Source organism: Lichenostomus cassidix, chromosome 7, assembly GCF_008360975.1.
Source record: "Lichenostomus cassidix isolate B80296 chromosome 7, HeHo_3.0, whole genome shotgun sequence".
Lineage (NCBI taxonomy): Eukaryota > Metazoa > Chordata > Aves > Passeriformes > Meliphagidae > Lichenostomus > Lichenostomus cassidix.
The window spans coordinates 17,231,928-17,337,669 of NC_139488.1; the positions used below are offsets into that span (position 1 = coordinate 17,231,928).

At 41.5% G+C, this 105,742-nt stretch overlaps 1 protein-coding gene across 6 annotated transcripts; it reads right to left on the reverse strand.

Moving 5' to 3' along the window:
* Positions 1-9,682: 9,682 nt before the first annotated feature.
* Positions 9,683-100,505, reverse strand: MAP3K20 (mitogen-activated protein kinase kinase kinase 20). 6 transcript variants are annotated; one of them, XM_085066442.1, is made up of 20 exons: positions 100,246-100,505; positions 93,466-93,655; positions 70,647-70,734; positions 66,372-66,473; positions 65,527-65,592; positions 64,559-64,587; positions 64,304-64,441; positions 58,317-58,403; positions 54,698-54,772; positions 49,519-49,625; positions 43,680-43,815; positions 32,491-32,535; positions 31,540-31,570; positions 31,281-31,420; positions 30,048-30,110; positions 28,696-28,788; positions 17,668-17,784; positions 16,122-16,196; positions 14,951-15,101; positions 9,683-10,643 (listed from the first exon to the last, which is right to left on the reverse strand). In XM_085066442.1, the coding sequence occupies exons 2-20, from the start codon at positions 93,622-93,624 to the stop codon at positions 9,964-9,966; spliced, it is 2,382 nt and encodes a 793-aa protein (XP_084922568.1). In that variant the 5' UTR covers positions 93,625-93,655; positions 100,246-100,505; the 3' UTR covers positions 9,683-9,963. The 6 variants fall into 6 exon arrangements, with proteins under 6 accessions (XP_084922568.1, XP_084922567.1, XP_084922563.1 ...); XM_085066441.1 differs by having other exon boundaries at positions 100,298-100,437; XM_085066437.1 differs by having other exon boundaries at positions 14,951-15,104; positions 100,298-100,437.
* Between the last annotated feature and the right edge of the window lie 5,237 nt (positions 100,506-105,742).

Genomic DNA, 105,742 nt, shown 5'->3' on the forward strand with positions numbered 1-105,742 from the left:
AATAATCATTTTGTTGGAAATCGTTTATGTCAGCTCACATATTTTACAGATGACTGGGGAGATGGGAGCAGGAAAGGGAAAAGAGCAACGGGATATTTGTGAAGGGCAGAGGCTTCCCTTGCTGGAAAACATACAGTTTCAGTGACACTCTTGCTAGAGCACAGAGCAAGGGTAACAGAAAATGAAGGTCTGTAACTCAGGAGATGGTTATTGTGACACTGTGATTTCCTGTTTTTATCTTTATGGCCTGCATGCCCCTGATCTGCCCTGCAGGGCCCAGGTGCCTTCAGTGGATGGGCAGAACAAACGTACAAAGTGGCTTTACCATGACGGAAAAAGTTTTCTTGTGCTTGTCAAGACACAGGTAGCATCACTGTCCTACATCTAGCTATTAGTAGTAGGTGAAGACGTGCAAAGCTGCACACGGGTGAGCATTGCATTTTCAGCCACGCTGAAATTAACTCAAATTAGGCTAATGTGAGTGGAGGAAAACTTCCCTGCCCATTCAGTCCCCCAGTCTGGGTCCCACATGGCCTGTCCAGTCCTACCAGCAAGCTCACCCCTCAGGGCTCACATATCAGCAAAGATCATCTGGAGTATTTTATCAGGTGTTTTCAAAAAAATTAGTCTGTTAAGGTCTCATCTGTCCTTGAAATGAGCTGTCAGTACATGGTAGCAGCCCTTGTAAGACCTCCTAAGGGAATCAGCTGAAATTAAGGAGGGACATGCAGTAGATTAGGTGTGCAATGCTTTCTGCATCTATCTTCGGGAATTAAAGTTGTTTATGTTAGGAGCTTCAAGCAGTAGCAAGAACATGGACCTCCAACAATAGCTCCATTGTCAGAAACAATAAATGTGACCTTTGGTCTGCTGGAATGAAGGACAAGTACTGTCCTCCACGTCACCCCACAAGTTTTGGCTGTTGGCATTGTAACACAGCTTTTCTCTCTGGAGGCAGGACTCCTGCTGCCCCGTCCCTGGCTCTCCTACACGCTTCCTATCTTAACTATGGACAACACACTTAATGCTCCTTTCGTTTTTTTTTTAATTAGAGCAATACATTTTTACCTGCTGTGGCAAATGAGTGTTTTAGGACACTCAAAGCATCACTGGCAAAGGTGATGGCAAAAGCATGGTTAATATAAAAGTGAAAGCATGATACAGTTCATTGGCAAGGCTCACTCTGCTACTTACCAGATGGTTAAAGCACACAGAGAAAAATTGTACCGAAGTCTAAAATCAATCTAAAACTAAAATCAACCAGAAATTATCTACATGAAAAAAGGGTAAGGCTAAAAAAGAGTGAGGATAACAAAGAATAAGGGAGACAATCCCATTGAGTCACAAGGTTCAGAATAGACCTCCTTGCCAAACTTAGTCCCACACTTGAGAAACGGTTGAGGCCTAAAAGTTTTAATGGCTCTCAAACTTAACAGTGCTTAATCAATAGCTTAATGTAAACAACTTAATGGAAGATTCTTACAGCATTTACTACAGCACAACAGTTACTCAGTAATAGGCCATACTTACTTACAGATCTCAAATACTTAAGAATCTAGGAGAGCAGCATTTGCCATAGCATATTCACACTCACACAGACCCAAAGAAGTACATACAAGGTATATACATTTGAAAAATTCCTTCTGAATTCAGCAAAGTACTCACATCAGATGCCTTTGCATCTTCTCAACAGGCAAAGGGTTGAGCCTCGAGGAGTGGAGTAGCCCAGGCTCCGTTGTTGGAGATCAGTGTGGTCCCCCAAGTACAGCAAATGTGAGAGTTCACAGGCTCTGAGAGGTCCCACTTGGGGAGGTGCTGGTCACAGCCTGCTGCTGTCCAGGAGGACTCAAAGGGTCTCACTTAGGACTGCTCTTTATGGGGTCACAAAAAAGTTGGCTTTAGTCTCAGTAATTTTCCATCCTGGATCAGTGATTTGGACAATTTGGATCAGTGATTTTCTTTGAAAGTCTGGTAACAAAAATGTTGTTCCATTTGGATTGTTATTCAGGCAAGAAAAATCAGTTTTCAAGGCTGTTTGTTAAAAACAGCCTCACTAGAAAGCATAAGCTACTGGGAGCAGACATTGTTTCTGATAATCTCAAGAGGAGCTTTGCCCAGGTGGTGCTAGTCAAGGCCAAGGCTTACTATTTCTGAGATCACAGTATGGCCTAAGGGTGGGATGCACCACCACACCTGCCTAAAATAGCATGTGGATACATTAGTTAATGTTTGTGTGATGCTAACATTTATTGTGATGAGACTTGCACAGTGACACATATTTATAGATGCAAGCATTTAAAAGGAAGGGGAGAGTGTGGATTGTCATGGCCACAGAGAACCCATAGCACAATGCAATAACACATATCTTAGCTCCATAGAAAAGAATAAGATTGCAGCCACTAATGACAGTAATTAAAAATTTCTGTAAGAGCTGTCCAATCACCTCTTCATCTGAGCAAATTATAGTGTGTTATTGAAACCATTAGTGCAATAAAATGAAGCTAAAAACATTTTGCATTAAAATAATCAGACATTGATTTATGATGTAAATTGTAAATCGGTAACCTATAACACACACTAATTGTTTTTCTCTCTCCTGTAAGGTGTGTTTCTTGAAAAGATCTGATCAAGCATATCTATTTGTTCAGATGTCACCCTCCAGTGGCTCACACTACTATACAAGATATAATAAGGTGTATAATCAGGTAACCTGCTATTGATTGCAATCCAGGAAGGACACACTTGTTCTTACACAGAAGCAGGAGGATAGCCACTTTTGGAGATTTAATTATAACAAGACCTCTACATGTTTGCTGGGCATGAATTTTTATGGAGTACCATTTTAACATAAATTCTTTAACACTGTGCTCTGATAGGTAGAATCAGGTTTTGTAAAATAAATATGTTTAAATATTTAACATGCACAATCAGTTAACAGTAAGACTAACTGTACCAGCTCAATAAAGTACCTCCACAATGCAATTAGTATATTTTTCCTTTTTTTTCCTCTCTCCAAGGAGAAATAGATTTTCTCCTTTTAATTTAACAGGTTTGTGTTTCCTTGTGCTTTGCTGTAATCTTCTTGTTAGTAAAGGCTGGGTGCAAATGCATCCTGCATGTTGAATTGACGGTGGTCATGTCGGATCCTATCTGATACTGTGTTTCTTTGACACCAGCTGGCGAGACCACAAAAATTGAAAGAATAAGAGAAGGAAAACCAAAGGAACAATACAGATCAGTGACAGAAAGAGTGCTGTTGATACTATGTTCATCAGTGCGCTAAGAGAATGGCTGAAATGTGGTTGGTTTTTATTAAAACTTTAATGATTATTCCAAATATAAGTCACAGCAGACCATTTGGAGCCCAGTGCATTATGATGCACATTATGGAGTTTAATTACAGTGCTCATTTGAGTATACTGTGGCTATACCACAAAATGCATAGCAAAAAATGTTGATGGAAAGTAGCTGGTTTTGATATGCAGCAGCCACTTTTAAAAGCTCAAGATTTCAGCCCTTTCATTGTTGGGCTTTGATTTGTATTGCAAATATTTGCAAATTACATTTAGTCACATCATAAAGAAATCACTTACAAAATATTCTGCTAATGTATAGCTGTGGGAAACAGAAGGCTATCAGGAGATAATCAAAAATACTTACTGTAGTCTGTTTCTTTTTCCCTTTTATATAAAGCTTTGCCACTGCCTTTTTGCAAATGTTGATTTGCATTGCCTCTACCAGCCTTCAGGATGAGGTTACTGGGGAGGATGGGAGTGGGAGGACAGGTGGTGGCATAACCTTCTCCCCAGGGATCTCTCTCCCCAGGCTGCTCTCTCAGGAGGGAGGAAGTGAGGGGGACAAGTAGGAGGCCTCCCTCAGGGCTACTGCCTGCCAGAGCTCCCCAGGGCACATTTCAAGTTTTCAGGCCCTTGGGTTTCTTCACAGTGTGAGGCAAAGGCCCTCTGTGCTGCAGAGAGCCCTCCCCTTGCTTGCTATGGCAGGAAAAGGAATGTATGTGTTGATCCCCGGGAATACTGAGCCCCTTTATGCTCCACAGCACGATGTCGGTGTGTGCAGCCTGCCAGCAGCTGCAGAACCACCCGGGAAGGCGCCAGGAGGAGATCCAGCCCTGGCAGGACAGGAGCCCCGGGCTGCTGCTGAGGGGACTGTGGGTGCTGCTGCAGTGGGAGCTGCAGGGACTGTGGGTGCTGCTGCAGTGGGAGCTGCAGGGACTGTGGGTGCTGCTGCAGTGGGTGCTGCTGCAGTGGGAGCTGCAGGGTCTGTGGGTGCTGCTGCAGTGGGAGCTGCAGGGTCTGTGGGTGCTGCTGCAGTGGGAGCTGCAGGGAAGGGCTGCAGCTTCAGCCCCAGCTCGCCTTTCTCCCAGGCCCCTGCCTGCCATTCCTCTGTCCTCTGAGTTGTTCATTTCAAGTGCCCTGTATTTACATGTACTCAAACGCGATCTTGGCAGACCCGTATTAGTGTTATTGCCGTAATAGACTTCTCCTCTCTAACCTATAACTTTTTGCAACAAACTGGCTTGAACTGCTAAGCACTGGCAATTCATTAGATAAGAATATTATGTAAAACCCCTTCTATGGTGGACACATATACAGAAAATAATTCTGTCAGATGTAATTTTCAGAGGTAGCACAGCTATTTGGTTCCATTTAGTGACATGAGATGCCAGGAGGTCTCTCAGTTTGGGGTTTTTCCACAGTTACATAAGTCACTGCCCGTCTTTCCCAGCCTCAAGTAATAATAATAATAATAATTATTATTATTATGTCAAAGTGCATTCTCTCGCACAATCAAAAAAATCAATTGCATATATTTGATGCACAGTCCAGTGTACTTGGCAGCAAGTCTTCAACATATAGAAAGTCTTAAAACACATGGGGTTTGATCCTAAGCAATATCAGCTGAGCTAGAGAGGACAGAGATGAGAGGTGCCCTGGCTGGGGGCTGCTGCTCTGAGTGAGGAAATCTCTGCTCCTTAAATCAGCTCAGCAAGTTGCCAGATTGCGGTCAGCATGCTGTCAGACATGGCCAACTGCTGGAAGATAATCAGTGGGAGCAGGTAAGAGAGAGCAAAACTGCCATAGCCAGTTTTTTCTTTGAAAAGTAAACCATGTCCAAAAGCACCCATCTCCATTTCACAGCAAGAAAGCAGGTTCTCATGGGGCGTTGGCTCAGTCATGGCAGTGCTGGGGGAGGCAAAAATGGGCACTCTCTCCTCCCAGCAGAACAGGGACTGTGTTTGCTTTCCCTAGCATTTCATGGAAATAAACCACGCCTGTGAATCACAGTCCTGAAAACCACTATTCCTGGGAGCATGGCACTGTTCTCTCCACTGGCATGGCATCACTGAGATCAGGGTGTGGATGGGGAGACAGAGGGGCTCTGGCATCCCCCTGCTGAAGGCAGTTCTCAGCAACATCAGCAGGGAATTAGCAGTTCCCACAGTCATCCCTTCCCAGGTAGGCAGTATGGCCAGATTTTCCCCCAGCACAGAGGTCCAGTGTGCCATGACAGGCTGAAACCCTGGGAACTGCATTTCCCAGGGAGAAGGGGATAGACAGCCACCTCATCTCCCCTCTCTGACCTTTACTTCTATTTCTCTTCCTGACAAGCACAGCACAGGCACTACATTTTGGTATGTCTGTGGAAATCAATAGGAGGCCAAAGCAACAAGTAGAAATGTAGGAAGAGAGAGAGATTACAGTGTTGCCCAAATAAAACCCTGAGCTGGGAGAAATTCCTGCCCAGGCCATAAAAAGTGACCTCTGCAGCTCCACTGGCCTGGGATGGATTATTGGTCTGCTCATGTCACAAGGGGTTAGGGTGAGGGACCTCCTTAGCCTGGAGTTGTTTATGATTTTGGTGCCCCTTGGACAGTTCAGTGGGCTGTCATCTCTGTGACAATTGCCCTGTGAATTCACAAAGGCTCTGTGGGAAAAGAGAAGGTGAGGGGTTGAGCTGGGTGACAGGTTACTCTGCCACTTCATGCCACTCAGGCAGATGAGCAGCTACAAAAGCCCTCTGAGCATCTCTCCTCCTTTGAGAAAGACCTTTAGCTCTCAAGCAAGCTGCCCGTGGGCAGCCCCCTCTTGCCCTGGCTGTATGTTAACAAAAGCAGCCTGTGTGTGCAGCAATGGGCAATGTTTTTGCTCCAGGGAGTCTCACATTCATGTGCTGCCCTGCTTAGGAGCAGGGTTTCACAGGCACTTGAATTGCCAGCCTGCTCACAGCACAGCAGCACATGTCTCTGACCTGCCAGACATGGGGAACAAGCACCTGGAGTGTGCAGTGCCACAGCAAGCTGCTGCTCTGGCTGTCACTCCCTCTATGGAGCATGTCCCCAGGACACTCATCTCTTACAGCCAGTCCTTCCAAAGGCAGTGGCAGGTACCCCAGTGCTGCTGGGGAAACTTGTGTGCTTAGGAAGTCAATATCCAACAGTCACACCCAGCTCTGAGACACTGAGCTAAAGAAGAATGATTGCTAACCTCAGTTGTAAGTGTCTGCTCTCCATCCTCCTGTTATTCTTTTCTTTTTTTTTTTAAGGCATCCTTAGGTATATGGAAAAAGACAAAAAAAAAAGCTGAAAAAATTGAACCACATGTCCTGTTGGCAGAAAAAGAAAGAAGTCTTTTTGTTCATGCCATGAAGACATCAGGTATGGAGGTAAAGCCTGTAAAGTTTCAGAAAACCAAGGACCATGATGCTGAGGCTAACCTGCTCTTCCTGTCTGAGCTGAGCACTGCTTCCTCCCTCACAACCCACTGGCAGGGTCAAAAACCAGTGGCTGGGGAGAGATGCTGCTGTTCACCCTGAAACTTTCCTGCTGATGTCTAGCATTCAGAGAGAGTTGGGCAACTCTTACAATTCCCACAAGATCCAGAGTAAAATGGATCTGCTGAATGAACAGACAGATTCTGTATAAGATCTGACAGCAAGTCTCACATAAAAAAAAAAAAAAAGGGAAAGAAAATTTGTATCTCATTTTGCAAACATTCTCTCAATTGGATGCAAATACTCACTCGCTTTGGACATCCAGTTCTGAATTTGCCTTCATGAGGTCTCTGCTATTTTTCATCATCCATTCATCTCAGAGCTCACTTCTTACAATTCAGAGCATTTTAAACCCTGGAAGAGGAATATGCAGGTACCTTTTGGGGATTAAGAAAACATCAACATCCATGCATGGAGATATGAAGCCCAAGAGAAAGGAAAGCCAGGAAACCAAGGGGCAGCTCTACTGCAGTGGTACTTTGTGTCACTAGCAGACTCAGCCATGGAGGAAGGGTGTAGCAGTTGCAGCACTGCCAAGGATATGCATGTGGATGGAGGGCATTGTGTCCAGCTCCTGGCGTGCCAATCTAGACACACGGGTACTTAAATATGGTTGGCTTTAACAGACTTGTGAGAAAACCCTAAGTGAACATAGCATGGCTCCTTTCCAATGAGCATTTCTTGAGGTGTAGATGCCTAAGACAGCCTGATTTTACACATTGCTGTGCATGATCTTCTAGCTGCATGTTATTAAAACGTGAAAAAAAAGGCTCAGCTTTGTAAAGTACTGGGGGTGTATGTGAAAATGTAAGCACATTTTTATTTATAATGAATTACCACCAAGATAGGGAGTAGCCACATTAAAAGTGATAAAAACAAGATGGAAAATTAGATCTTGCTGTGAAATTTTTTTTATAAGTTTACTCACTGTTGCTTGAACCAGCAATGCTGGTGCAGCAAAAGGATTTCTAATCAGTCACTAATGCACGATTGTTTAATTTTAATAGGCATGATCAATACCATCCGCTCCTTCTTTAAGTGCTAATGAACACTTTAATACAACAGATGTGGACAAACAGTACATTGCAGATTAAAATTAGGCATGGCATTAAATAGCTTACAAACAGCAGAGGAATCCTGCTGGACATCTTGACAAACAACCACAGGCAGCTGATAAATCCTGAATTGCCACCACCAGCCCACAGCGTCTCAGGCTTGTACAACTACCCTGTCACCCTGATCATCTTAGAAGAGAAAGGTGCCCTTCCAAATTCTTGCAATTTCTTTCCTAGTATTTCTGCAGGCCCGACTGTGATTCCTGAGATGCATATCCAAGTTTTAATAACACAAGCACATTTCTAGCACCTGCTCTCAGATGCAGTTACTATTAGTTGGGATCTTCCAGAGCCCATTTTGGTTATGGCAGGAAACATCAGGGAAGGATCCCCAACCTAGACAAAATCCCAGTCTGCTGCTAAGTTGTGACAGAGAAACATCCAGTGCTAGATTTGTCCATGTCCCCCAAATTAGCTGTCAGGCTCAGTAAACCAGGGACAGAAGCTGAGTTACTAAGTAGTTTTCAGCCAGTCTGAAGCCACAAGAAAATGGCAAATGTCCTTACCACAGGGCATCACTTGCACCTGAATTCACTTCAAGACAATGCTTCTATTTTTTCTGCTCTTAACTGTTTTCAGAGGAAAAGGCACTTGAATGACAGAGATCCAGTTCCTGACACCTGGTGTCATTTGTGTCTTGCTCCACTGGTTTTGGTGGACCCTGTCTTGAATTCATGAAATGTGACTCCCAGTTCACTCTGGGAGATACTGGAAACTCACCATAGTGCTCAGCCCTGACTGGGGCTGGTGGCAATCAGAGGAAGAAGAGCTGAACATACCCACAGGAGTGGCCCTGGTGTGGAGCAGGGAATTTACATGTCCTTTAGAACATCCAGTGACAGGGCTAAGGTCATGGCCCCTAACCCTGAGCAGGTGACGTGCCAGCAGCTCTGCTGGCATCGCTCACAATGGTGTGCCAGCCAGTACCACCTGGGATGGATGGTGTGCAGCACCCTGTTCAAAGGCATCTCTAATTTACAGCTCCTTGGCTTTCAGAGGGTACCATGCATTGCTTTGGGTTCAGCTTCCTTTATCTGTTTCTTCCTTTTTTTCTCTCTTGCATCTTGTGAAACCCAAACTTCTTTTTCTCCTTTTTAATTGTGTGAAATCAACTTGGAGTGAAAAGGCCACGAAGAAACTTTCTGACGCCAACTGAGTCTAAGCTGTGTCTTTGTTCTCAGCAGAGCTAAAGACGACATTAATCAGAAACTTCGCTGACCTTGTCTTTACTACCTGAAGACTGAAAGACAAAAGCGACACAGTCTGGCCACATTTAAAAATTCAATTAAAAAATACCAGCTGCACAGGGATAAACATTATCATAGACCTCAGTGGGGATAGTTGTAACTATGATTAAGGCAATGCCTTTTTTTCACTCTATTTTTATTTTTTTCCCCAAAAGAATAAAGCCTAGTTTTTGATTCTCCTTCTGATTAAGACAACTATGTATGTGACAGAGTGTGCTCAGTGGTGTTGGGTAGCTAGTGTTGGGGCTTTTAATAAGGAACAAAGTAAGAAATTCCTGAGAAGGGATGCCAAGCTGAAAGTGGAGAAGTGAAGCTACTGAAGTGGACCTGAAGAAAAATGTCCCTGTGTCCCTTTTTTTCATACTATGCTGGTCTGATAAAAATATCATCTCTTTCTATAGCCCTGGCAGATGCAGACTAGACAAGGGGTGAGGAGACCTTGCTCAGAGCTGGACTCAGCATGTAGAGGCAAAGTGAGGTGAGGAGAGAGGTAACAGCACAACTTCCCTAAGGATGAAACGGAGAGCCTTTCATTGTGGCACCTGGCTGTGCCTTACGGATTTTATTTTTGAAATATTAAGCAAATGAGTGGATATCCAGTCAGCTGGGAACGCGAGCAGCCAAACGGAGGGCAGAATACCAAATGAAATCCCTTGGCGCTGACAGTGACAGGAGGAGAGGTTGCAGCTCTCCCTGCCCACTGGCAGGCCCCAGCCCGGCGGGTACCAGCTTCGGTGCGGCAAAATAAATACGAGCAGGCATATCTTCTCTAGGTTGAACATTCAGTTAAATAAAGGGCCAAATTCCTCTCAGAACATCCTCCGGCCCCGCCAGCTCCCCCTGGCTCTCTCCTTGCCCGGCTTGCTGGCAGCCTGCCTGTGGGGTTTCCTTGCGTGCTGCACCTTTATCCACCCGCCCTCGCTGGCTCTGCTCTCCCCTTCGGCCCTCCTGGGCTCGCTCTCACCCTGAGGGGGCATGCCGGGGATGGCCGCGGGCTGCGCAGGGGTGCGGGGGTACCTGCGGTGCTGGGAGGCTGGGGGGGCCGCTGGCAAAGGAGTCCTGCTGGGTCTGCCCGAGTGCCGAGGCGGCCCCGGGGAGCTGGTGCCGCTGCGCCGCCCGTCCGAGGAGCTGCGGGAGGCAGCGCTGTGCGAGGCGTTTCTGCCCTTGCCGCCAGACCTGTCCCGCTCTGAAGACCTGTCCGAGGCTGTGCTGGAGGCGCTGCTGCCTTTTGAGTTCAAGTGCAGGTTCGAAATGTTTCTCATCAAACTGTGTGACAGGGGAGAGGAGTTCCTCGAGTGGCTGATGGGCGTGAGCTGCTGAGTGACGGGAGCGCGAGTCCTCCTGACGGCGGCGGCGTACGAGTCCTGGCTGTGAAGGTAGGGCAGGTAGTGGGTGACCGTGGTGGGGCTGTGCGGATGGCCGTGCTGCAGAGAAATGGCTTTGGCTACCTGGTGCATGCGCAGCGTCTGCATCCATTGGCTGTCAGTGCCTGCCAGGGAAATGGAAACAGTCAGCTTTCTGTGAATCGATGGAAAACCACTGCCAGGTTTACAAAAGGTGTGGGGCTAGGGACCAGGGTTTCTCTCGGAAGAACCTCAAAGCACCCTTTCCCTCCCAGCCTTGCAGCAAATAGCCCTCGGTTTGAGTATGTTCAGTGTTATGGTTGAACACTAGGTTGGGCTTTTAAAATAGCAAGCGATAGAAATATTTCTGTCACTGCAGATGCCACTGCAGATGATGGAGCTTAGACTAGAAGACCGATACTGAACCATCCACTTGGCTCTTCAGGTGGGTTCCCACTCCCAAGTCCTTTCTGGTCTCTTTAACCCAACCTGGTTTTAAACATGTCCTATGATGTTCTTGGCAACCTCATCAGATTTCTCACAGCTTTCATAACAAAAGAGCCTGGAGACTGCAGCAGCCACAGAGGTCACTCCAAGGTACCAGTACTGCTGTAACATTGCCTTCCAGCTGCACCTCTCCCACCTGGTACAGTTGTGGTGTTTGCAGCCCAGCACAGAGAGGAAGCGGTGCAGAGGCACAGCAAATCCCAGCTGTGGCAGCCACAATCACCACCCCTGGCTCCAGTTTCTTTTCAAACTGCTACGGAAGAAGCAGGAGCTACTTCAGTCGTTGTTGCTACTACAAATTCAGAATTCAATCTACTTTGCATCCAGCTTCGTGCAGAAAACTAACTCTGTGTGTGGAAGAGCCAGTGAGGCATCAGGCTTCAGCCAGGCTGGCTCAGACAGTGCTTAACTGTGAGCAACTCAGGGTATTACAGTTCCCTCTACACCTGCTGTCACAGCCCTGGGGTTGTAACAAAAGTTGTAGCTTTCAGAGATCAGATTGAAGTGGTTTTGAAAGTCAGTCCTGCGGTTTCCATGAAAGCCTCTAGCAAATACAATAGCAGTAAATTTTCCATTTGAACTGCAAGGGCTGCCTGGTTTGCTACTTTGTGGGTAGAGCAGAGACCAGGAATTCCTCTTATCCGAGGCCACAGCTCTGGCCAAAGACCCATGGGGAGCAGCTAAAATAATTTTGCTCTAGAGAGATTTGAATGATTTGTCCTTGAAGATTGCTAATATCATTCCAACAGGAAAGCATAATCCTCACTGCCTCTTGCTGGAGCACTGCCTTGACCGTGGGGAGTTTTGTGGGAGCTGGATAGTGGCTCTGTCCTCGTTAGGATTGCTCTTGTTAAAATGTAATGGATGATCTCTTCCACTGCTCTTTTCCCCAGACTTTGTCTGAATCCAAAGAGATTTAAATCACTTCAACTTATTGTCAAGTATGTCAAAAGGGAACTGTCTTTCCTGTCATGGTGTGAGTGTGACACCGACACAGCAGATAGCTCCACCTGCACTGAGATATGAACCTTCTTTCACAGAAAGATAGATGGGAATTGCCTTCTCTGCTTCTTAACCTCCTTGAAAGTCATGGTTTCAAAAGAAACATGCATGCTGAAAGGTACTTGCTAGACAGTCTCCTCTGCCATTCCCCCATGCCCTCCTTCCAAGGCTGTGGACGTAAATCACAGATCTCATAAACCTGGAAACAGCAGGCTCAAGACTCAAGTTTGGGTCTTCATTCGTTATCAACACTCAGGTGGCCATCACATGCCCCGTGGGACCAGTGCCAATGCCCCTGAGCAAGGGGCTCCCTTCAGTCCTTGCACCTTACAGCCATCAGCAGTGGCCAGATCAGGATCCAACTGTCTATCAAGGATCTCCCAGTGCGGCCTGTGGAGCTGCATCTCATGGGCTGGGGGGCTTCTGCCTCACATGGTCTCCGAGCCACCAACTCTGTACACTGAGTTAAGTGCTCTGTGTGGTAGCCCACAGAGGTAGTACCTTCACTGCTGGTTATTTTAGCCTATTAGACAGGTATTACCCTTACCTTTGTGCTTGGATTTGGTGGTTTTTTAAACCTGGGATAGGTGGTCTAGTAAAGAAGACAGGCCAGAAGGTTTCTAGAACTGAGGCACAGCTTTGATGCTGGCTGGTAACCCACCTCCTCTGAACTGTGCCTATTCAATGGGCTGCTGACAATACACTAGTGCCTCCATGTAACTCCTCCAGTGTGCCAAAGGGACAGACAGACAAGCTCTCCCACCACTCACTGATAAAAAAGCAAGCATTTCGGCTTCCAGGGGTAGAGCCAACCTGTGAAGATACAACACCACACTTTGGTATGGCTGCAGGGCTCATCACCCCAAAACCAGGGTAACTTCTAGCTGCAAAGCTAATCAGCAGTAAAGATGTGTCTTTTAGGATGTGCTCTAGGTTCCATTTGAATTACAAAACATAATTGTGTTGCAAATGGATTACAACTACTTAGGAATAAGCACACACATTTTAGATGTGTCTGTAGTCCAAACCCAGCCCCTCTCAAATCACAAGGTCATTCTTCTACAGTTGGCAGTAGTGTACAAAATTAAGAAGTTCCTCCTCTGCTCACTGGTATCTTGTTCCAGCTCCTGTGCTGCTCCTCAGCTGTCCCAACCCAAACATTTCTGCAGCCCTACTGTGAACTCAAAACAGAAAAACAGCTTGGCTAACAAACACATTCACAAAAACAACAGCAGATCTTAAAGGCAGAACTGTGCTAGAGTCAACTGAGCTGAGTGTGAGTCTGTCAGTAGCATACATTCATTAAGAAATGAAAACTGCACTGTAGAGCCCACTGCACTATTAAACATGTCTCAGTGAATGAGTCAAGCCCCAGAGGCCATAACAACACCATTCCAGAAGTCAGATAATGATGAACCAGGGCTGGCTTAAATGGGCAGGCTGAGCTGTGGAAGAAGAATGCAGTGGGAAGATATCCACTCTTCCTCGCAGCAGAGCAGGATGTCAGGAGCACTTGTGTCTGCCAGGCTGGCAGCATTGTTCCTGTCAAAAGAGCATATCATCCACAGGGGACTTTCTGCCACCCCACATGCAGCTTCTGAGGCTATAGCCCCAGTATGTGTGCCCCCCTGCAAGAGCACTGGCCAGAGCAAGAGCAGTCTGCACTCACACATCTTTATCCAAGCACAGCAAATGTGCAAAGCTGTGTGCTGGGTGGCTATGGGTGGGAGGGAAGAGCTGGCTGAAGCACTCCTGCTGAGTTTGAGTTTATGACCATGGACTGCTTCCAGCACGCTTCCTAAAGGAGCATATAGGTCATCCTCCTTACCCTTCAGAGACAGGTAACAGACAGCCCTACCAGAGGGAAATACAGATCTGACGGTCACCAATGTAAGCAAGTTAATCAGGGGCATCAAGACTGGAGACAGCCTGGGCTGCAATGATCATGCATTGGTAGAGTTTGCAGTCCTGAGGGATATGGGTCAGCTAAAGTTAAGCTCATGAATTTTAGGAAAACAGACTTCCAGCTCCTCAAGGACGTAGTCAATACCCTTGGGACAAGGGAGTGGAACAGAGCTGGCGGATCCTTTAAGGAAGTCTTCCATAGAGCACAAGAGTTCTCCAGGAGCAAGAAATTGGGCAAAGAAAGCAAGAGACTGGCGTGTCTGAGTAAGGAACTGCTGGTCAAACTAAAGGGAAAGAAGCAAACATACAGGAAGTGGAAACAAGGACCGGCAACCTGGGAAAAGTACAGACATGAAGTTTGGTTGTACAGGGATGCAGTGAGGAAAGCCAAAACAAAGCTGGAACTGAAACTGGCAAGGGATGCAAAGAATAACAAGAAGGGTTTCCACAGCTATGTTAACAAAAAAAGGGAAGTTCAAAAAAGGTGTGCCCCCCTGATAAACAGCACTGGAAACTAATAACAACAGATGGAGAGAAGGCTTTGCCTCAATCTTCAGTGTAAGCCTCTTCCCACACCTATCAAGTTGATGGGCAGCGGTATGAGGACTAGGAGAGCAAAACGCTTCCTGATCTTAATATCCATGGACAAGGGAAGAGCTACAGATGTTATTTATCTGGACTTCTGTAAAGCCTTTGACATGCCCCCCAATATTCTTCTCTCTAAACTGTCTCTAAACAGAGACAGATTTGATGGGTGAACTGTTCGGTGGATAAGGAATTGGCTGAATGGTTGCATCCAGAGGTCAGCAGCTCAGGGTCCTGATGTACATCAGTGACATGTGATGTCCCTCAGGGGTCCATATAAGGATGAGTGCTATTTATTATCTTCATCAATGATATGCAGAGGGATCAAGTGCACCCTCAGCACACCTGCAGGTAACACCAAGCTGAGTGGGGTGGTTGACATGCACTGACTTTTTGCTGTTCTCTCCATACACACCCTGCCCATGTCAGCAATAAAGTGCACGTGTTGGCTTACCTGAGTCAGATCTGCTCCGTGAATTGCCCTCTGAGTTGGGGAGCGAGGTCTGTATCATGAGCTGAACTGCCTCAACCTCGTCCTGTGCTTTCACCTTGCTCCAGCAGATAGCTTGGATGTGCCTCGTGCTTTTGGGAGCTCTAACATCACTCTGCTCCGGAAGGACACAAGTGTGAGGATGAGCAACACACAACACACTGAGCTCCCCTCTGAGGGAACTTCCACTACTGTTTGGGCAGCAGCATTGGTTTCAATATAGAGTGTTTTGTAAAACCATTTAGCTAGTTCTCAAATATTTTTAGACTCAAGATAATTTTGGCTGGTACTTTGTGATTATGCTAAACATGTGGTACTGAATAACTGCTTCAGTTCTTGTACCCTGTGGAGGAAAGATCTGAAGGCCTTCCTCTACAAACACAAAAATACATTTTATTAGTTCTGTTAATGTGAGCATCAAATGTGCACTGCTTTCTGCTAAAAGAGGTAGGACTAAGCAGGTATTTTTACAGGGGGACCCCCAACAAAATTTTTGTGGCATATGAAGCTCCAGTTTGCTGTTAAGTACCTAGGACTCCTGTGAGAAACTTCAGCCTGGAAGTAAACTTCTTCACTTCTGAGACAAGCAAGCAAGGTCCAGGATTTGCCTGTCTCCCCATCACTGCCTGAATCCTTGTTCAGGACAGAGCTGGAATCTCATTTATTAATGTTCTTCTGACAGACAGAGTTGGTCTTTATAAAATCACTATTGTAAGTAACTGCAAACTCTTTTTACAAAGCTAATTTCTATCACATCAAATCGTATTCTGGGTTTTATCTTATCTTATTCTTGATTTCTCATTTTCTTTTGTCTCCTGTTACTTCCCTGCTCTCCTAATTAGCACTTCATTGAAAAGATAAAAAGCAGCCTCTTTAAATAATGCAAACAACACTGACCATTACACTTCAAGCAAAAGGAGCTTTCATCCTTGATAAGAAGAGCCATCCCAGGCAGCAGTCTGAGGCCATTGTCTCTGTAAACTTCCTTCAGCTTTTGCTCTGAACTTTAGATTTTATAATTAATTACAGGCTGCTGAGACTTGATTATAGCATATAACAAAGCCAGAGGATGTTATTTCCACACCTCCTGTGTAGGTTTTATTTTGGATCAACTATTTTGTTTCTTAGAGCTTACCTCATATGTAACAACACATTCTACAGACTGGTGTTCTTCTATGCCCACAATCCACTTCTCCATTACAAATGGTGGCTGAAAAAAACATAGTGAGAGTTTTATAAGGTGGCCTTCATCTCCTGACTTGTTTCTAAAACACCCAAAAGATATTTACAATATTTGCCTCTTTTCATTCATTCCTATATTGCTAACATAAATAATTTTCTTGGAAGTTTACGGGACAAAGCAATGTATTTTTGAAATATTTACTTCCTTGTTTACAAAAGGAAATTGAGACGAGATTTCCATACATAACACACAGCAGATGAGACAACATGGAATGCTTTCATAGGGGCATAAACCTTTTCCATTTTATGCATGTACACTTTTTCTTCTGCTAGATTTACAGAGGAAAGCAAGAACAAATATCTAGAGATTCTCAGAGATATTCCTTGACAAATACAAAAATGTTGAAGTATGCGAAAAGTTAACGTTAATGTTAATGTATCTAGTTGTTAGTTTATTTAACTTTAAGCCTTTTTCTTTAAAGGAAAAATTGAAATATCCAAGATGAAAATTAAACAGAAAACTAATAATAGTAATAACAATCATAAAAATAATAACAAAAAACCCCACAAGTGTTGTTCCAGAAACCACTAATTATAAAAATAGTATATACCTCTATCACATTTTCCTTAAAATTTACTGTTGACAATCTGATTTTCATTTTTTCCTTTAGAAAAAATAATTAAAGATTTCACCCCTAATTTTGCCCCAGAAATTCACAGTTAAAAGCACTCAAGAGTTTGGGTGTTTAGTGCACATTAGAGCAGCATTCTAATTGGCAATCAAGCTGTATATTTTTTCCGTTAGAAATTTATTTTGTTAGCTATTATCAAGTGAAGCATATTAATAAAAACAAACAATTAAAATAATAGCTAACTAAATTCCCTCTGTATTAACAGAACTTCTGTTGCTTAGGGAAAAGTAGTCTAAATGCTTACTGGTAAATATTTACAGGCAGGCTCTGAAATAAGGTAAAATGCCCAGTGACAGTGAATTGCAGATGTTCAGTGCTGTACTGTCTGCAATGGGTTTCAGTCTTTGCAATCCACTGTTGCATGAAAGAGAGAGTTTTAGAACCATGTAAAAGTTCTAAAACCATGCCAAAAAAAAAAAAAAAAAAAGAGAGAGAGAGAGAGAGAGAGAAATCACATGAAGTTTCTGGAACATTTAAATCAGTTTCTTCTGTTGAAAAATAAAGCAATTTTTGGAAAATTCTTTTTTTTAAAAGGGGTTATAAATTCAGCGGGTATAACATGGAATTAAAACAAGAAAATATAAATTAGTTCCTTCTCTTATTTGTCTATTGTTAACATTATTGTCAGCTTAAAGGAGAACCAAAATACTGAACTCCTATTATGATACAATTCTATTTAAAATGTGCATTTTATTTAAAAGCTGTCAAGAGATTGAGCTTCTGCAAGCACAAAAGTCGACTGCTGTGGTATTTTAATGTCTTTGTTTGAGATCTGTGAATTCGTGAAAGCTTTAAGGCTGTAAATACCTTTGTCATCTTTAAAATCTCTACATCAGGTAGGTTAGTGTTGAATGTCACATCTTTTATGTAGGTTATTGCAATTTCATCCCCGTCCATCTCCATGTACATTTTCCATTTACAATCCTATGAATAATAAAAAAAAGAATGCTGGATTGTTAGAATACAAATAGGAAAAAAGCACTCAACAACAAAACCCAAAATGAAACACAACTGAAAGCCGAAACAACCCAAAATCTAATCCTCAATATACGAAGGGAAAAATAACCCAATGAGAAAGTTAAGGGACATAAACATATTTGCAGCACAAGTGTTGGTAATGGAAAACCCTCGGCTGCCTTGTTTGCTCCTCTCTTAGCTCGCCCTGCAAGGCAGCTGCCATGCTGACAGGCCTGGATGTCTTCCGAGGTGTGGTGTCCCTGAATGGCCTCACCTGGACACAAGCCTGCTGGAGCACATGGCTTGGGAGCTCTGCACACCCCGGGGCAGTGAGGGACAGGGCTGTGGTGGGAGGCATCACCTGGGGTCACAGTCTGTGCGGGCAGCCAGCCCCAAGGACATTGTCCCAGTGAACATGGGAACAAGTGACCAGAGAGTCTGTGCAACACCTTCAAGGCAATCGCTCAAATGATGGGCAAAAGGATGAGCTTGCTGCCACCGCTCAGTTATTTCTGATACTGAGAGCCCAGCAAGGCACTGACAATCCTCAACTTCCACTCACCTCCAACTGCACTATTAATTATAAACAAGCTCAGCTTAGAAAATAATCACAGCAAGTTCAATAAACCAAAGCAATAAAAGGCATCCTTAAATAATCCCCTGAGCTAAACAGGGGGCCAACATCCCACGCTTTGCACAGGTGTGAGCCTGCAGAAAGTGATGGCTGGCATCCTGCAGGACATCCCACATGGGCTGAGTGCTGGAGCTGGAGTTCATGTCTGTGGCCAGAGAGGCTCCCACCAGGGACCAGAGACCTCCTGCCCACGGTGCAAACCAGCCGACATTTGGTTTGCCCAGCAGGTGCTTTGGGATGAGATACTGTGCCGTGCACTGAGCTCCTCCAAAAATCAGTCCCCTGAGGGACCACAGGGCTACAATGAAGCAGAGTGTGTCCATCCTCACACAGGAAGGAGGGACCTTCCCTTCACAGAGACAGGAGCTCCTCCAGACATGCCAGGGGTTCAGTTCTGCCACATGCCATCTGTCAGGCAGGTGTGGGCTCAGCGCTTGCAGGAGGCAGTCTTCACTTTGTTTTTGCTCGCAAAATGCAAAAACTTTCAGTGGGGACACAGATGGACACTTAGGGCCATGGGCTTGTGTAAGCAGTTATTTGCACAGACAAACGTACAGCAGCTGAAAATGTATCCATTCACACATGTGATTATCTGGTGGTGTTTGCACCTGCATCTCTCCTAAATGTAACATAGGAGCTCAGCCCTCAGAAGTCTTAAAGCTTTCCATCACTCATTGAATTGGCAATTCCAAGATAAAAGAAAACTGAAATACAATCGTTTCTGAACTGCAGCAAGAAATTATGTTTATGCCAGCAACTAGCCTAGTGTGTCCATCTGTCCCCATTGAAAGCCTCCACATTTTACAAGCAGAGAGGGTGTGTGAGTTGGTTTTTGCACTGCCCTAGTGCGAGTTTGAGTGATGGGAACTGCAGTTCAGTGGTCAGGGCACCAAACAAGACCGAGAGGCACCAAGTTCAGTTTCCAGTTCTGCTATTGGCTTCCTGTGCAATCTGATCAGGTGCCAAAGTCACCCTGTGCCTCCATCTCCTAATCACAGACCATATCTCTTTGCTGTCTCTTTTCTGTCCTGCTTTTTGCTTTTGTGAGCTGACCCAGGGTGATGCCTATCCTGTCCCAGGCAGGTTCAGCACTATGCACTGGCCCTGACATGGCTGAGGAGTTGCTTTGCAACTGAACAGCAACAGCAAAGTGAGTTGGCTCTGACATCTCCTCATCTCTCAAGTTGAGCTCCTCTCCCTGCCCACAATGTTCTTGTTCCCAGACATTTTTGCAGGACATTCATGCTATTGCGAATCAAACCTGAGGTTACAGACAAGATGCTTGATGACATTTGTACATTTTACAAAAACACCAGAGCCAATAAAAGAGAAAATTATCAACATGAAGTACTATCCTTCAGTACATCTCCTGCCATCTCTGAGTAATACCAGTGCCAGGCACCTGAGAGCTACAACTGCACCTTGTGCCAGGGCTCTCATGCCCTCCTGACTCAGGATTTTGTTTGTTCACTCACATGTCCCTGTAGACTAGATCTGACATTTTAATAAACAAAATAAATCAACCAACCACCTCTAGCAAAAAGTCTGACAAGCTGTGTACATCCAGGGTCTGGCAGGCAGTAGGCATTGCCACTGCCCATCCCCTTGCCAGATGCGTTGTGCAGGCAGGATCCCTCTCCGAGCAGTCATGGGTCAGGCTGCCCCATGCAGGGGTGGATGCATGAGCCCTGCACAAACACTGCCTTTCCCTGCACAACACTGCCTTTCCCCGCTCTACACTGCATCTTCAGAGAAACACTCACTCTCCTGTCCCTCAAATCCAGCCCCCAAACCTTTGGTCCTTCTTGGAGCACTCTCCAGCCACACTGCACAGATACCAAAAGGGCAAGATACCATACTAGGATACCCACTCTGGTCCCTCAAAAATACATGTCTCATTTTATTTGGAAAGGTTTTCATTCTGTATTATTATAAAATCATTACTGGAAAGGGGAAAAAGAGAATGAGAGAGAGAAGGAAAGCAAGAGGCAAGAAAGGGAAGGAGATGGGAGACAAAAAGAAAAGATATTAAGGGAGGGAGGGAGGGAGGGAGGGAGGGAGGGAGGGAGGGAGGGAGGGAGGAAGGAAGGAAGGAAGGAAGGAAGGAAGGAAGGAAGGAAGGAAGGAAGGAAGGAAGGAAGGAAGGAAGGAAGGAAGGAAGGAAGGAAGGAAGGAAGGAAGGAAGGAAGGAAGGAAGGAAGGAAGGAAGGAAGGAAGGAAGGAAGGAGACTTTAGAATCAAGGCACTTAGCAAATATCTAAGATAAGTAGGTGGCTGCTTGTCTTACAAACCTGGTAACCGTTTTGTTCAACCCCACAATAAATAACGCAAGATTTGTGTGCTGGGGAAAGAAAGGGACATATTTCCCTGTTTTACAATGGAGTTTCATGCTCACATAATAGGAAAGGAATGCTCATCCATTTTAGCAAAAATTTGGCTAGAAAAACCAAGCATATGAATTTCAATTTTTGATGAATTGTAGCCATAAGAATTCTTGGATCAAAACCACGTTTAGTGCCAATGCATGTGGGAAAATAATTTGGAAAAGGCTTGTTCAAAGTATCTAGTTGATAGATGTGCTTACACAAGTCTTTCAAAGAGACTTCCCTGGACATCTTGTGACTCATGCATTAAAACACCTCCCAATAGCTACCTGCTTGCTTTTGATCTAAATAAAAAAAATCAGCTTTTTGTTTTAAAAAATTATCTAATTTCAGAACTGAGAGGCGCAACCAGCAAAACTTTTTGTGAAAACATTTCCAAATAACACTTTGACAAAGCCAGTAAACCAACAAATTCTGAAAATTATTGTAGAAAAGGAAAGCAAATCACACATGTATTTGATCTGCTTCTCCTCAGCTTCGAAACAGAAAGTAAGAACACTTTAAAAATTAAGTCTCCAGCTTACTGTGGTGACAATACTCCTTTAACCCCATATGCGTTTATGTCTGCAAAAAAAAACCTGAAAGGGAAATGAAAAAGATCAGGCACAGGCTCTAAACAGCAAACACATATCCTGCAACAACAGCTTAAAACCTTTGCTAGGGAGGCACTTCATTTTACAAGGGGGCCTAAATAAAGCATTCATTTTAAAACCAGTTGCTGCAATAAACTTTTCTGGTTTTTCGAAGATTGAAATAAAAATGGAAATGGCATTGTAGCAGGTATCTGGATATTAGAAGAAAGTAAGATGTAGCGCAAGATGAAACAAATATGAAAAAAAATGTTGGCCATGCTGATACTAAAAGTAGTAGCATGTTGATGATTTAGGTCCCCAGAAGCTCCTTTACATTCTTAGCTATTATCTATCTCAGCTGCTGAAACCTGCTGTTTTAAAGGCATTAGAGTTGAACATCTAGTGACAGCACTTGGGTTATTTATCATTATGTATCACCCTGCTACACTATATTTTATTATACTGGATTTAAAGGAAGATAACACAATTATGGTTAATTTGCTTCTCTTCTTTATATATATAGTGTCATGACCCACCACAGCTTTGTCCCATGAGATATTTTTAACCAAAAAGAAATCCACAAGAAACTCTCCCTAAAAATTCCATTAATAACCTCTTGTAGCATGTATAGGTTGCAGGGTCTGGAACTAAGAATGTTTTAATCTCTTCAGCAAAACAATGTCTCATAATGATGTACAGGACTATTGCTGCACTGATGAAGAATCATACATAATTCAGCACCTTTCACTTGGCACCACTGTGATATCCTCATTAGCAGTGGCTCACAGTGGCTGTCAGATGGTGTCCATGCGAATGCAGGCATTATATTGTCTTTGAGATGTGCAGCTGCTTCCATGACACTGCCAGTATATAAAAACATGACGCCAGTTTGTTTTATTTAGTGCTAAACCTTCCAGTTTGTAAAAACAAGGCTGACACAGAGCCTGACATGAGGCAGTGAAAATAATTAGCTCTCATTTTCTCAGCCTCCTATTTCCTTCTCCCCGCTGTGTTCTCTTTCCACTAAACCACCACATGTCAGTCGAAATGGGAGGCAATTAGTGGGCTCATTTCAGTCCCCACAACTGTGCTGAAAAGAAAGTATTTATGATGGCACAATGAACAGCTGAAAGATTAAATAACATTTGCCTTTTGAAAAGAAAATGACTTCTAGCTAAATGGGCAATTTTTGATTATTCTCAAACAAGCTTAGAGTAGTTGGTTTTTAAAATACAAGAAAGGAAAATGAGTCATTTTTAGGTGAAAGAATCAAATAAAACTTGACACAGTAATGCAAATAACTGATGTTTTATTGCAAAATATGTAAATGTGTTATACCCTTAACAATGGCTGGTGTCTCAGGTCAGGGCAGGCTGCTGCCAGCCAGGCTCCAGCAAGAGAAGGTGGCTCCACCGCCGGTTTTGTTTCAGCTGTGCAGGCAGAAAAAAAGAGGGGCGGAGGGGAGGCCTTGCGAGAGAGATGGTCTTAAAATGTACAGAAACAAAGCAAGAGGAAGATATATTTATGTTATCAGTTGCCTGGGTGCCTCCTCCGAGCCGGAGCCCTTACTCCTGTGCAAGGCAACAGGCACAGAGTGACTGCAGCTTTGCCTGGAGAAGCATGAGGCCCTTGAACACCTACACAGACCAACCAGCAGCACCAAAAATATCTGTGCCCTGGCAGCACCCTTCTTGAACATCCAGCACTGGGGAGCTCTGTGCACAACACAGTGGCACACAATGGTAAATACCCAGTGCTGCTACGTGCTGGGGGCTGGTGCCCTGAGAACAGGGGCTTGCAGCAGGCAAGACAGGAGCTCAGTGACACCCCAGCATTCACCAAAAGCTGCCCTTGCCATGTGAGCAGAAGCAGACGGCAGTGTTACAGCCGCAGGCATCATCCACATGAGCAGCCTGCTTGCAACAGCAGGATCATAAAGCACAAAAAGCACACATCCCTTTCCTGAGGGCTGCATGGGTGCCTCCTGTGCTGTCCTCAAGGGGCAGTTCCTGTGGACCACTTGTGGGAACAACGTGCAGGAGCCGTGCAGACACCACATCCCCACTGCAGCACATGGAGGTGACTGCTCACTCTCTGGGGCTTGCTGCTCTGCAGCACATTGGCTGCAGGGACAAGGGTGCACAGGAGCTCAGAAAAGGCATGGCAGGGCCACTGGACATGTCCTGCACATGCTGGGAACAAAGACTCCTCTTCCAGGTTTTTTTCTGGAGAGCACATGCCAAGCCTACAGACCACTGGGAACTTGTTTGTGCTTGTGCAGACATATCCATGACCAAAGCTGTACATAAGAGAGAATGTGTGCAAGGCAGCAAGTTAATTCTGTGGCCAAGGTATAAAACTAAATCGTTGGATTAAAACGTCTAGATAGTATAGTGAGCAAAATACATAGCTGGAAATCTGTATATCTCTTCAGGACTATGGAATAATTTCTGATGGGAATCCCTGGTATAGCACTGCCTACGCAAGGATTTTTAAAGGTCTTGTCTTGAGTTTGATCTCAGTTACACATGGATGCAGCAGCTAGAGCAACCCCAGTGAAGATGATGGAGTTATATACCAGCTCCACCTCATGCAAAAGCAATACATGGTCCTAAAAAGATTCTTTGAAAGAAAATACCAGGAGCTCGGATCACCTGCACTGATCCACCTTCTTGACAGACTACATGAATCCATTCTTAATGGTGGTGGCAGTATTTTAATGTGGCTGTGATTTTATTTTACAGATTAGGTAATCTTTTGTGACCCTTCACTGACTGCTTGTTAGAATAGGAGCAAATCAACGAAAATGGCACACAAACACAGCTACTCTGATTCTTGCATTAACTGTTAATCTTTAGTAGTGAAAGCATTGTACTTTGAGATGGAATTAAAGAGAGAGGATTTAGAAGATGCCATTTTGAGATAATGATAAATAATGCCATGTTAGAAAGTCAAGGTACCTGTGATTATTGTGCAAAGGAAGGGTCAGATAAAACCAATTCCTCTTCCAGTTTTACTTACTGAAGTGGGTTAAAATACCTGTGGAGCATGGAGAATATATATTATTGAAAAACTGTAAAACTGAAATTTTAGACGTTGGCTCTTGCTTTATTTTTAAGGAAGTAAAGAAAGGATTTATGAGCATTGATATAGTGGGAGGGTGGAGAGGAACAAGCAGCAGAAACAGTCTCAGGCACTTGTGAAACTGCATTCCAGTTACAGCTATTTCTGTACTGTTTTTTCTTGTACTGCCTGCATTTTGCCAGCCAAGGCTTCTCCACATGAAGAGTTGGTCACAGTGTCTCTTTGAAGTAACCTTAATATATATTTAATATATATAATATATTTTTGCACTACACATTTAAATAATAGCATTAAAATATATCTCAGTTTGGATATTCAAGGCTAGAAAAGAGTTCACACGGCAGATGGTTTTGAAGAGGCTCTGCTCCTTTCCTTGTCAGATGGAGAGAGAGGTAACTGGGGAAACATAAGGTGCAATGGTGAGCCAACTTCAAGGCCTTGTGTTTGGATATAGGTCAAATTGTGCCACTCTTGGTAAAAAATGAAAACATTCAATGGCATAGTGAAATCTGCCCTTTTGAGGACCAAAACTAAAGAATGCATCAATAGAAGGCAAAAAGACTGTAAGGCATCCTTCTCAAGGGGTTTGGTGATTCATCAGTGCAGAGCCAACATAGCTCAGACACCTTCCCCTGATTGGGAAATTTTAATGAGCCATCTAGGATGAGAAAGCCATTGAAAATTCCCCCTGCAGTCCTGCAAATCAGCTCAAGCCACAATGGCCAGGGTTTGTTGTTTTACTCTCCATCTTGTAGTTAATTGGTGGTTCCCTGCTTTTTTTTTAATTTGTGGGGGAAAAAAAGTCTAAATCTATCACCTTTCAGCTCATTGGGAATTATGTACAGAAAGGTCATGAAAAGGCAGTGAATGGAAGTAACCACATAACTTGAACTACAAGAGTTGGAAAAGAAACCTCTAAAAACCAGGTTAGCTTTGCAGTGCTCACTCCTGATGCATTCAGAGAGCACAAAGGTCAACTGAGCTTTTATCGCCTCCCAAGATGCAGCTAAAAAAGGAAGGAAACTGTAATGAAATGACTGCATCTGTCAGCTGGTGGAAACCAACATAATCCCACTACAAGATGCAGTTTAAATTAGATAAAAAATACGGGGCTGGTAAAGCTGTTTCTGGGAAGTCAATGTTTCATTCAGCATATATAAAAGGCTGAACATTCAAATGCTGTCCTGAAGCTTATCCAGCAGGATCCTTGCTAAGAGGCACTGCCTTTCCTAAGGACCTTCAGTTTCTGCCTGCTGATGAAGAAGGTGTGCTGGCTGTGCTGAAGGGGCATGGTGCAGTGCCTGGGAGAGGACACCTGTGCCCTGGGAAACCATCTTCACACCACAGATGGTCCTGTGCTCTTCCCAGCCAAACACATCAGAAGCAACCAGCACCCCTGAAATGGTTTCTGGGTCCTGGACCAGCTTATCCAGCACTTTTATATCCAGTGGTATTGCTGTATGTCATAATGCACTCCAAGGCTGTGCCCACTCCAGGGCTTTAGTTTGGACCAGGAGGCTTTTGTCCCATGTGTCCATCCTGTCCCATGCTTGGGCAGAGCCACCTCCAATGACATGGATGGGCTTGCTTCCAGGTGCAAGTACACCAGCAGATGCACTACAATAACTAATGGGAACTCGGCCCAGAAGACCAGCACAGAGCCAGCCTGGTGTAAAACCTCCCAGCATCACTTGTTCTCCTTACAGAGCCCTTCCTGCTGCACAGCACCACCTCCCAGCTGAGTCTAATAACCTCTCTTGCTGTACACAAGTCTGGCAGCCTACACATCACCCAGGGAACATGCACCCTCAATGTGTAACCCAGATTTGAGCTTATTGCCTCTTTTTCCTCATGACTAAAACAGGAGAAATGCTTCTTAGCTAGGCAGCTGGTTATAGGGACTGATTAGGGTAAAGTTCCTTTGAGAAATTTATTTTTAAACTGATGTAGGCCAGCTTTTTAGCTAAAAAGATGGTGGAAGGTATGATCCCAAGTGCTTCTGCTGACCCAGTTTTACAGGAACAGGCACCACTCTTTTATAAAAATGGGACAATAAAAGAAATTTAAACCCTTCAATCCTGGTTTACTCTCTATTTCCAATTCATTTTGAAACAAATCTAGATGGCAACAGTAGCTGACTCAAAGCAGCCTCTAGGGGAGCTAGAAGATTGTATCCAGGGGTTTTCAAAGACGCAAGCTAGCCACATTTCCTATTCTGTATGTACCACACCAGTCTTTGTTAGTGTTATGTTTAATGTAAATTACTTGCCCATGTTGGCCCTTGCATCCTGCCCAAAAGCTCAGGTGATCTACTCCTTCTGGTCCACTTTTTCAAACTGGCTCTGCTGCAACATCTTTAAAGGCAGGTACAATGTGTAGATCTCAGACAGATGTTTCCAGCCCAGACACATTCAGGTGACAGTGCATTCCCTGGAAGAGATTCACTAAGCACATGGCATGCTGCTGACAGGGAAGGCATGCCTGGCATGCAACCACAGCTTCAGAGGGAATGGCTTCCTTAGAAAAGAGCCCCACAGCACACAGAGCAGACAGGAACAATTAAAAGCTCACAGGGAAGGCAGAACCAAATAAAACAGGTTGTCAGAAACCTGCAGAGGTTATGTCAGCTTTACATAGGCCCATTGAACTAACTCTGCCCTCTCATAACAATTCAGCTTCTGTCCCATAGACTTTGCATACAGTCTCATTTGCACATTTTGCTGTCATGGCTAAAACATCTACTTGTCTTCAAACGTAAGGAGGCATTGGTACAACATGAACTTCTCTCCAGTGCTCAGAGGTCTATTTGCTCCTTCTCTTGCTCCTTCCTGGGGATGGTTGCCCACCTCCCTGCATTATGGCTCACAGACCATACTGGAAATGGAAGGGAGATATGAGCTATTTCATGGACTGTCAGTTCCTTGAAGAGTTAGTTGCACATGGGAGAGAAAAATGCACACCTACAAAAAAACAGCTGTACAGCTGCATAAGCAACATGCATTCAAGAACACTGAGACAGTATAAGTAATTCACATAGTGATAAAGAAGATTTTTATAGGAAAAAGAAGTACTTAGGATAAAAGAAACAAACTAAAAAAGGAAATCTCCAGACAAAAAGCTTTTTCAAATTGATGAAATTATTTCAGTACAAGTACAAGTTCCTACTAAGTTCAAACCTAAATGCTTTCTCTGCAAGCACCACCAAGTACAGAAATCAAGGGACTTCTGCAAATAATATGCCCTGAAAGCAAAGCAGCCAGATAACATAAGATGAAAGTCAGCCTCCCACAAGTTTAGGGTGGACACACAATGCAGATTTATCAAATACAAAAGGAAACAAATCCTGCTGTCACAACCCCTGACTCTAGCTCAGAAATGCTTTGCACACCATTTCCACATAGATTATTAATTCTACAACCCTTGAACTCAGAGTCCATGGCAAGCTGGACAAAGAAAACAAAAAGCATGGGACAAACCTCACTCTTGAGAAAAAACAATGTGGTAGAAATCCTTTGCTGGAACATCTGGACTCATCAACATTCCTGTTACACAGGGTGTAACGAGAGATCCTTGAACCAGCTCGGCTTGGAGCTGAGGTCTGATTAGGATGTGGCATGCTGGCAATTGCCTTTTACCAGCTGATGCACAGCAGTTTTGTGCGATGTGCTGCCACTACCCCTCCCTCCTTCCCCAGTACCATGAGGGCACACAGTCACCATCAGGACCAGTCCTGTCCTGCCCAGCCAGCAGCCATGCATACCATGCATTTTCCAAACTCCTCCTGGTTGCATAAAACAGTATCTCCTTTCTGCTGAGACAAAAGTAAGTCTGCCCACCAACATCAGGTGTGTGCCACTGCTCAACTGTCAGTGGGGATTTTTTAATAAATGGATTATTATTTCACACCCATTGGGATAAAAGGAACAAAATGAAATCCCAAATTACAAAATACAGTTTGAAAAATTGTTCACAAGGAAACAAAAGCTTTCAGCCAAAACTTTCTCTGCCACTCTTTTCTTCCTTGCCTGTTCTTGGGCACGGTTCCTCAGCACTGACGCAGCCCCATTTGCCACCTTGACATTCAGTCAGCACTTTCCGAACCAAGAGGGTTCTTGTGCCAATTTATCTTTTGTGTCCAGAATAAACTGGACCCTCTGAGTAGGGACTGTTAACCAAACCAACGGATCCAGCACTCCCAGCTTACCTTTGGACCATTTCCCGGCTTCAAGTGATAACCAAAAACAAGTTCAAGATTCACTACTTTCTCTATGCTTTCTTCAGCTCCACCTGCAGAATCCTGCCAAAAAGCCAGTCAAAGGTGAGAATTCACATCTACCACAATCACTGGGAGACAGGAGCAAGCTCTTTGGTGTAAGAAAGGATTTGCCTTTCAGATGCTACAAGTCTGGCAGGCAGCAGGAAGGAGACACCACACTCCAAGAGGGGCAAAGGCTTCTGCATGGGTTTAGGGCAGGCAGTGGATGGCAACTAGGAGATGCTGTATGATTTCTGTTCCTGGTTGAGCTGCTCTGGCACACTGCAGTGTTTCTGTGAGCATTGTGGCAGCCTCTGCCATTGGAATTGCAGCTGGCACAGCAAGGCAGCAACGCTCTGACTTTCCTTTTCCCCTCCAGGGAACAGAGTTTTGCTCTATGCAAATTCACTTCTAGTGGATTTCACTCTATAGCTGTGCAATAAATTATGACTAAAAAGCTAATTCAGGATTTGGGGTCTAGAATTGCTTGATTAGTTCACTGAACTAAGTTAGGCAAATATCTGTTCTAGCAACACCAAGGCTCCCAAACACCCTCTCTCTTTTGCATGGGTCTTATTACTGATATTAGAAAACCAATAGATTAACATAAGGGTGACTAGACACTCAATCATCCTCTCTGGTAACCTTAGCAAACTGAGGAATGATAGGCTCATTCTGTGCCAGGGGTCTGCTGTTCTTCAGTGGTGACTGTGGCTAGCACAGGTTTTTCCCATGAGAATTTTTCTTGTGTTTTATAAATAAAGATAAAGTTTGGATGTTATTGGAACAGTGTCCCAGAACTTGGGCAGTGCAGGCCTGGCCAATCAGGCCTGGGGGAAGGCTTCTGACTGACCAATCTGGGTGACTTTTGAGAACTCTATATATGTGATGAAATCAAAACAATAAAGGTCATTCCTTCTTGCCACTGAGAACTGGTGTTTTCATTACTCTGCTAGCTGCTCAACAGCGACAGGTGACCAGTTGGTGGCAGCAGTTTGGAGGATTGGCTCTTCAAAGTACTTTCTGATTAATGACAGAAAACTAATTGCAACCAGTTGTCTTCTAATTTTATTCCACTGGTTCCATTATAAAATCTTAGAACCTCCTTGAAAACAACTTTGATTATCCTATTACTTGTTCTGGTGTGACCCATCTCTGCTGTTGACCCTCTGCATTCGGTACAACCCTCTGCAGGAACAGCAGCTTCACCCTCCCCTGAATGGGAGAAAGTTGAGACATGAGAAGAGTGAAATATTCATACCAGCACGAGAAGCACGTCTTATATCAACAATGAGACTTGCCTTAATTAATGGTGGAAAATGAAATAGATTTAGGTAGTCATGGGTTAACTTCTCGATAGCAGTCTAGAAAAAAAAAAGCAACAAAACCAGATAGGAGTTATTTAGTATCTCGTCCTGCAAAAACCAGCATGAAAAACAGTGCAACTCCAAGTGCTGTGTTTTCCACTGTGGATACATTAGGGCATGTGAGAAGAGTTTAAAACACAGCCCTGTTCTGGAAACTACTGTGGTAGATTGGCCCCGTTTCATATTCAGAATCAGACGTGCTTAATCAGAGACAGTGATGTTTGGGGGGTTGTTTTTGTTGTTTTTATTTATGCTCAATCAACCCAGCAAGCTGAGATCTTTCATTTTGGGCATTATTGACTTTATTAAGTTTCAGTAATTTTCCCTGTAGGAAACATAAATGAAATATATCAGTAATGGTGTGTAGGCAGGGAAAAAAATGACTGATGAGCAAAAGGGGAACAAATTTGCGGGACTTACGAAGCTAAATTTACTGGACTAGCAATTAGGATACAAGTATCTCTTTACTAGCAAATTGTGATCTAAAATGATTGTGACCCAACAGAATTATAGATGCTGCTTTTAGAGAATCCCTTTCCCAAAGATGACTGCCAGAAAACTGAACTCTCCTGTGGCTACAGTACTAATACCAATACCATTACTGCTGTCATGATCACATATTCCAGACCGTGACTTTCTTAACTCATTCCAAACATTAGATATTTAAAACACTGTTTTAAAGCAAAGGTTTAAGAGCAAAGAAACATGGCTGTCAATCAGCTTTAAAGTTGTCCAACACAGTTTTGTCAGTCCAAATATGCTTCATACTATAAAGGAGACGTGGAAGTTGCAATTTCAGTTCAGATAACTGGTTTTGTGTCTATTTTTCCTTCAGCTAAAGAGAACTCTCTCTGAAGATTCCCAAGCTTTTCTGCTGGGCGAATAGCCCTCCTAGGTGAATCTGTAGCAGTATTGCCATCCAGCTCACAAGAAAACCAAGAACTACAGAGGAGTATAAAGACCACAGCACATTTTCAAGCCTCATTAAATGCTCAGGTTGCTTTGGATTCTAGATCCATATGAAGCTATAACTGTTTATTTTAGATACCAAATATGTTCTCTGTTTAGCTTTGTAACTTTTTCTGTTGCTAATACTACTGAAACCCCATAGACTCCATAATATTCACACTACAACCTATTGCAACATTCAATATAAGCTGAGAATACCTTTAAATGGATGATGTGTCCTCTGGAAACAATTCCCATGTCCTTTAAATCCTCTTCTTCTAGAAGAAGCAATTGTTTCCCAGTGATATGATGTTCCTTAAACAAGCTAGCATAGATACTCATTTCACCAGAAGTATCGCCTTAAGATAAAAGAGGTTATTCAGAAATCCACAGGGTACTTGATTGGAGGGGGGAAAAATGAACAAATGTATACAAATTCATAAATGTGAATATGAAAGTACATATTAATAGCTTTTACCTTTTCTAGTAAGTTGTTGCATCCAGAAATACTGCAAAAAAGAGGAATCAATCTTGAAGCTCAAATTATCAAAATTTTGTACTACAGTTATTAGGAGTTCACATTTAATCATCCTTTTTAAAACAAAATTCAAAAATATTTCTCACTTTGGGATAAATGGTTCAAGATTCACCATTGCAAGTGATTAATTCTATTTAGCTTTGCCAAATTGCTTTCCATTTTGCAGCCACCTTTGTCAGTTTATTGTCATGAAAACTGAAATGACCAAAGCAGTAGCTGAGAAATGTGACGTGCTAAAAGGGCTGAAGTGAAGGAGCCAGGGCTCTTAAGGCTTTTGCACTGGTTTTCCAGACAGTCCTTTGGTAAACATCAGCCAAACAACCCCACGATGCACAACACACAAAGAGAGTGCTTGACAGAACATTAAAATAATTTTGACACATCACTGTGCCAGAGGTAAATCACTGATGTGTCTTGTTAGCCTTTTAACTGAATAAAAAGGTAAAAAGTACTCAATGCCATTATTTTATATGAAAAAGAGAATCTACATCCCCTAAAAAGCCTTTCACTTTTTTTCAGCTAATTGCCATCCAGGTGGCACGCAGTGGGATAAAGCCTTTGAACCCAGTTTGTCCTGTCCAGGGTCAGGTCTTTGGGCACTTCTACATTCCTTAAACAAGGACTCAGGAATGCCCTCCTGGCTTCTGACAGTTCCCAGCTACCACTATTTTCTGGATATTGGAGAATGTGACTGTTTTATGAAGGTAACCTAAATCCTTAATTTACTCAAGGTAATTTTCAAGCCTTTCTGGGACACAAGTTTCACCAAACAAACAACAGTAAAATCTCACCTAGATGTTCTGACCTGACCTTCCCTCCCGCCACACCCACTGCAATTTGTTGGAGAGCTCCAGCAGCACAACCCTGGCCACATTAACACAAAATACTCACCACATCTTCTTCGGTCCATGCACAAATATCAAAGGAGGGCAGCAACTGTGTGAGAGACACGAATTGAAAAGAAAACCATCTCACCATTTTCCTCCCCTCCACCCAAATTTTACTCTGGTGGCTGATACTATTCTGTTCGTTTTTCCCTGCAAAGTGCAGGACTTAGGCTGGGAATCCAATTAAACCATTGGATTCACACTGATCATGGGCTGGCTCCAACAGCACACTGTCAGTGTTAAATCGATCCTATCACTCTCCGCAGATAAAATTACCAGCAGATCTCCAACAAAAACAACTTAGGAAGCAAAAGTAAACCATCTCATGGCAAGGGACTCTAGCTGCCTTTCCTCTTGGCTCTGACACTGTGAGAAGGCTTTTGCTATGGCTTTGGTGCCACTTGATTTCTGCAATGAAAATAATGCTGCGATTATGACTCCCTCCCAAATGATGGATATTTTCTTCAAAAGGAAGGAAAACTCTCACTGGACAGCAGCAAAACCAGAATTTGGAGTCTGGCCCCTGCAGATTGTCTTCCTGTCCATGCACAGACAAGTGTCTCTTTGTAATGCTTTGTAACTGGTCCCCTGAGTCTGGGGGGTGCTGTATTTCCCAGTCTCCTCCTACACTTTGTTGGATGCCAAATGGTGTCAGCTCTTGAAGCACTAGGAAACCACAGAGAAAGGAGAGCATTGAACAAAATTCTGGGATGATTTGAAAACTGACAAAGATGTCACTGTAATACTGCTTGCCATTTTGCTCATTCAAGGTATCCTAAGCTTCACCTTCTTGGCATTTTTATCCAGCTTAAAGGGTTGTAGATCAGTATTTGGCGTGTCAGTGTCTCCCGGAGGCTCAGGATCATGATGTAGTTGCAAACTCATTTGATGTAGATAACAGTGATTTATGAGAGACTCAGCTCAGTAACCCATGAGTAACTCCATGGCTTTGTCACCTCCTCCAGAGAGCCCTGCCATGCCCAGGTTCACCAGCCCCCACCCACAGGTCAATCACATCCCCTCAGCAGGCCCTCACCCTGCCACCTCCAGCTGCACACTGAGCCCCAGGGCAGAGCTGCTCTCCAGGCATGACACCAGGGTCTAGTGCCACCTGCCCACAACTTCCAGCCCTCACTGTGGAACACCCTTCACAGCACCCACAAGTTACATCCATCGAAGAACTTGAGTGCCCAACACCCCTTGACTTCTGCCTCCGTATCTACTGACTTCTTGCTGTCCACCCCACTCTGAGGACTTTTCAGATCTTCTTTCTCCTCCACCAGTGTCTCAGTCAAATCTTGCTGGGCACAAACAATTCACGAGACCAGCTGAAGCCACCTCTGTAAGGAGTATCTAGAGGATCTTCAAACTCACCCTCTGCCCACTGCTTCCCCAAAGGGTACAGAGCCAAAGGCATCAGGGTGAACTGGCAGAAGGCAAGATGTGTCTGCGAGAAAAAAAATGAGATCTTCCTAACTTTTTCTCTCTACTACACCTTATTTGCAACCAAGCTTCTCAACCTACCCGCTGTTAGGCCATCCCTATGCTAACAGCAACCCACAGCCTGGGCAGAATGCTGTGGGGCAAAAGTAGTGCTGAGGGTGACATTTAAGCACAAGGAAGGGCAACTGGCAATTGTGAACACGCTCAGGAGGCCATGAGTTGTGTCTTTTGTAGGCACTTTTAGTCAAACTGGCTGATGCTGCAGCAGGAGCCTGGTACAATAATTTGTATAACTAAAAAATGTACTGCAGAAGTCCAGTAGTGTATTTTTTGATGTGCAGTGAATTTTTTCAGCTTTATCCATGTTTAAATATAACCAGTAGCAGAATAGTTCTATATTATTTCTTCTTTTTTTAATACTGGAAGAATAAAGGAGAAATGTCTCACAGTGAGCAATACAAAAAAGTGACTTGAACCAGCAGACATTAAGGAACCTCTTGAAACACCAGCATTTTACACAGTGACACAAATGCATAAAATTTACTGTCAAAATGTTTATTGCAAAATAGAAGTTTGGAACAAAAGAGAAGCGAGGGAAAAGTTCACATCAAAAGAAAGTTTATGACACCAATCGAGGAAATTGAATACATTGCATGATTTCTTTTTGTTTGTTTGCTTTGGTTTTACACTGGAAAATCAAATCCACAGTGTGAATTAAACAAGACATGGTATGTCAAGTGCAATAAAGAAGATAACTGACACTGCAAGACTTTACCACAGAGAAGTGTAACATTGCACGTTCCACACAAATTATATATTCAGTTTACAGCATAAGAGTCTTGGCATAGGCACTGCGCTCAGCTTTGCTTTTTCAGAAGGGAAAATGAAGTTTTCTAACACTGTGAAAATATTTTCTATTCAAATTCCATCAGTTCAAACTTGAAGTGTAAGTAGCATCGACTCCTACTATTCAGTACAAAACTTCTTCAGTAGTGCAAAAGCAAGAAATGCAGTGGACTATATCTGACTTTAAAAAGCATATGAATATTTAGCACACAATATAAAATGTTTAAAGAAAGTTGTTGGTTCTACAGTTTTAAAATTAAATCTTAACACATCAGAAATCTCTGTGCAGATTTTACAGTGTGCACTAAGTCGAAACCTGGGAGAAAGAGAAAGGTCTCTCCTCCAGATTCCTACCAGTGCATTTTAAGGCCTGTGAAAATTACTAAATGAATTTACTTTTTCTACCTGAACGTTCTACCTAGGATTGTAGTTAAAACCTCTGTCAAGTTAGAGGTCTTATTAAAAACCTGTAAAAGCTGCCTGATTACAGAAAAAGAAAGTACAGCACTAAAGACACACAGTAACACTGCTGAATACTTAATGGCTATATGCACACTATGGATCTACTGCTACTGCTGAGAGCAACATCAATCATTACTGCACCAGATATTTAACTCAGAATAAACACTTTAAAACCCAGAAGGAAAGGGAAGCAACATCTAAGAAAACCTCTGGAACGATACACAAATGAGTAGTCAAGAACATGACTGTGTGACAAGATGCCATGCCAGACCTCACCTCCAGGAAGCCCCTCCCATCCAGAGGGGACAAGCTCCACGTCAGGGAGCACACAATGGCTGGTGATGCAGCATACCTACACACCATACCTTAAGACACTTGCCACTCCAAGGAATTTGTGGTGTCATTGTCACAAAAATAACTAGAGCAACAGTTTTCCACTATTAAGTCCCCTTTCCATTTTTTTTTCCTCCACTGCTGAAGGAAAAGAAAGGGAGTTGGGAGTCGGACGTCCTGTCTTGGTCCCAGCTGACCATTGCATCTTTAAGCAACCCAAAAGTGGATCCTCCCCATTCTCCTCTCAGGCCATTTACCCACCTAAGTCAACGTTTGCAGTACAGCAGTCTGGTAAAAAAGAGAAGTTCAGGCCTGGTTCTTACCTTTTCCCTCCATCAAATGCAGCAATATTATTTTACTGCAAATACCTTCAGGTTTATGGAAGACAGAGAAAACTGGGAACCCAAAAAGCCTGGCAGGGCCTAGGGAACTGAGAGGTGTACAAGGCACAGGAAGGCTTCTGGTGGTTTGTGCTGGTTTTGGCCCAGAGCAGCCAGAAAATTTTCTTCTGGGTTTGGTTAATGCTTTCATAAGCTGAAACACTATGTGGCTGTGGACAGTTGTGAAGATTCATATAACCTGGTGATGAGACAGGTAGAAGACAGACTGGGATACACTGCACAGCAAAATCAGGTGTGGAAGATGAAATACTCTGACCTCCTCCAATCACCATACCTGCCCAACAGAGCCATTTTCAAAGCCTTTATCTAGTGAGAAGCATTTCAGAGGCAAAACCAACACAGCTTGATTCTCACATATGATATTTGGCTTGTAAACTGGAGACATCTGGTATGAAACTCATCACAGGAAACTAAAAATGCAGTCAATACCACCTACTTTTTTAGTAAGCATAGCCAATATCCTAAGTATAACACTATGTCAACCACATCAGAAGAGTTTGTCATATGTTGTCACCTTATCTACAATTCAGAGATCACCTTTGCTATTTTGAATGCACAGGGAGGTTTACAAGAACTTAAATTTTCCCTTAATATAGTTTAATTTGCTTTGACAAGTAACATGAGGAAAGAAAGGCGAAGGGGAAAATCCATCTCTTAAAAATAATGAAATAAGCAGATAGTAGAAATTACTACAAGCATGTTATCACATTCTGATAATATCTGCTGATACAAGTTACACCCCTGGGAAAGCAGAAAACCTTGAAGACAGACTTAAACCTTGTGATTTTGCAACTATGAAAATTTGTGTCATACTACTTTAAAACTATTTTTATTTCTGTAAATATTAAGGAGTGAATTTACAAATTCAGTTAAAACCCATACAAACACAAATGTGCATGAAGTGCTCCGAGATTGTCAAACACCAAAAAAGTGCAAAACATCAACGCTAGGAACATTTTTTATTTTTAAATCCTAAATGTACTGAACCAAATTTCATTTTCAGTTGTACAACCCTACACTGCTTATGTGGTACAATAATGTATGCACAATGATAAATATCTTAAGATCTAAAGTGCACCTATTACATTACACAAATCCATCAAATTTTGCTGAGTGCAAAGTGGCAGTTACAAAAATAGTATCATTGCTGTGGGTGTTAGCAGACATAGACTTACAAAAATAGTACAAATCTGCACTGGAAAAGCCTATTTGTTCTTATTTCCTTTTCATTACTTGCCTTTCCATAACTCTTTTTCTCCCTAAAATCAGGTTGCTTTGATGGACCTAAGAAGCCATCCCCACCAGTGTGGAAGGAGTTAAGCTTCTCCTTGGGATACTTCGTACATTTACTGCATCATTTAAATTATAATTTCATCATGAGAAAAGCTTCCAGATACAAGTGGGTTGCCTTCAAGTCAGTAGATTTGCAAGTGTTTGGAAGAAGGTTCAATGACATCCTACAGAAACGAAGCATCTCAGCAGGTCTAATCCTGTGCAAACTGAATGGAGTAGGCCAGCTTGAAGCACAGCAATTGCTGCCTTGCAGGTTACCTGACCAGTGCTGATGCTTAAGGATAAAACAATTCTTTCTCAAGACCCAAACAGGTGCCCACTCTAGAAGAACTCCTTCAAAGAACTTTCTGTTTTGTTGAATGAAGATGTAATGATTTCAGGCCTGCTGTTATCTAATGTATCCATTTTTCTCTTAAGCTATCCACAAAACACTCACCATAATACGTAGGTTAGAGCTGTGTAACAGGCAAGCCTATAATTAAAGAAGCCACTGAAAAACAGAAGTTTTCATAAAAGAAACCCTTCCAGTAATTGAAAATGGAATTTTGATGGCTTATTTCCACTACTGCTGAACTACACAGTAACATTTTTCTTTTGAAATGCTGCCCTTCTTCCTTGGCAAATATTTTACAACATCTTCCTTTCTAACCTGCATCTCTGTTCACACTGGTTTCCCTCCCTCCTTCTGCATCACCACTAAAGGGGTCATCAGGAGAAACATCCTCACTCCTCTCAACACAAGTGCCTGGCAGGCAATTATTGCAGCAGATTGTTACACACTGAGTTTTGTGGTAAGCCACAACAGCAGTGACAATACTTTAAAAGTAATGTAGCTGCAAAAAACAGGTATGCAGAGACTAGTAAATATTCCTGACATTACAGCCATCAATCATAGAATTTCACATAAGCCACAGTAGTAGGGCCCAAGCTGAAATGTCATAGTGGCTTCCCTTTGTCCTTTCCTAAGGGTAGCAAACACCATTTCAGAAATAGAACAGAATAAAAATTTACAAACACCGCTTTTTGCTCTCAGGTACAAGAATAAGTCCATCAAAGTTAATGAGCCTTCATGGATTCACATCAACATAACTGAAAATTAGCTTCTAGATCACAATATCTGATAATAGATGCAGAGGTCTGATTGCAGTTTACTTTGCTAGAGTGAATTATATACACATGCACATACACGTGAGGTAAAAAACATTTATACAAATAATCTGCTAATAGGGATTATCTGGATTCTGCTGCTATTCAGTTTTTTAAACTATATATTTAACTAACCCCTCTCTTCCCCCCAAGCTTCTCTCATCCTAGAAACCTATTTGTGACTTCCCACAACGCTGCCTTGAAAAAGGCTTTAAATTAGAAACACAGCAAACCCCTTTACTGCAACAGTAAGAAAGAATAGATGTAGAGAATAGCAAATCTGGAAGTACAAGTATACGCAAATGATTGACAATTAAAGGGGTAAGGGAAATGACAGAAAACACAAAAGAAAAATTTGAAGTACATTAACAGCATTAAAGGCATTGAAGTTTCTCCCAGTATTTCCAGATCTTAAATTTATCAAGCCATAGTTTCTGTAATCAGGCATTAGGAATTATAAATATAATCATGGTTCTTAAAATAATAATAATTTCAATTAGTTTGAAAAGTTTAGTTCCAAATTTCATCAAAGCAGAAATAAGTCAGCACAACTGAAACAAAAACAACAAATCTTTCTACACACAAATATGCTCAGCCTGGAAAATATCTTTTTTTGTTTGTTTGCTGTTCTTTTACAGGATTTAAACAGACCAAACTGACAGGATTCTTGTTCTAAAACTTTATTGGTTTGCGTTACTAAAACGATTTCAGGGTTAATTCTGTAACTTTTTTTCATTCGCTGCTATCATCTGTGTCATCAAAATCATCATCATCATCATCATCTGACCAGTCGAATTCACTGAAACCCAAAGCCATGTTGATTTTCTTCCCTTTTCTCATAGAGGTGGTTTTAGAAGAATTCTTTTTGGCTTGCATGTTTATCTGCATTCCAGACTGCAGGACAGATCCTGCTTGGTTCAGAGAGAAGATATCACCAAAGCCCGTCATCATCAAGGCCTTCAGACTTTGGTTCATGCCAGCTACCTCCCCGTTACTTGTTGATGTGATCTGACATGACATCTCTGCACTCTTTGACTCCTCTGTTTTAGATTCAAAGTAAGACTCCTGAGACATTCTTGCAGCAAGAGGTAAGAAAAACTATTTAAAGGAGGAAAGGACAGAGCAAAAGTGAAAGTTAGAACCAATTTAAAAATCAAGGGAAAAGACACCACCAGATTAGTCAGCAATCAACAGAAAGCATACGATTAGTGAATCTAAACATGGAGGTCAAGTAAGAATTCATTGAAACAGACAGCATCCTTCTGGGGTCATTGTTCTTAAACCAAAGTGCAAAATCACTGAGTGGCATGGCAAGAACCACAGGCAACAGAGCTTTCATAACAAAAGAAGGTTCAAACTCTTCAATCCTTCATTTTGTACAGCACAAAACAGAATATGACATTTCCCAACCAGGTGGACTGGTTCCAAGGCAATTGAAGTTGCTTAATTGAACCTTTCAGGATTGAAGACTAAATCAGGTTAAGATCAGAGAACCCAAACAAGCTCCGCAATGTGGTGCAGAAATAGCCCCTAAATATCAGAAATAAAAGCAGCAGCAGACTGGTTTTGAGTGTATGCTCAAAAGGAGAGAAAGAGTCACCCTGCAACAGGCGCAATCACAAATGAGTCTCTCACCAATGCAAAGCACAGGAGAACTGCCCTCCAGCCTGCATCAGCCCCACGATTTCAGAAGCTGTCCCAGGGACAAACAGGCAGGGGAAGAGAGGCGGGTTTGGTCAGCTCATCAGCTTCTTCAGCTTGGTTCCCTCTTTTTTTAATTTAGTTTTATTTTTAGTGGTATCAAGACATCTGTCATTTGGTTGTACACCATACTAAATCTCTACTTATAAAACCTTCACCTACAGATAATGGCATTCTCCTTACCCAGTCTGTTTGTAATAGCAAATGAAATGTGCCCTCTTCAGCTAAACGATTACTGCCCCTTCTGTGTTGGTGGGCTAGTAACCTCTGTCCCTTGTTTGCCTGTGCTTCACAGGGAGTTTAATCCTAAATTGAACTACCTACTAAAACAACAGCAAAGGAGCTGTGTGTGAGCTCCTGCACTAACCTTTCTTACCAAAGCTATTTGCAAAACTACCTACGCAAAATTCATGGTTTTTCACATCTTTTTAACCTAATCAGGAAACTGACTGAAGAGTCAATGGCAGTTGGTCAGAACAAGTTACAGGGGTGATTATGGTGGTGCCCTGGTATGTAACTCATGGGGCTTCACAGCCAGGTTGCTCAAAGAGTGCCCATTTCTTGGTAAAACCACTTACGCTGACCAATCGTCTATCATTAAAAAAAGACAGTATCTGTCTTCTGTTACACTTGAGCTTTCTCTACTTACACAGACTTACTATTTGCATTGTGGTTAAGTAAAGTTAGTCATCAGAGTTTAAGAAACAAAAATAAAGCTAAGAAGTTGGGGTAATGGGGTGCCCTAAATACTCTTCAAGCATCTTGTGGCTAAGTGGTGAATAACCTGCAGCTAAGCTTGTAAAAAAAAAGCAGTTACATCTTCAACAGAACACTGGTTGGATCAAGGCTACCAAAAGCTCCTACTGATAAAAAGAAGGAATGTTTTAAAAACAAGATCTAGTCACAGCACACACATTTCATTGACAGGCAGTTATAATCACTTTAGATCCACAGAAGAGCATCCCCTAACATATGGGAAGAATTCCCTACAAAAATCAACATAGCTGCAAATCAGCTTTCCACTAAAACTTTTTTCTGGGTCATTGACTGTTCAATGCTTGAGAGTGGGTAAGCTGTGAATGGCTCATTTTGCAAGTTATAATCACTTTACTTCCTCCATATTTTGCCATCTCCTTATCTGGAGAATTAAAAGAGTTCTTTGGGACTGAACATGCCTGTAGTGACACATTGCGTGTGATCACTATCGGAAGAGACATTTAGAGATGGCTGGGATCCACCATTCTCTCTAAATTCCATGGTTCTTAAATCACCACCTGCAGGTACAGGGCATGACAGGTGAGTATATAGATTTCATGCCTTGCTCACTGTCTTGCTCCTACGTAAGAAGTTCATCTTAGCTACATACACTCCCTTCTTAAAGGCAGATCATTCAAGAGAAGTCTCCCACTTCACTGCAGCTATGGATATATTTTACTCCACCAAAACACTCCAGATTCCCTCATGCTAGAGGCTTTTGGAGATCCACACAAAGGAATTTGCAGAGATCACACTCAAAGGTGTCTGTTGTACAAGATCCAGTAAAAACAGAGTCAAAACAAGAGCAGGGAGAAATGCACAGAAGCATTTCTAAATATTGGCCTCATCCTTCCCTCATGCTGAAGTGTGGGAAGTTTTACTTAACTCTTGGGAGAAGGAGCAGACTGCCACTCATAGTTACCTATCACACAGGATGAAGATTCTATGAACCCTACAACATTGGAGAATCAAGTGGCAGAGACAGCTTCGCTGTTCTCCTCTCACTTGGTTTGAGTTTCTCCTCCTGCACAACACTGCTGGCCTCTGGTCTTTGCTGCAGAGCAAAATGAAGAGGTGACTGCAGAACACAGAGCAGGGACAAGAGTACCAGCTAAGACACACCAAGGCCTAGAGTTGGCTAAGAACCAGCTTTATGCCTAGTGGGCACCCTAAGATGTGGCATAGCTCTGGTTGCCATATCTTTACTACTGTTTTTACAGGCAAGGTAGTTTAAAGTCAAGCACTGCAGCTCCTTGTTTTAACCCTCCAGTTTGATGTTGCTGAGCAGACACTGCCTGAACTAATGGAGGGAGACAGATGCTTAACACCCAAGGATTACAGCTTGCAAACAGAATGCCCAAGGATATTTTGCAAATGATTTACAACTATGAATTTAAAATATAGCTGTATACACAACCAGTGCTACAACAAAAAACAATCCTGCTTGAACAAGCCCTCTTTTTGCCAGTATGTAATTTTTTTTTTTCAATAAAAGGGCTCCTTAAAAATTTGTTCTGTGTGACAGTTCACTTAAGATGTATGGGAAAAACAAACCTGCATTTCATTATTAGAAGAAATTGCATTTAAATGCAATAGGAGAGTTGGGTTAATGCTATGCAGAAAGACAGTTCACGCTTAGCACAATAGGCCTTAGCACAATGCTTTATTCTTGCAGCAATGCCAGCTCTAAGTGAAAAGTACAAGTCATAAGCAAGTACAGCATAAAAAAACCCTAGGGCCTTGCTGGTGAAAAGGTTTGCTCATTAAGGCTGTGTCTCATGCTGTGCTCAGGATAGAGGATGGCCCACAGCTCAGTTACTGGAATCTTGCAAGCGTTACAGCAGGCATACAGATATCTACTGAAAACATACAGAATCTGCACATAGGAAAACATTTATCCTCCATGATTTCATTACTGCATGTTCACAGCTGGAACATAAATGCAACTTCATTCAAACAACAGCTATAAGCTATGCCTTAAAAACAAGTCATATGTAAATGGGTCTGGCTGGAATCAAGGTTATAAGTAGGATAAAATTGTGCATAAGAAAATTCATATGCTACTGCAATCTCAATTTGGTTTTTATTTTAGCTAGTGATTTAAAAACAAGTAGGTATCACAGTATGTTTTTTTAACAACTCTGTTGTAACATGTCTCACCATGCACTAGCCCTGTGGTCCTCCCTCTGCCAATCAGCGGTTGAAGAGTACAGTATTTGAAATTCAAGATAATGCAAGGAAGGTTTTTTGTTCAATTTACTAATAGAAATGTGGCAATTCTACCAGCTGGTAACTGGCCAGTCAAAGTTGTGTTAACTATAATTATGTATAAAACCTTAAATTAACACTTCAGATTTTGACCCTTTTTTCACAAAATGGGAATTTGCTTATTCTCAAAGAAAAAGAACAGAATAAAAAAATCTACATAAGTTTCCTGACATGCCTTTTGCAAGATACAAATGATTCTTATATTTAAGACCAAATCCTGCATCCAATAAAGTCAACAACTTTCTAGTTGAAAAAAAGAATTTATTGAATGTAAAAAACTTTTAAAGCTGAGAATTCTAAATAAATCAATGGGACACTCCTTAAAATGCCCATGTCACAATATGAACTATCAGTAATATGTGGTATCTAACGTATTAGGTGAAATTTAAAAAAAAAATTGTTATCTGGAGTGATGAAATAAAATCGGTCCAAAGGAACAACTAAATACAGGAGCACTACTTCCTTGGGGTGTCTTGAGATATACATACACAAAGCTCCAAATACTTCTGACACAAGATGAAAGGCTGAATTATTGTCTACTTACAGGAGTATTTGATTGTTCAGTTAACTTCTGCTCCCACATCTTCAAACGTCTCTCCCGTTCCTTTAGTTCCTGCTCTTTAAAGCTCAGATCACGCTCCAGTTTCTTTAGTCTCTCTAAGGTTGCCTCAATTTCACATCTGCACGGAGACAATTTGTTACGTCTTGTCTTTTCCTGACAGATATAAATTGTTCATAATTCCCACTTGAATGTTAATTAAATGTGAAAGGCTGAAAAGTACAATACTAACTCAAGCAGTTCATTTAATTACCAAATGCAAAGCCTTTCACAGCTTTAGGAACAAACAGCAATGTTTATACTTAAGAACAACCATAATACCTTCTGTTGAAGAAAAATAACATTTAAAGGAGTAAAATACCATATAACAAATACATCTAAGAATGAAAATACCTTATTTCCCCCCAACATCATGAAACATGATCTTATCCATATAGAAACTGCATTAAGAACTGGTAGTGGAACAAGTACTAGCAACACAATATAGGCAATCCAAAAAGCCCATTTGTCTGGGTTTTTAACTTGACTATAAACACTATTTGGACTTACACTCAAAGTGCACAGAAACATTACTGGGGTGTTTTCCTCACTTACTTTCCTGTTTCTTTAGGTGAAAATGTAAGAGCAAAAATACAAACCATGATATGACTCAGTCCTGCAAATGGTTACAAATACAAGCTTCTCAAGTTTGGAACAGTTGCAAAAAGGATTTGGTTTGCTTTTCTCCCCTTCTCATTATACACGCAAAGTAACGAAAAATAGGAAAGGCAGGAAGTGAAGGCAGTAGTCTAAGAAGCTTCAGACACTATCTTTATTTGGTTTCACTGCACATACCTTCCTTAACAAAGTGGTTTCTCTGATATACTTTCTGGAGGACAGTATGTTTTAAATACATGAACTGAACTGCTCTTGGGAAAGAGTTGAACAAATTTTGCATTACAGAAATATACAGTTGTATACTAGAAGCTGAACAACAATTCTGTCACCAGATTCAGACATATTTTTTGCTTGTGGGATACCAAAAAAAAATCTCCAATTTGTATCAGAGGTGGTACTTGCATTTGACAAGCCATTTCTGTGCCTTTTTGGGAGACTGTGCACTGCCTGCCGCTTGTATCCTGACAGAAGTGGGAAGAGTCAATCACAGTGTTTTGTTTTCCTCCTTGCAAAAGTGAGCTCCCAAGGAGACAAGAGATCCTAAAGAGAGCTCCGAAGACAGCTACTGGGACTCTGCAAGGCCAAATATTCTGCTCAAACTTTCACACTATTTTTCTTGTGTAAATAAACTGTGACAAAATACGCTCCTTCAATGTTTTCAAAAAGAAAGTAATAGGACTAACAGAGCCTATTTGGGTGGGGAAACAGAATTACTTTTTTCCTGTAATTCTGTCCTGGCATAGAATGATTAAACTCTTCTTCACTATCAACCTAAAAGAGTTCAGCCTCTCAATGTGGGAAAATAGCATACCCAAAGAGTCTATTTAAGCAAATGAACCAATATAAATAGTCCAAATTTTATGGATTTCTCATTTTCATAAGACATCTCTGTCAGAGAGTAATGCTTACAAAGTACAGTGAAAGCATTCAGAGCTAGAATAACCAGCAAATCCTACTGCAAACTCTACCACCATGCTTAATTCTACTGCAGAAATCAGCCACCTGGGGGCAAAGGCATTTATCACACTTGAGTCCTGCTGAGTGAGCTGTTCTATGTGGTGGTCAGAACAAACGCCCCTCATAATTATCATGCTTCAGATTTCAAGAAAATTCTCAATCATATTTAGGCATGCAAAGGTCAAGACTGATCTCTGTGCAGGGTAGAAAGTGGCCACACATCCTAATAAAAAGACAACAAGGGAACAAACTAAAAGGCACTGAACAGAAGGTCAGAAAGTGACTCCTCCCCGAACATTCATATCCCCCTCATAAACCCCTTCTGTCAGGTGCAACACATACTATGCTATCTACTGTGGGAACTACAGAGCAATTCGAGGGCAGTTGCAAGCACTGCTTTTCTTAGTTTGTCTCTCATCATCATTGCTACTCACACACAACTCTATAATTTTAAAAATATGTAAATTACATTCTCTTTTAAAATAATACTATGCGCTAGGGGAGTCCTGGTAACAATAGTTTTCTCTATGTCAGAAGTCTATTTTGTACTGTAATTATCTCTCTTCATTAGACAGAAACTTCTCTTATAATAAAAGGTCAGTGTGCAAAAACAGTTGCATTCTGAAAAATAATTCCTATGTATTATGAAACTGTGTAATTAAAGAGAAAGCTACTGTACATTGCCCAGTTAATGAGTCTTACTCCATAAAGGAAGCAGCTTGAAACATTATACATGGTAGGATATGTGGATTTGTTTGCTTCTGTAGTTCTGCAGTCTGAGTTTACTGGTTTTTGTAAAATAATTCCATTCTGTGACACTGAAGAATACATACTGCATTACTAGAAACTATAATGATAAACGTTTACAGATTAAAAACAATGACTGGCATTTGTTTGTTTGTCTTGAATTGCTACTGATACACTAATGTAAGTATCACTAATAAACTATTTTAGTCATTAGAGCAGCCGCTCGTGGGGAGAAGATGGAAGGAGAGATGCAGTTAGTATGTATGACTAAATGCAGTCAAATGTGGTCTCTCACTGAACTGGAACATCATTACTTCCACAGTAATTTTTTCCTACTGTAATACAAGTGACTTGAGAAAGGGCTCCAAAAAGATCACAGAATATGAACTTAACAGGGCAGACCTATGCAACTCAGGCATAAGACAGTGCCCCTATTTTATTAAATAATAAAAATGTGCCAAACATGTAGAACAGTTAGGAAAGAAGACACTGAATTATCTTAAGGAAATTACAGAACAAGCCGATTAAAATGTATTATTAATATAAACATTAACCTCAGAAAACGTTGCAAATAAGACCGCATTATATAGATTCGTCAAAGCATTTATGTTATCAGCTTCACCAGTCATGTATAGACTCAGCCCACTTTCAGTTTTCATGTCAGCTAGTCAAAGATACTGAAGACTCCAGGTACTTGCTGTTATAGCTACATTTTTGGCACGTCTATACAAAAAGAACCTCTATTTGCCTTTTTTTAAGAGTGGTGAAAAAAGCAATCCAGCTTGTCTGAGTTTTGATTTGCTTTGGTAAGTGCAGTATTCCTGTGAAAGTGCAGTATCTGGACCATTAATTCAGAGGTCCCTCAAAGGAACAAGCATAACTTTTGCTTTTCCTAAGCCCACCCTTCTCCAGGGGTCTGATATCCAGTCTTCATTAAAATTCCCTATTTTGTGGTAATACATCCCATTCTTTCCATACTGCTGGTTCCACTACCTCTTTGCAAATCACTATGGGATAAAAAACCTTGAAAAAAAAAAAACCCAGCAATGAGTAAAAGCAAAGATTTTTCAATGCAGAAATTAATAAACTTCTGTACAATTGTTTTTAGAAACAAACTTACTCTCATAGTTTATCCTTTGGGATCACTTTATGCATCTTTCATCTACTTCAGGTGCCATATTTTTTTGCATACTTTCTATTAATTTGACTTAACATTCATGAATGCTTCCATACAGACACAGCTTTCACATCAGGGTAGGCAGCCGTTACCAGAGTTTGGGTAGGAGAGCACTCCTCCAGCTTCCAAACAAGTGCCCACATGACTTGTGGTCTTTCTGAACATTGTGTTTTCATTTCAGCTTTGATTCAGAAATAATCTTTGCCTTCAGGCAAATCATGTCCCATCATGAATTTTTATTTTCTTTCTCATATTTCTTTGTCTCGAAATCATTTATTCTTCCAGAAAAAATGCCATATTTGTCTTTAACACAAGTCTCCACCGTAAGAAGTTTTTCCATTACTTGATAATGTCAAAAAGCTTTTTGTTTCTACATGGCTTTTCATTAACACCTTTTCAGACATGCCTTACCTGAGCAATTTAGATGCATCAATATAAAATTTGCAAGAAATATTTGGGCTACCTGAGCCACACTTAATCAGTTTAGCTCTTTAAGTAAAACAATAAAATCTTGTTACCAAATGTCAGCTAGTACTGCTTTTATTCTGCTATATTGGCAAGATTCAAGTAGTTATTTGCTTTTCCTAAAGGCGTTTGAGTACTTGCTTGCTCATCTGTTAAATAAATATTTTTACTATGCAGTGGTATAAAGAAACCCATCACTGGGGTATGTTTTTCTTCCCTTAAAACCACAATAGGATGCTCAGAGTCCGCACGACCAACAGCGGCCATGAAGTAAGTGCTGATACTTGAAACCCCCGACATTTGTGGCACGCCTTAGCACACGGCCCGGGGGAAAGGGTCCGGTGGTACCGCTGAGCAGCAGCGCGGTGGAGGAAGACCTGGGCAGGGCAGGGCAAGGCAGGGCAGGGCAGGGCAGGGCAGGGCAGGGCAGGGCAGGGCAGGGCAGGGCAGGGCAGGGCAAGGCAGGGCCGGGCAGAGCAGGGCAAGGCAGGGCAGGGCAGGGCAGGGCCGGGCAGGGCAGGGCAGGGCCGGGCAGGGCAAGGCAAGGCAAGGCAGGGCAGGGCAAGGCAGGGCAGGGCAGGGCAGGGCCGGGGGCGGCGCGGGCACTGCACGGCGGGACAGCCGCGCGGGGCGGCAGGGGAGGCGCAGTGTGGCAATGGCGCCAGCAGATGGCGCGCAGCCCCCGCCAGCGCCGGGCCCGGGGCTGCGGCTGGCGCGGCTGAGGCGGGCCGGGCCGGGCCGGGCTATTTATACCCCTCCGTGTGACCGGGGGCGTCCCGGCAACAGCTCACTTTTTCCACTCGCCCCAGTAAAACTCCATGTCTTGCCTTTCCTTGGAAGGCAGCGGAAAAATCGCGGGACTGCCGGGCTTGACACGAGCCCCATTTCCATGTGCTCTTCCCCATCCTCCACCCCGTCCCGGTTTCTTCGATGAAGAATCTTTCAGTATTTCTGCTCTCTGCTTATCTGGCGCAGGGCCAACGCCTCTTAATATCGACTGAGCCACGATCGTCTGCAAAAACCGTCTCCCTGTGCAGATCTGCTTTCAATTTGCCTTCTCAAACAGAAGGCTGTACTTGGAAGCTGCAAGTTTTCTAACCCGCAAGTAAGCTTCGGGGACAGGTTTTTGAAGCTTTGGCACATACCAAAAAAGAGGCTGGAAGTTTTACTGCAAAACTGTGATGTAATAAAATTTTCTGAAATCTCGTCTCCATTTGTAATCACTAATGAGTAACAATTACAATCAGCAATAGCTAAAATATGCTCAAGCAATGCTGGGGCACTATGCAAAAACAGGACTGGCCTGGGCATATGCTGATGGATGTGCAGACACACAGTCAATACGAAGAAAAGAACACATAAAAATGGTAGAACATATACAAGTGCAGACAAATAGAGGCTTGACTGGGAAGGGGCGTTTATGCCCATTACCTTCTTTTGGTTTTAATATTAACATCACCTACGTACTTTCTTTGAAAATTGCATTAAACCTACATATTATCCAAGTCCTTTTGCCCCCACAGTGACTGAAAACTTGTAATTGGCTTTAAGATGTGAATCACAAAACCATAAATATCATGACGCCTAAACCAGTGTAATAATAAATATAGGGTACAGCTAAGTGCATTGGCTCCTAATACAAGTTTCGCAACATTCTGGGCATTCCTGAAAAACAACAAGGTAAGTTATGTTCTAAAAATACTTCAAGCACACATATTTTCTACCAGTACATCATCAGAGTCTGGTGTCTTTCTGAAAAAACCACTCATACCATTTCAATGTAAAACCACATCTTTTCATCTTGGAAGGAAAGAAACTTACCTCCACTCCGCCTTATTATGCAGGAATGAGTTACACTGGTCTGGAAGGTTGCTGTCATTTGACATAGATTCCAGGATTGAAATAATCTGCTTGAAAGACGGTCTTTTCTGAAGAAAAAAGAAAACCAAAACAGAGCATTTGCATTCATATAAAGCTACTGAAACTATCTGCAAGAGTTTGTCAACTGAAATCCCAAAGTTAACAGAAATTGCAACACTTCTTTCTGACCACAGCATCCTACAACAGGACTGTAAGTCTGTAAATGGTTTGTTTTTCCTTTAAAGAAAAGGTTAGTTTGGGAAGAGTCACATAGGCTAGTAGGACTAGAGCCATAGCTTAGTCTCCCATGCCTACCAGCATTAAACATTAGAAGAATCAATAATCATCTAGATTCTTAATTTGAAGAATAATTTTTCTCAAGCTAAGAAGGAAAATGGTTCTAAATACAGAAGGCTGGCCCATCAGCAAGTGGTAATTATAAAAGTGGTAAAAATAAAAGATGGCCTTTTACAGGTATTAACACAAACTCGCTGGTGTGTGAATAAGCCATTTAGCTGCCCATCAAAAACCGGTTTCTGGCTGTAGTTCCCCTCTTGCAGAGGAAATGCTTTTCAGAAAAAGTAGCTGGGGAAGAAGTGAAGACTGAGGCTAGGGAAGGATGTCTCTCGCCTGGCAGCTAAGCTCACATCAGTGATGTCTGTACTCTTCTGTGCTGGGCTCATTTACTGAGCTTTCTGTTCCAGGGCTCTCCATCCAGCACCCACTGTGCTCACAAGTCAGAAAGAGCAGTCAAAACTTTTCTGTATTTTTTACTTTTCCCTTAGTCCCAAGGGGAAGCTATGAAGTAGTATAACAACTGAAAACTGAAAAAGACACAGTTAAATGTGTTTCTTGAAAGAACGCTGACTCTGTTAGTCTGTTTGACAGACCCCAGACAAGGTTGAGACAAAAGGTTGAAACAAAATGTAGATACATAATAAGGGGATGATGCACATTCTCTCTCTATCGCGCCTTTAATTATACCATTTCTGCTAAAATTACAGATGCCGCAATTAAAACGTGCATTTTAATTTGGGAGCACAAAAACAATTAGGAACAATGCTGAGGTGTCTCTCTCAGGAAGATCCAAGTGATTTCCACATTATAAAAGAAAGACAATTTCTTTATTTTAAATGTCAAACAGCATGAAAAAGTGTCAAATGCATAACAAAAAAAAAGACAAGCTCTCTTATACTGTAATGCTGCACTATTCTGCTGTAACTGGAAGCTTTGTCTGTCATTTTTTGGTCCATCTCCATGATTTCAGGCAATGGGCAGTTCAGTGAGCTATGCAGATTTTCTTTGTAACAGACATGCTTGCCCCAGCCACCCACATGCTTACGCAATTTGGTCCCCAGCCCAGCGTGCAGGGAGTGGCAAACTGGGCATGCTGAGCTTCATGGCAACAGGTACAGGTTCTGCAACACACTGCTCGCACTTGGTGACAGAGTCCCTTGTATGGAAACCCAACAGGGTCACTTTGCCTTTACAGGGGGACGGGGAGGCAGCCATCCTCCCTTCTATATGCATGATGCTGCTGGACCTGCCACAGCTGAGCAGATCTTTTGAACACACTCTGGAAGAGCCTGAAACTCCCCAGTCAGGAGTGGGCTGCACTGGGGGCACAGAGCACAAAATCCATCCATGGCACCATCACCACAACTGCAGTGCATTTTTGGGGCAGAAGAACCATTCCACAGCCTTCAGACCCTTTTTGTTGCTACAGCTGCACCTCTTGTAACCACATCAGTGGATGTGAACTGTTGAGGGGATTCAAAGGCCTCCTAAAGAAGCTGCCAGACAGGAGACAGTGACTCTCTGCAATTCACCAGGGTACTGCAACTGCTACACATTGTACAACAGACTGGCAGGTACAGTGTGTGTAATGTGCCTGTACTAAATAAATTCCATTTTCAGGAAGAGACCAGGGGCAAACATTCCCATGCTGCATTATCTGCAATATTTTATGGATTATTCAGGATTAATTTACAAACACTTCTATGAGTTTTGCTTGCTCCTTTTTTCTCAGGTGTATACTGGGAAGTATAGGACAGGGCTGACACTAAGTGAGCACAGTCAACACTACTGTCAGGCCTGCCTGGAGTAACTGGAGTGGCGATAATGACAGAGAACATGGCTTTTACTAAGGGTGGGCAGAAGGATCAACCGACTGATTTGGGAGAAGCAGCAACACACACTTGGTGGGTCCTACATTTCAGGTGAAGGAGCTGCTGAGTTGTGCAGCTGGAGGTGGAACAAATGCAGAGTCACACAGTACTGTCAAAGTACTGTACATCTCTGGCTGTGCAAATTCTGCAAACCGCCAGCAGCTACCCTGCCAGCTTTGCAGCTGACAGATTTACAGGAAGCAGTTTTCCAGGGAGACAAACCTGACAGGAAGATACAAGCCCACACTGTCATATGTGTTTTTTTGGTTTCTTGCCCCTAAGAAAGGACAATTTCAGATTCAATAAATGCACTCTAAGTGCACAGTAGTACCTTGGTGAAAACTGGCAAGAAGTGATTTGTGAAACTGAGAGCCCAAGCTGAGGAACTTAAAAAAAAAAAAAAAGTCCTCTTTTCAGTGGATAACTGCTTAGCACTTTCTAGAAACCCCTTATAAGGGATTCTTAAAATATCAAGGCATGAGTCGCCTTTGAAAACTGTTTCCCTTTATATCTGTGATGTCTCATACTGAAATCTTTAAAATATATGCCACTCTAGAAATGATTCTGGCTAATGTCTTCATTGTTTCCTTCTACTCAGTATTTCTTACTGGATAGGTCTGCATAAAACCAGGATATTTAATACATATGTCTTTCATTTCTTGCTTCTTCTCTGTTCCCAGATTTCTGATCTCTATTAAATACTCTGTAATTTATAAACATCTTTGATGTGGGGATAAACTGAAGGAACAGATGAAATGAGAAAGAATTATTCACCCATGTCTCAAAAGCAAGTAATCCCAGTAAACAAAGACATCAGTGATGAGTAACCTTGTTACTACAATTACCTAATACCCAAGCAAAAGTCACTTGTTTGGTAGAAATTTTAAGGTGTGAACTGTTTGTTTCAACAGTTTAAACTGCAGAAAGACGACCATTCCAAATATCACATGGAGCAATGCACTACAGATATTTTTCTCCTTGTATGAAGAAATTCTTGAGAATTGAAAGCAACATTAATAACTCTCTCTGTCCCCGTGAAGAAATTACATGTGAGCAGTGTCTGACATTCCAGCTGCTCTGCAGCAGCTCTCCAAGTGTATTCCTTAGACCCACCATAAATGCACATCCCTCATTTCTGAGCGTTAAACCACCAAAAGTTACCCCATCCTTTCTGTGGGCTAAAAGTATGCACCTTAGCCACTGCTTTTGAGCAGCTAACATCCTCGAGCTCACCCCTGCTTGACCTTCAGTAACTTGTTCATGCATCACCGATCTGATTTTCTACAGCTAATCCTGGCAAAAGGGAACGTTACACAGAGCAGTATTTCAGAGGAGCGTGCTCCATCTTTTGGCTCATGCAGGCCACACAGCCCTTTATCAAAGCATTTTGAGAGCTAAGTAGTGATCCTTTCCCAACACGTGACCGAATAAGTCAGTCACATGCCCAAATTGTGACCACAGATTACTCCATTTCAGTCATGTGAACAAAGTATTTGTAATTGCCTAACAGAAGAAGAGCTGCATGAAAAAAGCTAGCGAAGAGCAGACTGTCAGAAAAGCTCCGTCTCACATGAGATTCATGTTTTGCATGTATCACAGACACCTCTAGGGACAATGTCCCCAGGAACCAGCCCACACCCAGATAAATTACTCTGTCAGACTGAACTCAGCCTCATGGTTAAGCATCATTCTTTTACAACATGCAAATCCCTCCCTCTCCTTGAGAAACAGCAACAGTCTTTTGGACACTTATAGATGTGGCTCGAACAAGGCAGAGAGTGAGCTGAGTGAGCTGTATGTGCTACGGTTATTAAGGGAATGGCAATTAAATGTCTGCTCATGTGGAAATCACATGTTGATAAATCTCAGTCTTCCAGATCCATTCTGCAGAAAAGCAACCCCTTGCTTAAAAAAGAGAGACCAAGAATAGATATTTCCTTTCTCATCCTGTTCTTCTATGGTTACTCTCTGGCAATAAATTCTAGTTTAGAGCACCTATATGCTCTAATTTGTCTTGGAATTAATCTTGGTCACTCTGAAGTAGTAGCTAACTTTCTCCTGAGTTGAAAGAAAAAAGCTCTTCCTGGTGCTTTGACTTGAGAAAAAGAGCACAATTTCCTTTGCTTAATTATCTTTCAATGTCTCAAATATTTTCATAGGCAAAGAAAATGGATGTTAATCCTTGGTAATAAAGCTAGTATGCCCACAGGCTGTTTCAGCCAGTTTTATGTACAACAGGATGGTAGCAGAGTCCATTTAAAGACAGTAACTCTCATAATCAACAAAAGATTTTACTGTCTAAATACTTATTTAATACTTTCCTTGTAGCAGCAGATTAATAGTGACAATGGTTTGGCTCTTTTAACTTTTTATTCTGTTTTCGTGGTTAATCAGTACTGCTATTATATTATTACAGTACAGTCACCATTCAAGTCCTAAGGGAACAGAAGGGAACAGACTAGGAAAGGTTTAATGTTAATTTAGAATGTGTTGCTGCAGTTCCTGCCCATGTTTTATGGATTAATTTATTCTTTACTTATACTTGTGTTTTCAACACAAGTAGGGCACAAAATTGGACCTTGAAATATGTATTTCATAACATGATGCTTGCACACATCCAAGAGGGATTAAATATTAACCTTTGAAAGAAAATATAAAAACTGCAATTTTTCCACTTGCTCAAAAGTGGCTACATTTTTGCCATCTTACCATATTTCCTGTCATTGTCTTTAGTAGTCAGGTAAGTTAGCAGCATATTACCTCTTGATTAAAAGGTAGAGAGAGACATTTAGGTATAAATATATAAACCCACTAAAAAAAAAAAAAGACAGTCCTAGGTATTTTTATGAAGAAATGTGTTTTAGCATGCATCAATGGTGTCAGCTCAGAGCTGTCTCCCCAAAGAAATTCTAACACACTTCGCAAAACAAGGCTGGGGTGGTGGTCTAGAAATCAAACACACATTTAATTACCTTTGAATCAGCATCCCAACACTGGTGCATCAGTTCTGCAAAACTTCTGGGACAACTGCTGGGAATGGTTAATCTCTAATGGAAAGAGAATGTACCAGTTAGTGGAAGCACTTCCCTTTAGGCTGCTACTAAGCATTTCCTATAAAAGCAATAGACTTTAAAGAATTAAAACACACTCTCGCTTTAAACAGAATATAAAAAATGTGGAGACATATTAGAAAGAAACATCAAAATTACTAACACTAGCAAGAAGTACAAGTAATTTTTAATAGACCTATAAGAAAGTAATGCATCAAATGCACAAACGGAGTTCCTTAAGAAAGCTCAGAGAGAAGAAGCAAAACCAAGACAAACAGCTTTTAATACTAAAACATAATAGTTTGTGGAGGTTACTGCATGGTATTTTAAGATGCTTGTCAAGATAGGCATAATGTACAGCCTGCCTTAATTCCTTTCTCCCACACAGATGATCTAGCTGTACAATACTATAATCACTTTTGACACACAAATAGCTAAAATATAGATTACGTTAAGTGCGTTTAAAAGAGTTAAGTGAAGCTGTACATGACATAAGAGATGTTTCATGAGCCTGTGGTCAGAAGGATTAATGAGGACATGCAGATCTCTGAAAGCACTCACAGAGCACAGTGAACTCATAAATATTTCCTAATGACTGAAGACAAGGAGTTGCTGGTTATAGCCAGGACCACTGACTAGAGAGAATTAGTTTGAAGCTAGTTTGGTTTCATTTGCTGAGATTTTTAAACCATGAAAAAATTCAGTCAGCCAGTCTTAGAAGATTTTTACATTAAGAGTCTAGCTCCAGACTGGAAAGCCGAAAAGCAAATACTTTCTCACATACACATACACAGATACTGAAGCCTCTCCAGTTGACTGCATGTGCTTCCAACAACATTACACACTGAAGGAGATCCCTCTGCTCTCACTAACACAGTTAACTGACCTCATATATTTCATATTATATAAATAAATTTTTAAAAGTTAGATTAGAAGAACAGTTACTTGGTGAAAATTAGTCCAAATGTAAGAGAGGTCAAGCCAGAAAAAGGGTTCCTTCCCCCTAAGAGGCCAGAGTCAGGTATTACAGTCCTGTTCAGACTAACCGGCCAGGAAGACCTTTTCATCTGCCTTACTATTGCCATTTCAGAAGCAAAGCAGTGCAAGTTATGTCACTCAGTATCATTACATTACTGCAACGTGATCTGCAAAGCCTTACAAGACACAGCAGCCAAAAGTAAGAGTTAAAAAAATTCTGCTCTACAAGCATTTGAACACCATAAGAACTGGAAACATGAGATACAGAGGCAGAGCACTGCAGAAGACTGATTATTAATGTCATAACTTAACATGCAAGGGTTTCTGTGCGAGAAGTACACAGAAATTTGTACAATGCATAAATAAGTTGTACTGGTGCTTGATCTCTAATTGAGTCATTAGCCTAAAAATACACTGGCTAGTCTTCCTGCGGTATTGTCTGTAACCCTCACTGTTCCAGGACGTGGACAATCGGTTGCAATCACCACTTGTCTCACTTGTGCAGAATGTCACCTATACAATATGCAATACAGAGGTAGCAGGTTCCAGGTGTCATATTATAAAAAAGATTATATTTCTCAGTGGCAATTTATTATGAGATCATGTCTAGCATAACCTGAACTCTCATGCTTTGCTTTTCTGGCTTTAAAAAAATCCCTAGCAGAATAAAAATAACACTGTGAAATTATGCAGAGTTTTGAACAAGATCCATACAGAAACAGAATCTACTCCATTTACTGGCTTCAGGCTTTGCAAAGGGGATTTTTCACCTGATGCAATTACGCTTTGGCCTGAGTCCCACACTGATTTTAATGAAAGACTTGCAGGATGGAGGACTGGCTCAACAGTGATGCAATCCTACTGTGGACTGGAACCATGCAATCCCATTGACATGAGCAGATTGAACTGAGAGCATAACCTGACCCTTACACTTGTTTTGGGACACAGAAAACGAAGAAGAAAAGTAGCACAAGCTGATTTTTACAAGGCTTATGCTGGACATGTCATGGTCAGAAAAAAAAAAAATTATGCAATGCCCTTTAAGCTCCTTCACAGCCCTCTAAGGAAAATGGTAGCAACAGGCTAGTGGTACCCAGCAGTCAAAGCGGTGGCTCTGAGAATGCCATCCCTTAGGTTTCTTCAGCCATGCGTAAAATAGTCATGTCCACATTTTGATCATACTGTATTTTACACAATTCCTTTCCCTGGAAAACTGTAGAGAATTGTGTGTTGTACTCTCTGACATCTTTCAGCATGTGACTACATCTCTTTACAACATTCCCAATGCCACTCTGTATGCCTTATATAAAACTGCATGTGGTAGGTACAATAAACAAATATTGTTGATGGAAAGCCTTATGGTTCCTCCTTCAAAATAAGGTATGAGGCTTTTCCTAACTAGGAGAAAGAGTGTCTTTGTGCCCCCTGCTCTGATAAACGCAGTAGAAGACCACATTCATAACCTTCACACTGTTAGTGCAGCATTTCCAACTAATTGGTATATCACAGTGTCACTCACTGGAATTAATCCAGTCCTCAAACAGAAGAAAAAAGAGAGAGGGAAAAAAACACCAACAAAAAACATTAAACTAAGAGGAGGAAACCTAACTCCTCTGTTTAACTCTGAAGCATTTTGAGAAACAGTTTATGTAGAATAATAGAAATCTGTATTGTACAGCCACTGCCTCGCCATTGTAATGTTTCCCAAGCTTCCGCTGTGTCTAGATAGAGGAGGTTTCATCTTTGTGGAGGATTTCCATGCTTGTCTGTGTGTGGTACAGTCACAACTTTAAATGTTTTTTAAATGTAGTTACTGTCTTTGATATCAAGGGACTATGTGTTCAGATATACGCTCACATGTCCAACTAACTGAAAGCCTCAATTTGTGAGAAGAAGAAAAGCGAGGCTGGGGACACTGTACAAACGGTGTTTACACCACTGAAGTGCTTTTGAAATGGAAAGACTCTGCATGAGGAGGCTTGCAGCTATGCCACAGCCTTGCCGATACCAGTGAGGAGCTCATCTTCAATGTAGTGTTGAACGTAGGTGGCAAAACTGTAATTTCTCTCTTTTTTTAAAACTATTTTTTCTTCTTTTATTTTTGAAATTTTCATCTAAGCGGCAGTTTCTTGTACTATAGTGACTCCTGCTGGGAGAGTTAAGTTGAAGTAGCTGAAGGTCTCTTACAGATATATCAACTCCCGGCCAGTAAAAAGATGTCCTAAACGCAGGAGATGGAGTTAAACTGTTCCCCTACCTTGGACGCAATGGCTTCTTTCATCACTAAGAACAAACCCCTAGGTTTTACAATTGAGACTGAGAAACTAGTACAGTACTTGTACAATTTTTGATCTACAGCATCACGACGTGAAGCTGCAACAATTAGATGTAAAGGGTCCATTCATGAGGAATAACATCACTTTGACCCTTTGTGTTAGCTCCTACTGCTAATCTTTCCATACGCGTGAACTTACTTTCAATTTGAAGAAGATGAAAAAGTCTTTTGCAAAACCCCAATACTGTTTTCTGATCTATGTACCTGAATGTAGAAACGTAGTCTTACCTCGTTTTTTTCCACTACAAGCCAAGCTACTTGTAATCCTTCCAAGCCTTTAAAGGGGACCTCCCTTGTTAGCATCTCCCAGAGAACCTGGAAGAGAAAAAAAGAAAAGAATTTTTATTTCTGTACTTTGTATTTTAAATACATTATTAAACCTTGATACAGCACTATTCTGTATCCAATTACCAGGCAACCAGTTTTCATTTGCAGGAACTTGGACCAGTGTTTGTATGCAAGATCCTCTCACAAAATTAATTTGAATGTTTCTGCTTTTTCCTCTACAGAAAAGCCAAGATGAAAAACTGGGTTGCCTTTTTACTATCTTTGTACACTATAAAGTTCACATTTGGCAACTGGGACTTGGGAAGACAACGAACTCTTCCTCTGCTTCTCAGCCCCAACTAGACATATCTTTGCTTTGCAGTGATTTTTCATTTAAAAATATTTCTATGTGATTGCAACTAGGGAATATGATCCAAAAGGTATTTTGCTCTTATGATATGCCTATAAAAATATAATTTTGCAATCAAAAGTGTAATTGTTTGTCTCCAAGTATGTGATCACGTTAAACTAAGCAATATATAGCATATAAAAAATTACTCTGTTCTCGAGATTTTGTAGACATGCTGTCCTTAGAAATAGAAACATCTCCTAATTTTGAGTGCTTTTAGCCTTTTGGTAATACAGTGCCCAAGAATCTCAGCTACTCTGTAGAAAAAAGTTTGGCATCACCAAAAAGGCTTCAAGTCAATGAATCCAACTTGTTTTTCTGGCATTGGTACAACATATTGGAATTCAACCCAATTAACAGCATTTTGTACCTCCACTTGTATATGTCCCCTTTTTTTAAAAAGAAGAACCTTCATATACATATCTTGCTGCAAATATCTACAAACTTTTTCTTCTGCTCATATACCAAGCATACCAACAAAAAAAAAATCTTTAGTGCAGGATTTGCCAAAATGCATTAAGATCCTTATGCAAGTCTCTATAGCCTCACTGTTTGGGTTAGTACCCAGGTTTATTCCAGCTGCATCATTTTGAATGGATTGTGAACAGGTATGAAGATAATTAAAAAGAAAATGCAACAATATTGGCACATGGAGATCAAGCAAGAAAAATGCATTGAAGCAGAGTTGGACCTTTAATCAAGTGAATAGGGTACTCCAACAATAGACCCATTTGAATAATTCTGCTTGACTCAGAAAACTGATTAGTAAAGGTAAGGGTATCTTGGAAAAATAAGAACATTTTTTCTAAGAATAAGAAATATAGGGGGAGATCTATCACAGATGTATTCAATTATCCTGTTAGCCTCGGTTCAACCCTTTTAGAAGGAAAAAAAGGCACCTCAATTGTAACTCCAATTATCACCTCGTACCGGTAGAGATGGAAATTTAATTGTGAGAGAAGCAAAAAATTTAGCAGTCCCATGTACTTCAGACAAAAACAGCAGTGTACAAAACAGTCAGTTTAAAACAAAGGTCCCTGGACCAAATCAAACATGTGGTTGAGCAACCTTGCAGAACCACCTCATCTGTGTACCATGAAATCACAGAGGAAAAACTCAAGTTTGCATATCAGATAGTGCAGTATCAAAACACATCTTCCAAGTAGAGAACATAATGAAATACATGTTAAATGTCTTCAACAGCCTTGAGCTGGAGAACTGCTGTGCTACCTTTCTTTCAGAAGACTGTAAATTGTAAGAGCTGTCTTGTTTCATTCATGCACATGTGCTTGTGCAGAACATTTTGCACCGAATTCCTTTGTCATGACACCTTGAGTGTTTATTTCCACTGCCTGGACAGATCACTGCCTCCCTAAACCAACAGTGCTAGCTAAAAACACTTCCAAGACTGCACATAGTTGAAGAGAAAAACAGCAATCTGACACAATATGAAGGATTTCTCTTAATGCCTTCATTTTACTAATAAATTAAAGTAAAAGATAGAGAAAGTGGGATGCTGGAAACCTTTGTATTTACTTACACAGGTTTAGAAAACATTTTAACAACATTACAATTTTTGTATACAGGCTAATTGTATAGCTAAAGCCTTTCCTTCCAATGGTGACATGTCTCTATGTTCATTTTTACAGGAGTTTCAACCCCATCTCATGGACTAGCTACCCTGAATCATCAGCTAAGTTGAATGATTGCATCAGCAATCTTTTTAAAAGCAGCAAATGGGTACCTTCTGCCTTCTCATCTGCCTCTTCCTCTCCCCAGGGTGATTCAGCAGCAGACAAGGACCTCAAGCTAACTTACCCCAGCCTCTTTATTGTGAGGTACACTCTGTTCATTTTCAGAGCTGGCTCCCCAGCTCACTTCATATGGAAATCAATTTATCTTTCCTTTCTGGTGTATAATCTAATTGAGACTGACATGGTTCACTTCCCCTCTCACCTGTTATGGTGAGGATCACCTGCTTTCCCAATCACATCACATCACATCTCTGTGATTAGGCTCACAAAACAGCCAAGCTGGAAACAATGATCAAAAACAAAGCAAGGGCATTTAATGTAGTGGTTTGTAAGCTGCAGCCTCTGAAGATGTTGGACTCATCTTTGCATATAGAGGAACAGAAAGGAGAGAGAAAGGTATGAATGTTCACTCTATACATGAAGCTGAGAATGAGAAATATGTGGTCTTCAGAAAAAGCTCACACACTTACTTCTGTCAGCTCAGCTGTGCATTTCAATTCCTACCCTCTCAACTATGTGACAATAACCCAAAGGAAAAATTAAACCCAGAACACTCCTACCCCATCCCCCATCCCCACACCAGTGCAAAGCCAACAAAGATTCAAAGATCCATTTGGATAGAGGAACATCCAAGTAAGTAATCCGAGGAAAAGAAAACACTGTGAACATCTTCACTGAAAAAAAAATGCTTTGTCTGGTAGGAAACTGTTGACAATGGTCAGGAGCCACGGTTAGCAGAAGTACAGCATAAGCATTAGCATTGCACTCACAGAGGTACTGCCCTTAGGCATGAAAATTAGGTCTGTCTTCTCTGCATTGATCCAACTGCAGCTGAAGATCGCATAATTCTTTTCAAAAAGGGTAAGGGATAACCCCTGGAGCTGGCCAACACTCCCTCTATAAATAACATATGTTCTCATAGCTAAAGCAATGTTTGAACAGCTGCTACATTTGATGGCAGTCTCTATGCCACCAATAGCCAATTGATGGTTTTACTTATTTGTTCTTGTAAGTGATAAAATAATTCAGCTATATCGCATAAGCTTTCTGTGATTAAACACTTTTATACTGATGCACAAACGCACACTGTGCTGCACTACAAACAGTTCTGCCAGGATAACATATTCTGAGCATATGTCTTCAATGTCTTCATGATTTTGAAACAGCTTTTTGAGTGACACTGTCATTCCACGTACACTTTCCTATCTGGCAGAGATGCAAGGAATAATTTTTGAGCAACACACAGTGACCTAAGAGTCAACTTCAGGGTTGATAACTTACACCACTTGGTTTCTGTTGTTTAGAGTATGAGTTTGGAAATGGATCAGAAAGAGGAATACAGCATGGCTGAAGGACAGTGCAAGATCTGCCTTTGTGTGGCAATAGATCTCCTGGAAAATTTAGCTTTAGCATTTAATGACAGCATTATAAATTATTTACTATGTATCTCAGAGAATACATAGGCCTGTTTAACCATCCATGAAGAGCAGGACAAGATAATCTAAACCTTTGCTATAAACATGTATACAGCTGTTCACAAAGAGGAAAATTAATTTCAGCTGAGAAGCAACTCAGACCTATAAGGCTGCAGAAGGACTTCAACACTTCATGGAAGCAAGCTCTTGCACAGTTTAAGCAGAATATTTAAAATCACAGATTGGTTTGTAAAAAGAAAAGACAGTCATATAAAAAATAGAATAAAGGCAATTAAAGAAAACCATGGGGAAGATGACAAATACTGCAAATGAAATATCTATTCCTAGCATCTTACTAGTTTACATTTGAAAGGATTTTGTTCTTTGTTAAGAGGACTTTAACTGAAGTAAAGCAGATTTGTCTCTCTGGCACAAAAGCTGCTGGCAAGTGTTATGCTTCAAAAAGGGATTCTTTACATTTTGTTTTTATAGATGACAATAACTTGAAGAGACAAAAATACCCTTTCTCAGATTTCTTGTTTTCAGACCCCTAGCTAATTCTCTGATAGTCGTAACACTTATTATAGGGAGATTCCAACTTTCAATGTTATATTCAGGCCATTTCTTGCTGATATAGCCCTATTATATGCCTAATTTCGGCAACAGAGAACTTGGGCCACTGTCATTCTTTATTTCTACCCCTCCATCTCCTCTGAAAATGATGGTGTTCCAAGACTAGAGTTATAAAAAGATTTATTACTCCTAAGTGCTTATGAATTTATAAGCTTCTACCTACAGTAGAATACATTAGTTGAAAAATAATATATTAAAAAATTGTGGGTCACTCTTAGACATTCTAAAGTACCACTACACACCCATAATAACACTAAAATACTCTGGAAACACTGACCTGTTTTAATAAGGAGGGTAGTTCAGTTCTACATCCAAGCACAGAACTGTCAAAGGAATCTTACTTTTCAAATGAGGAAAAATAAACTATGCACAACATACTGTTCTCAAGGCACTGTTAATAAGTGACATGATAAGATATTAAACAATTTCTTACCTTCTCCCACTTTGAAAACGTTACCTAAAGTCAATTCAAACTAGGATGACTATTTGAGCAGTTGGAACTATAAGACCATGTTTGGAATTTTTCCTCTAACATTGTTGTTATGTTTTGAAACAGGAATGTTTCCCTTCAGTGGATAATATGTGATTGCTTCCAGTAACAGTTTACATTAACATTTACATTTGTTAGCTTATGTTCTCTTACTCTTTCTGACCTAGTTCAGTTAAGCAAGCAAGGATTTTGAATCTGACAATATAAGCTCCTTGCAAACCTTCAAACTTTCACTGTTAAGTGATGCCACATCATGTGTCAAATTTTTTTCTCACTATGAACAACTGTTTGGCAAAAAGTTTAAGTCACTCTCCACTGGGACATCAGCTTAGTTATGTATAGCCGTAGGTGCTAGCTTAAAACCACAGTGCCTCCCTCACATCTATCTCCTCCCACCCTCAAAGATATAATACTTGACAGGTTGGAAGAATTTCTCATTCTGCCACCCACTGTTGACTTCAACCACAAAAATGGTCAATACACCGACATGCATGGAAACTACAGCCCCACTTCCTTTTCTCTTCCTCCCAAAGTACTCTTCATGGTCCTCAGCCAGAAAAAGGCTATGGGGTTAGGCACACAACTGATCTGACCAGTAGGGCTATTTCTAGCCTACTTCATATTACAGACCAAAACTAAATTAGTCTAACTGTGGACAGAGTGAAGTAATTCACATTACTGAAACTGAAAATCTGATATTCTTACGAACTATAACTGATTCCTTACCCTGCAGCAAAGCAGTGCTGGGCTTCTGTATTTTCAGATGGGGTCTATTCTCACAGATAGTGATAGCAGTGTCTTTTAAACAGCTAAGCATAGAGCAGTGGCTTTTTAATAAAAATTGGTGACACTCCACTTTGGGGCAAGTGTAATCCTAATAATTTCATCCTATTATACACTAATTACAGTAAAACCCTTTTCTCCTTGGTTCCACAAAAAAAAGCATGAGCAGAGATTCAAGATGCAGGTTGTTCAGTAGCTCCTGAAAGCCTTTGGACATACGCTGAATACTTGTGGCAAAGAATGCACTTCCTACAGTGGCATGCTGCTAATCTAATCAGATCTTACTAAACATGCAAGATACTATGCTCTTCCTATCATTTTCAAGCATGTAATTATAAATTATGGGTCAGTCTTAAAAGGGAGTGTGGGGTTTTTTGTTCTTATTTAGAATTTTTGCTCTCGCACCACACAAATTCTGTCACCCTGGAGAACTGCTACAATGCATAGTGAGATGAGGCACTCACCACTCCATATGAGTATGTGTCACATGTTTCAGACACTGGAAGACTTTGAATAACTTCTGGGGCCATCCATGGGAAAGTGCCCACTAATGACATGTGTGTCGTATGGGAGTGGAATCTGGAGGCACCAAAATCACAGATCTGGCAAAAATTAAAAAGAAAATTAAATTGGTATTGGAGTATCAACCTCATTCATCAGACATGAAAACATCGAGTCAAGCACCAGCACCTCTCTACAAATAATTAAAATGTTCATACCTTTAATACACCATCAGCAGCTATAACAACTGAAAATGAAAAACAGAATATTACAAGAATGTTAAAAATAAACCCAGTACATTTTTACAGCAAAACACTTTTGTTTTTCAATAAGATAAATGACCCTAAGGTGAGCCTGCACCTGAACATGCACAGGTGCACAACTGTCCTCGTTTCTTTGAGAAGCTTAGAGAAAATCTGCCAAATACCCGCAAGCCTCCAAAGAAATGCAAAACATTTCAGGCCTTACTGAGTTAAAAGACAGCAATACAGATGACCTTCATTCTGTCCAATATAGTTAGGTTTTGACAAGAATGTCTCTGGAAGATTCATTAATAAAAGGAGAAAGCCTACAACTGAGGTGAGACCCAGAAGTTTCTTGACTATTATCTCCCTGTGTGCATTATTAAAATCTGTGCCATTTCTATCCCACTACTAATAGTGGAAGTTTCATCTAAAAGGCAATGTTCAGCAAATTTCAAAAACGGTTGTCAACTGCTAAGTACAGACTCCACACTGAATGTGTATTACTCAAAAGCCTGAGTATCTGTCAAACCTCAAAACAGTAAAGACAAGATTTTCTGGTTAGAAATAATAGGCCTTCTCCAGTCTATTGTGTCTGGTGTCTGCCAACCTTTCCTGGTATTTAACTTTTCCAAATAGAAAAAGGAAGTGAGGAGTGTCCAGGCAGTGTCTGAAAGCTGATGAGATGGCCAATCGTGGCCGCAAAACACAAATTGAAAGAGCTCTCCCATAGTGCTCTAGAAGATGCCAGGTCTGTAATGAAGCTCAGACAGACTCAGGATGGGGAGGAGGGAACAGGCTCTTCTGTGCCTCAACAAATGCAGCTTTGATGACAACCATGACTTGACTTCGTTCTGCTTGGTCACAAATCTCAGGCACAGATTTAAGTGCTACATTAACAGGTAACAGTAAATGCAGAGCACTTCAGTGTTTTGCTACTTTACCATTCCTGGACTTCAGGTCCCTGTGGATAACTTTGACTGGAGCTTCCATGTGTAAATAGTGCATTCCTACACAAAACAAAGGAACAATCTAGTTAGACAGGCTGAGCAGGGCCATCATGTATCTGCTGTCATGTTTCCTGGCTCCCATTAGTTGTACTCATTGTGAGTTGCCATACCTGTATGCCATATTGACATGCTGAAGGAGAAGCAAAGCTTCCTATAATCTGCTTCAAGTAAAAAGCAGCAAGCAAAGTTCACATATCTCTCAGAGCATCTATATGGATATGCTAATAGTTTTTAACATCAGATATAGTTTTTCTCTCTAACTCTGTACAGTTATGGAGGTGTCTACACAATGAAGAGAGATATTAATCTACTTTCTGTTCATTAGTTTAAACTATTTCTTGTGTGGTCAGTCACAGAGAACAGAAAGGATGGAACAGCTTATTCTGCATTATTATGTGAAGAATTTCAGTATGTTTGCTGAGAATAAGTCCTTAGCTTCCTTAAATACCCCAAATCAAATCAAATGTAAGGGCAATTATGCACTGCACCTCATCATTACTCTACATTAGCAAAATTATCCTCTTGGGACTTAGGGGCACACCGGAACTAGCTCACAGACTCCCTTTTCATACCACAATATTTTGGATTCACAATAAACAGGGAACATTAAAAAGAGGAGTGAATGGGTTTTGCTTTTTTTATGTACATAGGTTTGGTTGGTTTTGTTACAATTCAAATAAGGAAGACTAGGAAGGCTTTCCTGACTTCCTAAGGAAAGCATCTCCAGCTGTACACTTTGCTGGCTGTGTAGGGTAGTATACACCACTCTTCTTGCTTACCTTTAGCTATATCAGTTGCCCAGGTCATGATATGATCCATATCCATCTCTTCACTTTTGTTACTATTAATGTAATCAAACAGTGAGCCAGCAGAAGCATACTCTGTTAAAAAACAGCAACAAACAAGATGTTTTAAAACATTGTGCCTAACCTGAAAGACGTAATAGAAATCTGCCAGTTCCAGAAAGCAGTCAGCCTCTGGCTTAATGACAACAAGTTTGGGTTCAACAGCCTAAAATTATTACCAGTGTAGTAGGAGAGTTGTAGTTTGTCTGATTATTCCAACACAGACATAATCTATTACTAACAATAAATGAAAAAAAGCAAACCAAAAAGTAATCATATAGAAAAACAGGCATTAAAATGAAAAGACATCAGAAAGCTCTGGCATCAAGAAAGCTCAGGCCAAGCAGTTCAAATTCCAGAGTAAAAGGTTCTGGATGCTTCTTGTTCGGGACAAGCAGACCTTTTTCTTAATTTCCCTTAACTATATCTACAGAACAAACAAGGACTTTTGGAGCCCATTGGTGTTTGGATGGGTGGCAGATGGAATCCAGTCTGACTATCAGAGTTGTGGGGCTTAAAGCAGGAGTAACAAGCTAGTTACATCTACACACATTTAGGTCTGAAAACTGAGACAACTCAAATCTCCACAGTACATCTTTCACAAAACCTAAAATTCTTATGTTTTTAAACAGTGAATTTGCCAATCTTGATCAGAACAGTTAACAGGTGAGTTTGGTGGTATCAGAACCATCTTATTGTTTCCAAAATCAGAGGATACTCCCTGCTGGTAAGCAGTACTGTGTACAAATGATGCCCCATAACAAAATGTAATTTTTAATATTTTTTTCTTTAAGTAAAGCCACATGCTAAATATATAATGCTCTGCTAGAAAGAAAGGGTTTGCACATAGAAAGTTTCCTATTTCCTCATGGAGAAACAGAACAGCAGATCAAATAATTTGTTCATGAAAAAATGGAAAGATGAAACTAGAAGTCTAATCCTAACATAAGCAGGACAGATTTCCTTGTGCTGCAGGTCATGTACAGCAGTTTAAAGGCTATAGCTCTTCTGCTCAGTATTTATTAAGTAAGTTTTATGCTTATTTAGAATTCATTCATGTTTCACCAAAAACACAACAAAGGACATTTGTAAGATGAAGCAGCTGATACATTTTCTTTTATCTGTTGGTAATGACAGGACAGGCACATGCCACCCAGAGCAGCCCAAGTAGCACAAAGACCAGGGGGATACAAGGAGCAACTTAAGCCCTTTGTCCCTCTCTTCCAAGGCTATTCAGTGTGCTTCTCAGGCAGAATTTACAACCTACTTAGAAGACTCTCACAATCTTCATGTCATTTCAAAGCAGCCACAAAATCATTGCCTCTAAGACTACATCAAATGTATCTGAATTTTGTTAATAATAATATTAATCAATTACTGATACATGATAGGCTAAATGCATACAAAAATTTCCATTGTTCCTCACCAAGGAAATCAAAACCACTGGGAAATTGCTGTATGGGGAAGGAAACTGAGACCAGACTGAATCTGAAGTCTAGAACATGGTAGGCCAGATAGGAAGACTCCAGTGTTAAATGAAAGAGGGAGAAAATAGCAAGTCCCTTGAAAGTAAACACTCAAGTGGCAAGCTAGCTTGGATCAGTGCTGCAGAACCTCCCACTGAAATGACAGACGTGTTGCTTCTGATGTCACTGAGAGAGGAGTAAGCTGCTGACCTGCACATTTTCACAATTAAAACAGAAGCTTTTTTTACCCATGATGTCATCATCATCAGTCTTATAAATGGATTCTTCAGGAATAGGTTGGCTGCATGCTTTGCATGCCTTTACAATGCATAATTTGAGCCACCAGGGTCAGGGACAACTCAGCTCCTCGAACCCTTCGCCACTCTGTGTGAACAGAGGCAAGCAAGCTTCAATCAACAAAGCTCCACTGCTGGAATTTCTTCTATATACTTATTGTGCCATAGGTTTTTAGTAGGAGCTTGTAGATTTGGAAATCATATTGCAAGGACAATGTTCTATCAATAATGGAAAAGAAATATTTGCTTTAGAAAGAAAGGCTCTGACTAATACTCAGGCCTGACTGGACCCACCCTGTGATGGGCTGTGGGATACATATGGTGCTGTGCAACGGGGCACAGGCTCTGGGAACATTTTGGGAGGAGGCAGTTGTGGTCAAAAGCTGTATCTGAAAGCTACACATTAAGACTGCTGCTGACAGAGACAGCAGTGACATCTAGAATGATGTGATCCATGTCTGCAGCTCACCAGGCAGCAGAATGAGCTGTAACACTGACACTAACTGCAGATTTAGCCCTTCTCAGAGAGCTCTTTAACAATCCCACATAAGACACTATTTGCAGCTAATATTCAGTACATGCCAATACTTGGCTGAATGCTCTCATCTCCATCACTCTGAATAAATATTAGTTTCTTGAGATTTCTTCTTGTTTGGAATTCTCCCTCTCAAGAAATGGATCTCTGACTAAACACAGCATTAGGCCTGCAACACTGAGGGCCATCCAGAAGATCACAAAGTCAAAATCCCTCTAAAAGACATTTCAAGCACAATTAACATTTTCAGTAGCCATTCTCTCATTTGAAAATGGTGTGGGGAAATGAAGTCTTGCTTCCCTTTCAACCCGCAGAACTCCAGTCTCCTTAGATGTTGTAGGGAGAATCCACACAGTTTGCTAAAAAAAGCCAAACCACTTTCTTCTTTAGCCATGTGTAATGAGAACTCCCTGAGGAATAATGAGGCTGAACTACACACCATGGTCTCTTTCTTACAGGCAGTTAAAGAATCCCCTTTCTCAGCTGCACAGTGAATTACTTTACTTGCTGTCTGTCCTGTGACTGGTAAGCAGGTCATATGTCCTCCAAACACTGACCTTTTGAGAGATCAAGCTAAGGACTTATGATACAGACATCATCCCAGGTCATTGATTACACCTCTCCTTTGCTACTCTGCTTGCTAGTTTATACTTAACATTAAAAAGGATAGTAAAATTACATTACTTGATTTATTAGTTTTCTATTAATTATATTGTTTCCAGAAGGAATTCAAGTTCCTGTCTATATGCTATCACCAGTGCATTTCTGAGTGGTGTAGACCGTCATCACCCCATGCACCTCTGGAATGCTGGCTGCCACACCATGATCTCCAGCAGGCTGATTGTCCTGCAGTAAGCAAAGCTCCCCATGCCCTGAAGAGTACTGCATCTCAGATGTGCTCCACCAATCACACTGACACCTGCGGTGATGACCAGAAGTCTAAGACGCAGGTAGAAATAACTGAACTTTCACAAGTTCTGACCACCATCGAAGAACCAATAAAAACCTGACTGGCAGTGAGTCAAACTGGTATTAGATTGTGCCACACACAAAAGACTACTCTTCACATCAAACTTTGAGATGTTACAGACATGCCAAAGCATGCCTCCTAATCCACACTTTCATGCATTTCATCTCTCCAAACATTTGTTTCAGCATTTGGGAAATTGCTTTGCTTTGGGTTTACTTTCTACTACTATCTTACATAGTTTGTACCATACAGGAAGAGAAGAAAATTCTGTATCTGGACCATCGCCCAAGATAAGGGCAGGAAACTTAAAGTAGTGATAGAAAAAAAATAAACCACCAACTAAAACCTCCAACAATACCAAAAAAACAACTTCCGCATAATTCTAGGAATGCCAAAACAAATGAAACCTTGTTTCCAATGAATAAAGGCAGTTGTCTTACAATATTTTATAAACCCTTGACTCAATTTCGAGCTCTTCCCACTGTGAACCTCACAATACAAATTCTCCTATTTTCAACACAGGCAGAAATCACGGGGCAGCTTTGCTCTGAGCACACTCCCAGCCTTCCTTCTTCACAGAACCAGCCAGAACTTTGTATCATGAAAACCTCTACATTCGTGACACAACAGTTAAAATGGAAAAGCAATTCTCAGAACAGGGTAAGAGAACACAGTGAAAGCTACTGTTTAAAGGGGTCCTGTGTTTGTGCACTCAGAACACCATAGGCAGCACCTGTTTCCCTGCTGCCTCCCGCTATGCTCCCAGCCTGGTTCCCACCACCAGCACTCCCACTTACATTAAGGCAGGTGGTGCAAAACACTCTAACAATTCAAAGACCAGAAGAATTAGAAAACAAAAGACTGTAATCGGTAACACTCAGGGTAACATTGTAACACTGGTGTTTTACAGAATCAAGAAAAAGGTGAGACAAAAGTCCTTACCTGTAACTATGCCATAATTTGGAGGTTCAATGACAGCTCCATAGAACTGAATGATGTTTTTGTGACTGAGCACACTGAGTATTTCTGCCTGTTGAAAACAAACAAACAAACAAGACAGATAATTAAGAATGGGTCATTTACTATGATAGTTTATTTTACACCCCAGCAGGTATACACATATATATTGCATATGTATATAAGCCCATACACATCTAGGAAAGACTGTTCACAAATGCTTGGCATTTGAAAACCTAGTGAGAGAGCTTGGCAGATGAATGCTTTGTATGTTTGGGGTGGGGGGGGAAATACATTTCAGACTATTCTCTCATGGCCAAAGCACAGATGTAGGAAGTTAAATCTTTGGAAAAACTGAAGATCTTGGAAAACTTTATTCAAAGAAAGATCTGGGATTTTTGGCAGAGCAGAAGCAGTCCTCTCCAGAATTTGTGTTTACACACCAAGTACTATGGGTTCAGCAAGTCCAGTGCCTCAGGCTGTTAGAGCATACTAGGCGCACAAACTCCATCCAATGTTTACTGGAAATGTGGAATTTCCAGGCATGCGCTGTGGAGTCTGATTAAACACACACAGCAAGCATGCTTGAGATTGCCAAACTGCCAGCAGTGCAGTTGAAATTGCTCCTCAGAGCAGACTACAGATGTTTGGCAATTCTGGACAAATATACAAAACCTTCAAATTCCAGTTGAACAATGCTGCTGGGTTTATGCAAGAGACTGCAAGACAATGAGACTATATCCACAGAAATTAAGAAATCTATAACCTGTAGTTTTTGAGAAAAACTAAACCTGCAGTTTTTGAGAAAAAATGTCAGGTATCTCCTTGAAAGTGTCTCAACAGTTTCACCTCTGTAGTTTATTAAAATAAATACTCAACAGATTTTAGACACGTTTTTACATGAATATACGTATTATACAAATACAGATACATACTATTATGTATGTTTCTCCATAGTAATGCTTTACTTTAAGACTTCAAGATTATGTTAACTCTGCACCAGGCAAGAGCATCTAACAAGAACAAAATCACAATTAACTCCTCAGAACTTATCAAAAGTATCTGAGAGATCCCTTTGCAGATCCCTTGACTGGCAGTGGGAGTGTTGCTGTTTATCCGCAGGTGAGTTTTCACACATACTCCTAGACAATTGCCAATTAAATTATTTTGTGGCCTTGTAGATTCACTGAAAACAGGAAGGCTATAGCAGTTTTGATGCAGAAACCCATGGTGCATCAGCTACTGCTATTGTAATAAATGTAGAGCTATAGCAAACCAGTATTTGTTTGGCCTGTGTTTATAGGTGGCACCACAATACATGTGCTTAATTTAATAAATAAAGATTACAGATAAAGGCATTAGATGGCTCAATCTTTTGCTGCTGTTGTTGCTTAAAGACTTTTTTGAGTAACTTCAACACAGTTTTTGAATTAAGACCTTTATCTTCAGCTAATGCACAGACATTTACACATATTCAATTGAATCTTTTAACTATAGCTTTGAACTTAACTTGGGTTACACTAACTCTTCATGCTGCTTAGCCTGCTCAGCAAGCAAAGCAGTATTACCATCAAATGAGTAATCTTTTTTCACAATACCAGAAAATTAACTTTTTAAATGTACGCTGTTTTCCGCAAATCATACTGCAGACTGACGCACCTACAAGTCCACAAAATAATTTAACTGGCAGCCATCTAAACAAATGTGGGAAGATTCACCTGCAGGTAAACAGCAACACTCCTAGAGCCAGCAACAGCAGCAGCAGCAGCATGAGCAGTACCTCCAACCTCCTTCCCTAGCCTGGAGAATGCAGGTGATAGCTGAGCCATTCAAATCTCCATCTCAAAAACTTTTGTATTGTGTTTGTATATTCCTTAGGAAATATTCAGCTGAGGAATGTCCTGTAATTCCTAACAGCTTTACTGCCAGATTACCAGGAAACCTAACTCTCCTTGACTATCTATCTGAATATTCTGCCATGAGACAGGAATACCACAAACAGTTAGACAAACAATCTAAACCATCTTTTCATGAATACCTTAGTCAGAGGAATGGAATAAAATCATCTTGTAACATACTTAAAACTCCACGTCTTCAAAGCACTATGCATGCCACCTGCTGTGGTGTTTACAATACAAGTACTTCAACAGGTCATTAGAGTTAAATTGACTGGTTTCACATTTAATTTTCCCATAGCATAATATATTTAGGTCCTGGCTACAAAAGTAATACTAGATGAATCTTTTCAGCAAATGATTAAAAATGCCACATGATTAACAAATCCAAGTGCCATAGCTCCCTATTCCACCACAACAATGTGCAGAACCCAGAGACTGTTCTCCATCTCATATGAGATGCTGCTGGATCCAGTGAAAACTCATCAGGGTCAGTGGACAACAAGAGGGGCTGCACTGCCACAATGCCAGCAGCAAACCTCAGACCAACCAATCACCCTGTGCTACCATGACAGGGGCTGCAAATAAAATATGAGCATCAGACCAAGAAGACAAGTACTTCACTGCCACAGACACACTGCCACACAGTGCTTTTATCATTCGGAAATGTAAAAAAATTTTAAGATTGGCTTACTTACATAGTAAACATTAAGATCACATTACAGAAATAGGAAAAAATGCTGTGTTGACCATGGCTAATACCATCACCTTCACATTGCTGTTCATACTCTAATTCGAGATTTAACAGACACAAAAGCAATCTTCCATCTAAGAAATACAGAGAAGCACCTTCTAATTGCCCACAGATATCCAAAATGAACAACTGAGGGGGAAAAAATTGCCAACTCTTCTTAAGGACCATTATATCTGAAAGAAATCCTCTTAAAACGCTTTTAATCACTCTGCTGTTGTTAGCACTAGCGATTCTAGACTATTCCTTTCATGTTTTGTTCTTTTCTGTTGCTGTAGATCAGCTGTGAACTCTATTAGCCAATTTAAAGACACTTATTCTTACAGTGAGAACCAGATGCAAGTCAGTCCATATCTTTGAAGCTTTTGTACTATCTTTGACAAGAAGGTGCCATATTTCAATGAAAATTACTTTCAGATAGCAAATTACAAAGTGGTGGTTAAAGACTGGTATTTCAAAGGTCTCTTAGGCACTAACAAGAATATTTAAAACCACCTTTAAGCATCAAAATTGTGCTTATCCAAAATGCCTAAATGCTTGGAAGAAAATCCTGTCCTGCATCTATCTGTCTAAAGGCTGTTGAAGAAGTCTGCCCTTGTTGGCTTGGGCATGACACTCTTCCTTCAGTAAAGCTGCTATCTTATGCAAGCTAAATGAGCACCAATTTACTTTCTAAATGGTGATGACAAGTAACGAGTATTCAACTATTTCATTACATACGGTTTTTGTGTGAAAGACAGAATTTTATTTTTCTTAAAGGCTGGATCAAAGCAGAACTAGTGGAGCTCAGCTGAAAAGAAGACATCCAAACACATAAATACAACTCCTTGGACATAACACAGAGACACAGTCAGATACACAAGGTGACTGGAATAGAGATGAATATTATGGCTTAGTGCCATGATAAGCTTAGTCACAGCCTGTTACTGACCATCCAACGACACTAAAATTGTTCATGCTGTACTTATATCACAGGTATGGATGACATTATGTCTCTTGAGTGCTGCTGAGGGGATTTAACACTGCACACCATTTCATGAAGGCAAAGGGATTCAGAATTCTAAACAAACCTGATCCACTGTTCACAAAATTCAAATAAATCAAAATCCAAGTTCAGAACAAATTACACTGAAAACCTTTAATTTAATTCTCACTTACTGGCTTACTGTAGAGCAAACCCAATTCACAAAACAACCACAGTATAAGAGTTTGGAATTGGGTAATCCATAAGTGTACAAACAGTGTAACTGTGTCCTGTGAACCAAGGTATGGATTGGTGTTTAACAGATAATTTGATTTTATGCCTGTTTAATCTCTACTTATTGACATGTGAAAATGTCCCATCATCTAAGACTGACATCACTCTATGGCTGCCAATAGACTCACTAGCACTGCTCGTAAACTTGTAGTACAAACAGCCATGCATGAAAAACCGTATCTGCAGCTGTTTCATCAGGTAAAAACAAGGTCCTCCTCTAGGTCTTGTTTGTGCTCAGCAGTTGCCGGACAGAAATCATGAACACAAATTCTAAGCATGGCTGGCAGCAGATGAGGGAACGCAGCAAGCTGGCTGAACAGCATGGTCCTGTTATGAGCAGCACAGGCCTCAGCTCACGAGGATGACCCAAGCCCTCACTTGTTTTTGCTCTGCCCTGCACCAGTGCAGCAAAAGCAGCAAGTGCAGCTCAGCTCTGACAAGGTCTTCAAGGTCGGTGCTGACTGCAGATGTGGGCAATGGCCACCTGATGCTGAGCTGGCATTACTTGGGAATCAGACTAGGCCGCATCGTCAGATCTTTAATTGCAGCCGCAAAGACAGTAAGGATGTGGATGGAGGAACTTTGCATACAGCTGTGTTGTTGCTTGCCAGCTACTCAGAGCAGCTGCAGCTGCTTGACTGTCCCAAGGCAGTTAAAGTTAGCAAAGACCAAACAACTCAGCACATTTTAGCTACTCTGGTTCTCCTTGGAAATGTATTAGAAATTTGTTACACTCACACTCGTAGTCAAGAGAAGTGATCAAAGGTTTGGGCTAGCAGTCTATTCCAGCAGCACAGCTGGAACTGTAAAAGAACATCTGTTCACAGAGTTTTTCCAGTATCAAAAGAGTTTCTTGCATGGGTCCAGACAAACTGGGCCCAAAGCAACTCAACCAGCACTTTCTCCAGGTGCCTTAGGAGCAGCTGGCTGAAAAGAGTAAAGTATTTTTCCACCCTGGTCTGAGCACACTGGCTTAGGATTAACACAGGAAATAGCTGCAGCCTCTTGTGAGACCATTGGGTCAGCCAGCAGCCAAACAACTCCCCTGTTAATAAATCAGTTAACTGCACAGCAAGTGGCACCCTCACTCCGTGCAAAATTCCAGAGTTAGACATGGTTAGCTACTTATTCTGATTAACACAATTTCCTTAACTGCCTTACAATATTTATCATTACATTGTGCAAAAGTTTGATTATTTACTTCTCCAGAGAACTGTTTGCCATGTTTATTAAGGAGATATTTAGACACACTTAAGGCAGCTTTGGAAAAGTATTTTTCCCTAAGTCTTGTAGCATTTTAAAGGCTTTGACCTCTGCCATGTTCTTGGGAGAGTTGCAACTTGGCTATTCTCAGGGGGTTTTAGTCTAATAAAAGAGCAGCTGGAAGAGGCCAGCTGATGTTTTATTAAAATCATTCTATTAGTGACAACCACATACAAAAAAGATACAGAATGCTAACCCATATAAGTCCCACACCTTTATTTCTAGACTCCTGCTCAAAAATACATCCAGTCTACGTCCATTCCCAGTGACTCATGAATCCTTTCTTGTGAATTTACTGATGTCTAATGAGGGATGACACCTCTTATAATACACTAGTTTGTCTAGGTGAACAAGCCCAAAACATGATGGTACAGATGCAACACTAAGACAATCAGCACTTATCACTGATAACAAATTACCTTCTCAATATGCAATAAAGGGATACTTACAGAATTTCAGAAACATAAAATAATTACCAAGAATTATATAGCAGCGATATTATGCAATTATCACAGTTTTGAACACTGAAAAGAAAATTAAGGAGATACAAAAGAAAAATTTAGGACTTTGCCTACTGATTTGTCTGTTCTCATGAAGTTTTCTAAGGACAAAAATACAAACAAGAATTTTGTGCTTTGGGGGCCCCAAATAATGAGCAAAGGATACAGATTATCCAGTTCAGGGAATTTTTGTTAAACCTATTAATCTGTCCTTAATACTAACAGTATTAAGTTATTAACAGTATTAAGTAATATTAACAGTGCAAGAAGAAAACCACATGGACACGGCAAAGCCAAAGAATCCTCAGTGAGATCTTCTATCTGCAAATAAGCAGTTACACACTCCCAGCATAAATGTGTTACCACGTCTTTCAATAGGCAATCATAGTTCTAAAACTATGGTTGCATGTTACTTAAAGCTGTGTGAGCCTGGGCTTCTTTTTTAGTATTCATTTAGATGATAACGTATACCCCCAAAAAAGCTGTTTTCTATAGCACATTTACATGTTAAAACTGTCAGCACTTATGTCTTAAAACACAGCCTCTACATTCAGGCTGTATCAAGAAACAGTATCCTGTTTCTTAAACCAAACAGAAAAGAGTTAAATTACATTCTCAGATTGATGTCACCAGCATTTCTGTAAATAACAGAATTAAATTCTCATAAGTACATCTACAATGACGTACAAAATTTGTACTTAGAAGCATTTTGATTGAGCAAATGTTTCAAAGCGTCAAATTTGCATCTGAAATTATGTCCTACACTGTTACAAATCCCAGGGACTAAAAGTGGAAATACACAGGAAACTAATAAATTTTCATTGCTATATAATCATCTTACCATTATTTTAAATCCGCTGGTGTATATCACAAAAAAGAAAATCTCATTTTTGGAGATACTGCAGTAGAAACACACACTTTAAATGCCTTGTACTGACTTCTAGGTTACAATCTCGAAGGAAGAAGAAAGCACATTACTAAGACAGCTCAGCTCTGTTAAACTGTCATAATGCACTACAGGTAAGAAATATGGACATAAATTTATTATATGCTGTTATATGCTCACCCCATCTTACGAAATTTACTTTAAAATAATTAATTTGCATCATGCAGTACCACAGGACTTGTTAGTAGAATGTATTGGATAATGACCATTTGAAAAGAAAAATTAGTTTTATGCTCTACTAGAGCTTTTTATAGCAACCTTTGCACACAACTTGGTATGTTACAAATAATTTGAAGGCTATGGCATTAAAAGGACTAGCTAGCAAATTCAGAACGTGCCTGTCAAAACAGTGCAGAGGCTTCCTCAGCCCATGAAAAGCAGGCTGCTCCCTCTAAAAATCACAGGGGATTTGTCCTTGCCATGGGGCAGCAGACCCTCTGCCTTGTGCAGTAAGAGGGAGTGACATCAAGCTAACTGGCTCAATCCTCCCTCTGACCTCCATCAGCCTCCCTCTGACCTCCAACCTACAACAACCATGTGGAGCCCACACCACTCTAACCAAGAAACTGCAGGATCATGGTGCTGGTTTTCCTCATGAGTGGGGTCAGAAACTTGCTATCAGTGAGGAAGAAGCTGCTAACAGACTGATGAAACTAAGCAGAGGCAGTTTCTACAGAAAATCCTTACAGAACGTTTAATAAGCTTGAAAAAAATCTGCTTTATATTTACACTGCCATTTACAGAAAACCCAACCAACCAACCAACCAACCAAAACAAAGATGGAAAAACAGTTCATTTTTCAGACAGATTTCAACTAGAAATCCACAATGTCCAAACATACCCCACAGGACTGTTACTTTTTGAAGCATCCAACATGAGATTGTATGAGCATTTAATATTAAGTTACCTGATAAAGGGAAATCTGCCATATACAAGTTTAGTTTGGATTTCATTACTGTTATTCACATGCAGTAAAATTATTCAAAATATGGATAAACTAAGTATTTATACCGGTGTAAAAGTTTAGAAACATGCAAGGTCCTGCAATATTACAAATATTTAATTAAGGCAGATTTGCAGTACTAAGCTGCCTCCAGCTGCAAAGCAACACCAGCAATTGAGTAGAAACAATAGATGAGTGGACTAAACAGCAGGGCTGAAACACCTGAGCTCCCATAGAGCCGTTTATTTTCAGCAATCATCGTTTCTCAGTGTTCAGAAATTTTCCAAGTTACTTGCAATCATTTTGAAGACAAACCAGCTTTGACTAGGGAGAACAGTAACAAAACCCTGGGCATTCCGAAAATACAATGGAATAACCAAACTTGAAACTTTCTGAGTCCTGGCTCACTCCACAGATGAGAAGGTATCATGGCTAATATGCAACACAGGGGTCACCCCAGACCAAACAAATGGAAAAATATCCAAGGAAATTATTTCTGTGATCAAAGTCACTATAAATTTTATGAGCATCTTGTTGGGAAGGCATTTTGGTATGACAGTGGGCAAAAACTAATCCCCTCTCAAGGAGCCATGGCCAATACATATAAAGCTAGAGTAGTGGTTTTTCTGAGGTCTGCAGAGTATTTGTAAGGAATCTGGGTAAGATGACCTAGAACAAGTCAAATCTCATTATACAGTGACCTTTGCTGAACAATTAGCATGGACTCCAAGAGAGGCAGCAACAGCTGTATTTATGCATCCCGACCCACTCCTCTAAAGCAGCTATGATCTTCACAATAAAGTATTTTCCCATCTTGATAATGAAAACTATAATTTAACCAAGGGGAAAAAACCCCATCATGTTCTTGATGAGCACTCGCTTAAAGCCCGTCTCAGAATGGATAAATCAAACCTATATGTTATATAGGTTTGATTTATCTATATATATATAACTATACATTATAATTCCAGAAAATGTTTCTCAACCAGGCAGGCTGAGCCTACCCTCATGAAAACAGCATTTCACAAGATGTGTTACCTCCCTGTCATATCCTAACAGCAAACTACAAGGTTTTGTTTTCCACATGGACTGCTGGAGCTCTGCACAAGGCTCTCCCCAGCTGTCACTCAAAAATGAGTTGGTCCTGCAGAAAAGGTATGAATCGCTCCCTACCTGGATTCCACCTAACTTAAAGCTTTAAAAACAGAAATTACAGCTGTGACCAGCAGACATAAAAATGAAGGACAGAAAGCAGTTGCCAAATACAGATATTAGCACTCTGCTGAAGTGACTGGGAGTCCTCCACAGATGAGAGATGTTTTTCTGTGACATTTACCTAAGACACAGCACAACCTCCACCATAATCTGAATCTCTGAATGCTGTGCATTATCTGAATGACACACATCATGGTGTGATCTGACACACTTTATTATGTGAAACTGTCCAAGTAATCCAGCATCATGGTGAAGTCCTCACCATGAATCTGATTCCAGTTCTGGTTTTACCATGTTGTGGCAACAGATTACCTTCTTTCCGGAATGTAGAGCAGCAAGCTGTCTCTGTGACTTACCAAGTCTGCTTTCTCTTTACCATGACTTACACAGTGAGCATCATTCCACAAGTTACAGCCAGATCTCCCTTTCACACGGCTGAGACTGGTAGAAACTTAAGCAAGAACAGCCTCTGGAAACATAGGACTTCCAACTCCACCAAAACCTGACTTGTACCTTCTACAGCTAAGCATCAGTGTCCTTCAACCAGGACCATGCCATCAAGAAAAAGCCAGAACAACATACTTCACTCTGGCTGCTGCTCTCTCTGGCTATGCACCACCTAGACCACTATGGATCAGAATCTCCACTCCCAACAAAACTGAAGTTTCAGGATACTAGCTCCTTACCTGCTTTTCAGAAAAGTCACTCTTCTTTGTCTAAGATTGAAAATTGTATTTTACTTAGAAACTTGGCTCAAATGCCACTCCTATTGGGTAGCAATGGTCAAAAAAAAAACTAGACAAAACTCCTTTTGAAAATTTTAAGCTTTTGTCTTTATGGAACACGGACCTGATGTTTATTTTCTCTTGGGATTCTGCATGCTGCCTTCATGGTAGCTCAATCCTTTTTCATCTAAGACTAAAAAAATTCAAATAAAACAATGGTTAAGATAAAAACCTTGGAGGAAAACTAGCAACATTTAAAAAATGCTTTTAGTATCATAAACCCACATTTATTAGTATTACTCTACTATCTATTTCTGACATGTAATTTTAACTTTTCCCTTACTTCTCTTTGATTAATTTCTTGTACACAGAACTCCCTATCTTATCTAGGTGTCTTTACAGCTATTGGCTTCCACAGATATGGCAATAATAACTATTTAATTTCTAATCCTTGTTACGTAAGAATACAAATGGTTAGCCTCCAAATACATTTTTAAGAAGTCAATAACTTGAATACCTGAAAAGCTGAAGAGAAGGCATCATGCTGCAGCTAATGCCAATTTTAATCTGAATCTGAGTGCACCAGAGAGAATTTGCATCTCTTCCTATTCTAGCAATGCCCGCAGTCCTTGCGCAACTACTAACTGCTTGATTTATGCTCCCAGCATGACAAGGATTAGATTAGCAAAGCTCAGTACAATGAACTGAGCTCACAAACTGGATCCAAGGCCCAAGAGCTCCGTGATGTTTTGGTGGCAGAAAGCACATTCAAATCTGCAACAGGTCCTTTGGCACTGAAGAATAACAGCATCAGAGATGCCACAGCTTCGCATTTTCCAGTGGCAGAGGTACCCAAATCCTTGCCTAAGAAATCAACTCCCATCAAGGAACAGACACAAGCATATGTAATTTTCCATGCCACCTTCAGGTCAAGCAAGGTTGGAATGACTTTAAGCATTCTCCTTCAACAAAGCAAAATCATCCTCTAGCAAAGCTTTGCTGCCTGAAACACAACTCTTTAGAAGGTGCAGCAAGAACTCCTTTCCACCCTGTCATAGCTGTATGGCTATGTGACATTTCCCCTTCCCTTCTACATGTGCTGCTACTGTGTTGCACACTTCACTTGCACTGGGCTGCTGGGGGTGTTTACTTCTGGGAGATAACTCCCTTACTCCAGGCAAAAAAAGCAGTATTGGCAGGGAAAAAAAGGACCTAGAGAAACATTTCTCCTTCTCTTCAAGAGGAGTTAGGGCTACCTCACGATTAGCATACAGTGTTACTATAAAGAGGGTTTGGCTGATCCCATATATGCACAAGGCTGTCATAACCCTCATGCTTTTTTTTCTTCTTGAGTTTGAATTGTGGCACTTTGAAGAGTTTTAAGATCTGTCCTCAAGGTCAATTTTATCAATTATCTCTGTCTTTATCAAATCTGGATATAATTACTGCAGTTGGCTCTGAGGGGAGAATGAGACTTTTGAGGTCACTGTTGTGCAGAGCAAGTGTGATGGTCATGCATATAACTGCAAACCTTGCAAATACTATTTTTAAATATTTAAACCATTAATCAGTCCATATTCTATCTCAGGGACAGCACCAGAGATCTTAAGCCTTTAGAAGTGCCCTGCATCTTTTCATATGTCCTCACTGTTTAGTTTAGACTAACATACCTTTATTATTGTGTACGTACAAAAAGAAATCACAAAGTGTAATAGCCTTTTGAAAATATTGCTTTTTTGTTCAAAGTCTCCACTGAATTCAGAATCTTGATGAGTTGAAGTAATGGTGGTACTAGAATAATACTGAAGTTGTAGACTTCAGATCCAAATACTTCCAAATACATATTTTAAGATATACAGTTTCTTTAAAATGCGAGGAAGCAAAATTCCTCATAAAAGCTGTGTACAGGGAGGGGTTTTCACAACAATGAACAGCCTAATCAGGATGAAGAATCCTCGACTGAAAGCTCACAAAAGAATCCCTCTATCCTTTCTCCATTTTATCAATTCTACTTTTCTCGATAGGGGTATCTCACCAGAGAACCTGAAGAGTGAAAGATTTAAGTATAGGACTGAAATCCATCAAACCCAGGCTTGTGGTCCAAACCCAAGCAGCTGTCAAACCCAGAGACAGGAATGTATGCTCACTTCTGCCTAATAAAATTTGAATCAAACACTTTGCATCTGATTCTCCATGTGAGCTTTTATGCAAACTTCTAAAGTGCAAGGAATCCTGGGGTGGAAGAGCTATTCTGAGAGCTTTCACATAGTTCATGTAATTAGGGAAACCACTTCCTTTGATTGTAAGTGTTCAAAACAGCTGAATTTCTTCTTTCAAAGGACTCTGTGATTTGGGTCATCTCTTTTACTTGCTCTTTTATGTTTCTCAAGATGAGAGGTGACACTGTAAAGCACATTATTTAGAAAAAAAAAGATTCTACTTTTTGTTTTAGGGATTGAACTTCAACTATTCAAACGCTTATCATTTGGAAATCTATCTCTTTTTCCCTCCCTCTGTTTCCTCCCTTTTCTGATAAGCTCTTCAGTGGCTCAAGTGAATATAGTCCAAAATGCCAATTTAAACCTAAGCGAAAACTGAAATATGGTACATAAAGGAAAAGGGACTCTCATTTTCCTTTGTGCATTATGTAATTATAAAGGAGCTCTAGCTGCAGGATTTCAGTCCCCATGTCACGTTTACTTTTTCAATGGTTCTAAACACTGACCAAGCAAAAAGGTAGAAATACAGATTTTTAAAAGACAAACAAAGCAGCTGCCCTGGTCTTTGAAACAGTTTACATGTTCTTCATTTCCCAAAAGAGGAACTCAGGTGGCAGTTTCAAGGCAATGACCATGTCACCACAGCTAACAGCCAATGCCAGTGTTGCTACAGAATCAAGTGTCACTCGCCCTGAATTTCTTGAGTCAGGCACCCTGTTAGTGCTGTTACTTCACATTCATCTCACTAACAGCTGTTACAGGCAGGGAATAACCTCCTTCTCACAGTATAGCACAAAATTATACTAACGAAAAGGCAGGAGACTTCATACTGTAGATTTCAAATTTATTAAGTAAAAACACAAGGTTTGTTGATCCTAGGAGGACTGAGCTTTATTCCCAGTCACTGAAAAATTGCAGGACTCTTTCCAGAATTACAGCACTTACAGAGAAGCAGTTTGCAATGGGAACAGAGTAAACCACTCAGAACACCGTGCCAGAAACCACATTACTGCCTAATTCTGCACAGGACAGATGAGACACCAGCTTGGAGAGATGACTAGACAAAGACTTTGGTACAAATACATAAACAACCGACAACCCAAAAGTTAAGTGCAGAACTCCTAAATGTGTGGTCCTTTGGAGCAGGGTCTGGTTCCTGCACTTCACTTTAGGGCTCTCACAAACTCTTACTGGGTCAATAGCAAGGCAACATCCAAAAGAATGAGGAATTCAACAGCTCCAAATTGTAGCCATATGTTGCTACATACTTACATCACACACAGCACCCTCAGCATACAGAGACACATCATCACAAGGAAGTCAAAAAGCCTTTTTCTTCGTTTAGGAGATTAAAAATACACAACTCACAAAAATGGAAACCCACCAATCACTACTTATAAGCCATCATTTTTGAAAGGATTGCCTCAAATGCATCTAACTGTAGTAAAATTAAAGTTGTTACAAGATTAGACAAGAAGTGATTTCTGTGCTTTTTACCCACTCTAACTTCGCATATGTATGCACTACACTTTCTCAGCTCTAGGATTCTTCCAAGTAAGAGGAAAGATAACCTCTCTTTCTTTTTTCTCTAATGAGTGAAAATGTCACTTATTCTCTCGAGGGTGCAGCAACTAGTTTATTTTAACAAGTTTCCAGAACAACCCACTCATGTCTCCTATTCTGCCTCTGCCAGACAATAATTGGCAGAGCTTTTACTGAACGGCTGCTACACGCCCAGCCTGCATGCCTGCCTTTTGGTTTCCTACCTTCCATGAGCAACTTGCTACAAGCAACTGCATCTCATCTTCTGATGTCTACCAAGAGCTTCCTCATTTCTCCTGCAACAGCTCAAGGGATTTTACAAACCATGCTGATTTTTGAGGTGGCTACTGGAAAATCAGGTGCCCAATACACAAAACCCACAGCTATTTGGTCAGTCATGTATATCATTACACTATTTTTTTTCTCCCTTGCTTACATCATTAAGCCACACGGAACCTCAGTTTTCAGAAGTTTTTTGGAATAAAATAAATAAGCAACCAGAGGCAGAAGAGAAGTGGGAAGGTGTTCCCACCGTTCCCCTTCAATGACATCCAGGGGCCGGACTCCACTTTGCCAAGGAGGTGTCTTGCACACAGGGGGCCCCTCCTGTGTGCAAGACACCCAGTTTCCCAGTGGAGCTGGCTTTTTTAAATAGAAATTATGCAGAATGCAGATTCTCTAAACATTAGTCTAATAAACAAACGTATTTGAAAATAGGATTCTTCCCCAGTGGCTGAACTGTAACAGATGAAACATTTAAAAAGAGAAACAGGACAGTCTGGAGGCAGCTGCATCAGAAGAGCAGCTCTACATTTGCTCTTACTGGCCTCATCTCCCTGATGTGTTAGCACAATTAACTGAGAATAAGAGAGAGTTAATGTTGAAGCTGTTCTCTGAGCTCCTCTGCAGCCTCCTGCTAATATAAACATATCCTAATGTTTCCTTGTGACTGTTTATACTGTCCTCTTAAAAAGGAAACTTTCTCTATCAGCACCTTAGTAAGTGGCAATAGGTAAATATGAAATAACTTTTACAGTCTTAGTTGTGTCATTACAATTAAAAAGACTGATTTTGATACTTGCATTCAAGTTAGGGTATATATATTTTTTCTTCAACTTTGTTTTCAGTGAAATCTTGTGCCCCAGACCATTACACAACTCACATGCAGCCCGTTTAAAATGAGGGACTAAAAAACAAAACAAAACCCCCAAAAAACCCCAAAACCCAAAACAAACAAAAAAACCAACCAAACAAACAAACAAAAAAAACCCCAAGGAAGTACAGTAGGGCCTATCTAGTTCAACAGAGCATTTTATTTTATTGCCCTCTTAAAAGCACAAAACATGTTGCCCAAAATTCCATTGCTACCATGTGTGTGGTGGGTAGTCTGGGGACCCAGCCAAAGACTGTGGCCCCCATGCTCAGCTTTGAATACGCCTGTGAAAAATGGCCTCCAGGAGATTAATGGTGCCAGACTCAGATCACATCAACTCCACCATGGATCTCCTACTTCATCTGAGCCATCATACAGGCATGCAAAAGCCCAGAAACAGTGTCAGATCCAAATGATATTTCCTCAAGAAGTATTCAAACAATACACACCTCAAGAGCTACTCTGGAGTCATCAGAAACAATTTGTCATTCCGTATGCTGCAGTGAGAGCAAGTTACTTAATTAGCATCCCCAGGAACTGCAACACCAACAGATTTCAATGTGGGTCACAGACATTTAAATTGTCAGCTGTCCCTCAAAGCACTCAAGACTCAAACATGCAATCACTCATCATCTCTCAAGTTACCACTCACCTGTCATTGTGATTTTCTACTTGTAACCTTGTTTTAAGAAAACCATTTGGTTAAATAAATGTCTACGTAAGTCTAATTTGAACCAATCCTCAGTTGCTTGAGCATTCAACAGCCTAAAACACCACTTTGAGAAAAAAGGATTTCTTCTGTATCCATGAGATTTCTACAGAAAAACTTCAGGACAGCTTGAACATCCAAAAATACCATTTTGCAGTTAATCACTTCAACAGAAGCTCAGGGTCAGAGAATGTCGTGGGAGGGGAAACAAAAGAGCTACCATTTGATGTCAAGGGTTGCTGGCATGAAGAAATAAGCAACCCAACCTCTCCTCCAAATTATAAATAACAATTAAGTCCACGCAAAAAGAAGACTGAAATGGAAGAAACATATCTAGAGCAAAATTAAAAATAAAATTTTAAAAAAAGGACCAAAAAAAACCCCAAAACCCAAAATAAAGAAACAAAAGAAACAAAAAACCACACTAGGAAAAATGCCTTTCATTGCAGCTAAGTATCTACTGGAAACATAGGCAGCCCACTGTCAAACAAAAGCTTGCAGCAGATTGACAGAACAGTATTTAAGACAATATACAATGGAATTACACTAATTACAAAACTAAAGAATATTTAATAATATCCTAATTGGCTGCATGTTGTGGATGGCAAAAAGGATAAGAAAGAGTGTTTTCTAAACAATCAGAGACAGATTTTCTCCCTATTCTAAACAACATTTATTCATCATTTATAGGAAACCAGCATAAAAACTTGTTCACCTTCAGATGTTATGCCTTCTACAAAAAAACCCCAAAAACAACGAACTACCAAAATTGAAGATAATTGAGATAAAAGGGTCCAAACCTCACAGAGATATTCCTAGCCCAGGGATCAGGCACATAGTAAGTTCCTGTAACTCAAGCAAGCTAAGAAAGCAGTACCTACATTTCTAATAAGCAGCCTGTGCATGGTAATCTCAATTCTCACTTACGAAGTTTAAGGCAATTGAAAAGACAACCAAATGAAGCAACAGACATACCTGGTGCATCTTAGCTTATTAATTTACCTGTTTATCAAATGTATGTTGCAGCTGTTCAACGCTGGCCCCAAGTCAAGAGGACATGTGCACTTGACCTTTTATAATTTTAGTACAAAATCTAGTGGTTTACACCACTGACAGTTATTATGTCTCAACTTATTCAATATAACTTTTGAAGCCATAGACTGCCAGTGTGGGCCCTGACATGACAGTTTCACTGAAGCTGATGTTTGTATCAAATTAACCCCAAAATTTGCTTGATTTAAAAGAATGTGTATATACAAGCCAGTGTAAGAATCTCAAATTAAGTTGGTAAAAAAAATCAGTAAGCCACACAACTTGTACTACAAATACTTATTATTTATATGAGGCAACTCTCAAAGACGTTACTCGTCTAATGAAAAACTTGATACAAAAATGTTTAAATACACAAGTAAAAAAGTCCACTACAATAAAATGTAGCAAAACACAGACAAATGCATTTCTGTGGCTGGATGGCTACGTTTCCATGATTGTTTTAGGAGGGAGAGACACACGAATGAAGTTTCTTAAAACAGATGAAACTAAAGCCTGTTCCTCGCAAGAGTAACTGTATTCTGGCAATGCTACATCATCTTCCATTACACCGGTGTCTCCCAAATACTGGATTTTGACAAGATTTTTGGTTGCAACACATATGCCATGACACTTACAGTCTTGTCCAAAGCATCCACTATGAAAATCTCATGCAGTGAATTTCTTGACACCTGGAAATATGACACTCATTTAAAAAATAAAGTCCTCCAGAAAATTACCCCTTGAATGAAAGCTAAGAACAGAGCCAATACAGAATCAGCCAGACTTACTGCAGAAGTCTGTCCTGTCCAAAATTATTTATTCTGCAAGATACAAAATACACAGCAGGTGGAGCATCTGAAACAATTTTGACAATTTCCAGTCTATTGAGGGTTCTGAGTATCCTCTTGATACCTTTTGGGAATATCCTAGTCAGCACCAAGAGGAATGCTCAAAGCAAATTCCTTTACAAACATATATTAAAAAAACCCAAACAGAAAACCCTGCAAAATAACCACTCTATAAAACAAAACTAAGACATTTTAAGACACTCCTGTGGTATAATATATACAGTTTTATTTCCTTTCAGCTGCTAACAAGACATAGCAGTAAACCTGAATGGAGGTTCTAGCCAGATGAGGGACAGTCTCTTCCCCCAGGCAATTAGGAATAGGACAAGAGGACACAGTCTCAAGCTGCACCAGGGGAGGTTTAAGTTGTACATCAGGCAGAAGTTTTTCAGAGAAAGGGGGATTGACAATTGGAATGTGCTGCCCAGGAATTGGAGTCACCATCCCTAGAGGTGTTTAAGGAAAGACTGGATGTAGCCCATAGAGCCATGGTGTAGTCGACAAGGTGGTGTTAGGTTATAGGTTGGACTTGATGATCTCAAGGTCTCATCCAACCTAGTTGATTCTGTGATTCTGTATTTCTTAAATGAATAGGGGGCTGGAAGGGTTCCCATGAGATCACTTACTGTGAACGCTGTAGTTTTTCAATATAGGGGCAGATATCCATTAAAAGTTCATGTATTTGACTCCTACACCCTGCATAACTTCATACAGCACACACTCTAAGCTCTCTGTCACTGTTCATCACTCTCAATATTTGCTGATTCAGACCTGAGACAGGTAAGGGAGTAGGAGCTCCTGGAAAGAGCTAATAGAATAATAACAGAGCATCAAATTGCCCTTCAGTACGGCCAAGACCCAGTGTAGAAAGTCATTCAAGGCTGGCACCAGAGCAGCCATGCCAGCGACAAACCACAAGCAAAAAGAACATCTACTATTTTTAGTCCTGTCAGGGCAAAGTATCAATTTCAGTTTGTTTTGCTTTATTTTACTCTGTTGTTTTTCTCTTGTTACTCTTGAAAATCATTCCCTGTCCTTACTCTCATGACCCACATTAAAATTATCACATGCTTTTTTTTAGCACTACAAACATGAGTGAGGTAAGTCCAGTGACATGCATGTGGTTATACTTAACTCATCCCCTTCAGAAGGTGCAAGCACAATTCATGTCTTCTGGACAGTCCTTTCCAGAAAACCAAAAAAGTGAACAAGCTCCATTATATTCCCTATGAAATTTTTTATGAAGCATTAAAATATCCCCTAAAGCTTACTGCACGTGTATTACATACAAGAAACCCTCACAATATAAAACTAACTTCCATGGTAGTCAGACTTCAGGCAATACAGCATCAAAACTAGAGAAAACATGTTTTTATTTTTGAGTCTCATAAAACTCAAATCCATTATAGACATGACTGGACAAAGCATGCATAGTTAATCCTCTATTAACTACTCTAATTTAACTTCTTCTAGGCACAAGTTAGTTCCATTAGCTCACAGAAACATTTAAGAATTTCCCAATGGATTACATTTCGCTGGGGTTTTTTCACCACTCTCCTGCAGTTTGTACAGACCACTGCAAGCATTTTGGAGGATTCCAGGACTATCTGTACTGCGTGATCTTGTACCCAAGTACCCTGGTTGTAATGGTTGAAGCTAATAGGCAATACTGCTGCCCATCAATAGCATGGAGACAGTTATGGACCACAGAGTACACTCAGAGAGCTGTAATATTAAAATTAAATTCAAATTTCAGGTGAAATCCCAGCAGTAATAAATCTCCTGGTGAAGAACCACACTCCAGATCACACTCCAGCTGCCAACAAACTGCCACCAAAAGCACAGCCTTCAAAAGCAATGATAAATAACAGGTGAACTTCAGAGACGGGCAATCAAAGGAGGTGAGTGCTCTTCAGTGAGAAGCTAACGTGGCAAGGCATAAAACAACATTTTTAACACTTCACTCCAGCAGTTATCTGCTCAAGATAATGGAGTCAAAAGAACTGCCAGCAATTTGCAGAATAAGGCCCCTGGCCCCAGTCTCTTCCATTCATTTCAGTGGGAGCCAAATTACAGGTTTATCCAATAATTCATATAAATCGCTCACAAAAATACCAAATAACTTCCCGAGCAGTAGATGTGCGATTTTCTTCAATGAGTGGACACAATTATCACTTAGGGCAAAAGGACAGATCCTGCTACAGGAGGCATTTCTACTCCTGCCATATGCATCATAAATATCATGCTGACCGTTTGATTTTCCATAATCAATTCACTAGGAACTCCTGTTTCCTGCATAATACCTAAAACCACTATAGTGCTTGTACTAAATAGTAAAATGGCAACTTAATTTTTGTTGTGCTGTTATTTAATCAGTCAGGCCACATTCCTATGTTTTTCTTAATCAGCAGAAGTCTTGTCCAGTTTCAGATCTGATACTCTAATCAAGGCCTTGCAGCATATATGTATTTTTTTTCTGAGCAGACCTTTTAGGTGTATTTTATTCAAATAAACACACATCTCTTCCCACAAAGTTGCATTTTATTGCCTGTCTATAAAAAGTTAATGCCTTGCAAATGTATTTCTCAGATTTCAAAGAGTTTCAAAGCAATCTGACTGAGCAACTCTCTTTCAAGTATTTGTAGGTTTTTCTAAGCACATATTCTAGTATGCGTTGCTGGAACAAAAATTGCTTTGTTTCACATGTTAATACTTGTTAGCCCCTTGGCTAATATAAAACCTTCAAGATCTTTGCTGGTTGTGATTGGCTTGTTTAATAAAATGACACACAGATATAACATATTTGCAGAATGATATCACAGCTCTATTGACTTGGCTTGTACCCTTGGATTTGGCTGGCATGAAATGCCTCTGAGCAAGCTTTTCACAACTCTCATATGTTTTCCCTCTAATCAGTAGTTATGGATTATTGGCAGCAGTTAACAGAAATACAAGACAATCAGTCATGGAGTTAAAAGGACACTTCCTTTCAAATAAACTAGAAAGAGTAGAATCACAGAACATGCCGAGCTGGAAGGGATCCACAAGGATCATTGAATCCAACTCTCAGCCCTGCACAGGACCATCCCCAAGATGACCTGAGAGCATTGTCCAAATGCACAGAATTATTTGTTTTCTGGACTAAATGCATCCAAGTATCTACTAAATACAGATACATACAGCAAGTTACTTTTGTATTGATATCAGAACAGCCATTGACTCACCATGACTTTCAGCACAGTTCAGTCACAGACATTCACTATTGTCATCACTACAGATGAAGATGCTACATATGTAAACATGTGACAATCGTTAGGGTCAGAAGAGACCTTTCACCCACCAAGGTTAGCCTTTGGTACAGCACAGGCCACTAGACTTCAGCAAGATGCTCCTGTGTTGAGCTCAACAACTTGACAAAAACAATTGTCTAAAAAGACATCTCAATGAGAAGACAAAGAGATGAAAAGGATCCTCCATCTTCACTCCTTCCATTTGTAGTCTATGCCAAGCATTACTCATCCTCACTCCTGATAATTTGTGCTCTTTTTTCCATTCTAATTTTTCTGGCTACAAATTCCAACCACTAGTTTTTGTAATAGCTTTTTGCACTAGATTAAAGTAGCCCACCATTTTCTCCATATGAAAATGCAATATTTGTAAAAAAGCTCTTCCATTTTAATTCTCTAAAGTGTTGACAGAGAAGTTGTGCCAAAGCTTGTTAGAATTATTTAAGGCATCACCACTTGCCTCTCCGCTGCTTTTCCAGAAAACTTTCAAGAGAAAGTGCCCATACCAAGCTGTTCCCATAAACTGTCTTGTATAGTTTAAGTTGCAAATTATAACCAGTCTGAAGGAAAAAAAATGAACTTGTGATGGGATGTACTTGCTCCCCTTCTGCCAGTTCATCCTGACATGATATTCATCACTCCATCTTGACACCCCCACGCTCACTAACTTTCTACTCTGAGTGTGTTCTGCAGATTCCCTTGGGCTGCCCTTCCAGTTAATTTACACTCTTTTAAACACAACAGGACCACATCTGCCTAATAACAATTTTCCCAGTCCCATATACCAAGACAGAGTATGCCTGGTTCTTACAAATTACTTGATCCTGATTTGCATATGCAAAACAATTGACCTAATTTGCTTAACAGCACCATGATATGAGCTCTTACTTAGTTGCAAGTTTTCATTAATCCCTAAATAAGCACTTATATTACAATAAATTTTTTCTGGCATACGGTTTCCTTTTCCTACTATACAACCTGTGTTCCTTGCTACTCCAAGCTGAACTTTGTGTTGGGCCATTTTAAAAAAACATATATTTGTTGAATGGTTCAACTGTGTCAAGTACTACACAGGACTGCCCTTTCTCCATGTTTTTCCATGCCTTTAATTTTCATGCCATCACAAGATGTAGTAATACTGTTTCCACATTTACTTTCAAAAAATGCTTTAAGAACACAGCAACAGGTCTAGCACAGATACAAGTGTAACCCCATCAGAAACACACATGTTCAATAAGGTATTTCACTAACCCCAACTGAGATCTGCCAGCCAGATGATTTTTAAGGAGCGGGTTACCAATACTGCATAACAACAATTTTACTTGTCTTTGTGTACCTTTTGATATTGACAAATAGTAGAAATAAAGAGAAAAGCACAAATTGACATTGGACAGAATGTATAAATCTTCTACTGTCGTAGAAAAATCATGAGACCCTTTTACATTATTTTAAAGAGCAACATGCTTAATCATGATCAAACATTGGTATCACATCACTAAGCATGACGCAATCATGGCAGCTCGCTGCTGCAGCAGTGGATGAACTTTGGTGTCTGATTATTTACTAAGCCTATTATGCCTCACACTGCTCTGCTGTCCTCCAGCACGGAACTGTCTTCCTAAAATAGTCTGAGGATATTGTATACAAGTTAGATTTAGTCATGCTGGAACAGTAGTCCAGTAACTGCTGTCCATCACTACTGCTGTGTCCTCATTGCTCCATCTGTGGCAGTGACCAGTAGACAGACTGGAGCGCTGTGAGGACCACATATACCACGTCTCTGCTAAAATTGTACAAAGCTGAGGGGTCAAAAGGATTTTTAGGCAAATTTAAAAAGCTTTAAAAAAAACCAAACAACAAACCAACCTTAGTTGGTAAAAGTGCACTAAGCAAATTCTGCCATTTCCCTCAGGACTGCCAAGGACCAGTCTGCCCTGCCAGGTCACAAGATGCCCCAAGGGAAGGTGACTGGTAGAACAGCTAGGGTTAAAACTACCTCATTGGAAGACCAAGCTATGATTATGTTGCTATGACTAACTCAGAGCTAGTGGAGCTCTAGATCAAAATCTTCAGCAGGCAGGGAAGAGACAATTCTAAGCCTGTAGTGAACACAGAGACATGAACCACAGCCCAGACATCAGGAAGATAAAATAGTCGGGTAATGACAGCAAATACCACCTCTTCCTATCTAGCAACATGGCAGTGGTATCAAGGGGAAATTACTTGCTCCACAGGTGCAGCCAGCTCTCCTCCTCCTCAGGACCAGGCAGAGGAGAGCTGCGAAACAAGAAAAGTGCGAGAGCACAGTGAACACTAAAACAGTAATGCCTTAAATCAGCCCCCTCGGCTTGGACTGCTCATTATGTCTTTACTGTAACATCACCACTTATGGACTTTGGAAATTCAACAAACAAAAATCCCAAGGTAGTTTGCCTGCATTACCTAGAGGACAGAAAATACTAGAAAACAATTTTTGCTCTTGTTACGACAGCAAAGTGAATGAAAAGTAAACCTTTACCTCTTTTTCTATTTTGAGCAGCTTCTTTACTGCCACCTCCTTGTCCTGAGAAATCCATCGGGCCCGGTAGACACTCCCAAAACTCCCTCCACCGCAGTTCTCAAAAAACTGCAAGTCATCAAATCTAATTTGCACAAATGAAGCACTGGTAGACGACATCTCATAATGACAAAATATACCACAGCAAAACCTGTAAAGAGAAAAGCTTTGATTAATGCACATGCTCCAAGGATTTATGGAGTTTCTTACCCATGCTCAGTCACCCCAAAATCAAAATCACAAGCACACTACAGTAAAATCCACAGGCCACAGGAGGAAAAGAGCCTGGGAACTTGCACTCCAACAGGCTGTGCAAAAGTTTGCATAACCTGCACAAGCTATTAGGAGGAGCTGGGCGACAGAAACAACTAACACTATTCCTCAGGGCAATCCTGACGTTTCCCGATCACCTTGGAAGTAGCTCTGCAAAAGGCAGGCGGTCTCTGCCTTCCCAGTGGACAGACAGGAAGCGTGCTCTCTGCTCCGGGTTGCCTGCCCGCTCAGGCACGCCAGGCACGCCGTCCTCCCGCCGCGATGGCCACGCACAAGGCACACGCCACCCCGGCCGGGCAGGCCGCCCTTGGCTGGCCAGCAGTGGTGGCCAGCCAGCAGTGGCACCTCAGCACACACTGTGCGCCCTGCCAGCGCCCCGGGCGAGCTCGGAGCACTTCACACAAGGATGTGGAAAAACCTGGCCATGGTAAGTATCTCTTCCTGAGTGACTCAGTTCTGTTTGCACGTTGTAACAAAGCGCAAGTACAGGGTAATTCATCTGGGTTACAATATGCGAAATTCTGCAGCCTGTGCCAAGACTGGTGTCGGCAGTTTCAAGAGATGATCCCAAGTCTGCTGACAGGGGAACAGAATGTCCTTCCCCGAGATTTCACGGCGATAAAGCTTATAGCTGTAGCGAATTTCAAGAAACATTATCACCTAAATGCATTAACAATGACTAATTCTTTAAGGTTTCTTTTTTTAACGATGTAAGATCAGAAAGCTCAGGTCTTTAGTGGGACTGCAAGACACGGCATCCTCCAAAACCATCTGCAAGCCTGCCATGGGATCAGTTCAGATGCACCAGTTTTAATTACCAGCAAAAGTCACTATAATTGCAATTAATGACAGTACATTTATAGGAATAAAATGAGAGATGTGTTTTAATAAAACAAGCCAAAAAAGAACCAGAGATCTCAGGTTGATAGTGAAAACTACACATCCAATTTCACTGGTAAATTACAGTACCAAAATATACTATGTCTTCTGGGAGCCTCCATTCCATAGGGCTTTTTGAGATGAAACACCGACGTTATGTGTTGTCCAAAGCTGGGAAACACACCTGTAATACTCCTAGTAGTGCTGACTGCCAGAATCCCTTTATGCCAGTCCCTTCTGTAACAAACACAAAGGCATTACTTGCCCCCTGGCTCTCCTGATTGTGCCACTAATCTGATTAAAATTTTGAGATATCATTTGACTGGGAATTTCTGGCAGTATTTGGTTACAGCTATTCTCCAAATGAGAGATGACAATATCAACACTTCTACACATAACATAATACAGAGCCTTCTCTGAAACTGTCTCCTTCATTTTATATCCGTTGACCACCCATAAAGATAAAGACAAATGTTGACCACTCCATGACAACTTTACTATGTTTATGGAAGGCTCTTTAGGAAGGAGCAGACTTCAAGCCTTTCACTGACATCCAGCCTGCAGAGCTCTCAGGAAGGGAACATGAATGTTCTCTCCCCAGGGCTGCAAGTCAGAGCAGGGGTTACCAGCGAAATAAAGTATATTCTTCCAGTGCTCAGCAGCCCTTTCCCTAACACTAGTGCCTGAACTCTCCTGCTGACCTTCTGTTCTTGTTTTAACCTTGTTGATGTTTCTAATTTCCTGCCATCCCAGAGTCATCTTTTGCATGGCCTGCACACATTTTCTTTCGAGAAAGCTCCAAGGAAAGGCAATTGGTCAATCCTACAAACCAAGAGAGCAGCAACCATTTTAATGTTCTGCTCTTTGCCAGTGCTGCTTAATTAGCAGACCTTGAGAAACAGTTCACTTGTCTCATTTACTCCAGCAGTTACTCCAGGTTCATGCTGTGGACATTGTGTCTCAAGCATATGTGACACTTTATAGATAAATAGAACAGGTTGAATTCCCAACCCAAAGACCTCACAATTTAAGGCACATATTTACACACATAGGTAATCACACTTGAAAGAACAATTTCCTTACTGACAAAAGAATGAGTTAGAAGAATGATGTTACTCACAGGCAAAAGCATATGCACCAACTGGACCACAAATTTAACAGAGAAGTGGGAACAGCTGATAAAAGATCATTGCATTTGGGATGGCAGAAGGAATAGGAAATCAAGTGAAAAGAAAAACACATCCCTGGAAAGAAATATTCACTATCTGAATTCAATAGTTCTGAAAAGCTGTCAAATTATTTAACATTATTGTTCACGCAGAACCACCAAATCAACTGTACAAACTAGTAAATTATTTGATTTCTGAAAATTACACTAGCATAGAATAACATGCACACCAGACACTTGACAAATACAAATGCATACTTTTCTGATGGGTCCTCCTTACTGTTTCAAACTTCACCTAAATTTTCATGTACTCACAATGCAATGCCTGGCACACATGCATTTGCAGAAGCTACCATTCATTCTTTAAACACCTTCCCAGTTTCAAACTTATCTCCAGCAGTCAACTAGCTGCAGATCACAGGATCACACAAGCAGTTAGGTGGCAAAACCTTTGAGATACTGAGTCCAACCTGTGACCAAACACTACTATCTCTACTACACCATGGCACTGAGTGCCACATCCAGTCTTTCCATAAACACATCCTGGGAAAGTGACTGCACCACGCCCTGGGGAGCAGATTCCAGTATCTAATCACCCTTTTTGTGAACAAATTCTTTCTAATGTCCTGCCTAATCCTCCATTGGCACAGTTTAAGACAACGTCCTCTTGTCCTGTCACTGGTTGTCAGGGAGAAGAGGCTGACCTCTGCCTGGCTACAACCTCCTTTCAGGTAGGTGTAGAGATGCTATAGGGCACCAGCATACAGTAAGTTAATGTCATTTAAAGAATGATTCATTGGTTTGCATCAGGTTCTTCCAGATGCTTTTTTCCAGAGAAAGTAGAGGAGATTTACAAGGGACATTCTTTATTTAGAAATCTGTAATTAAAACCAGCCTACATTAGTTTTCTCCTTCTAGATGAAACAACAGACCTGTTTAAACACTGCTGCATGTTTTTGGATTCAAGGTAGTTAATCCTCAATTAGAGAGATCTATCTCTTTGTTATGCTTGAGAAAACAACTGTTTAGATTAACAACAGCAAGTGACAAATCCACACACAGTTATTAACTTGTCATCCTGTTTTAAAGATATTTAACAATCTGAGTTTATACCATTGGTTAAGAGAAAAAAAAAATCAGGTATTCCATTAAACTCCATAGTTTTACAATTGCATCTGAAACAAGTACAGCATTTCAATCACGTGCAGCACTTTTTTGCATGTTACACTTCTGCAGCCAGGAAAGCAGTCCTCTGCAACAAGGTCTCCTGGCCAGGGGTGTTACAGCAACTCCCCTGCACACAGCTAAGGAGAGTTTGGCACCTGCACCCTCCTTCCCCATTCACACAGTTTCAGGTGTTTAAGTACCATCACTGTATAGCAGGGAAACACTACACTGACTGATTTTGTTGCTTGTTCTCCATTAAATGAAAATGTGACATTTCAGAAACAGCAAATGACAGGTATTTCAGGAAATAATTAACTGCTGGTTATTTCAGTTATTCCTGTGGGATCTTCCTGGGGAAAAAACCAATTTGCTCCTTTTTCTGTTTTATTTCTAATAGTTAACATGAGCTTGTAATCTCACAGCAACATCTCCATCTTCTCCTGGCCCTTTTTTTTCCTCATAGTAACTTATATTTGAGCATGCTATTAGAAGCTGTTAATTTCATAAAAGTAACAGATCTGAGTTGCAACTGGTAGTGTTTAACATTTGAAATGATTATTTAACATCAGTATTTAACATGTCAGGACTCTATGACACAGAGTCATAGCCATTATGCCACCACAAACTCAGCTCAGTACACTAATGATGCAGGTATAGAAAACCATCACTGGCTTCTTGTGATCACAACACTTTAGGGGATTGACCCATGTGAGGGTCCTGACCTGTTGAAGTCCCTCATTTGCTGCTCCCCCTAGACCTCCCAAGGTGAGGGAACCCCCAGGCACCCAGGCTGTGGACCAACCCTGCTGCAGGCTGCCCTGCATCTTAGCACAGCAACACTGGAAGAACCCAACACAGTCACACCTCACAGCTCCCTGCAAACAGGCTGCAACACAGGGGAAATGCTGCCATGCCCAGCACTCTGCTTCACTGACATACAAACCAGAAGACCCTTCTATTTGTCATTCAGCTACTGCTCCCAGAGTATAGAGAGCTTCCACTTCAGGGACTTAGAGACAGGAGGGAGGAAAGAATTTATAAATTGCACAGGAACTACAACTCCTATTTTGCTTAGCACGTGGCCACAAAACCAAAAATTGCATCCCTCATCTTGCACGTGCACCTGACGCTGCTCAAGTATTCAATTACTCCAGGAACACCCTCTGTAATTTATTACGGGGAACAACCATGCAACTCCCTGCCCCTCACTTTACTGCATGATTTCACAAAGTAGGATTCAGTGCTTCTTTCAGGAAGGCACACTGCCAACATATTGCCAATAAAGTAGTAGCACACCACACTTGCGCTATCTTAAAATACACAGCTGAATGTGCCAAGTTTCCTTATTTGGCAAAACAGCCCAATTGCTTTCAGGATCTTTGACCATCCATTTTTAGACCCAAATCATTCTTTGTATCCAATGTGGTCTACAGTCCTTGAGCATACCAACCTGGATTTTTTTCAGCAGTGTATTTATACAGTGTTAAAATTTATATAATATTAAAAAATCAAATAAAAAAGTCCAACAAAAAAACCTACCCTCAAACACCAAAACATGGTTAACCACTGTCTCGTCCAAGCAGAAAACAGAAAAGAAGTTACAGTGATATTGAGCTACAAAAGATACTGCAGAATGAAGTTTTTATAAATAAAAAAAATCCTTAATCATATAATGAACTGCTGATGGATAAGATGCAAACAAACTCCAAGAATAAATCCAAATTAAATATATCCTAATCTTCTAATCTCCCAGTAAATTAAAATAAAGCCAACAATCCCTGTAACTCCTAAACTTTCTTAATCAAACTGACCAGTAGTCCTGCAAGACTGGAGGCATGGCTCTGCCCACCTTAGTTACAGAAGCAACAAAATTTGAGCCTGTTCTTTGTCAGAACCTAAGAATTCTGTATAACTTCCATTAATAACACTTCTAATTTTATTTTAAATTACATAACCATTGCTACAGAAAAAGAGCACAACTCAGCTTAAACAGTTTGAGTACTGCAGGAAAAGAATCATTTTTAAGTCAAACTGTGTGAATGGCAGATACGAAGGTTTTAAAGGCTCCACTTTAAATAGAAAACATTTTATCTCAGAAAATCCCTAAACTGCTCACTTCGCTGACATTATTCCTTGTAAGTGATGCCTGCCAGGAGTACATACACAACAGCACCCAAGAAAGACAAGGCAGCCAAACCTGCATCCAGGCCATAGCACAGCTCAGTCCTGCACGGGCCAGACTGCAGCACTGGGGCCTCAGTTCTGTCAGTATTTCTGTCTTCCCTTCACAGTGAGCCAGGCTCTCCAGGGTTACCATTATTCACACAATGCCACCGGTATGCAAAGCACATTACGGACAGATAAAATAAGGAGGCTTCTGAGGACTTACAGTTTCAGGACAAAGTCCTGAAAACATCTAACCGCATGCCTCCAGCGGAAAGCTATGATGATTTCGGGCAGTGACCCAGTTAATCCAGTGCTTTCAAATTATTTCTGCTTCTGGAATTTAAAAAAAGTAATGATCCATGGCTTTCCCGATGGCTCTGTCGCTAAAATTCCCAGCAGAGCATGCTGGATACAGGGGCAATAGATGGTTCGCACACTCCCGTGCTTAATAAAAGAGCATACTGCTGGAAACGAGCTAACTTGAGCAAACGCAGCAAAACCAAAGAACAGCTTACTTTAAAAGTGAGCGAGAAAAGGAAAACACCGGAGGGAATGCAAGTCTCATTTCAAATCCCAGCCCGCGGGATTTTATGCCCAAAACAACAGCAAAGTGCAGCATTCGAAACACAGTCTAAGGAACGCAGAGACGCCGAGGGCAGCAGCCCCGGCCGGACGCTGTGTGCCCGTGTCCCGCTGCCCATTCCCGCTGCCTGCCCTCCCGGGCGGCCGCGGGCAGCACCTTTCCCGCGCCAGGCCGTCCCGCCGGGGTGTCGCTCGGCGGACACCGCTCTGCCCTGCCCTGCCCTGCTCTGCCCTGCCCTGTCATGTCCTGTCATGTCCTGCCCCTCGTCTCCCGACCCCCGTCCCGCTGCGCGGCCAAGCGTGGGCGCCGCTGCTCCCGGGGGAATTTGGCCGGCACGGCGGGACCGACGCGACGCAAGGTCAGGCCGTGTGCCCGCCCGGCCGCCTCCCTTCACGGGGCTTCTGAACTTGCTTCGGAACGTCAAACCCGGAGGGGACACCCACGGCCCGGCCCGGCCCCGCCGGCTGCCCGCCGCCCCCCTCCGCCCAGCCGAACGCGCACCCACCGCGCCGCCGCCCCCAGCGCGGCCTCCGCGGGGGGAGCCTCGCCGTCCTCACCTTTCCCGAGGGGCTCCGGGCTGGCGGGACCCGAGCGGCGCCGATCCCGGAGCCGCCGAGGGAAGCTACAACCCGCGCGACCGCGTCTCCCGCTCCGTCCCCCGCGCTTCCGGTTGGTGCCGGGAGCCGGAGCCGGAGCCGCCGCCGCCCCCGCACCGCCTCGCAGCGGCGCCACCCCGCGCTCCTCGCCGGGCCCCGCGGGGAGGCGCGGCCGCCGCCGGCTCAGCGGCGCGGTGCCCCGCCTGTAGGGGGCGCGGTGCCGGGCAGGGCGGGCGGTGCCGGCGCCGAGCGGCCGCGGTGCTGCGGGCGGAGAGGAGCGCGGGCTCCGCGCTGGGACACGGGCGGTGGGTACGGGGCGCGTGTCCCCTCAGGGCCTGCGCGGCCCGCACCCACACCTTGAGCTGCCGTGGGGCTGGCGTGGGGCGGGCGGGATGGAGCATCAGCGTCACAAAACCACAGAATGTTCTGAGCTGAAAGGGACGCACAAAGATCATCAAGTCCAACGCCTGGCCTTGCACAGGACATCCCCAAGAATCGCACCATGTGCCTGAGAGTGTTGCTTCTTGAGCTCTGTCAGGCTTGGTGCTGTGATCGCTTTCATGGGGAGCCTGTTCCAGTGCCCAGCCACCCGTGGGTGAAGAACCTTTTCCTGAAAACCAACCTAAACCTTCCCTGACTCAACTTCAGGCCGTTCCCTCAGGTCCTGTCACTGTCACCACAGAGAACAGATCAGCACTGCCCCTCCTCTTCCCCTCACGAGGAAGCTGTAAATGCAGTGAGGTCTCCCCTCAGTCTCCTCCATGCTGAACAGACAAAGTGCCATCAGCCACTCATACAGCTTCCCCTCAAGGCCTTTCACCACCTCTGTTGCTCTCCTTTGGATGGTCTCGAAAGGCTTTATATCTTTCTCATACTGTGGTGCCCAAAACCACACACAATACTGGAGGTGAGGCCGCACAATTCAGAGCAGAGCAGAGCAGGACAATCTCCTCCCTTGCCTGGCCGGCAGTGGTGTCCCTGATGCACCCCAGGACACAGTTGGCCCTCCTGGCTTGGACTGACCAGGGAGGATGGATGGCCTCTGGCTGAGTGGCTGTTTGCTTGTTGGTCAGCTGTGCCAAACTTGGGAAGAGCCACTGGACCGAGCAGAGCCTGTTCTCTCAGGTGTTTCCCGTTGATGAGAGCAGCCTGGCACGGCAGGTGGAGGGAGTCCAGGCATGGGGCTGCACTGCTGTGGCCACAACTTTGGAAACACAAGTTTCTTCCAGGGCTTCTGCTTCAGTCCCAGGCAGTAAGGCTAAATTTTTTACCAAAATAACCAGCTGATGGTGATTAAAAAAAATAAAAACAACTATTTTGTTGTTCTTGGGCCATGGGGCTGGAATGGTGTTATCCCAAGATGCAGCATGCTTAAGTCGTGGGTGTCACCTGGGGTTGCCAAGCTGCTGTGGGTGATGGTCTGGAGGTCCCAAGGAGTAGGAAGGGAGCAGGTTTGCTCCTATAGCCAGTCTTCCTTTCAGAAATATGGAAGAAGAGGAGGACTTGACTGGCAATTGTAATGCCTCCCTCATGGATATTCCCCAGCTTCCCAGGTCAGGAATGAAACAGACAACCCACCTCCACCCTCTGAAGCCATACAGACCCTTCTTATCCAAATGGTTTAATGGCATTGAGGTACTCTGCTGTTGTGGAAAACGTTTGCACATAGAATCAGCTTAGTACTGTTTCAATAAGACAGCTTACTGTGTCACACTTAAAGGAAGTGACTCAAAAGACTTGGGGGCCAAACAGTTTTTCTGCTGAGGTAAGCACATCACATGGCTGTGACAGCACATTGATACAAGTATCATGCAAGATTCAGTGCCTAGCCCCGGTTTAGTCTGCACTCTCCAGGTCATCTACTGGCGACTGCACACTCAGGTTTTACATTCTTTGGAGAACTGCAGCTTCTCACTGTCTCTCATATTTGGCTGTTGTTACACACATGTGTAGATCTGCCATATAAAACCAGATGTGTAGCACTGATTCACAAAGAGGTGTCCAGCATCCTACTGCATCGTATGTATTAATTGTACATCTCAAAGATGTGTGGTGTCAAGGTGAATCATAGAAGAACACTTGAGTAATGAATTAAGTATAATTATTTAACTGATTTCAGAGGCTTTTCCCCATGTTATATTAGTTTGGAATGAGGGAGGATAAAAAACACTTAAAACAGTGGAGCACAAGTATGCATTTCTGTGCTTAAAATAAGACATTTCACTGAATCATAATAACTTGATAGGAGTAAAGTTCAGCAAGATCTTAAGCACTCGGTGCAGAAAGTATGTGAAGATGGTAAGAAAGTCAAAAGGCAGGCACTGGTGACCCCGTTTGCCCAACAGGTTTGGTATTGCCAGGACAAGGAGTGAAGGAGGTCAGCATGCTTTGGCTTCCCCTGGATGCTGCAGTTTCAGGCACTTCTTGTCTGATCTGAGAGTGCCTGTGCTTTCTTACGAACTGATATGCTAGTGAGCCTCCAGTCAAAGGTGCCACATTTTAAAAGAACATACAAATATCAAACATAAGTTACATGAAACTCATGCTCTGGAGAAGGAGTGGTGCCACATACATAGTCTCTTAAATGCTGTGACTAAAGGGTTTATCCTTCCTGTCAGAGGCAATTGCCAATTAGTCAAATGATTTAAAAATCTATTTGAATGTTAAATCAGTGGTTTCGTAGGCATTTTCCTTGAGCGGATGCATTTGGAGGTCTCTTGCCTACTGTGCTTTGTCCAGGCATTTTTCCATGGCTGTGTATCTGCAGAGCTGGGATTTACCATATGTGACTTTAGATCCTGTTTGCAGGGTGTAAATAAACTATTCCAGTAACACATGAGAAATGAGAGGGTGGTTAATATTTCCTACTTCAAGAGCAGGAGTGCAGAGCCTGTACCAGCCAACGTGTTAATGTGCCGCTTGTTTAAAATTGCACCTGCTCTAATAGAGGACAAATGAGAGAAAGCAAAGGAGCCAGCACAAGGACTGTCCAACCGCAGGGCTACACTATTGTGAAGCTGGAATTATAACAACAAGGTATTAAGCGTGCATTTTGGGGCTTGTACTCTTTCTGCCCTCTGATAAGTGAGACTGGATATTTTCAAGTTGTTTTTCCATTATAAAATGAAAACTAAATTAAAAATAGCTAGAAAAGATCAGAAACCAGCATAATGGTAATTTCTTAGGTGGCCATACTACTGTATAAAACAGTGAGCCAACACATGGTGGTATATTTTTCCTTCTTTTTGAGGCAGCAAACTCAAACAGAGAAACTCAAAAGTTACCTCTGGAGAGCTCAATCCTAATCTTAGTCTTCTTCAATTAATATGGAACAGGCAGAAAAAGAAAATATTTAAAAGCTAACCAAAGTTATTGTAAAGCCACAACAATTGGCAAAGGACGAACTTTTAAGTCAATTTTAGAGTTGAAAGGATTCCTATGAATTGTCTCTTTACACCTCATCACAGGTTGTGTAATGACGTCTTGCCACATTTCCACATGGAAAATACAGTTTCATATGTCCAGGTGGTTTAAATCATCCTGCCTGCCAAAAGCATCAGGCACACCCCTGCCCTGCCTGTCGAGCCCTGTTCCTGCTGCTGCACTGCCCACCTCACCTTCCACCAGCATGGTGTTTGCATGGCTGCACAGGGAACTGGCCTGTGCAGGAGAAGCTGCTGCAGAGAAAACAGATCAGTTTTTACCCAGAGCAGAATGCAGGTCATCAGACAATTGAAAGCACAAAGGTAGGAAAAGAGCAAGGGCTGATACCAGCAGCTGAGAGAGGATGGAGCTTGGAAGTGCTTTTTTAGCAGTAGTGGTGGTTTATGCCAGCTTAAACTGTATGGGAAACTCTAGACTCTACTCCAGATAATTTGGATGTGGACACCTGCTCCATATTTTTCAATTCTCCTTCAAGGCAGGCCCAGAGTTCATCTCAGGCTTAATACAGAGGTATTAAGCTTTGAAGCATGGCTGCTCTTCTGGTTGCTATGGCTTGCTTCCATTTCTAGCTTAAAAAATTGGCCAGAAAACATGGTGGACGTCATGCCTGGGTTATACTGGGAAGGTTGTACACACTGCTGTAGAAGATGTAGCACCAGTGTATGTTAGTGTTAATCTAGCTAGTTAGAGCAACATTAGCTGTAACAACATGGTGGCATTAGTTTTATGCCATTTTTTCCATCAGGTTTGTGACCTGGAAGAGGTGGACAAATGGCTAGCCTGAAAGCCCTCTCTACATCATTTTTGCCTGCTTTCCAGACTGAAATTCATGCAGGTATGTCAACACATGCTGCAATCACACACCTCTGCAGTTACACCCCAAAACATAACTAGCAGGATTGGTTTCGTGACTAAAGGACAACTTGCATGGTACTGCTAGCCAAAATAACCTGCCTTTTCTCTTTCTGGGTGTCAGCAAGTGAAAAACTAAGGAATTGTCTTTGGAATTGGCTCAGAGGCAATCCTGCCATTCCTGCTGTAAATGAGGTGGTGAGTGTGCACCCACAAACACCAGCCTGGCGCTACATGCCGTCCCCATGCCCACACAGCTCAGACTGCTTCCTGCTCACTGCAGCAGCCCAGTCTCTGGTGTGCTGTGGGAAATGGCTTCTTCTCTGCTTTCATGGGGAATGAAGAAAGAGCTCTCATCACCCATCATTCATTTATTAGACCCATCTTTGTTGTTTTCTCATCTGGGTTTTTTTGTTGTTGGGTTTTTTTTTTGTTGTTGTTTGTTTTGTTTTTTTTAATTAGAGAGAAAAATAAGGATTTTGTGAAAATGCCTACATGGTATATTTAACATGACCCTATAAATATACTATTAAATATTAATTAATTATAAAATTATTAAATATAGACCACAATTACTAAATACAGACATGTGGCAGAATATGCTTGTGTGCAATGGGTGTGGATCAAATACCTGCTTTGTGCACAATGCTTTTCAGAACTGGCAGGCTACAGCTTGTACACTGTCTTTTGATCAGGCATGTGTGCAGTCTAAAAGCACATATAACTTCTATAAAAATGTCAATATAATTAACAATGAGATAGCCATGAGATGGCAAAATATTAACAAGAAATCCAATTCTTAATTGTTTTACCAGAATGGTTTTCTTATCTTTTTCTGGCACCACAATTTTTAGCTGATCATTATACTCAGCTGTAATCCACTCACTAGTACTCTGCTCAGCTACCATTTCATTACATACTTTTAATTGTATATATATAGCTCATACCCCTTCTTATATTGAATTTTATGGTCCAATAGACTTAATTTGTTGTTCTAATTTTGGCAGATTTTTTCTCTAAAATGTAATACAGCTTAACACTGTTTTCTTTGTTTTAAAGCTGTACTGAATTTATTGTAGCTGTGCCCATTTGTGTTTTCTAATCCACATT

What these genes read in the sequence shown, in the direction of transcription:
- MAP3K20 (XM_085066437.1), bottom strand. Translation starts at nt 93,624, where the DNA reads ATGTCGTCTACCAGTGCTTCATTTGTGCAAATTAGATTTGATGACTTG. An exon ending in AGATTTTAAAGATGACAAAG is followed by an intron (nt 16,197 to 17,667) that starts GTATTTACAGCC and finishes TGTTTTTTTCAG; the next exon opens with CCACCATTTGTAATGGAGAA. An exon ending in ACGGAGCAGATCTGACTCAG is followed by an intron (nt 10,644 to 14,950) that starts GTAAGCCAACAC and finishes TTTCCCTGGCAG; the next exon opens with GCACTGACAGCCAATGGATG.